This window comes from Leptopilina heterotoma, unplaced genomic scaffold (genome assembly GCF_015476425.1).
Source record: "Leptopilina heterotoma isolate Lh14 unplaced genomic scaffold, ASM1547642v1 Lhet_55, whole genome shotgun sequence".
Taxonomy (NCBI): domain Eukaryota; kingdom Metazoa; phylum Arthropoda; class Insecta; order Hymenoptera; family Figitidae; genus Leptopilina; species Leptopilina heterotoma.
In genome coordinates this window covers 474,645-598,500 of record NW_025111119.1, presented here as the reverse complement: position 1 = coordinate 598,500, position 123,856 = coordinate 474,645, and the positions used below count along the sequence as shown (strand labels likewise).

Genomic DNA, 123,856 nt, shown 5'->3' with positions numbered 1-123,856 from the left:
ATTGGTGGTCGTATTTCACCGGATGATGCCGAATATGTCGAGGTAATTCACACGAGTATATTCGGTGATAATCAGACAATAGGTGACTATGATTTTTATCCAAACGGAGGTGTGAATCAACCGAAATGCTCTTGTAATCTCATCACAGAAAGTGTTTGTTCACATTCATCAGCATTTGAATATTTCGCCGAATCATTAAATAAAACGAAACCATTATTTTATTCTGTCTTGTGTAATAATTTAAAAGAATTTAAAGCAAATAAGTGTGCAAATTATCAGGCAATAATGGGTGGTATTGATCGGATACCAAAACGTAAGGGACATTATTATCTTTACACAAGAGCAGAATCACCTTATGCATTCGGAAAATCAGCTAGAGATGTAAGATGTTCCTCTTCAAAATTAGCCATGTGCTTCTACAGTATTATTAATCGTATATTTAATATTCAATTATGTTAAAAAATTTCAAGAAAATTTCTGTAATATAAACAAAATTTTTTCGATAACCGTAAATGCAAACATAAATTTATTTGAGTTCTGTGAAATATGATAAAAGTATTTCCAATTTATTTGCAAATTCATTGACGTCATCAGAAGAATTAATTAAAACTTATTTCTTCTAAATTACCATTAAATATTTAATAATGAATTGACGTCATAAAGAAATAATATAAATAATTATATTCTAAGAATTTTCCAAAATTCTACAATTTATAATAGAACAGAAAAGTTAAATAATAAAATTCAATTTAAAATGTGAATATTTCTGGGAAAATAATAAACCTTCTTGAAAAAATAGAAAAATTTATATAATACCATTATTTGTCAATGCTGTGAAATCTACATTTTTCATAATAATTTGATTTAATTTTTTTGTTTCGAATAGAAGAACAATGTTGAAAAAATGAATGAATTAACAACGCTATTACCTATATATAACTTGACGATTTTTCATTTAACAAACCGTAAAGTTTTCTTTATTATCTACAATTTTCTAAATGCTATAACATTAAGTCTGAAAAATTATATTACATTCAAATTGTCCTCTACTAACTATGGATTTTCCAGATGGTTTTTTGTTTCTGGTACTTTTAATTTTATCCATTTCGGCAACATTTTCAGATGAAAACAACAATCTACTGGTAAGTAAAATTTAATAATTATTGTCTTTGTTGAATAAATCAATGTCAAGAATTAACAAATCAACTATAAGAATCTTTTAAATTGTGAACAACATACTTTACTTATATCTGACCCTGTCTGAGAAAAGAGACCATATGTATTTTCTTCTTTTTTCAAAAACGAATAACAGAAGAATGTCTTTCTTTACCTATTTTGCATATCTACTCTTTTCACATAAATATTATTCATTTAATGTATAACATATTTTCTTTCTAGACGAAATGTGACGAAAATGGAGTACTACAGATAACGGGAAAAGTCATCAAAACCAGTAATATTAACATCAATGAATGCAAGAAGAAAATAAAGTTACTGAAAATATTTGCAGAGGAAATTGTCAAAATCGACGAAGATTTAAATTTCTCTGGCCAAGAAATTCAGGTTGTAATAATTGCTCCAATTTGGGAAATAATTGAAAATCGAAAAATTAATTTAGATGGTCAAAATGCCGACAATCATAAAGATGTAGTAGCGTATCATGCAAATAAAAGTGGAAATAGAAATGGAGTCGATGGATTGGCAGGTTTGCCAGGTGGACCAGCTGGAAATTTCTATGGTATCGCAAATGAAATTAAAAATGCCCACAAATTGTCCATTTCAGCAAATGGTGGACGTGGAGGAAACGGTCAAAATGGCGAAAATGGTAAAAATGGCAAAGACGGAAAATCCCCACCTAGAGATATATACGATTGCGATACGAATAAAGCACCTGGTTTTAAAGTCGAACAATGGAAGGGAGTAATTTACATTGTAGGTGATTATGGAGAATGTGGAGGAAGAGGTGGTCACGGTGGCGCTAAAGGACTTGGTGGACATTCGGGAATTATCGAAATAATTGAAATTTCTAAATATAATGATTCAAGTTCTGTGGTAAAATTAATGAACATTGGTTCTTCTGGTGACGATGGAATTGGCGGAATTGGAGGAACAGGTGGTAAACCAGGAGAAGAACATAAAGGCTATTGTGCAAATGTTTGGGGTTCGGTTAGTTTTAAATACTATAAGAGACTGAAATATAATGACCTATCTAGAGCAAAAGGTTTTAATGGAGATTCTGGAAAAAGTTTCAAACAACGTCAAATTCCAAAGCCCTCAGTAATTATTGAAAATTTTTCTCAAATCATAAATGAATACAAAAATTACATTAGACCTAAATTGGCTAATCCTAATAATAGGAATAGTAAAATGCATTCCTTATATGAATCATTAAATAGTCGACGTGAGATAACTAAACTCTATGATTCCGTAAATTTAGTTGACGAATTTACAGACCTGGAATTGGAATATTTCACATCAGAAGATCGTGACTATCTTCTACCGTCATACACTCAGTTGACAAGAAGATTCGATGAATACGTAATGTCAATTAATTCAGACCATTTTGATGAGAGAACTAAGAAGATTTACAAAGAAGTTGTAATGGAATTAAATTGGCTACTGAAAAGTAAGTATTTTTTAGGCTTTGAATTCAAGAACCGATCAAACGATCGGTGCCTGTGCCTCCATGTGGAGGCACATGCTAATCCGATCGTTTGATCGGTATTACTATTACTAGATAATTATAAATTCTAATTAATAATAATTTTTCAGAAAGACTAAATTCCTACAACACTCCTAAAGGACATTTTGTGATGACAAACATTACTCAAGGTTTAACCTCTAATGGAATAAAGCCAAAGAATACCTTAGTGGAACATGCTAATAATTACATTAGATTAGAAGCATTTAGTTACAGAATAAGTGAAATAGATTATCTTATTAGAGAAGCCAATGAATTTATCAATAATGACTTACAAAATGCTGTGCAAGACTTGCAGAATACATTAGATTCTAAAATAAACAATGTTCTCGAGGAGATTTCGACTTTAGTTAAAAAGTATCTTTACTTAGAAGACGATCTAGTCAATAAGCGACAGGAGTTAAAGAATGCAATGTATTTAAAAGGCGTCTTAAGTGTTCTAAAAGCAGGTTGTGGAATAGCAGCAGCAGTATATCCTCCATTAGGAGTAGCAGCAGCTGTCGGATCATCAGCATTGTCAGTTGCTGAATCGCTTATTCCAGACGTTGATGCATCGTCACAAATCAAAAAAGTTACTAAAGCAAAAAAGATGCTTTCAAAAGCGTCGAAAAAATTTTTACTCAATATCGATGTTAGTAATCAAGAAATATTTCTAAACAGCCGTATAACAGAAATGACAGTAAATATGTCAAGCAGTGGAAAAGATGCAGTTGAGCAACTAAAAAATAAAATAATAAAACAATTAAAAAAAGCCGACGATGATGAAGAGGAAAAAAGTAAAAAATCTTTCGAATGGGATAAAAGTTACATAGATGATGTTACAAAAGAATTGGAAGAGGCAGCGAAAGAAGGAAATAAAGCTAAAGAAACCGACTGTATGACTAAATTGAGTGTTATAAAATTGTTAAAAGTTAGTAACATTGTAATGTCAACTGCTTCATCGACATTAAAAAATAATTTGGCAGATAAGAAGAAACTTGATGAAATTGACGATGCTTTAGAGAGTAATAAGGAAAATCTAAAAAATTTATACGTAATCGAAGAAGGTATTTACACTCAAACTGAACCAATGTTAGAAAATATGTTTAGTGACATCCACCAAATGGGACGTAACATGAGTAGAATGAGTGTAAATCAAAAATTAATTGCCAATTGGAATGTTAGTAATACTTTAGAAGAAGTACAGCAAAAAATTAACAGTACTCTCAGTACCTTCGAAGCATCAGATGACATTAACTTTACTTTTAAAAAACTTTTTTCTACCTTCAAAGTAATTACACAACTGCACGACGTGATTACAAGAAAACTTGACGAAAAATCAGATGTGACTTTCTTGGTAACGTTACATATGCCACAACACACTAAATCTCTAGCTGTAAACAGTAAATTGGCATGGTCTTTAGCTAAATTTAATAAAATCTTCTATCAAAATAATTTACTAGACAAATACAATGAATGGATTTATGCCTTCAAGCAATTCTCTTTTCCTAATGGTGGACAATATTTGCTAGAAACAAATTATCCGAATCGAACCCAAGCCGAAAGTATTGATAACTTTGTAATTGGAATTCAACAGAATATCGATACTTTTAATGAATATTTTAATACAGAATATGGTATGGATCAGTTTTTAGTAGATCAGTTAGTTGAATCATATAGAGGAACTTGTAGTAATAATAAAAGAGCTTTCTTTGTTTGGGGAAAAAAGGATTATAATAATACAATCACTGATATCTTGAAAGGAAATAAAGTGAAAGTAATGTCAAAAAGGATTCATAGCGAAACGGATTCATTGAAATTTAATAACATTGGAATTATTTTTACGTCACAGGATGCTACAGTCCAAGAAAAATTGTTTAACGTTTTAAGTAATTTTAAAGTAAATTTAACACATAATGGGGACTCTGTCTATTCATTTTCCAACAAGAATTATGTCATACAAACGAATCCTGTGGATCTAATCTTTGACTATCCTGCAAGAGTAAATGAAATCGTAGGTTTATCGTCACCAATGCATAAAAAATTTGCCTCTGGTGACTGTATTTTAAGTCCCTTTGCTACATGGACTGTTCAACTTCTTCCGACAGGTAAAAATGATTTTGAATTATTAGAGAAGTTTATTGGAAAAGTAGATTTAGAATTAATTGGAGAGGGTCAACGTTTTAAATCAAATGGATGCGACGAAATGTGTCAAACTTTAGTTGATAATACATACAAACTTTCGGTTTAAAAAATTTCTTTTCATTACTATGTGAGTAGTTTTTAAATTTTCTACATATTAAACTGTCTCATATGTGAAAATGCAGGGCATGTGTGCTGCCAGACTTACATTTTTGCAAAGAAGAGTGAAGAAGGAACATATCCTCCAATTATGAGCCTTATAAAAATCCCTTGACCAAAACTGTCGCTAGCTCTCCGTCTAGTACGAAAGAGCAACTAATGTAATACCCGTCTATGTACTAAATAAATAAATAAATTTTTAAAGAGTGAAGAGAAGGGAATTCATTTTTTGTCCAATTTAAAATAATAGAAATTGAAGGGAAATTTTTGGCATTAAATAGAATAAAATGAAATTTCAAATTTTAGAGAATATAAAAAAAATTTTAATTATCTATTACAGACATTTTGGTATTTGTCGAATTCGAAATGTAAATTAAATTCCAATTACAATATTTGATAGTAAATTGACGTCATCAAAAACGTAACATAAATATTTATCTTAAATTCAAGGAAATTAAAAGTTTTATCAAAATTATTATTCAGAATATTTCAGATCTAGAAATGTACACGAAAGTTTCAAATATGTTAATTTATACAAATATGCTTTTTAAACTATTTGATTGAGAGTTTCTATTTCTTTAGTTAATTTGCATAATTTTGCCTGTAGTTTTATTTCCATATTTGTCAATATTTGGATAAATATAGTAACACCGTCAATTTGAATTTAATATACTTCTGTACAGTTTTACAAATTTTAGCATAAAGCAAGTGAATCTAAAAAAATGAATATAAAAATGACAATATTGACATTAAAAAACTATGTAAATATGTGACGTCTGTATCAGGTAGACCAATTGATCTAATAAATTATTCTTTAAAGCTATAAACAACTTTTAATGCATAATTAATTTATTCTAATTTTCTGATATGGAGCAAAAAAATTGAAAATGACGAAAAAGTAAATAAAACTGTGACCTATATAATAGGTAGAAAAATATCTTATATATAACATTTTTCAAATAGTGTAAAAGTAAATCATTTTAAAATTGTTAATTGTGGTTTTAAAATTGTAAATCCATATTACTTTTTAAGTAGTTATGGATTTTCCAAATGTTTCTTTTCTTCTGGCACTTTTCATTTCACTGATTTCGGCAACATTCTCAAATTATAATAATGGACAATTGGTAAGTAAAATTTATTTGAATTAAAATTTAATTGAAAAGTTTGAATCATAAAAAGAATTTATCCTAAATCTGAGTCATCTAATCAAACGTTGTAACAAACGAACTTTTGACAATGGAAAAATAAGTATTTTTATTGACAAACAATAAATTAATAATTCAATCCACAATTTTAAAAATTATACAATTCCTTTTTTAGATTATACCCACCCAAATTGAAGGTTGCGCAAAACAGCAAGTCACGGGAAAAGTCATAAATATCAGAAACATTAAATTACAAAAATGCGATGAAAAAATAAAGTTACTAACAATATTTGCCGAAGAAAAGGTAAATATAGACAAAAATTTGAATTTGAATGGCATCGTGTCCCAGTTGGTAATAATTGCTCCAATTTGGGAGATAAATGGAAATCGAAAAATTAATTTAAATGGAGTAAATGCTGAGAATTATACAGTTCCAGCATACAATGGAAATGTAACAGGAAATAGAAATGGAGAAGATGGATTGGCAGGTTTGCCAGGAGGACCTGCTGGAAATTTCTATGGTATCGCAAATGAAATTATTAATGGACATCAATTGTCCATTTCAGCAAATGGTGGACGAGGAGGAGACGGTCAATATGGCGGTAATGGTGCAAATGGTGAAAAAGGAAGAAAGGGAGACTATGAAAAATTCGACTGTAAAAGGAAAAATGCTACAGGATTTAAAACCGAAAAAGGGAATATAGGATATTACAGAGTGATTGGTGAATATGGAGAAAGTGGAGGTCGAGGTGGAAACGGTGGCGCAAGAGGACTAGGTGGTCACTCAGGAATTATTAATATAATTGAGTTTTCCAAAGGTAATGCAGTAAGTTTCGTTAGAAAATTAATGAATAACGGTTCTTCCGGTTACTATGGAATAGGTGGAAATGGAGGAATAGGTGGAGAACAAGGAGATACAGGAGTTGTTTTTTGTTCCACATATGGAAAAACAAACGATCAATATATCCGCAATAGTGTTCTAAATATAATCAACGGACTTGATGGAGCCAGTGATAAAAGTCTTAGAAGACGTCAGTTGCCAAAGGCCTTAATAATTGTCGAGAATTTCCCGCAAATCATAAATGATTACAAAAATTACATTAGGCCTAAATTAGATAATCCTAATAATAGGAATAGTCAAATGCATTCCTTATATGATATATTAAACAGTCGACATGAAGTAACTAAACTCTATGATTCCGTAAATTTAGCTGACGAATTTACAGACCTTGAATTACAATATTCCATCTCACAAAATCGTGATTATCTTACACCGTCCTATATTCACCTCAAAAGAAGATGTGATGAATTTAAAAGATCTTTTAATTCAGCACATTTGGATGAAAGATCTAAAAACATATATAGAGATGTAGTATCAGAATTAGAATTGCTCTTGGAAAGTAAGTACCTTTTTATTTATTAACTATACACAAATTTTTTTATTCCTCAATTTTAGTTGGTACAGAAACATTATTAGTCCTTAAATAAGAATTGTTTTTACCTTTTAATTGTTAAGAAAAAATTAATTATTTCATTTTAAAATTTTTTTTACAGAAAGACTACATGCCTTACACAACACTAATAGACATTCTGCAACATCAAATGTTGCCGAAGCTTTGTTTAATAAAGGAATAGAGCCAATGGAAACTTTACAACAACATGAGAATACTTATACTTCATTTACAGCATTCGGTAACAGAATAAGTGAAATAGATGATCTTATCACAGAAGCAGATGAATTGATCAATGGTGAACTAAACAAAGCTTTGCTAGATTTACAAGATACATTAGATTCGAAAATAAACAACATTCTAGAGGAGATTGCAACCTTAATTAAAAAAACTCGAGCTACAGATGAGGAACTAGACAAGAAGCGCAAAGAGTTAAAGAACGCGATGCTTTTAAAAGGTGTATTAGGAGTTTTAAAAGCAGGTTGTGGAATAGCAGCAGCAGTATATCCTCCACTAGGAGTAGCAGCAGCTGTCGGTTCATCAGTATTGTCAGTTGCTGAATCGCTTGTTCCAGAAGTTGATCCATCGTCACAAATTAAGAAAGTTAATAATGCAGAAAAAATGCTTGCAAAATCGGCGAACAAATTTTTACAAAATGCCGACGCCAATCATCAAGAAGTTTTCATAAATAGTCGTATAACAGAAATGACTAGAAATATGTCAAGAGCTGGAAAAAATGCTATTCAGAAATTAAAAACTGAAATAATGACAAAATTAAAAAAATCAGACGATGACGACGAATCAAAGAGCTACAAGTCCTTTGAATGGGACAAAAGTTACATAGATGATATAACAAAAGAATTAGAAGAAGCAAAAAAAGATGAAGATAAAGTTAGGGAAAATACCAGCAATGTTAAATTGAATGTCGTAAAATTATTTAAAGTGGGTAACATAGTGCTGTCAACTGCGTCGAGTGTATTAAAAAGTAATATGCAAGATCAGAAAAAACTCGATGAAATTGATGATGCTTTAGAAAAAAATAGTGTCAACTTTAAAAGATTGTATGTAATCGAAGAAGGCATATACAGTCAGGCAGAACCAATGTTAACCAACATGTTTGATAATATACGAGTTATGGGTCGTAATATGAGTAAATTGAGTGTAAATCAAAAGTTAATTTCCAATTGGAATGTTGTCAGTACTATAGAAAATGTTCAGCAACAAATGAAAGGTATGTTTAGTACATTCGAAGCATCAGACGACTTGGACTTCACTTTTAAAAAGCTTCTGTCTACCTTTAGTGTTATTACTAAGTTGCACGATGTGATTACAAGAAAAATTGATGAAAAATCCGATGCTACTTTCACAATAACTATTCATATGCCTAAAGAAAGTAAGACTCTAGCCGTGAATAATAAATTAGCACGGTCGTCAGCTAAATTAAATAAAATCTTTTATCAAAATTATTTACGAGATGAATTTGCAGAATGGATTTATATCTTTAAGCAATTTTCTTTTCCAAACGGTGGTTATTTTCTAACGGAAGCAAAGTATCCCGATTCTATCGAAAACGGAAATATTGATAATTTTATGTCAGGAATCAAAAGTAGTATTGCAAAATTTAATGATTATTTTCACAAGGAAGAAGAAAGGAAGAAATTTTCAATGAATCGGCAACCTGGATTGTATGGAGGTACATGTAGCAGTAATAGAAGAGCTTTCTTTATTTGGAAAAATCAGGAAAATAGTGAGTCAATAACTGACATTTTAAAAGGCAAAAGAGTATCATTAGTGTCAAAAGGGTTAAATAGCGAAACAGACTCATTGAAATTTTCTAAAATTGGAATTATTTTCACGTCCCAGAATTCTACCACTCTAAACAGACTGTTTAGTGTTTTAGCTGAATTTCAAGTTAATTTAACACATACTGGAGACTCAGCCTATTCATTGTATGACAAAACTTATATCATTAAAACAGATCCCGAAGATCTAAGTTTTGATTATCCTGCAAGTGTAAATGTAATCGCGACAACGTTTCAAGGAAGGCATAAAGATTTTGCTAATGGTGACTATGTTTTAAGTCCCTTTGCTACCTGGACTGTTCAACTCAGTCACCAAGGCGGAAGAAGTTTTCACTTATTAAAGGATTTTATTGGAAAAGTTGATTTAGAATTAATTGGAGAGGGTCAACGTTTTAATTCAGCACATTGTGATCTAAAGTGTCAAAATTTGGCTGAAATAACTTACAGACATTTAGTATAAAAAAAATTCTTTTCTTAACTATTCCTTGTATATTTTTTAATTATAGTTTATGTCGGTTCTTATAATTAGTTTTTATAACAACCAAGACTCGGCTGTACTCAGTTAAGGTTTTTCGTAGTTTTCCTTAACTATGGTCAGAAATGGTCAGGTGAATACGAGTACTTTTAATATAAGTTGGCTACGGACCGCAAAAAGGAAAATCAATCATTAGAGTGTATAAATTATAATAAAGTCAGTGGATTAAGAATTTGGCATTTTTAGTCGAGATCAATTATTGTCCTTCTGATAGTCAGTGATAATTATGGGAATTGATAAAATATTGACCATTTAAAACCCATACCACTTACAGTTGACCTTCTTTACCTTGTTAAATTTTGTTATTGTATCTAAATATGACTTCACATACTTATTCAGAATAATGTAATCAAGCGTTTTTTAGTGTTTAAGAAAAAAAATTCAAAGCACCGTTTGATTCTGTTTTCAGAAAATTTTCCAAATTCATAAATGTGATTATCATTCAGTATTTCTATTCCTTCAGGTATTATACCAGCTTCCAATTGTATAAAATTTTTTCGTTTATCCTTAATTTCATGTAAAAGCTTCAGCTTCAGCGGCAAATATACTTCCAATTAATTTCAAACCATGAATGTAGTGAACGGACAGAATCAAAAACTCCAAACTTTAATATGTTAATCACGTACAGGATATTATACAAACTTCATGTAGTTTTACACAATTCTAAGAATTTAGTATAAAAAAAGTAAATAGTATATAATCTTCTTAGAATTTCATGTATTTTTATGTAATTATTTCAAAATTTGCTTTTAAACAAGTGTTTAAAATAAACAAAATTAATACAATATTTCAAAATTGAATTTAAAACATAGCTCTAGGAAAATGTGACGCAAGGTTGTAACGTTAAATATGTTAATTGGAATTATAATTTATTTATTAAAGCTATAAAATAAGTTTAATGCATAATTTATTGTAATTTTTTTAAATATAAGAGAAACTTATCAATAAATAAATAAAGTTATGACCTATATATAATGCGATAAGTTTTGAATTAGGACAATATATAAATTTTAGTATTACTCTAAATTTTCAAATATTGCGCATTCAAGTCATTTGAATATTGTTAAACTTTATTAAAAGTAATTATGGATTTTCCAGATATTTCTCTTTTTCTGGTACTATTAATTTCTGTGATTTCTACAACATTTAGTCAACATGTAAGTATAATGTAATTAATACTGTTCATTGAAAAATTATAATCATTCTTATACATTTTAGTTATACAATTTAAAGAAAATATTCATTTTCAATTAGATTAATTTTCTTCGTACCTTACTTATTCTATTTTATATATTCTATTTTGATTATGTACACTCGTAAAAAGGGTTTAATAAAAAAAACTTTAAACAGAATGATTTATACAATTATGGTCATTTATAAAATCTTTTTTAGATAATAACTAAAGTTAATGGCGAGTGCACAAAACAACAAGTAACGGGAAAAGTCGTAATTATCAGTAGAATTCAATTCAAAGAATGCAATCAGACAATAAAGCTCCTAAAAATATTTGCCGAGGAAAAGGTTATATTTGACAGAGATTTGAATTTTTATGGTATGAAGACTCAGTTAGTAATAATTGCTCCAATTTGGGAAGTAATTGGATCTCGAAGTATTATTTTAAATGGGCATGATGCCGAGGGTTATTACAAACCAGCAAATAATGGAAATGAAACTGGAAATAGAAATGGAGAAGATGGATTGGCAGGTTTGCCAGGAGGATCTGCTGGAAATTTCTATGGAATCGCAGATGAAATTATTAATGCACACCTATTAGATATTACAGCAATTGGTGGAGTAGGAGGTAAGGGTCAAGATGGCGGTAATGGTGCAAATGGTGCAAATGGAAGAGCAGGAAATAATAGAGAATACGACTGTGAAACGAGAAAAGTACCTGGACATAAGACCTCACAAACTGGAAATGATTACTTGGTATATGGTGAATATGGTGCAAGTGGAGGTAGAGGTGGGAACGGTGGCGCAAGAGGACTAGGTGGTCTTAGAGGAATTATTGATATAATTCACTTTTCCAAACAAAATGGAGTAGAATCGGTTTATACAGTTGTAAGTGCTGGTGCAAATGGTCACCACGGAATAGGTGGAAAGGGAGGAATAGGTGGAAAACGAGGAGAAACAGGAAGGGGTTATTGTTGTAAAATATATGGTGTGTGGTCACGATCATTCTACGGATATTGGATTTACGATGGTTCATTGAGAATAAACGGACTTGATGGATTCATTGACGAAAGTCTTAAAAAGCGCCAGATGCCAAAACCCTCAATAGTTATTGAAAATTTTCCTCAAGTCATAAATGAATATAAAAATTACATTAGACCTAAGTTGGCTGATCCTAATATTAGAAATAGTAAAATGCATTCCTTATATGATTTATTAAATAGTCGACATGAAGTAACTAAACTCTATGATTCCGTAAATTTAGTTGACGAATTTACAAACCTGGAATTGGAATATTTCATCTCACAAGATCGTGACTATCTTCTACCGTCATATACTCAGTTGTCCGAAAGATTTAATGAGTACCTAACATCATTAAGTTCAGCACATTTGGATGAAAGAACTAGAAATACATACAGAGCTGTACTATTGGAATTAGAGTGGCTTATAGCTGGTAAGTATTATTCTAATTATTAACTTCAAATAATTTTTTCTATTTAGAGAACTAAATATAGAACATTAGTTTAGTTGAACATTAATAGGACATACATTTTTCATGTTATAACTATTTTTCAGAAAAACTGAATACTTTCAATGAGTCCAAAGGACATTCTGCAATGACAAACATTACCCTAGGTTTGTTCACTAATGGAATAACACCAAAGGATAATTTAATTGAATTCGAGAATACTTACATTAGATTAGAAGCATTCAGTAACAGAATAGCTGTAATAGATGATCTTATTAGAGAAGCCAATGAATTGATCAATGATGATCTAAAAAACGTTATGCAAGATTTACAGGATACATTAAATTCGAAAATAAACAAAATTCTACAGGAGATAACAATTTTAGTTAAAGATAATCGCAACACAGAAGATGATCTTTTCAAGAAGCGTAAAGAGCTAAAAGAAGCAATATTTTTAAAAGGTGTATTTAGTGTTCTAAAAGCAGGTTCTGCAATAGCAGCAACGGTTTATCCCCCACTAGGAGTAGCAGCAGCTGTCGGATCATCAGCATTGTCAGTTGCTGAATCGCTTATCCCAGAGGTTGATGCATCGCCACAAATTAAAAAAGTTACTAAAGCAGAAAAAATGCTTGCAAAATCCGCGAAAAAATTTTTACAAAATGCCGACGCTAATCATCAAGAAGTTTTCATAAATAGTCGTATAACAGAAATGACGAGAAATATGTCAAGAAGTGAAAAAAGTGATGTTGAGAAATTGAAAAATGATATAATAAAAAAATTAAAAAAAGCAGATGAAGACGAGGAGACAAAGAGCTACAAATCCTTTGAATGGGACAAAAGTTTTATAGATGATATAACAAAAGAATTACAAGAAGCAAAAAAAGATGAAGATATAGTTAAGGAAAATACCAGCAAAGTTAAATTGAATGTTGTAAAATTATTTAAAGTAACTAATATAGTAGCTTCAACTGCGTCATTAGCATTAAAAAATAATTTACAAGATCAGAAAAAAGTTGATGAAATGAATGATGCTTTAGAACAAAATAATGTCAACTTAAAACGATTGTACGTAATCGAAGAAGGTATTTACAGTCAAACTGAACCAATGTTAGAAAATATGTTTAGTGACATCCACCAAATGGGTCATAACATGAGTAGAATGAGTGTAAATCAAAAATTAATTGCCAATTGGAATGTTATTAATACTTTGGAAGATGTTCAGCAGAAAATTAACAGTACTCTCAGTACCTTCGAAGCATCAGAAGAGATTAACTTTGTTTTTAAGAAACTTTTCTCTACCTTCAATGTTATTACTAAACTGCATGATGTGATTACAAGAAAACTTGACGAAATAGCGGATGCTTCTTTCTTAGTAACTTTGCATATGCCTCAACAAAGTAGGACTCTAACTGTGAACAATAAATTGGCATGGTCTTTAGCTAAATTAAATAAAATATATCATCAAAATTATTTACAAGACGAATACAAGGATTGGATTCATGCCTTTAAGCAATTTTCTTTTCCAAACGGTGGTTATTATTTGAGGAGAACAAATTATCCCGATTCTGTACTCAACAAAAATATTGATGAGTTTATATCTAAAATCGTATTCAATATTAAAAGTTTTAATAATTATTTTAATACCGAAGATGGAATGGACAACTTTTTAGAAAATCAGATTGTTGAATCGTATAGAGGCACGTGCAGTAATAATAAAAGAGCTTTCTTTGCTTGGAAAAATGAGGAAAATAGAGAGGCAATAACTGATATTCTGAAAGGCAAGAGAGTAACATTAGTGTCAAGAGGGTTAGATAGCGAAACAGACTCTTTGAAATTTAATAAAATTGGAATTGTTTTCACGTCCAAGGATCCTACCACTCAAGAGAGATTGTTTAGTATTTTAAGTAATTTCAAAGTAAATTTAACACATAGTGGGGACTCTGTCTATTCATTTTCTAACAAGAATTATGTCATACAAACAAATCCTGTAGATCTAATTTTTTATTACCCTGCAAGTGTAAATGAAATCGCAGGCACATCTTCACCGATGCATAGAAAATTTTCTTCTGGTGACTGTATTTTAAGTCCCTTTGCTACATGGACTGTCGAACTTCTTCCTGTGGGTAGAAATAGTTTTGGATTACTAGAGGAGTTTATTGGAAAAGTAGATTTAGAGCTGATTGGAGAGGGTCAACGTTTTAAATCAAATGGCTGTAACAAAATGTGTCAAGACCTGATTGAAAAAACTTATAAACATTTAGTTTAAAGTAATTATTTTTCTTCTATTCATTACATATTATTTAATTTATTTTTGTCGACGTAACATTATGCGGAATGTTACCTATTGCAGAAATTATATTTCAAGTTGGGATTTCCTTTTTTATTAAAGAATCAAGCAAACCTCGTTAATCTATCTTAAAAATTGTAATTATATTAGTAAAATAGTATATAGTTTTAAAATTTATCAGTAAGGGATATTATAATATAAGATTTTTATTATAAAATACTTAACAATTAAGTATAATTTTTGTCAATATTATGTAATTAATAAATAAAATGTTTCTTAACATACACCAATGTTTTTGGACTCTTTACATTCTATTAGGGAAATTGGGTTATATGATACTATCATTTTCATTTGTAAAGTAATAAAGAAAATAATAGTTCAAATAATGATTTAACTTAACATTATGTGAAAGCAAGAATAAAAATTATATTTCACAATTATAACATAAATTTTTTGACATTTTTTAAAAAGTGGATCAGTAGATCATAGGTTCGATTCTCGCGTGCGTTAGATTTTATTTACTTCTTAGGTTTGCGTTTATTCCGATTTTTCTGCATTTTATTCGTATAAGTATGCAATTTAAAGATTATATATATACTGTAAAATAATTTAATTAACAAATTTCTAATTTCTTTATAATTTTTAATATATATATTAGAGGAATATATATTAGTCTCTGCATATACTAACATTATTTATGAATTCGCTTTCGGTCATCATTTAATTGAAAAAAATAATAATTAATTAAAACTGATACTTATTATTAATAATTTAGGTTATTTCTTTACAAATATTATAAACTAATTAAAATTATAATGAAATAGAAAATACTGTCTGAGATGGTCCTTTCTAGGTCCAAAAATGGACCCATAAACTGGTCCTAACTAGGCTCCCAAGTTAGGACCAGGCTAAAATCGCATCACCAGCCATTGTTGGTCCAAACTACACTACCTACTTAGGTCCAAGCTATTAACAGGGCAAAATAGGTAGGACCATGCTAGGTCCAATTTTCATTTTCCACACGAGTAGGGAATAATAGTAAGCATCGTGTTGATCTTAATTAGAATAAATAAATTTACACAGCTTTGCATAAAAGTAAAGGAAATATAAGAAATAAAAATAAAATTACACATTAGAATTAAATTTCAAATTTAAATATTTGAAAACGTCAATGATATTTTCCCAAAAAGACAAATAGTAAAATAAAACGACGTTTGATCTTGACGTCATGTATAATAAATTCCAAATATCTACTATTTATTAAAAATGCGAAAAATTTGTTAAAATGTAAAATAATTCAAATACTTATTTACTTTATTGTAATTTTTGTTAAGATAGAACTATATATAATGAGAAACTTTTTAAGTTAAAAATGTAGAAAGTTTTTTCTATAAACATAAGTTTTGAATGACTCTAAAACTAAAATTTTTTAAAATTGTTTTTTAATAATTATGGAGTTACGACATATTATACTTTTTCTTTTATATTTATTCTCTTTGAATTCAGCTGTATTCTCGAATAATAATGACGAACTATCTGTAAGTATTTGTTACCATCAGTAAATTAAAGAATATTAAACTATTACTACTTATATCATTTTAAAATAAATATCTTTCATATGTAATCATTGTAAATTGTGTGGGATTAGCTCGTCGGTCAGGGTTTGTTTAACTATCGTTACACATATAATTTTAGTTTTAATATTAGTTTTTTTAGTTTTTAATTTTAATCTTTAAGTTGAGAACTGATTAAAGGTTGACAAATCAAAGAAACAATTTACAAATAATAATAACAACATATTGTATTTATGTTTTCTCTAGATTCAATGTATTCCAATAGATAAATACTACAAACAACAAGTGAAAGGGATCATTGTTCATACCAGTAAAATAAACAATAATTACTGTGGTTCACAAACACAGTTTATTGAGATTTTTGCTGAAGAAAAAGTTATTATCGACGAAGATATTAATTTGAAAGGCAGGCAGATACAGTTAGCAATAATTGCACCAATTTGGGAAGTAAAAGGTAAAAGAGAAATTAATTTAGATGGAATAGATGCCGTGAATTTGAATACACCAGCAGAGGATGGTAATGAATCCGGAAATAAACATGGAAAAGATGGAAATGCAGGATTACCGGGAGGATCTGCCGGAAGTTTCTATGGTGTTGCACAAGAAATTATCAATGAATTAAGTTTAATTATTTTAGCAAATGGTGGACGAGGAGGAAAAGGACAGAAAGGTGGCAATGGTGCTAACGGTAGAGCCGGTGTCGGTTTAAGGGATAAAAATGCATTTGACTGTGAGGCAGAAAAAGTGACGGGCTTTAAAGCGTCAAGAAATGGTGATTTGCAAGTCGTACATATGGCAGGATGGATACGTAAACACTATACTGTAGAGGGACAGAGTGGAACAAGTGGTGGAAGAGGAGGAAATGGAGGCGCTAAGGGATTAGGAGGTTTGGCAGGAAATACTGTTCTCTTCGATTTATCGAAAAGTGATGGTTACAGTTATGTTGTGATCGATGAGTCTAATGGTTTAGATGGTTCTGATGGAGTTAGGGGAATTGGAGGATTTGGAGGCCAAAATGGAGAATCAGTAGATATTAAATGTGACAAGGTTAGTGCATTTAGTTCATATACAACAACACTCACACCTTTGGGACTTACTATAGCATCGGGATCAAGAGGTACAGACGGACTTAATGGAAAGAGTTTAAAAATGCGTCAATTACCCAAGACAACAATCATTATACAAAACTTCCCACAAACTATAAATGAGTACAAATTATACATCAGATCTAGATTGAATAAAATTAACGTGAATAAACCAGTGCATTCTTTTTATAACTCATTAAACAGTCGACAGGAAATAACTAGGCTCTATGACCCAAAAAGTTTAGTTGAAGAATTTACAGGATTAGAATCACAATATTTTTTTTTGGAAGATCGTGACTATCTTACATCATCATACATTCATTTGGCAAGACGATTTGAAAATTATTTTAACAATACAAATTATGTTGACGAGAATGACAGGGCATATAAGGATGTTGCGAGAAATTTATACTGGCTCGTAGACAGTAAGTTTTCATTTAATCTCTCCTTGTTATACTATCTTTAAATTACATTGCAATTTTCTCTGATTATTATTATTTTTACTTTCTCTTTCCAGAAAGAATATCAGTGATTCAGGAACCAAAAGGATATACCGCACTAAAAAACATAGCTGATACTTACAACTCTAATGGAATAGTACCAAAAGGAGTATTATCAAAAATTGAGGATGTGTATAGCATAGTAATAGAACTTAACAATAGAATAAATAGCATAGATAATCATATAAAGAGGGCCAAAGATTTGATAAAGAATGAACTACAAGTTTCAATGAATGACTTACAGAATACATTAGATACGAAAATAGACACACTGTTAATGGAGATTACAGAATTAATTAAATCAACAATCAAGAAAGAGAATGAATTAATAGAAAAGCGTCAAGAGTTACAATCTACAATGCTGTTAAAAGGTATTTTTGGGATTTTGAAAATCAGTTGCGGAGTAATATCAGTTTTAAATCCAGCACTCGGAGTGGCAGCTGCTGTAGGCACATCAGCATTATCAGTTGCTGAATCATTTATCACAGACACTAATATTACAGCACAAACTGTGGAGATTGGTAAAATAGGTCAGGTAGTATCAACTGCCTCAGACAAATTTCTAGAAGGTATCGAACCCAATCAACGAGAAACCGTCTTTAACAATCATATATCGAATATGGTGAAGAACATGTCAAATACCGGAAAAGAAAATGTTAGAAAAATGAAAGATAAACTCATCAATATTTTCAAAGGAGAAAAAACCGAACAAGTGTTTCAAACCGAACAATTTGAACCAGTGTTAACAAGTTACAAATCATATAAATTTGATTCCGATTTCCAAAATGAAGAAACATCTATTATAAGCAAGAGTCAAGAGGCAGAAAGAAACAATGACATGATAAAGTTAAATGATTGCAAAATTCAATTGAACGTCTTAAAATTCATAAAAGTGAGCAGTGAAGTTTTGTCAACTGGATCTGCAACTATGGTAAACATTATGACAGATGTAACAAAAGTTAATGAAATGGACAGTACATTAAAAACTAATGCAGAAAATTTAAGAAAATTGTACACTACAGAAGAAGGTATATACAGTAAAACACAACCTATGATTGAGAAAATATTTACCGATATCATTCAAGTCAGACATAACATGAATAAAATGGATAGAAGTGAAATTGTAGTTGCTAATTGGAAAGTTCTTAGCACCATAGAAGAAGTACAAAGAAAAATGAATGAAACATTATCACGATTTAACACAACTGATGACATAAACTGGACTCTTCAAAAACTCTTGAAAACCTTTCAAGTTATAACTGACATTCACAAAGAAGTATCACAACATACTGATCGAATATCTGATTCGACGTTTCTAGCAGCGTTGCAATTGCCTAAAGAGAGTAGGATATTAAGCAAAGACCATAAATTTGCAGCCTCAGTGGCTCAATTGAAAAAAGTATTTCATCAAAATAAATTAAAAGATATGTACAAAGAATGGATTAATGCCTTTAAGCAGTATTCTTTTCCAAAAGGAGGAGAGTATTTACAAAAAACTGGATGGCCATATTCTTTTGTAAACAAGGACATGAATCAAATTACAGAAGAAATAAAGGCGAATATTGGTAATTTTCTGAAATATTTCACTGAGGAAAAGGAGAAAACAAAATTAAAGGACGAGTACAGTAACAGTCAATATAGAGGCAGCTGTAGTACAGATGGAAAAGCTTTCTTTGTTTGGAAAAAAGAAAATAGTAATCAAATAATAACTAATATTCTAAGGGGTCAAAAGACAACGATAATTTCCAAAGGATCTGTTGGTTCTATTGACTCTTTGAAATTCAACGAGATTGGGATTGTTTTCACCTCAATGAATACTGCAGTTCAAGATAAATTGTTTACAGTTTTAAAAACTTTTAAAGTTATATTGACACATCACGGGGACTCTACTTATAAATTTAATAACAAAAATTTTCTCATTGAAACCAAACCCGTTAGTTTTGAGTTTAAACACCCTGAGAAAAGAAATCAAATTTATAGTTTTTCGTCACCTGTACATGAAGAATTTGGTAATGGTAATTTCGTGTTAAGTCCATATGCAACATGGACTATTCAACTTATTCCCGAAGGTTTATATGATTTCAGATCACTAGAGGAGTTTGTTGGAAGAGTAGATTTAGAATTAATTGGAGAAAGTAATACATTCAAAGCTGATAGATGTGGTAAATTGTGTCAAGATACAATGACCACAGCTTACAAACTTTTAGCATAATAATAATTCTTTTATCAACCATTTACTACGTATTTTTTAAAAACTTTATAAGGAACATTGTATGTAGAATATCCATGTAGTTTGATTATTTAAATAAGAGAATGAAATATTATGAAATAATTTGTACTTGTTAGGAATTATGTTTACAAAAAAAAATAAAAAACTTTCACTGCAATATTGGTATTTTATTGAATTCACCAAAAAGTTAGCTTATCTAATTAATTACGAACATAAAAAGTTACAATTTGTTATTATAGAACTAAACTATTAGTTCAAACAATTACAATCAACAATATGTAAATAATAATCATTATTTGTTTTTATTAAATTTATTATTATTGTCATTAGCATTATTATTATTAATTATTATTATTCGTTACGTTGACGTGACAAAATACAGATGAAATAAAATATCATTATCATTAGCTGGATCTTCGGGATTGTCAGTTTTTGTATCTGTAATTCCAGAGGTCTGTGTATATACCATCAAAAATTATTGAAGTCATTAAAACAGCTTTCAAAAACACCTGTCGGATTAAATGTCAAATCGAAAGACGTCAATAAGAAAATACCTTCATCACATTCATTCAATTAAATATTTCCATTGATAATTATTTTGTAGTCTATTTAAACAAAAATCAGTTCTTAAAGTGATTTATTTGTACTTCTGACATAGAACTCTTTAGAAATATTTAAGTACATAATGTGTTAAATTTACTAATGGAAAACAAGTGTTTAAAAGAAAAAGTGTCATTACAGTATTAAGTCATCCTGATTAAATACTGTTAAAAATTTATTGGACAAATTGTCACTAAACTTTTTTATTAACATAACAAATAAAAAATTGTAATGTAAGTTATTAATCTTTTTTTTAATTGTAATTCAAACAGAATAGCAAAATTTCTTTAATATTTAAATTAAACTATTAATTCTATATATTCATTTCTTTACAGCTTTTCAAAATAAAGAGTATATAAGTTTTCTCCGTTAGAATACTTTATCCTGTTATAACATCAACTTATTCAAAAAAAGTTAGAGGAATTAACTTTCTGCTAACTATGGATTTTCGACATTTTCTGTTTTTTCTATTATTTTCAATAACTTCCAATTCCGCAAGACATTTAGATGACAATAACCAAGTTTTGGTAAGATAATCTTTATTAATGTTAAACTTTTACTACGAACAATTTTATTTACAAAAAATAAACACTAATTCAAAAAAAAAAAAAATTTTCAAAATCCGAAATACAAAATTCAAACGAATTTAGTTAAATTAATAGATAATCTAGTCGCTAATAGAAGAATCACTATCTTTTTTTCTAGATTCAATGTATTCCAATAGATAAATACTACAAACAACAAATGAAGGGGATCATTGTTCATACCAGTAAAGTAAACATTAATTACTGTGGTTCCCAAACACAGTTTATAGAGATATTTGCTGAAGAAAAAGTTATTATCGACAAAGATATTATTTTGAAAGGCAGGCAGATACAGTTAGCAATAATTGCTCCTATTTGGGAAGTAAATGATAATCGAGAAATTAATTTAGATGGAATAGATGCCGTGGATTTTAAAAAACCAGCAGCTGATGGTAATGACTCCGGAAATAAACATGGAGAAGATGGAAATGCAGGCTTACCGGGAGGATCTGCCGGAAGTTTCTATGGTGTTACAAAAGAAATTATAAATGAAAATCGTTTAATTATTTTTGCAAAAGGTGGCCTAGGAGGAAAAGGACAAATGGGTGGCCATGGTGCTAATGGCAGAGCTGGTGTCGGTTTAAGGGATAAAAATGCATTTGACTGTGATACAGAAAAGGTAAAGGGATTTAAAGTGTCAAAAAATGGTAATGTAAAATTGATACATCTGGCAGGACATATACAACGACAATATACTGTAGAGGGACAGACTGGATCAAGTGGTGGAAGAGGAGGAAATGGTGGCGTTAAGGGATTAGGAGGCTATGCAGGAAATGTTCTTCTCTTCGATTTATCGAAAAGTGATGGTTACAGTTATGTTGTAATCAATGAGTTTAATGGTTTAAATGGTTCTGATGGAGTTAGGGGAATTGGAGGATTTGGAGGCCAAAATGGAGAATCAGTAGATATTAAATGTGACAAGGTTAGTGCATTTAGTTCATATACAACAACACTCACACCTTTGGGACTTACTAAAGAATCGGGACCAAGGGGTGCAGAAGGACTTACTGGAGAAAGTTTAAGAATGCGTCAATTGCCCAAGACAACAATCATTATACAAAACTTCCCACAAACTATAAATGAGTATAAACTTTACATCAGATCTAGATTGAATAAAATTGACAGTAATAAACCAGTGCATTCTTTTTATGATTCATTAAACAGTCGACAGGAAATTACTAAGCTCTATGATGCTAAAAGTTTAGTTGACGAATTTACAGGATTAGAATCACAATATTTTCTCTTGGAAGATCGAGACTATCTTACATCATCATACGTTCATTTGTCTGGAAGATTTCAAGATTATTTAAATAATGCAAATTATGCTAAAGAAAATGATAGGGCTTATAAGGATATTCTAAGAACTTTGCAATGGCTTATACAGGGTAAATATTCTTTTATTTTATCTTTTACTATAGCGTTATTAAAGTGTAATTTTAACTAAATATTATTATACAAAATTTGTACGATTACAATCTACAATGAACTTAAAAGATTCTACAATATGCTAAACACCTAAAGATTTATTTCTCTTTCCAGAAAGAATTGCAGTGATCCAGGAACCAAAAGGGTATACCGTACTAACAAATATTGCTGATAGCTACAACTCTAATGGAATAGTACCAAAAGAAGTATTATCAGAAATTGAGGATGTGTACTATAAAGTAGAAGCACTTAATGATAGAATAAATAGCATAGACAATCTTACAAATAGGGCCAAAGATTTGATAAAGAATGAGCTACAAGTTTCCATGAAAGACTTACAGAATACATTAGATACAAAAATAGATACACTGTTAAAGGAGATTACAGAATTAATTAAATCAACAATCAAGAAAGAGAATGAATTAATAGAAAAGCGTCAAGAGTTACAAACTACAATGCTGTTAAAAGGTATATTTGGGATTTTGAAAATCACTTGCGGAGTAGTATCAGTTTTAAATCCAGCACTCGGAGTAGCAGCTGCTGCAGGCACATCAGCATTATCAGTTGCTGAATCATTTATCACAGACACTAATATCACGGCACAAGTTACAGAAATTGGTAAAATAGGTCAGGTAGTAACAAGTGCCTCAGACAAATTTCTAGAAGGTATTGAACCGAAACAACGAGAAACAGTCTTTAACAATCATATATCGAATATGGTGAAGAACATGTCAAATACCGGAAAAGAAAATGTTAGAAAAATGAAAGATAAACTCATCAATATTTTCAAAGGAGAAAAAACCGAACAAGTGTTTCAAACCGAACAATTTGAACCAATGTTAACAAGTTACAAATCATATAAATTCGATTCAGATTTTCAAGATGAAGAAATATCTATTAACAATAATATTCGACAGGCAAATAGAAATAATGATATGATAAAGTTAAATGATTGCAAAATTCAATTAAACGTATTAAAATTCATAAAAGTAAGTAATGAAGTTTTGTCAACTGGATCTGCTACTATGGTAAACATTATGACAGATGTAACAAAAGTTAATGAAATTGACAAAACATTAAAATCAAATGCGGATAATTTGAAAAAATTGTACAATACCGAAGAAGGTATATACAGTAAAACACAACCTATGATTGAGAAAATATTTACCGATATAAATCAAGTCAAACATAACATGAATAAAATGGATAGAAGTGAAATTGTAGTTGCTAATTGGAAAGTTCTTAGCACTATAGAAGAAGTACAAAGAAAATTGAACGAAACATTTCAACGATTTAACACAACTGATGATATAAACTGGACTCTTCAAAAACTCTCCAAAACCTTTCAAGTTATAACCAACATTCACATAGTGATAACACAAAATTATGATCGAATATCAGAATCAAAGTTCGTAGGAGTTATGCATTTACCTAAACAGAGTAGAATATTGAGCAAAGATCATAAATTTTCAGCGTCAGTGGCTCAATTGAAAAAAGTCTTTCATCAAAATAAATTAAAAGACATGTACAAGGAATGGATTTATGCCTTTAAGCAGTATTCTTTTCCAAAAGGAGGAGAATTTTTACAAGAAACTGGATGGCCATATTCTTTCGTAGACAAGGATGTGAATCAAATTACAGAAGAAATAAAGGCGAATATTGATAATTTTCTGAAATATTTTACTGTGGAAAAAGAGAAAAGAAAATTAGTGGAGAACATCAAAGCAGATCAATATAGAGGCAGCTGTAGTACAGATGGAAAAGCTTTCTTTGTTTGGAAAAAAGAAAATAGTAATCAAGTAATTGCTAATATTTTAAGAGGTCATAAGACGACAATAGTTTCAAAAGGATCCGCTGGTTCGATTGACTCTTTAAAATTCAACAAGATTGGAATTGTTTTTACCTCAATGGATAATGCAGTTCAAAATAAATTGTTTACCGTTTTAAGTACGTTTAGAGTGAATTTAACACATCACGGGGACTCTACTTATAAATTTAATAACAAATATTTTATCATTGAAACCAAACCAATTAATTTAGATTTTAAATATCCTAAGGAAAGAAATCAAATTTCTAGTTTTTCGCCACCTTTACATGAAGAATTTGGTAATGGTGATTGCGTGTTAAGTCCATATGCAACATGGACTGTTGAACTTATTCCCGAAGGTGCATATGATTTAACATTACTGGAGGGTTTTATTGGTAGAGTAGATTTAGAATTAATTGGAGAAGCTAATTCATTCAAACCTGACAGATGTGGTAAATTGTGTCAAGATACAATGACCACAGCTTACAAACTCTTAGCGGAATAATAATTCTTTTATCAACTGTTAACAACTTATTTTTTAAAACCTATGGAACATTATATGTAGAATGTCTATGTAGGTTGATTATCCAAATAAGAGAATGAAATATTATGAAATAACTTGTACTTGTTAAGAATTATGTTAAATAGGTTTAAATAAAAAAATTATACAGCAATATTGGTATTTTGATTTTCTTTAAGTTTTTTTTAATCTTTTTAATTAACATTTTTTCTTAATCAGAAATAATATTTTCTTTAAAAAAAACAGAATTATAATCTTCTTTTTTTATAAAACTAATATTTTTTTCATGAACATTATATAATCTACAACAATTTAAGAAAGCAATAAACTAAAATGTACACGTGTGTTTTAAAAGAACAAGTTTTGAAAAAAGTTTTTGAAATAATAAATATGTAGTATATTCATTAATTTATTCGTCCATTTTTTTATCATTGTTCAACATTAATAGTATTTATGATTTACAAATGTACTTATTTCATAATCTTCTTTTTTGCGTTTTAATTCTTTCTTCCAACTAAATTTTTTTAAATGCTTTTAAAATTTGATTTAAATTAGAAATGAATTTATAAAAATTAAGAATATATTTTTTTAAATAAATAAGTAAATAAAACATTTCAACAGAGAGACAGAAAATTAGTAAAAGAATTATCAGTTTAAACTGTATCGATGATTAAAATATATTAACATGTTTTTGATATTTTTTACTAATTATTTACAAAAATTGCTTATGGTTCTTGTTTCATTGAGTTTCTTATATTCTCTTTTACATTTAAGGGTTCGGGTTTAATGAAATTTCAATTTTATCAAAAGTTACAGTGTTTTAAATTATGTTTTGATATAGTTTAAATTCAGGTGCGGGTCCCCTTAAAATTATAAATTATAATTATAAAAATTATAATATAATTTGTAAAATATTGAGAATTAACTTACATAATGTCAATATTGTAAAGTTTACGATATCTACCACTCAAGGTAAAAATTTTTTTTTAAATTTTATGTTTTTATTTTTTTTTAATATTATACGATAGTTCAATGGTATAAAAGCGGGGCACGATAATATGATTTTCTCTTACTATTCAACATTGAAAAATTCTACACTACACTTTTGGTAAGAAAATTATTATTATTATTATTACTTATAAATTAATATTTAATTTAAATTAACTGTACATTTATAAGTAATGAATTTTTTATTTTGCAATTGTAAATAAAAAATTTACTCTCTAAATAAGAATTAATGAAAAGTTACTAACGAATTGTCAAAAAGTCGTCCACTAAGCTGTACAAGGACATTAGAAATAATGGCAACTCCAATATCATTAAGTATTGCAATTTTGGTCCTTCTGTCAATATACGTCAATACTTATTGTGAAAGACAGACAGGAAATAGTGGTAAGTTGAGTTGAATAATACTCTAAATATTTAGATTTGTATATGATATTTGTTAATTACTTCAAATATGTAAAATTTGTAGACTAAATTGCTGAAATTTAGTCAAAGTATCATTAAATACTCCCCTCAATGTTCTTTTATTCATTTTTTTCTCTCTTTAAGTTGAGTCTCCAATGCATCGATGTTCATAGCTATAGGTATACTAAAGTATGATGTGGTATATCTATAGCTATGAACATCGATGTGCACCTTCTCTCACATTGGAGACTCAACTTTACATAGCATATCCCAATTAGCATATACTTTTAGGAACTATTTAATACATTTAATTTTTTTTAAATAATAATAGACTTTTTATATTTTCTGCTTTCTTAAGTATCAACAAATGAAAATAATGCTATATCCGTAAGTATATTTTCTACATTTATTTATACTGTTTAGATTTTTGTAGTTTAAGGTTGATTAAAGGTTCTTCTCTCATAACCTGAAGTAATTACAACTTAAAGATCTGCTTGATTAAAAATTAATCAATGATTAAATCCTTAATCAATCAATCATGAGCCGTTAAATTGGCTTTAATCATTGATTAACTTTTAATTGAGGCAATTAAGATATACTACCATTGACAAACTCAAAAGTCTCTCATGCATGCTTCCACTTTTCTTTACTTCCTCTCATCTTCTCTGAGAATAATAATTTTAATGTCAAATATTTTAGCTTATAGATTTAATTTTTTTCTAGACTAAATGTATTCCAATAAATAAATACTACAAACAACAAGTGACTGGAAACGTCGTTCATACCAGTAAAATAAACATTAATTACTGTGGTTCCCAAACACAATTTATAGAGATATTTGCTGAAGAGAAAGTTATTATCGACGAAGATATTAATTTGAAAGGCAGGCAGATACAGTTAGCAATAATTGCTCCGATTTGGGAAGTAAAAGATAATCGAGAAATTAATTTAGATGGAATAGATGCCGACGATTTTAAGAAATCAGCAGAGAATGGTAATGAATCCGGAAATAAACATGGAGAAGATGGAAATGCAGGATTACCGGGAGGATCTGCCGGAAGTTTCTATGGTGTTGCAAAAGAAATGATCAAAGGACATAATTTAATAATTTTAGCAAATGGTGGGCGAGGAGGAAAAGGACAAGAAGGTGGCAATGGTACGAACGGTAGAGCGGGTGTAAGTTTAATGGATAAAAAAGCATTTGACTGTGAGGCAGGAAATGTAACGGGATTTAAGGTGTCAAAAATTGACAATGTGCCAGGAGGATTGATGACAGGATTTTCACGAAAATACTATACTGTAGAAGGACATAGTGGAACAAGTGGTGGAAGAGGAGGAAATGGTGGCGCTAAGGGATTAGGGGGTTTGGCAGGAAATATTCTTCTCTTCGATTTATCGAAAAGTGATGGTAACAGTTATGTTGTAATCAATAACTATACTGGTTTAGATGGTTTTGATGGAGTTAGGGGAATTGGAGGATTTGGAGGACAAAATGGAAAATCAGGAACAATTACATGTCAACAGAAAAATATATTTGGTAAATATAAACCATTAGAATTACTTATACCTTTAGGACTTACTAATGAATCGGGATCAAGAGGTACAGACGGACTTACTGGAAAGAGTTTAAAAATGCGTCAATTACCCAAGACAACAATCATTATACAAAACTTCCCACAAACAATAAATGAGTATAAATTTTACATCAGATCTAGATTCAATAAAATTAACGGTAATATATTAGTGCATTCTTTTTATGACTCATTAAATGGTCGACAGGAAATAACTAAGCTGTATGATGCAAAAAGTTTAGTTGACGAATTTACAGGATTGGAATCACAATATTTTTTCTTGGCAGATCGTGACTGTCTTACATCATCATATGTTCATTTGTTTAGAAGATTTCAAGAGTATATAAAGAATGCAAATTATGCTGAAGAAAATGATAGGACTTATAAGGATATTTTGAGAAACTTGCACTGGCTCATACAGGGTAAATATTCTTTTAATTTATCTTCGTAACTGAAAGTTTTAATACTAGTATTAAAGTAATATTAAAATGTTATTAAAACAACAATGATAAATCTAAAGATTTATTTCTCTTTCCAGAAAGAATTACAGTGATCCAGGAACCAAAAGGGTATACCGTACTAACAAATATTGCTGATAGTTACAACTCTAATGGGATAGTACCAAAAGGACTATTATCAAAAATTGAGGATGTGTACAGCATAGTAATAGAACTTAACAATAGAATAAATAGCATAGATAATCATATAAAAAGGGCCAGAGATTTGATAAAGAATGAACTACAAGTTTCAATGAATGACTTACAGAATACATTAGATACAAAAATAGATACACTGTTAATGGAGATTACAGAATTAATTAAATCAACAACCAAGAAAGAGAATGAATTAATAGAAAAGCGTGAAGAGTTACAATCTACAATGCTGTTAAAAGGTATATTTGGGATTTTGAAAATCAGTTGCGGAGTAGTATCAGTTTTAAATCCAGCACTCGGAGTGGCAGCTGCTGTAGGCACATCAGCATTATCAGTTGCTGAATCATTTAAAACCGACACTAATATCGCGGACCAAGTAACAGAGATTGGTAAATTAGGTCAGGTAGTATCAAGTGTCTCAGACAAATTTCTAGAAGGTATCGAACCTAGTGAACGAGAATCATTCTTTAACAATCATATATCAAATATGGTGAAGAACATGTCAAATACCGGAATAGAAAATGTTATAAAAATGAAAGAAAAGTTCATCAATATTTTCAAAGAACCAAAAACAGAACCAGTGTTAACAAGTTACAAATCATATAAATTCGATTCAGATTTTCAAGATGAAGAAATATCTATTAAGAATGATATTCAACAGGCAATTAAAAACAAAGATATAATAACTTTTAATGATTGCAAAATTCAATTAAACGTATTAAAATTCATAAAAGTGAGTAATGAAGTTTTGTCACCTGGATCTGCTACTATGGTAAACATTATGACAGATGTAACAAAAGTTAATGAAATTGACAATACATTAAAAGCTAATGCGAAAAATTTGAAAAATTTGTACACTATCGAAGAAGGTATATACAGTACAACTCAACCTATGATTGATAAAATATTTACCGATATAAATCAAGTCAAACATAACATGAATAATATGGATAGAAGTGAAATTATAGTTGCTAACTGGAAAGTTTTTAGCACTTTAGAAGAAGTACAAAGAAAAGTGAAGGATACATTAAAACTGTTTCACACAACTGATGATATAGACTGGACTCTTCAAAAACTCTCCAATACCTTTCAAGTTATAACAGACATTCACAAAGAGATATCACAACAAAGAAATCAAATATCTGATTCGACGTTTGTAACAGCGTTGCATTTGCCTGAAGAGAGTAGGATATTAAGCAAAGACCATAAATTTGCAGCCTCAGTAGCTCAATTGAAAAAAGTATTTCATCAAAATAAATTAAAAGACATGTACAACGAATGGATTTATGCTTTTAAGCAATATTCTTTTCCAAAAGGAGGAGAGTATTTAAATGAAACAGGATGGCCATATTCTTTCGTAGACAAGGATGTGAATCAAATTACAGAAGAAATAAAGGCGAATATTGATAATTTTCTGAAATATTTTACTGTGGAAAAAGAGAAAAGAAAATTAGTGGAGAATAACAAAGCAGATCAATATAGAGGCAGCTGTAGTACAGATGGAAAAGCTTTCTTTGTTTGGAAAAAAGAAAATAGTAATCAAGTAATTGCTAATATTTTAAGAGGTCATAAGACGACAATAATTTCCAAAGGATCCGTTGGTTCGATTGACTCTTTAAAATTCAACAAGATTGGAATTGTTTTCACTTCAGTGAATACGTCAATTCAAGATAATTTGTTCAGAGTTTTAAGTACCTTTAGAGTAAATTTAACACATCACGGGGACTCTACTTATAAATTTAATAACAAAAATTTTCTCATTGAAACCAAACCAGTTAATTTAGATTTTAAATATCCTAAGGAAAGAAATCAAATTTCTAGTTTTTCGCCACCTTTACATGAAGAATTTGGTAATGGTAATTGCGTGTTAAGTCCATATGCAACATGGACTGTTGAACTTATTGCCGAAGGTGCATATGATTTAACATCACTGGAGGGTTTTATTGGTAGAGTAGATTTAGAATTAATTGGAGAAGGTAATTCATTTAAACCTGACAGATGTGGTAAATTGTGTCAAGATACAATGACCACAGCTTACAAACTCTTAGCGGAATAATAATTCTTTTCTTAACTGTTTATATGTATTTTTTAAAAACCCAAATAAAAAAATTATTAAGAATTCTTAAAACCATTTGTTAAATACTAAAAATTTGTTTCTAGTAAAAATCTCTCTAGTTAATTCATATATCTTTTCTGTAATTATCAAAATTTTATCAAAAAAAATTTTTTTTAGTGAAAAATAATGTCTACATTATTTTTGTATAAAAACGATATTTCACCAGGGTCAATGTTATTAATTCACGTAATATTTTTATTTTAAATTTTTTTTCTACTTTTTTTAATTCTATAGAATTATTCTTTAATCCCTTACAATTTACTGATAATTATATTAATAAAAAAATAATAATTATATTCTTCTTTACCTGTTTGTATTTCCTGTTTTTATAATAATGAAAATAAATATAATAAAAATGAGAAACTAATACTGTATTTACCTTATTGGCATTTCCAGTTATAGATAAGATTTTGTTTATTGTGTATTTAGTAATAGTGAAGGAATGAAGTAAATTTTAATTTATGCTCGATGTGAGTCATTTTTATTTATTTGATGCATTATTTAAAAAAAAATTAGTCTTTTATGACGTTTAAATAGATTATATTAAATTTTTCCATGTTGCAACATTTTTTATGTATAAAACAAATTAGAAAAAAATACCGATTTATTATAATTATTTCTTTTTACATTTTTAGTTCGGCGAAAAAATTCAAAATTTTTTTTTGTAAAACGATAGTAGATGTTATTAATAATTACGAATTTTTAAATTTATAGACTTTAAAAAATTAATATCAATGAAAGAATTAATGGTCGTAATTTTATTAATTCCTCTTGTGCAAGCCAGTAAGTACTACTTTGCTTGAAATTCGTTTTATTACTAAGGAAACAAATTAAAATAATAAATTAAAATTTGTGGAAAGAATAAAAATAAAATTGAAATATATTGTTTCTTTTCAGTAACAATTGAATGGATAAATGAAATTAACGATGTTTTACAAAATCACACTCAACTTGTAAAAGATTACATATTTAATGAAATTGAAAAACTCACTAGATCACTAGTGTATTTTGAAGATGATAAAAAGGATAAAGTTCCTACGAAGCTCACATTTACAAATGAGAGTATTAAAGTACCGAAAGAAATTACAATAAATAAGAATAATAGAACAAATATTGATTTAAATACAATAGTGTCATTTCGTTTATACACATTGGAAATATTGGGCGATTATGAAATTTTGAAATTCAATAATAGTGATAGTTTGAATAAAAGTCATTTTAATACGAGACGAGCAACTAAATTAATTACGCACGGTTATTTAACTTCTGGCGATGGACCGTCATGCACCTTGATACGAGATGGTATTTTTTTTAAATTTTATTTTAATTTATTGCAATACCTGCAGCATATGCTGATCAAAAATTATTTCGTACCTATCTACAAAAAATTTATTACAAAATTCTTTTCAGCGTTTCTGAATAAATCCGATTCAAACGTAATCGTCATTGATTGGAGTCCTGCATCGAAAGATTCATATTTATTGGCAAGGTTATTAGTGCCACTAATTGGAGTTCACGTTGGTAAAATGCTATCATTTTTAGAGGACAATGGAATGGATGAAGGTACAACAACACTTGTTGGACATTCGCTTGGTGCACATATAATGGGAATTGCTGGAAAGAATGTTAAAAGAAGAGTAAAATACCTTATTGGTATGTTAAAGTAATTATTCTATATTATTTATTTATTTAAGAAACATAACGGGACATGCCCTTTCGTACAAGAGTACTCCTGAAACTAATATGAACAATACATTTATTTTACTTAAATCTAGGTTGATACTTCATTGTGTGTGAAAAATATCAGTTTCTATTAAATATAATGTTACGTAATGCTGCTTTTGTGGTATTATCGTCAAAAGAATCATCATGCGTATGACAATCAAAAGGAATATTAAGCATTCTTGCAGCAAATCTAAGAAATTAATTTTGAACACGTTCAATTCTAATTTGAGGAATTAACCTTAAATTCGAACAATTAAAAATTATATTCATCTTCTTCAACAGGACTCGATCCGGCAATGCCTCTCTTTCGTTTCGTTGAACCGTCAGAAAGAATTTCCACTGGTGACGCAGATTTCGTCGAAGTAATTCACACGGACGCTGGAATTTTAGGTCTTCCGGAGACAGTTGGCGATTATGATTTCTATCCAAATGGAGGAATGTTTCAGCCAGGCTGTGAAAGTGAGGATTTACTTTATACAGCGGCGTGTTCACATTCAAGATCCTATATGTATTACGCCGAATCAATTGCAAATCCATCGCATCCATTTTATTCACTTCAGTGTGACGATTATAGTGCCTTCAAGTATAATGTCTGCACATCGTATGACGATATTATGGGATCAATTAATCAAACATCAAATCGAACTGGTCGTTATTATTTAAATACAAATTCAGAATCACCATATTCCCTGGGTAAAGGCTACGGGAAACCGATATGTTCACAATGGGATATTGTCAATTTTTTTCAAAATATTGTTAGCAAAGCGACGGGCGGTTATATTTGCTAAATTCATTGATAATTTACAATTACAAAAGATTTACAGCTTAACCCCTTTGATTGCGAATGGCGAAGATCTTTTTCATTTCGGACTTTTCTCAGAACTTTTCTCAGGTTTTCGTAGTTGCTGATTTCAACTAAGACATCAGTTTTCAAAAATTCAAAATGGCGGATCCAATATGGCGAACGAATTTTTAAAATTTACATAATTTTGCCTGAAACTTGTAACTCAGGTTTTTTTCAGGATCGCTGATTTCAAATAAGACATCAGTTTTCATAAATTCAAAATGGCGGATCCAATATGGCGAACAAATTTTTAAAATTTACGTAACTTTGCTTGAAACTTGTTACTCGTGGGTTATCGGAATCGCTGGTTACGAATATATTGCTACTTTTCAAAAATTAAATATGGCGGACGAATTTTCAAAATTTTTTAAACAAAAATGGAAACCTAAAATTTTTAAAAGTTCACCATTTTTCTAGAAACTTGTTACTCATGGTTTTCGGAGTTTCAAACAGTTAAGGGGTTAAATATCTTGAAACAAAACAGAGACAAAATTTAAAACAGAATTTTAAAAAATTTGAATTAGTAATAAATATTAATTAAATTAATATTTATTTTAATAAATTAAATAATAAATATTTATTATCATCATTTAAATCTAATTTTAAAAAAAACTATGGCTTGCTATGAATAATTCTCAAAAGAAATTAATCTCAATTGTGCAAAAATATAAAAATGACAAAAAATTTCAATTAGAGACAAGTCAGAATATTTTTGAAAAAAAGTTTAACCGGTTTTTAATCTTCTTCTATTTATTTTTTGTAAAACAAATTTAAAGTCCAAAATTAGCTTATATTTTAGTCAGATTTTTATTCTATTCTACGAAATAAAAAAAAATTATATTTCATTGTATTTCGTTGTCTTTTACTATTATCAAAATAAAAATACTTTTGGTCTGTCAATACCTAATCGGATAGAATTTTTATTTTGCTATAAAAAATCAACAAATAAAATCCGATTAACAAAAAAAATCGTGATTATTTCTTATTTCCATTCTATTATCTTCCGGAGTCTAAAAATTAATTTCAAGGATTATTTGCTCTTTCTAAATATAAATTTTGAAACAATTTTTCTTTTTTTTCTCATTTTTTAGAAAATCAAGATGTCAGTGTCTTATAATGCTATTTTTATTATATATATTGAAACATAAATAAAACATTATTTTTAATATTGTTAAATAATAAATAATTAAAAATGAATAAATATTGGATTAAAAAATTATTAATGAAAACTAGTTCATTAATAATTAATATTATAATTACAATATTAATAATTATTTAATTAATAGTAAATAATTATTTTTTAGTAAATAATATTTTTATAATGAAATCATAAATTTTTCTGTTTATTATAACAAAAAATGGCGGGAAAAATGAGAATTAAAACAAAATTCCGGGTATGAATCATTACTGGTAGGAAGTGACGTGTTAATCTTTAATGTTAAATTTGGAAATTATTCAAGTTTCCTTGCTTTACTGTTTCTTGGTTAGCAATATAGTAAAGAGTGATCTCAACGATTCAGAAACGATTGGGATTCAACAGCCGCGGATTTAGCACTGTACCACAGTAGCGGCAAGTGTGCGCTAGTGTCGGCATCGCGTTTTGTTGGTCCATTTTATTTTTTTCAACAATAGACGTCTGCAATAATAGACGTTTTTTTTACAAAAAAAAAAAGTAAAAAAATTTTTTTTTTAAATCAAGAATAAGGAAAATTTTGTGACTTGTGCATTTTTTTTCATCGATAAGTAAAAATTCTTATTGGACCCTTACAATTATTGTGGATCCAAATTATGAATTCAGCCACATTTCCCGGGTAAGATTTTATATGAAACAAAAAAAACTATTTATGTCTTTGCACGTGTGATATTTTAGACAAAAAATGCTAACATTTTTATGCAAAAAAAAAATTTTTTTTATTTTTTTTACAAATTTTTTTTTATAATTAGTGGATTATTTTTAAGTTTTAGTTTAAAAATCAGTGACCTTGGAAAAATGTGTTTTATGGACAAAAAAAAACACTCAACGCACTTTTAGAATTATTGCGGTAAAGTTACATAAGAAAAAAACTAAAAAGAAAATAATTTTTAATTTCGAAACGTTTAATTTTGAATTTACGTTTATAAATAGTGAGGTTGACTTAATAGAATTAATTAACTAACTTAATTAAATTAATTAAATGAGTAAATGAATGTAATTTATTAGTTTCATTAATTGAATAAATAAATTTAATTAATTAGTTTGAATAATTCAGTTAATCAATTAATTTAAATAAATTAAGGTAATAACTAGATTCTTTTAGATCAAGTACTTTAATAGTGCAAATGTATGACTTAATTAATTTAACTAATTGCATTAATTATACAATTTATTCACAACTGATGTACATCAATGTAACAATAAATTGTTTATTATTACTTTCTAACCTTTATAAATTTGTGTTCAATTTGAAAAATAATTTTCCACTTCTAAAATTTTCTTTTATAATTAAAACTTAAAAATAATTATTTAATATTTTAATTATTTATTTAAATTATTATAACAATTATTTGAATAAGTAAATATATATATTTCTTTATATATATAGAAATATCTAAAGTTACAAATTTTATTATTAAAAATAATAAAGTTATTAAATACGAATGTTTATTTAATTTTTTATATTTTCAAATAATAAAGTTTAAATGTAATTTGATTCTAATTTAAAAGTGTCGCTGGTCTGACCGCGTAGAAAAGACGCGAGGAGTTATTTGAATCTTTCAAAAATAGGTCAATGGGTCGTGTCATTTTAGTTGAAAATAAAAAAAAAAGAAAAGAAATTATATAAGAAAAAAAATCGAAATTCCAAAATATGCATAAAAAAAAGCTTTAATAAAAATATTTTTTTTTTTAATAAGCGAAAAAAATTAAGTTTCGTTTTTAAATGAAAATCCTGAGCATAGAGTGAAACGTTTCATTTAAAAAAAACAACAAAGAAAAAAAAAGAAAGAAAGAATAAAAGAAAAAATAAATTTTCAATTCGGCAATAAAGTGAATGACCTTTTGATCGAAGGTATCGAGAAAATTGTTCATTGCCACGTGCTGACTCAACTGGCAATAGGATATTTTTAACACTTTCAATAGAGCACGGATTAGTCCTGAAGCTCAATTTTAAATTTCGCTCCGGATCGACGGCATTCGTTTTATAATAATAAAAAATTTAATGAAAAACAATGAGAAAAATTATAATTAAAAGAAAAAAGAATAATAAATAATTTTTTTTATCGATAATTTTTCCTTCTACTATTATTATTATTATTATTATTAACCTTTAGAGGGTCGGTAAATTTTTACAGATTTTAGTAGTAGTAGAAATGAATAATAAATAAAAAAAATTGTACTCGGGATAAATAATAATAAACAATATAATTTAATTATTCTCTATGCATTAAACAAGTTTTAGAAGATCCAAATATAATTTTCTTACAGACTTACAAAAACAAAAAACTTAACCTTACAAAAAATAACCTAACCTATCAAAAATCGCCAATACCAGGGTTTTCGTTTCCAGTTCGAATTGCCTTTACTGACTTTTTTCGCTTTCTCTTAACCTCAAAATTTTTGACCATCTAAACTACTTCCATTCCTTCTTTCTCTCTCAACAGCCATATAATTCTTCTTTCTCTCCATGTTCTATCCTCATCAATTCTTATCACACTTCCTTTCAACCTCGTTTTTAGCCTCATCACATCCATTTTCTCCTCCTCACTGCCCAACTCCACCAACCATAACTTTGGTTTATTTAACCTTGTTATTCATAGACGATCATTTTTACTACAATTAAAACATAATTGTAACGTAAATTTTCATTCATTTTAACGCTATTTTCAATCGAACGTATTGGAGTTCCTACAGTCGATGGATTTGTGTGTTGTATTTTTATCTAGTCAAAATATGTATGATTCTTTCTACTTATTAAATTTTTTATCGTTAAATAATGTCCAATTCACTTTTTTATATTTCCACTTTTTAAAAATTAGTAGATATTATTAAAAACACAAAACAAAGTCAACTAGTCGACGCGAATCACATCGCAAGTAAACACTGTTGTTAAAAAGGTTGGGTATGCAGAGATGGGTAGTTACGAGTATGTGAAAGAAAAATTTTACCAAAAAATGTCATAATCGCCTTCACACGAAGCTGTAAAGGTGTTTCTACAATAGCTTGAAAATGCATTTGCCTGGATTCATTAATAAAATTCAAAGCAAATTATTGTAAATTTTATGCAAAATATACAATTACTCTAAATCAGGCAAAACAAATGTATTTTAAAGCTATTGTAGAAATACTTTTACAGCTCGATATAAAGGCGATTTTGCAAAATTTTTTGCAAAATTTTTTGCAAAATTTTTTTCTACCAACAGTCATATAAATTTACCCTTTATTCTCTTCCAAATAATGTCCAATAGCAATTCTAGAATCTATTACCATCTGTCGGTATTATTGCCGATAATATAAAATCGGATGTTAGAACTACTTATTATAGAAAAATATATTATAAAAAACATATATTACAAAACGTATAAATTTATAAATAAAATTTGTTTTCTTAAATTTTATTTAATCCCCCATTGCCATTAATTTAAAATTTAAGGGACCTGCTTTATATAGAAGGGGTGCGGGGAGGAAGAAGAAAAAAATTTAACGCAGAAAAAAAATACTAAAAATAAAATAATCGAAGGCATTTTATACACAACTTGTAAAGCGCAGGTCAGCCTACTCTAAAATTAAACGCGCTTTTAACGTATCCACCTAAATACATTTCTATTGCTTGTATAGCGCCTTGGCTGGGTTCCCGTGAGCCCCAGAGACGCGTCTACAATTCGTTTCGCGAGATGATGACTATATACTTTTTCTCGATGATTAAAAAAAAATCTATACCTACATTCATTCATTTCTTCTTGATATATTAATTTAAAAAAATAAAAAAAAAAAATTCCACAATAAAAAAAATAATTACATGAAAAGTACCTAAGAAGCAACCAATTTTTGGTTATGTTTATAATTTTTGAAGTAAAAATACAGAAAGAGAATATAAATTTTTTTTTTATAATAAAAATTTGTTAATTATTAAATTACTACTAATATAAATTATTTATGTTTAAGTCTTTATTACAACTAAAATATTCAATAAAAACAGATCTTAAATTTTCTTGTAATTCTTCAATTAAAACATATTTTTAATAAATCCATCACTTTTTGAAATAAATAAAAATTCACAATTTTAATAAAAACAATAACAATAAAAAATTACAAAATATAAATAGAACAACAAATAAATATAAAAAAGATTTTTTGTATTTAAATTTAAATATTTAAATTTTTCTTTTTCTTATTTTCTTCTCCCTTTAAATTATAAAAATTTCCTCATTACAAAGTTCAGAATACACAAAAACTTGGTAAACATAATATAAAGTTTCGAAATTGATCCAAAAATAAAGTGCATTCAATTCAAGTGAGAAATATTCATAACTGCGTCACAAGTTTAACTATTGTCAAATAACATAATTATTTGTGACCTAAAAAAAGTTTTTTCATATATCAAAAACTGAAAAAAAAATTTCTTTTAAATCCTAAACTATAATGGTCATTTTTAAGAAGGGGGAAAAATTTTCTTTGTCTTCTACAATTTTATACAATATCCCTAAAAAAATAAATCGGGTCGATGATGCTTTAGAATTTTGTGAATATTTTTCGACAAATCGTGGGCGTCTAAAAACGCGGTGAAATTTCACATAATGCATTTATATATACTGTGAGAGTACGCACATACATTCTATCCGACTCATTCTCGTTCCTCGAAACAATAATACTCATTATTGAAAATCATTATTCTTTTACTTTTTTTCTTTTATTAAAATTAAATTTATTTTTCTAAAATTAAATATTTACTGGCACTTTATTTTTCCAACCTTTTTTTAAATATTTTATTAATTATTAATTACCGTAAAAATAATATTAAAAAATTTGTATTATAGTTAATTAATAATTAACGTAAAACTAATTTTAAATTAAACAACAATTAATTAGAAATTAGAATTACATAATTAATATTAGTAATTTATAACATAACAAAAATGTTTTACAGCCATTAATAACTACTTTTCTATAAATAAAACTTAATAATGAGTAATACAAAAGGAAAATTGTATTTTAATTTAGTTAATAATAAAATTGGACATAGAAAATAATTTTATGAATAAAATTTATTGTGAAAAACGTGTGATAAATCGCGTCCACGTGTCAACGTGTGTGTGCCAAAATAAAATCATTTCTGTTTTCGCCTCTTCTTCGATATTCTATTCTTAAAGAGTCTCATCTGGCTTCCTCAAATCACATACAAGCTATATATTCAATGTTATCGAATTTTTAAAAAATACAAATTTTATAAATCTAATTTTTTTTCTCTACTACGTAATAACGCGTAATAACCCGTATTATTTTTTTAATAGTGCGTAATAACTCGTAATATATTCTAAAAATTTCTAATATCTCGCAATTTTATACAGTATAACGAATAACTGTGTAATAGTACGTATTACATCATATTATTGCTTAGTAATACAATTTAAAAATATTTTGTCAGTTTTCAATGAATTTCACAAAAAAAAATCGATTATACCATTAAAACTTATTGCTTTTTAAATATTTTTTGTAAATTAAAAGAAGTTCTTTGTTTCCATAGAAACAATGTAAATAATTTTACAAGTTTTTTTGTAAACTTGAAATTTTCCTAAAAATCAGAAAAAAATACCGCAGTATCTTTGGAAAAAAAATTAAAAGATTTAATTCAAACAAATAAACAATTTATGATATAACTTGTTAAAGTGTAATTGAAATTCTTTTTCTATGGTATATATATACTCTTATTATGTTGAGATAAAAGTATAGAGGTAATCGGTTGAATGTATGTTTATGTAAAGACAAGAATACAAGATGACCTTGCAATGCCTAGCCATGAGGCAAAAAGTTAAAAACTTCCTTCCTTAAAAGGTCCACTTTAACAGGTACCACTTGTCAGGATTTTTACTTACCGATCAGAACGATGTAGGTTACACCAGTCACTATGGATTCCTTCATCCGAACGATTCTCACTCACGTACTGTGTGGGTTGCATCTTACTCTTGTCTCAATCTGAACAATTAAAAGAAAAAACAACCACAATTATTAAACGTGATAATTAAAAGAAAAAGTGTTCGGTAAATGTGTATTAATTAAATTTTGTTTAAAATAGCAGTTTTTTTAATTATAACAAAGAAAAATTTTTTAAATAAGTGTTAACTGATTTGTAATACAATCCATAATTAACAGTTAATAAATAATATTTTATGATTTTGAAGAATAAATAACTAATATTATTACTTGATTTCATATTTTTAATTTCGTATTGATTACTGTTAATTAATAGTGATAATTTTTATGTCAGTAATAAGAGGGAAATTTTATTTTTTGTTGCAGAAACTCTGGCTCAGCAGCGCCGGGTAAAGATATTTTATTAATAAACTTATTTTTGTAAATATGAAAATCCCGTTTTTGAAAATGTGAAATTTTATCTAAATGTGATGAGATAAACATTAACATTAAAAGTTTACATGTGTAAATTTAACAAAACTTGACCTAGTTATACAATCTCTTATGGAGGGAAGCATACCTCCCGTTTAGGATTCTTGTTGACATACTAGAAGCTAACCTTGAAAATATTCTCTAAATCGAAATTAAACTTTAAATTTTCTAGTAAAAGAAAATTATCTATTAGTATTTGAAACAATTATTAAGGGACGCATGATTATTCCCCAAATGTCATTTTTCCGAAATGTCATTTTACCGAACTGCACTTTTGCGAATAGTCAATTTTGCGAAAAGCCAATTTTGCGAAATGTCACTTTTGCGAATTGTCATATTTACGAGAATCTATTTTTGCGAATTGTCATTTTTGCGAATCGCAATTTTTACGAATTGTCAATTTTTCGAAAACTCATTTTTGCGAATCGCCATTTTTACGATTTGTCAATTTTTCGAAAACTCATTTTTGCGAATTGTCATTTTTGCGAATCGCCATTTTTACGATTTGTCAATTTTTCGAAAACTCATTTTTGCGAATTGTCATTTTTACGAAAAGACATTTTTGCGAAAAGCCATTTTTGCGAAAAGTCATTTTTACGAATTGCTATTTTTACAAATTGCTATTTTTGCGAATTGTCATTTTTAAGATATGTCACTTTTGCGAATTGTTACTTTTGCGAATCGCCATTTTTACGAATTGCCATTTTTACGAATTGTTATTTTTGCGAAAAGCTATTTTTGCGAATTGTCATTTTTGCGAATCGATATTTTTACGAATTGTCAATTTTCCGAAAAGTCATTTTTGCGAATAGCCATTTTTACGAATTGTCTATTTTCCGAAAAGTCATTTTTGCGAATTGTCATTTTTGCGAAAAATACAATAGTGAATTTATAGATACCTACAAGTTTCTATTGTATTTTTCGCAAAAATGACAATTCGCAAAAATGACTTTTCGGAAATTTGACAATTCGTAAAATTGGCGATTCGCAAAAATGACTTTTCGGAAAATTGACAATTCGCAAAAATGTCAATTCGTAAAAATGACTATTCGCAAAAATGGCTTTTCGCAAAAATGACATTTCACAAAAATGTCTTTTCGTAAAAATGACAATTCGCAAAAATGAGTTTTCGAAAAATTGACAAATCGCAAAAGTGACAATTCGCAAAAATGACATTTCTCAATAATGACAATTCGCAAAAATGTCAATTCGCAAAAATGACTTTTCGCAAAAATGACTAATCGTAAAAATGACATTTCAGAAAAATCTCTTTCCGCAAAAATGACATTTCACAAAAATGTCTTTTCGTAAAAATGACAATTCGCAAAAATGACTTTTCCGAAAATTGACAATTTGTAAAAATGGCGATTCGCAAAAATAACTTTTCGGAAAATTGACAATTCGTAAAAATTGCGATTCGCAAAAATGACAATTCGCAAAAATAGCTTTTCGAAAAAATGACAATTCGCAAAAGTGACATTTCGCAAAATTGGCTTTTCTCAAAATTGACTATTCGCAAAAGTGCAGTTCGGTAAAATGACATTTCGGAAAAATGACATTTGGGGAATAATCATGCGCCCCATTATTAATAGTTGCTGTACAAAACATTTATTTGCGGGAAGAATTTAGAATTCCTTTTTAGAAGGACGACCCCTTTAGAAAGCTTATTTTAACCATGAAGAGTTTTTTAAAAAAATCATTCGATACCTAAAACTACATCAAGATCGAGATCAAGATTTTTAATAAAAAAACTGTTTTATTAAGAACATTGAGGTGACGTCTTAAAAAATTGTTCAGTAATTAATAATAATTTTTTAAGGACTCGGTCCTGTGCCACCGCCTCCACCACCTCCTCCAATAGGTGGTCCAATACCAACTCTAAGAATCAACACTTCCGAGGTATGATTATTTCTCCTACTTCTTCGAAGGATCCCAAAAGTTTCTCAATAATTGCTAAACATAATTGAATCACAGTTTGGAATACAGAATCTAAAATTATAGAATTGTAGTTGACTATTTTGTATTTTAGTCATGCGGACCTAGAAGACCGCAAGTAGCATCCGATCCATATGAGCCGCCAGCCGCTATTCAAAACGCAATGATGACCAAGGACAAGAAGCCCTTCACTTACACTCCCGGAATGGGGGGGAAATTGGACCTCTCGCAAATAAGAAGTCCACGAATGGCACGTAGAGTGGCGAAAAATGCCAATGATGAAGGTATCGAGGGTCCTCCAAAGTCTGCTCTTGAACCCAAAGCACCACTTCCACCAGGAGCAGCTAATCTCTACATACAACCACAAGTTGCTGTTCCAGTCTTCCCATCAACCATCCCATCGCCACCAGCAGCCAACAGACCTCCAAATGTGCAAATTAATCGAGTACCACCTCCTGGTAATTTTCATTTTTAGCTACCATTTATTTAGACTTGGACCTATCTACCTAGACGTCTAGGTAGATTAGTCATCAGACGACCAGGTTATATAACAACTTTTCTTATGTTCAGCGCCAGAAAGACATTCATCAGCTCCAGAACAACCACGAGTAAAAGTCGAAACTAAAATGACCCCTATTATCATAAATAATTCACAACCAAATTCACCAGAAACGCCAACGTCACCTACCTCACCCACTCAAGTGCAACTGTCAAAAGCCCCAACACCATGGCTTCAAAACAAAACCAAATCACAGGACGAATTACCCGAATGGGCCAGGCGATCCAATGTCACCAAATCACAGGAAACTTCACCCGAAAGTCCCATATCACCCCCAGTCTACATTCAAGTTCATCAGGCACCACCGTTTCAACCAAAACAACAACAACTTCAAAATCGACAAACTCCACAACAACAGTTCCAATCAAAAACACTACCTCAACAGCATGTTAGTCAGCCACTAAGTAGTACTGTACCTCTTCGGGTAAGTTGTGATTTTAGATACAATAGATCATTACTAACAATCATTTCTAATCGCCACTTTTTTTTACAGATTGAGGATAGACCCTCGGTATTTTCCGTGAAACAAGAACCAGGACATCATCAATTTCAAAACACGCAGCCTCATCATCAATCGCGTTGGTATCAACAACCACAAAATCAGCCCCAACCAGTTAGACAGGATCCTCAACAATCTGGAGGCTATATCATACCGATAATGGTGGAAGGTAGTAATGGAACAAATGGTCAATCAGCGCCGACTCCGCAATTGTACTCTCAACCTCAAGTTAGAATCGTTCCGATTGACAATCAGAATTCTAAAATGTAAGTATGTTTGAACCAACAGAATGTAGTATTCGTTTAATTAAAAGTCGCGTTACACAATATCGACATATACTGTCACCTTTGGGAGTTCGACTCCAAATGCAGTAACTGCTCACAGGAGTACGCTTTTTTAACGTTCATTTTTGCTACTTTATTCTACTTTAGGAATACTCAACGTGGACCAGCGGCAGTTGCTCAGGAACCTGGACCCATACAATCGAAATCATTTCGAGTTCTTCAAAAGATCACAAGTACCGACGCGGACGATGTTGATGGGGATCAATTACGGAAATTACAATTGACCGAAGACGAGAAAGTCCTCATGAATAAATTCAAGGAACAAGGTAAATTATCGTCCATACCTTAAAATCGCTATCTTTATGAAAATTTTGATTGATGACAACAATTTTTTTTTCTTCTAGTCGATGGCGACGTTTATCTTCATCAGGAGGCTGATCCCAGATATCGTGGTTCGGCAATACCATCACGTGCTTTTCGCTATTTACAAAATATGACTGATTCGGGAGACGTTACAACCGCCGCAGGTATACATCTTGACGCTAAATCTTTTTATTCTAATAAAGAATAGATTAATATTTTTCAAATATTAATTTTCGCCATAACTATTACCACTTACCCTATTACATACTCTACCACATTGCTGTTTTTTGACAACATTCCACTTCTTCAAAATTGATACACAACTTTTTTCTTCCAGCCCCAAGAGCCGTTAATTCAGCACTTAAGAAACAAAATAGAAACTCAAAATCTTTTGGTAAATCTCACAAAACAAAATTATGTCTTGTTGTGCCGTCTTATTGTGTTATTCTAATTTCTCTCTAACATAAAACTAATTTCTTCTTTATCCCCAAAAAAAATTTACAGAGGAAGTGCAAGTGAATTTACCAGCAAGCGAACAAACTGTACCGGAACCAAAAAAATACACAGGAAGTGCAATTCCATCGAGATCGTTTAGGATACTCCAAGCAATGACCACCCCAGAGGCTATTGGTAAGTCCCCATTAAATTCTTAACTAAAATTTAATATAAAAAAAATAATAGTAATATATTAATAATAATAATCGCAAGAAAAAAATAATATCGTACTTCAAATAACGATGTCTTGATGATTCACTGGTACAAAAGTGTTGCAATATATACATATTCATAAATTAATCATCAAACGCTTCTTTTGCCATTGTACATTAATGTTAAAAAATATTACCATCTAATGACGCACTAATGTACATTGAATTTAAAAAAAAACAAATTTTGAATAAGACGAATCGCCAGAACGTTTCATCCAAATCCTGTGTTCACAGGAATGACGAAAATTTTCTTTCGATAATAATCACCGCACGAATACATTTTACGTTTCTGCGATGATTCCAAATTCCGAAAAAACTAAAATTTTTCCATTCTTGCTTCTTTAAATGTTTGCAATATATTTGTGTAAAATAAATTCTTATTTAATGGTGTTCAAAAAATATCCCGAACGAAAATCAAAAATATAAATTACGGGAAGTGAATGAAAGTATAAATTAAAGCAGGATGATCAAAAATTGTTCCGTTGAACACTGAACAAGGAATAACGTTTCTTTCCAAATTTTGAAAAAGGGAGCACAGCTGGGATTTTCTGCAAAATTGCATTTAATTACTTTCGATGTGCTTAAAAAGATGCGACTATATTTTAAGTCACTTCGATGAGTCTTGAATTTGTTTTCAAGTTCAGTTTCAAATTTTAAATAGTTCGTATTACCCGAAATGCATCGGTTCGGTAAAGGACTCCTGAAGTCATTAAAATTTAAAAATAATATCTTTACCAGCTACAAATTTTGTCGCCCAAATCATAAAAAATTACTCATTGAAAGACGGCAAAAAAAGTAAAAGTAGATATGCACAGAAAAGAGGAATGTGAAAATTTGACATGGGAATGTGCATGTTACGATAATACGTACATTTTTTTTTTTTAAACATTAATATTGCGTCACTTATGCATGTGAAATTTGTTTATATAGATAAATATTTAAATAGCAATCGATTATTTAATATATGTTATATTATCCCATCACTATTTTGCAGCATGTCATCCATTTCCAAAAAAATTGTCAGAATATTAATTTCTATTAGTTTTTAAATACCGTATATTCATATGGGAGAGAGAAAAAGAAACCTTTCATCGTGGCCCGGAAATCGATTTCCTTTGAACACAGGATCAAGCGTCTCGTTCTTGCTCATCACTTGCTAAAATTATAATAATTCCTATCAAATATTGTACATTTACTAATTTTTAACGTGAATTAGAAATATATTAAACTTATCGGGAGATTTTAAAATTATCGGTTTTTTTTAAATTTAAATTCTGATTTGCTGTTCAAGAAGTAAGTTTTTATTTTTTAAAAAAAGTTTTCAAGAATAAAATGACAGAATATTTACGCTGCTATAAGACTTTAAGACAGAGTCGAGGGGGAGAATAAACGCGTGAGAATTGAAATTGAATTTTTTTTTCTTGAATGCAATATGCTGTTTTGTTATAGCCACGCAAGAAAATTGGCAAGCTGATTTCATCAGTGAAACTGAGAATAACATACCGGGTAATCAGCAGGCTATCTTTTATCCCCCATGTCCTAATAATTTTTCATGCTCCGACGGTGGTTGGTGGACTTATCATCCCATAGCACCCAGTATTCCAAATACCAATCCAAATAATCAACCCTACACTTTTTATACTGACGAAGATGGTAATAGTTACATTTGTTATCCTCTTTGCAAACCAAATTTTCCAGCGTCATTCCAGCAGAATGTTCACGAATCAGAGATGCAATTTTCATTACCAGAAAAGTCACCAAATGAGAAAATTCAGGATTTGAAAACCGTGGATGATAAACTTTACTCAAACGATTTTCTCGAGGCTGAATCTCAAGAGACGAGAATAATCGTCACACCATGCACAGACGATGACACCGATTCGGATTCAGAATCCCTAAACTCCTCCAAAGAAAAGACTAGATCTTCGAGTTCTTCCGATGATTCGGAATCGTTTTTAGCCTACTCAACGGGTCTTAATCCAGAGTCCCATTTTCAAAAGTCTTTATCCGCAACTACCGTCTCGGGAGATCAGTCTTTGCTATCCGATAAATTGGATTCCGACTCTGAGGATCAGGACGAGGAATGTCCAATGTATGAAGACAACGAAAAAACGTTTTATGAAGAAAAGTGCGAAGTAGATCAACATGTTCCACATCGTTTAAGCGTCATTGTAGAGGATTCCCCAAAAACGAATACAGAGACAGAAGAATTTCCCGATGATGATAATGCCAACACCGTTAGCGTCAGTCTACCACTGAGATTTCGATTCTCCGTGTCGGAGAATAATCAAGACGTGACTACTCTAATTGTCGGCGACAGTACAATACAACAAACGGAAAAAATTTCTCCCAAAGATGATGAAGTTCACGTCGATTTCACACTCCGTCGAAAGAAGCAATCGACACCCGATAAGGATCTACCTCACGGACTACCTAAAATTGAAAATATCGAAACGGAATTTACAGTCAATGAAACGCGAACGGATGTTATGGAACAATTACAAACCGATGAATCGGAATATAATTCTCAAATGTTCTACGAATCTAGGGTCTCGGATGTTGTCTACGACTTGGCAACCAGTGGTTCAACTTCTGATAATTACCATTCATCATTAGAAGTTTATAGTTTATCACAAATTTCTGATTTGCCATCGAAACAAATTGAACAAGAAAACGAAAAGACCCACCCGCCAGAGAATGACGATCTGGATCAGGATCCTGACGAAAACTGCAGCAGAAGCAAATCGAAAAATTTACTAAGTGTACAGAATTCAAGGGAGGAAACTGACGACGAAGACAGTGGTGTCACATCCGACATGAGTCGAATTATCTCCGAAGTTGATACAGATTCGGAATGTTGTACAGTTACTACAAGGAAGCAAAGCAAGTACCAAAGGACCCAAACCCATTCGAGGCTATTCCGACTCTTGACCAACGATTCAAATAGCCACCAAGAAGATCGACCCGAACACCTAAATCTCCACATACAATCAACTACTCACGACGATCATTATTCTTCCAATTTCTCCAGTGGAATGACATCGCCGGAATATTCCCCCGTCTATGAACCTGATAAATCAACACAGGACTGCTACTACCAAACGTGGAAATCTACAAAATCTGACAACGATCCCGATATACTGCCATCGATGGCACACAAAGTTCTCGACAGTCAAAAACCCCATTGGACATACAAGGTGAATGTTCTCTGTCCCAGAATTCGAAGTTCAAAAAACGTTCCCAACGATTTGAAATCAACAATAAGTGATTGTTGTATGAATCCATTGACATTATCCTTTCCCAATGATAATCCATTGAGAAATAGCCAATGCTGATTAACCCCAGGGTAGTTTGAGACCGAGCATCCGGTCAACACGGAAGTGCACGACGAATTTTGTCTTTAATCCGCAAGACTGGGCCACGATGCCCGGGGAAGGTACAAGGCGAGATACGTGATTTTTTTCTATCGGTACATATATTATTTTTTCTGTATTTTTTTTCATTCTCTCTATATTTCTTGATGTTGACCGCCTTTTGATTCGATAGATTATGGAATTCTAAATATTCTTCCCTTTATGATTATACTTTCCAAATTGCGTCCTCATATAATCGAAATGTGATAGTTGAATAATTTTTTTCGTTAAAGTACGAAATAACGTGTCAAATTGTTAATATGGTTGGAAATTTTTTTATTGCATGATGGTTGTGGAAATTTTCCATTGTATTATTCACCTATTCAATAATTACGAATTTTCAAATAGGGAACTTTGTAAAATCGTTAATTATTCGTTAATTATTAATTCGAAAAATTCAATTTCAACGTTTTAGTTGTCATCAGGTGAGAATCAGGGGTTCACTCTCATAAAATTTTTTCGCTTATAAGCGAAATAAGTTAATTTTGTAATTAGTCAATTTTAAATTTCGCGCGTAAATGACGCGGTTAATGAAAGATAGACGATCTACTGCGCTTGCGCGAATGAATGTGAATTCATATGCGCAAGCGCAGTAGATCGTCTATCTTTCATTGACCGCGTCATTTACGCGCGAAATTTAAAATTAACTAATTTTCTTAAATTTTATATTTAATTTATTTACATAAATAAAAAAAAATTTAAACTTCAAACATTTGACACGTTATTGCTATACTATCTTTTAAGCATGCTAGGTTTGTTTTTGTTTATTTTTGTTTCTAAAATTCTCGAGTTGATTTCTTTTATAGTCTTTTCACGTGCCTCTTTTATTTTTCCTTGTCATTAAGAATCGTTTAGTCAAAACTTTTTCAACGCGAAATTTTATGAATAATTAAAATTTATCTAACAATAAAAATTATATTTTCGTTTCAAAGTTTCTAGAGAAAATAAAAAATACATTTTTCTTCTTTAACAAATATTCGAAAATATAATTAAAAAATGCATTCCTTCCAATAATTGTTATTAACAAAATAATTTTTTTTTGAATTGCACTTTGTGTCATTTGTATTTTGCTTTATTAATATGTCTAAACGCTTTATTCAATTTTTTTTAAGTTATTTTTTTTTTTTAAACTATTTTTTCTCATGAGGGCAAATGTTAATTAATCTAAATGAATAAATTTTAATAATTAATTAACATTGGTATTAAATTAATGATAAATTGTCGTTTCTTCATTGTTATTAACATAAATTATAATCATTTTTTTTATTTATTATTATTTACCAATTTTAATAAAAATTAAATATTGTAATTAATATTTCATTGATTTAATATTATTTATTTTTTAATGTAATTAATTACCAATAGTACTTTAAATATTAGTACATATTTTATTGATTTGCTCTATCCCACTATTTTGCATCAGTCTTTGTTTTAAATTTTTTTATTCTAAAACAAAAAGGTATAAAAAAATTATAATTTCTTTTATTCAAGAAATATAGAATTTTTTTTTTATTTTCAGGTCCCGATACTACTGATTACTGAAGAAAATAACGGGCATCTTTCAAGAAAATTTGATAATATTAAATAATGTGCTTTTTGTTTGATTTTCATTTCTATATTTTCTTACGCAAAAAAAAAAAATAATTATAAATTGGAATTGTGGCCATAAATTGTAATTACTGTTTTACTATTATTATTATTACTATAATTACTGTTACTACAATTATTTTTATTATTATTATTATTATTATTATTATTATTATATTATTATTATTATTATATAATTTTGCTTCGAAAAAAAATGCACTAGCCTAAAGTACATATAATTATCGGCTCTATTATCTGTAATTCTGTATACAGATTCGCTTAATACATTTTTATATAAATAATATTTATTATGTCATTTGACAAGTGTGAAAAAAATTCATAAATTGTTTCATCATGTGTCAAATTTGTAAAATAGTAGATTTATTATAGATATGCTCTCGATTCATCATTTTAATTCTTTATTTTTGGTTTTCGAAAAATTTTGAAACTATTTTCTATCTATATTAATAAATAATGAATAAATATAATAATAATTTTATTTATATTTCATTTTTTGTTTATAAATAATTTTCTTTTTTTTATTTACTTTTTTTTTGTTTAAACATTTAATATTATAATATTTATTATAAACTATTATCATTATTTAAATAAATTGCAAGAAAACAATAAATATTTTTCATAATAAAAAAATCTTTAAAAGAAGGAAAAAAATTTTAATCTTTTATATTCTATTAATTTCATTCAATTTCTTTTTCTTTATTTTAAATTTTTCCCATTCTAACTGGACGAGAAAAAAAATTAATTTTCTAATAAATAGTGGAACGTATATTTTATTGGAAGATAATTTTTTTAACTACGTGAAAAATTAAATCATTTTTAGACTACGTATTTTTGTAATGTAACCAAATTTAAAATGTATAATCAAAAAAAAAAAATTTTTTTTAATAAAACAAAAAAGAGAAGGAGTGAAGAAAAAATGGACTAGTCATTTGAAAATTATGTTTATCATAAATTATATAAAAAACATTTTTTATAGTAATAAATGCTACTCTGAGTGTTATTTTTCTCTTTTTGTTCAAAATGCGTATTATGATAGTAATATTTAATTATAAAAAAAAATAATTCATGTAACTTTATCTTTAATATTACCTGAACACTGTAATATTTATTTAAGTTGTGTAAAATAAATTATTTCTGTGAATGTTATTAATTTATTGTTTATTTAATAAAAATATGTCTTTCTTTCTTATTCCAAAACTTACTTAACATAATTTATTTTATTTCATAGAATTTACTTAATTTATTTTACATGATTTATATTTAATTATTCATTAAATTTATTTATTTAAAATTTATTTAAAATAAATATTAAAAAATATTATTTAAATAATTTATTTTTATTAAATGAATTAAACAAATATTTTGCCTTTAAATAATATATTTTTAATTTAAATTAAATTTAAAGTTTTTTTTTAAATTTAACAAAAATACCTATGTACTTCTAAAAACAAAGATATTTCATATTATCAAATATTTGAAATTTAACTCTTAAAAACATTTATGGAAGTATGTAAGTCGCAATAGAATTGTAGATAAATTTCGTTTTGCCTTTTTCAGTATTCTTCAAAATTAAACGTTTTTACAACTTTCTTTAAAATATTTTTTTTTTTTTTTGCATTTTCATAATTAGGTTTTGCAGAGGAATTTTTTTTAATTTTCTAAAATTTTTTCTAATAAAACGATGTTGAAATAAAGTACACGATTAGTTATAATATAATGAATTAAAATGATTTTAATTTATAAATTAAATTTAAAAAATTTAATAATTTTTAATAGTTATGCAATAATACTCCTTAGAATTACTTAAAAATATTTATTATATAAATATTAATAATTACTATACTAATAATATTGCATATATAAATATATTTATTTTAAACAAATTACTTTTTTAATATTGTAAGCAGAAATGATGTGTTAAAAAAGAAAAAATTAATTTAACCTTTACATTCTTGAAGGTTACGACTCAAAATATTTATCAGCGCATTGAAATTATTACAGAAATATTTCTTTCTGCATTTTTGAAATATTTTTGCAACATTAAATTTTTATTACTCAAAATTATCTATTAGAATGTTTTATTCCACAGTTTTATAACCAAAGTGGAAACAAATTTTCAAAAAAATTTTACAAAGGCCTTTTTTTAATTGTTTTAAAAATTTAAAAACATCATTGTTAAATTTTTTTAAATTTTTAATGCATTATTTAAATAAACGTAAACTATATATAATTTTAATAATATTTTTAAGCTTATCTATCATTTACAATATTAAATTTACTATTAAAAAGTTTTCTTTATAATTTATTTTTCAATATGCTAAAAAATACAAAATACAAATAATAGTATTAAAAATCTGTTAAAAATAATTATAATAATAGAAATAGAAAATTATAAAAATCCTGTTATAACTCGTTTCATTACTTTTGTAACATTTATAAATTAAGAAGTTAATATATTTTTATACTTGAACTAAAAATTATTTCATTTAAATATATTCATTTAAATATATATATATATATATATGCTTATATTATAAATTTTGTTTGTAAAAAATAGAATATTTCAGTTCCTGCTATCTATAGTTCTAGAATTTATTATTCTCTATATCTTCGGAGAAAGAAAATGTATTGAACATTTTTTTCTATATTTTTATTGCAATGTTGAACGATTGTACAGGAGTATAAAAGCAGGCAGCGATTAATCTTTTTTTTACTCCAAAAAAATACAAATACCACGAAGATTTCACTTCAGTTTTGGTGAAAAAATTTATTATTATTTCTATTATCATTTATTATTTTTAATTTACCATTATGATTCTCGTTAATTTGCGCATATTTTGAAAAAATTTTTTTCAATAGTATTATTTTGAATTTAACTTATATACAATATTTCTCGGATCACTCGCCTCGTGTTGAACGAGGCGCAATATATCCAATAATTAATATAATTAAAAAATATAATATTTATTAAGTATATATTATAAATTTTTAAATTAGACTTGATTTTCAATAATAATTTATAAATTTTTTTTTTGTCTACATAGATTGATAACTAATTCATAACCAATCATCCTTAAAATTAACAAAATGGTTACTCGAATATCACTCGGCTACTGTATCATCACATTCCTCCTTCTGTCAATTAGCATTAATGTTGAATGTACTGGAAAGCCGAAAAAAGACGGAAGTCAGTCTGGTATGTTTAAATAACAAATTTTTATTATTTTCATAATTTGCGACCTTTTATTAAATTGACCTTTTATTATCAATTACTTTTTATGCAAAAAACAATTTTAAAAAACATCCCTAAAAGTTCTTCATAATGTCGAGATATTTACGAAAGTTTAATGTTTACACACCCACATACATACTGAATGACATTTTTTTTAAAAAATGTGATTTTTGAATTCCCGAGGACCCGAATGAAACTATTTTTAATTATTATCCGCATTGAATTTTATTTCAGATTCCGAATCATCATTCTCTCTGGGAAGTGATTTTGAAAGTACGTTTTGCCAATATAATTAACAGTAACATGTTTTTTTTTCTAATTTTTCTAATTAATGTCAATATAACAAATCTATTCTAATAGCAAAAATTAATTACTTATAGATGCTGGAATTAATATCCATGAAGGTATTTACATTATATCAATTTTTATCCTACACATATGCTTTTGACCACAAAATAAATTTTCGCCTTAAAAACCTCCTTATTGAAATCCCCTCCAACATCAATATTTACATACTTTTTAATAAGAAGTAACTATAAAACTTTATTATAGATCTTGGTTCTGATTTCGACGGTACGTTTTATCTGATATAAATATATTGTTAAACTTGACAAAGAAATTATTTCTAAAATTAATAATTCCCTTTATTTGCTACAGCAATCGTGGATGATTTTCAAGCTGGTATGTTATGTTTGTAAAGAATTTTTTTTTCTAATTTTGAAAATTAATAATTCTCTTTATTTTTGTATAGGAAAACTTGAGGATACTGAAAATGGTATGTTATTGTTATAAAATACAATATCTTTCCATTTAATGTCGTTAATTATAAATGAATTTATATCAAATTTGAACCATTTTAGTTTCGATACAAACAGTATAGTACACGGTAGCATTTTTAATAAGCTTTTCGATAAATAATATATTGATTTAGAAAAAATTAATAATATAATGATTATTCTATCACTCGGTTTTCAATTTAATTAAGTATTAAAGTCAACGATCACTCCGAGTCCAATGGAAAAATTAAAACAATTCCTTTAACATTTATAACAGCAAAGCTGTCCTCTTCAGAAACTATGATTTTATTAAATAAATTTAGACAATTTGTTCCTAACAAACAACCTAATTAGGTTGTCGATCAGGGTTGAGTAACCCCTTGTAAAATAACAAAATAAGTGATAGTTTATAAATATGCCCCAAATATGCACCAGGTAGGTTGCAGAAATTATCTAATATTTCAGTCAATTAACAACTGTCAGATTTACTATCAACATTTTTATTAGTCCTAACGCAGTGTTTTTTATTTTCACTTCACTAATGTTACAGGAATCGAACCAATCTCAGGTATGCTAAAGAAAATATTTATTGTACTATTTGTAAGCAAAATTACAACTGTGATTTAGTATTAGATTTTCCAAATTTTGTATTTTTAAATACTATAGGTATCACAAATAATATTTCATAAATTTTACAGATGATGATCCTACATCCAATGTGATAGGTAGGTTATAGAAATAACTAATATAATTAAATGACTCGCAAGAAAGTCTTTCTTAAATTAAAGCTCTTATTGAGGAGTATTTAGAGTTATCAAATGTTGATGAATGCTTATATATAGGGAATGACCGGGAGCCAAGAATTACTTTGAGTTATCGCGCTTTGTCTTATCGAGAGTTGACTGTATTTTAGTTAATAGTTTTTAATTAAAATTATTTTTCAGAAAAATTTTAATTTTTTCTTTTTATAGTAATATATAGAAGTCTTCCTTTTTTTTAATAGAAAACAATTAATGGTTTTTGTATTAGGTAAAGGGAAAAAACCAAAGGGGAAAAAAATTGAAATACCTCAAGTAGGCGACCAAGGTATGACTGCAAGAATTACTTATTAGCACTTCTGTTAATTTCATGGCTAACGATATATTATTTATTCTTACTTTCTCAATAAAAAAGTAGCTCTATTACATTATATCAAACGTCAATTGTTGTAGGAGGTGATTCGTCTTTTGCTATAATAATCGAATTTTTTTGTCACAATAGTTGCACCGGATGTATCTGTACGAAGAAGCCGAAGACTTCATAAGAAAGCAGATATGCCACGTACGATATTAATTATTCAACTTCTTTTGTACTTTAAGATAGTAAATCTTTTAGTAAAATCACTTATTGAATATTCATGTTGCAGATCCTAATTATCTTAGGTCAGATTCATCCGAAGTCTCAGGTACGTTAAAATATGCCTAAAATTTTAAATACTTTTTTCAGAAATGGGAAGATGATTTTTTTTAATATAATAATTCATTTACACATGTTACAGACGGTCCATCTACTAGTCATCAAGCAGAAATAAGAAAAATTACGCGTTTCTTAAAATCTTCCAAAGAGGATAGAAGAAAATCGACAGGTGCTCTATAACAGTGACTTATTAATGCATCTTTCAATTCATAGCTTTTAAAATTTACAATCATGATGATTGTTAACGTTTAATCTATTAATAACACAGGCACACAAAAAAAAAAAAGTGTCGTGGCCGAGACACTACAGTAGTATATTCCCATGTATTTTTGGCCGCTGAATCCGAATCTGAAGTCCGAATGCTCAAATTGGTTCTTTTTTATGAGTTATACTCAAAAAACGACTCAAAACACGAATTTGAACCAAAAAAATTAAAATTTTTTTTGTGACATGACAATAGCATATTTCCATGTATTTTTTCCCGCTGAATCCGGATTCGAAGTCAGAATTGACAGATGTGCTCAAAATTATGAGCTACACTCAAAAAACGACTCAAAAAACCGAATTAAAATGACGAAAATGAAAAATTTTTTCTGTGACACTGCAAAAGTATATTCCTATGTATTTTTTCACGCTGAATCCGAATTCGAAGTCAAAATAGACAGATTTGCTCAAAATATTGAGATAAACTCAAAAAACCACTCAAAAAAAGACTCAAGAAACCGAATTAAGATGAAAAAATTTTTTATGACACTACACTACTATATTCCCATGTACTTTTTTCCGCTGAATCCGAATTCGCAGTCAGAATTGACAGATTTGGTCAAAATTTTGAGATAAGCTCAAAGAACTGATAAAAAAAGCGATTTAAAATAAAGAAATGGAAATTTTTTGCTATGACACTACATTACAGTATTTCTACATTACAGTATTTCCAGTATTTCCATTCTAATGGCTCAAAATTTTGAGACACACAAGAAAATCTGTTAAGTTACAAAAATTAAAGTCAAGAAACTCTACTTTTCATTGCTAGTACACTACATTAGTATATTGTCATGTTTTTACATCTTCTTCTAAATTCAAAGTTAAAATTATTAAATTGGCTCAAAATTTTAAGTTAAATCCAAAAATGCTCAAAATATAATTTAATGCAAAAGAGTTCATTTTTTTGGTATTCTGTAGTGTATTGCCATGAATTTTATATACGCTGAATACAAACTCGATGTTAGAATTATCAGAATAACATAAAATTTTTTAGAACTCAAACCCTGGTTACAGGTACAAGCATGCATGTTTTTGAGCACTTTTAATGAAATCCAAAATTTTGAGCCACTTGTAGTGTCATAGCAAAAAATTTCCTTTATTCATATTAAATTACATTTTTATCAGTTTTTTGAGTATATCTCAAAATTTTAAGCAAATCAGTCAGAAATCTGTCAATTCTGACTTTAAATGCGAGATCCGATATGGAAATACTGTAATGTAGTGTCATAGCAAAAAATTTCCATTTCTTTATTTTAAATCGCTTTTTTATCAGTTCTTTGAGCTTATCTCAAAATTTTGAGCAAATCTGTCAATTCTGACTGCGAATTCGGATTCAGCGGGAAAAAGTACATGGGAATATAGTAGTGTAGTGTCATAAAAAAATTTTTTCATCTTAATTCGGTTTTTTGAGTCTTTTTTTGAGTGGTTTTTTGAGTTTATCTCAAAATTTTGAGCAAATCTGTCTATTTTGACTTCGAATTCGGATTCAGCGTGAAAAAATACATAGGAATATACTTTTGCAGTGTCACAGAAAAAATTTTTCATTTTCGTCATTTTAATTCGGTTTTTTGAGTCGTTTTTTGAGTGTAGCTCATAATTTTGAGCACATCTGTCAATTCTGACTTCGAATCCGGATTCAGCGGGAAAAAATACATGGAAATATGCTATTGTCATGTCACAAAAAAAATTTTTAATTTTTTTGGTTCAAATTCGTGTTTTGAGTCGTTTTTTGAGTATAACTCATAAAAAAGAACCAATTTGAGCATTCGGACTTCAGATTCGGATTCAGCGGCCAAAAATACATGGGAATATACTACTGTAGTGTCTCGGCCACGACACTTTTTTTTTTTTGTGTGCCTGTGTAATGCAGCCTAATGTTTGCTCTTAATTGTTTAGAACTAGATTATTAATTACTTTAAGTGCATTATGTACGATTGCGATATTTCAATGACCATGAATAAATAATAATAGAATTTCTCTTGTAAGTAATACATAGATAAATTATAAAACTTTTTTCGTACTTTAGAATAGTAAATCTTCTAATATAGAATCACTTATTGAATGTTGCAGATCTTTCGGCAAAGATATCCGATATCTCAGGTACGTTAAAGAAATTAATATCATTAAATTAACTACTTCGAAAATTAAAAGTCTTTTTTAAAAAGAATGATAATTTACACTTGTAATTCATGTAATATTTACTATTATCTGAATGACATCGTTCAAATTTTTATTGCAGATATTGAATCTTTACATGAGCTACGAGATGACAATGAAAATGGTATGTTTTCCTAAAATTATTACTTTTAATTAATTGTTTGACAATACATATTGCTACTTTGCAATAAGACAAAATATTAGGTTGTCAAAAATTTCAGGGTTGAGTAACACCTTGTAAAATAATAAAATAATCGATAATTTATAATTGTTGCAGAATTTCCATTAATTGGTAAGGAACCAAAAAGTGTTAAAAGTCGCACCAAATATGCACCAGGTAGGTTGCAGAAATTATCTAATATTTCAGTCAATTAACAACTGGCAGATTTGCTATCATCATTTTTATTAGTCCTAACGCAGTGTTTTTTATTTTCACTTCACTAATGTTACAGAAACCGAGCCGATCTCAGGTATGCTAAAGAAATTATTTATTGTACTATTTGTAAGCAAAATTACAACTGTGATTTGGTATTACATTTTCCAAATTTTGTATTTTTTAATACTAATAGTTACCGCAAATAATATTTCATAAATTTTACAGATGATGATCCTACATCCAATGTGTTAGGTAGGTTATAGAAATAACCAATATAATTAAATGACTCGCAAGAAAGTCTTTCTTACATTAAAGCTCTTATTGAGGAGTGTAGAGTTATCAAATGTTGATAAATGCTTATATAGGGAATGATCTATATATTATTCAAAAAAAATTTAATTTTTCCTTTTTATAATAATATATATTGAAGGCTTCGTTTTTTTAATCGAAAACAATTAATGGTTTTTGTATTAGGTAAAGGGAAAAAATCAAAGGGAAAAAAAATTGGAATACCTTACGTAGGCGACCAAGGTGATTCGTCTGTTGCTTCCTCAGGTACAAAATTTAATTATCACACAAATGACCTTACGAACGATGTGCTTACTATGTTTTTACTTTGGACATCCGAATTTTTCAGTATATGATAAATCACAAAATTTCCATATAATAGTTTCTGATATTTATTAATTTTTGTTACAGATTCCGAAAACGGTATATCTATTAACTAAATTTTTATTTGCTTTTGAAGATTAATAAACATTTTACGGGGTTTACGGACCTAGTTCGAGCCCTTCTATAATAATAGAATTTTTTTGTCGCAATAGTTTCACCGGATGTATCTGTACGAAGAAGCCGAAGACTTCATAAGAAAGCAGATATGCCACGTAGGATATTAATTATACAACTTCTTTTGTACTTTAAGATAGTAAATCTTTTAGTAAAATCACTTATTGAATGTTGCAGATCCTAATTATCGTAGGTCAGATTCATCCGATCTCTCAGGTACGTTAAAAATATTATCAATTAAGTACCCTACGATACTGTTTGGTACTGTTTACTCTAGTCCCTTTAACTTTAATTATATTAAATGATGGGTTATACAATATAGCAATAGCATATCATATATCATACAGCACAACCATTGTAGTCACATAACGTAACACAACCGGTTACAGTACATATAAATTAAAGTAAACTTATTTTGCGCAATATCCCTAAAATTTTAAATACTTTTTTCAGAAATGGGAAGATGATTTTTTTTAATATAATAATTAATTTACACATGTTACAGACGGTCCATCTACTAGTCATCAAGCAAAAAGAAGAAGAATTATGCGTATCTTAAAATCTTCCAATGAGGATAAAAGAAAATCATCAGGTTGGTTGTTAACATTTAATCTATTTAATCTATTAATAATGCATCCTAATGTTTGCTCTTAATTGTTTAGAACTAGATTATTAATTACTTTAAGTACATTAATGTACGAATGCGATATTACAATGACCGTAAATAAATAATAGAATTTTTCTTGTTACAATAGAAGAGGGAGATAACGCCAAAGGAAAGGAACTAAGACGTGGTAAGACAAAGATTGTGCCAGGTACGATCAACAAGTAATCAACAAAATTATAAAACTTTTTTCGTACTTTAGAATAGTAAATCTTCTAATATAGAATCACTTATTGAATGTTGCAGATCTTTCGGCAAAGATATCCGATATCTCAGGTACGTTAACGAAATTAATAACATTAAATTAACTAGGTACTTCGAAAATTAAAAGTTTTTTTTTTAAAGAATGATAATTTAATGATAATTATACTTCTTATAATTTATGTAATATTTATTATTATCTGAATGACATCGTTCAAATTTTTATTGCAGATATTGAATCTTTACATGAGTTACTAGATGACAATGAAGAAGGTATGTTTTCCTAAAATTATTACTTTTAATTAATTGTTTGACATTAGTTGACAATACATATTGCTACACTATCAGATGTTGGTAAGGCAAAGAAAAAAATTTTATTATCTATATTATTAACAGTCGGTAAATCAGAAAATAAGTCAGTGTGAGGTGTGCAAAAAAACCTAACTATAACCTAATCAATTTATCATTAACAGTGATGACTAAAATTTTATGTCTTTTTATTGCAGATGCAAGAGTTTCAGAACCTGAAAAAGGTATGTTTTCCTGAAATTATTACCTTTAGTCAGTAATAGTTTACTATAGGAGGCAATATTTATTGCTACATTATCAACTGTTGGTACGGTCAAATTTGTGTTAATAAACTGTTTTACCGACCGAAGGTAACGTATACCTTAATAGAAATGATTTACATACCCCAAAAATGAACCTTTGCTGATATAAAAAATGTATAGGTGTTTTTTCCATATATTAGAATTTTTAGAATTAGAAACATCGAGTTTCACTAAGGTAGTCTTACATTTATTGTTTTACTAAAAAAATTGTGCACAATTAATACTTTTTATTTGTTACAGACCTAATTGACCATATTCATACTAATATGGTACAATTGTAAATTGTAGTAAATATTTTCTTTCCTAATGATAATTTTTATTCCTTGAGTTTTATTACAGAAAATGTATCTAGCAACTAGGTTCAATAGGTCGAATAGAACAAGAAAATGTTTCTCGTCAGGTTAAGAGAAAAAGTACCTGAAATTCAACCAAGAAGAGTCTTCTTGAATTCAACAAATATGGACAGATAACCTCTACTGCAGAGGTTATGTTGATACTTAAAACATAAATTATCAAAGAAAAGAAGTACTTCAGAATCGCAGACTTTCCAAAAGATGAATTTTACAAAAAGGTATGTTTTCGCAAGATGCGAAATATTATAATGTTTCTTTGAATTCACTTATATTATATTTAATTATGAATTTATTTATACGTATACTAAAGAAAAACTTTAATCAGGATTTCAATTCCAGTAGGACTGAATAATAAAATATGAATCAATAAAGGAAACAAATATAACGAAATGGATCAAAAAGGTATCAAGAATATTATGACGAATAGGATATTCCAGTAGGACTGAATGATAAAATATGAATCAATAAAGGAAACAAATATAACGAAATGGATCAAAAAGGCATCAAGAATATTATGACGAATAGGATATTCCAGTAGGACTGAATGATAAAATATGAATCAATAAAGGAAACAAATATAACGAATTACGAAATGAATCAAAAAGGCATCAAGAATATTATGACGAATAGGATATTCCAGTAGGACTGAATGATAAAATATGAATCAATAAAGGAAACAAATATAACGAAATGAATTAAAAAGGTATCAAGAATATTATGACGAATAGGATATTCCAGTAGGACTGAATGATAAAATACGAATCAATAAAGGAAACAAATATAACGAAATGAATCAAAAAGGTATCAAGAATATTATGACGAATAGGATATTAATAATTAGAGAAATAAATATGACGAAGTGGACCAACATTACAGTAAATGTTGAAGATTTTAAAGGAACATGCGAATTATATGTCTACACGATTTAAAGAAGATTATGAAGAAACGAGTATACTAAAAGGATCAAATGATATAATTATTATTATTAATGTAAGAAACCACGAATATATTTTACAAACGGAAACTGAATACGCACCGATGTCCGATTGACAAGACAGACTTAGAAAAATGTACTACTATAGAAGAATATAAAATTTGTAAAAGAAATCAATCGAATTATTTAATATATCAAGCAGAAAATTGTGACCCAGTTTTAATAAAAATGACTAATAAAAATTGTCTGAAATCTCCATGACTACTCATCGATAAAATATTTATGAAAACTGAAATTTTTGTACTTCTACTTGTTAAATAAATAAAATAGAGTTGGCTCTCAGTTGAGTAACCAACTTACAAAAAATAATATTAGTTATTTTTTATAGCGACAACACAACTAACATAGTTATTAATAATTATTCTGAATCATAAGAAAAAAATATTCAAACCCGAAATATACTTTTTAGGAAAAAGTAAATATTGCTAAAACCACAAATTTTTTTTTATATTAGAAAAATCAGTTTTTTTATTTATTTTTTCCTTTTTTCTGAAGAATCAAACAAAATCCTGAATCAATAAACGGTATTCACGATCAAAATACAGGATTTTTTAAGAATATTGTTTACACAAAAAATATATTAGCATTGTACACATATTTTACTATAAAAAAGAAATTTCAATTCTACTGAATTGAAGAAATTCTATTTTCCTATTTTCTTAGCCAAATTATTTCTAAATATTATACTTATTTCTTTTTTCTATTTTAAAATAACTTATTTCCTGACTGAAAAAAAATTTAAATATATTTCTAGAATATACAAAGAAAAACTTATCTAAAAGCTTGATAATACTAAACGAGAAAAAAAACAAAAAAAAAACAATATCAATATGGCAAGCTCTTTTAAATAATACTTAAATACCAACGTATTTTTCTTTTAAGTTTTTCGCCAGTCAAATTATTATAAAAAGAAATAAATTAAAAATTTTACCAAATGGAAAAGAAATATTTTTGAACACTAATCAAAACGAACTATTTACGGAGAGATCTTTTTCTTCTTTCTTTCTTTTCTTTTAATCAAAATTTATCAATTAGTTAAAAATGAGATTAGTTACTTCTTTCTTTATGTATTAAATTGAATGCATGATATAGAATTAATTAAACTAAAGTTTTTCTCAAAAGTCGTTACGATTAATCGATGAAAATCAAGTTTATCGAAGAATTTATACAATAAAAACTTATCGTAAAGTGTATTATTCATTAATTTATAATTCTACTACTTTGATTTAGAAAAATTAGTAATTTAATGACTTTTTTTGTGTTAATGATTAGATACATTAGAAAAATGTACCTTTCTCCCTTGACTCTCGAGAACGTCCATCAGACTCGACGTAAAACTGAATTCAGACGTGCTGTCCTCATTTTGACATCTGGAAATTATTATTTTTATTAGAAAATTTGATTTAATTGAACTTTTGTTTTGTTTATTAATACAAAAAGTATTTTTTATTTATATTTATATTTTTTTTAAAATATAATTTTTCGAAATATAATTCTTCAAAAATACAATTATATTTTAAAACAATTTTTAAAAATAATAAAATTATATATTCTTTCAAATGGAAAATTTATTTCAATAAAATTTCAAAAGACTTTTAAATATTTAAATTTATAAAATTATTTTCGAGAATTTAATTATCTTGAAAAGACGAAATTTTCAACTGTTTCAATTTTTTAAAATTATTTTCGGAAATACGATTATTTTTAAAAAAAATTTTAATTACATTTTTTCAAGAAACAAATTTTTTTGGAATTTCTAAATTAAATTATTCAAAATAAGACAAAAAATGGAGAAAGAAATGATAAATTGTTACTTACAATGTGTCTATACTTGTGAGACTGTCACTATGTCGTATCAATGAATTTCCCTCAATTTTCAGCAATTCAAGAACGGTATTAACAGCAGTTATGTAAACACCTTTGGTACCAGCCAAACCCAAATAACGTGGATTATTAAACTCCAACAATGTTCTTTCCGATTTCTTCGAGTACGATTTAAATGAATCGGAATCTATTTTTATTATTTCCACTGACGAGAAGTGTACAATAAACAAATACGGTTTGCGATAAGCTGTAAAAAATTTTTTTCTTAATTTATTCAAAATATTATGGAAATAATTACAATTTATTCAAAATATTATGGAAATAATTACAATTTATTCAAAATATTATGGAAATAATTTCAATTTATTTAAAATGGAATAAAAATAATATTAATTTATTGAAAATATGAAAATAAATAAAATAAAAGAATTACTATTTCTGACAAAAAGAATGGAGTTTACTAACTGAAAGTTATTTTTGAATTAAAAAAATATTTACCAAATGCAAACGGAAGATGACTCCAGTTTGGATTAATGTTCCGCGTCCTCTGTCCTTTTTCATTGACAAAAACGCCAAATTCGTTGTAGCAAAGTAATAATTCAACGTATTGTGAATTACTCGATACATCGAGAACGCAAACGGGAAATATTCCAAGTCTAGCAACACCCATGAGCGCAGCCTTAATCGAATTGTCATCCTCTTCAGGAAAATCTAGTAAATTAAATTTAACATTAAAATTGTTTTTCTATTTTTTTTCTCTCTATAAAATAAGTTAAAATATTTTTTTCCTTCCTATCTTTTTAAAGATATCTTCAAATAATATATTTCTATATATTTTTATAATGTTTATTATATTAAATTAAATATAATCTTTTTTTTTCTAAATCCAATTCTAATTTATAATTTTATTTAATTTCAAATATGAATTTTTGAATAATTTCAGACTCGAACTTTAAATAAATTCAATTATAAACTAATTTACTAATTAATTATTCTTGTTTATTAATTTTAAAAATTTTAATAAAATTCTTCGCAAGATTTCAATTACTTTAAAAGAAAATAACATTCTTCGTAAGAATAAAATTATTTTTATAAATAGTAAAATTTGTTGTAAAAATTCAATTATTTTAAAAAAAATTTCACGAAAGAATTCAATTTTTATCTTAATTCATTATAAAAAATTTCAATAGCATTCAATTATTTTATAAAATTTTAATATTATTAAATATTATTTTTAATATAATTAATTTAAATTGTTAAAAAAAAACTCTATTTTTTACAAAAAAAAATTAAAAAATATTCTTCAAAAGGAATTTAATGAGAATTTTCAAAAATTTTAGCAAAATTCTTCCCGAGAATTCAATTATTTTTCTAAGTAATAAAATTCTTCGGAGAAAGTAAATTATTATTAAATTTTTTGATAAAATTCTTTGCAACAATTCAATGATTTTCAAAACATTAATTTTAAAATTGAAAGTATATTTAAAAAGAAAAATTATTTACAAAATTTAAGAAACAAAAAATCCATATTGGATCCTCCATTTTGAATATTATCACTTGCAACTTACCATCGATTTCATAAGTGTTCATGTCTATTTGGTAAAATTTATTACAGCCAACAATTAGTATATTTCTCGAAAATAAGGCACAACTGCATGGCTCTTGTGTTTCGAGTTCACGAATTCCAATGAATTCGCCGGAATCTTCATTAACGGTCCACTTAAGGAGTCTGTAAAAAGAAAAATTGAAATTATTAATTACCAATTGAATTATTAAATTTCCGAACGAATAAAATTGAAAAAATAATAAAATAAATAATGTAGATAAAATGAGTGTATTAATTATTAAAAATAATAAAATTAATATAAAAAAAATAATTACATGACGTGTGATGTTGTCGCTGCGCAGAGCATCTCGCCCTGAACTTGATAAAGATGACAGCTTTCGGAACCGGTGAGAACGGGTTTAGTATTAATTGCAGGCCGTGAACATTCAGCAGCGACAGCATTACTTTTCAATTGTCTCAAATCGCAAGCGACCAATTGTCGATCCTCGCCGGCAATCATCAACGCCAATCCCAATTTTGGATGAAGAGTCAATTGATGAACTTTCTTCACTCCCCTAATTGCAGTGAGTACCTGCGCCTTTGACGATTGATACGAATATAAACCTTCCTCGGCGCCCAACAACAATACTCCCTCCTCGTTTAATTCAACGAGGCAATTCAAGTCCAACTGGAATTAAAATGAAATTTTTAATTTCATTTAATTTAATTTAAAATTTAAAATGAAAAAAAAAATATTCAATTTTCCTATCGAACAATTTTAACTGAAATTCAATTTTAAATCAATTCTTATAAAAAAATTTTTTACGTAGTTCAGCGAGAATTCAATTATTTAAATACAAAAACAAAATTTATTGAATAATTATGAATATTTCTTGAAATTTAATTCTTATAAAGAATTTTATGAAAACTTTTGAAATAATTGAATTATTACAAAGCATTTTATTAAAACTTTTCAAAATAATTCATTTCTTTCAAGAAATTTAATTAAAAATGTATTGAAAATAATTATTAAATTCTACTAAACAAATTATAGACATCAAATATTTTTAAAAAAATGTATTCTTACAAAGACATTTTTATTGAATTTTTTTTTAATTGTCACTGAATTCTTGTGAAGAATTTTAAAAAATCTTTTTAAAATAATTGATTTTTTTTTGAAAATTTTAAATAATTTTAAATAATTGAATTTCAAAAATTTGTCGATAATAATTAAATTCTTTCGAGGAATTTAATTAAAATTGTATTAACAATAATTTATTTTTATTTATTTTTTTTAATAATTTATTTTTTATTTATTTTTATTTATTAACAATAATTTACTTCCTGCGAAGAATTTTGTCACTTATGAAAATATTTGAAATTTAATATTACAAAAATTTTCAAAAATAATGGAATACTCTTGACAAAATTTGTTAAAATTTTTAAAAATAGTTGAATTCTTTCGAGAATTTATATTTAAAATTATATTATAAATCGTTTAATTCCTGTAGAGAATTTTATATTATTATTTATCAGAATCGTTGAATTCTTGTAAAGAATTTTATCAAAAAATTTGAGAATAAATGAATTCCTGAGAAGAATTTTAATATTTATAAAAATAGTTGAATTCTTACGAAGAATTTTATTAAATTTTTTAAAGTAATTAAATACTTGCTAAGAATTTGATAAAAACCTTTTTAAATAATTGATTTTTTTCAAAAATTTTATTAAAATTGTCTTTTAAATAATTGAATTTCAAAAAATTTATCAAATTAATTAAATTATTTCAAGAAATTTAATTAAAATTGTCTTAAAAATAATTTAATTTATGCAAAGTATTTTATTACTTATGAAAATTTTTGAATTTTAAATTCAAATGTGAATTTGAAAATAATTGAATTCTCTTGAAGAATTTTTTTTTTTTAATTTTTAAAAACAATTGAATTCTTTCCGTAAATTTTATTAAAATTTAAAAATAATTGATATTCCTGCGAAGAATTTTTTTATTTTATAACAAAACTGTAATTTAAATTTGAATTTTATAAAAAAATTTTTCAAAAATAATTGAAATCTTTTGAAATTTTTTTTTAAACTGTTTAAAAAAAAGAAATTCTTTAAAAATATTTAAATATTTATAACAATGATTGAATTCTTACGATGATCTTTATTAATTTTTAAAAAATAGTGGAATTCTTGTGAAGAATTTTATAAAAAACTTTTTAAATAATTGATTTTTTTCGAATATTTTATGAAAATTTAGTTTCAAAAAATTGTATTTTGAAATTAAAATGAAAAATTTTTGAATTGTTTCTGAGAGTTTTATAAAAATTTGTGAAAATAATAAAATTCCCACAAAGAATTTTTATTAGAATTTATAAAAATAATTGAATTCTTACGAAGAACTTTATTAAAATTTTTAAAAATAATTGAATTCCTTAGAAGAATTTTATTATTTATAAAAATAATTGAATTCATTCGAAGAACTTTACTAAATTTTTTTTAAATAATTGAATTCTTGCAAAGAATTGTTTAAAGATCTTTTTAAATAATTGATTTTTTTTTTTGTAAATGTTATGAAACTGTTAAATGTGTTTTAAATAGAAAACTTAATTTTGAAACATTTTTGAAAATAATTGTTTTGTTGTACAGAAATTTTTAATACTTTTTTGAATTACTTTTAAGAGTTTTTAAAAAAATTTTGCAAATAATAAAATTCCTAAAAAGAATTTTTTTATTTACGAAAATATTTGAATTCAAAATTGAAATTTGAATTTTATAAAGATTTTTGAAAATAATTGAATTCTCTTCAAGAATTTTGTTAAAATCTTCAAGAAATAATTGAATTCTTTCTGCAAATTTCATTAAAAATACTTGAAATTCTTGCAAAGAATTTTATTATTTTATGAAAAATTTGTAATTTCAATTTGAATTTTATAAGAATTTTCCAAAATAATTGAATTCTTTTAACAAACATTGTTAAAATTTTTAAAAATTGTTGAATTCCTTCAGCAAATTTTATTAACATTTTTTTCAAAAGTAATTGAATTCTCTTGAAAAATTAAAAAAAAAATTTTTTTTAAATTTGAATTCTTATGAAAATTTTTATTAAAATTGTTTAAAAAAATATTTGAATCCTGAAGATAATTTTATTATTTACGAGAATAATTGAATTTTAGCGAAGATCTTTATTAATTTTTTTAAAATAATTGAATTCCTTAGAAGAATTTTATTATTTAGAAAAAGAATTGAATTATTCATACAAAGAATTTTATTAAATTTTTTTTTCAATAATTGAATTCTTGCGAGGAATTTTATAAAAATCTTTTAAAATATTTGTTTTTTCTTCTCGAAAAATTTTATGAAAATTGTGTTTTAATTAAATACATAATTGAATTTTTAAATATTTGAAATAAATAATTTAATGTCTATAATTTTTTGTAAATAATTGAATCGTTTAAAAGAAAGTTATAAAACTTTTCTAAAAGTTTTATTAAAATTTTTCCGATTGTTTCAAAATATTTTATTAAAATTTTTCCAATTATTTCAAAAAATTGTATTAATTAAAATTTTTGAGAATAATTTTTTGATTTTAACTTTTTAGCGAATTTTTAATTAAATTTGTGCCAATTTCTTAAAAAAAAAAGTATCTTTCAGTATTCACAAATCTAAAAAAAAGTATTCAAATTATATCAAATTGTAAAAAATGTAGTTAACTTTAGATTTTACTAGATGAGTAAATAAATATTAAATATTTATTAATTAAATAAATAAATGAGTACGAAGCCTGAAAAAACAAACTCACCTGATTCTTCTCCAGTCTCAGCACCGTCTGATACTTATCAATCTTGACCGTATTCGAAAGCGACTTGAGCGCCTTAAGCCAATTCTTCTTATCCAATTGACTGAGCGTCATAATATCAAGTCTCGCCGTTGGCCAGCACGTTGTCACTGAATTCGGCTCAACTCTAATGATAAACGGCAAATCAGATTTCGCCGTACCCCCCACATCGGCTACCTCAACGCATTCATTAATAATAAATCCATTTTTCTCCGGCAATTCCAATTGACTAATCGCCACCATACCCGGACTCGGCTGATGCTCATAAATCATTAAACTCCCATTCTCCAATTTCAAGTATTTCCTCTCCCAACACGATTTCCCTCTGCCCGGCACCTTCACCCAACTCTCCATTGTCACCGCTTCATCACCAACTCTCTCCTTTTGATTCGCCATCAAATAATCCGTATCACGCTCCGGCTTATCGGGCTCATCAATCGCCAATGTTCGCACACTTTCGCCCTGACTCGTCAGACTATTAAGACTGTCTCGCGAATATTTGCCAAAATGTCGTGCAAAGTCGCCAGGGAGGCCACAAGTTGCCGGCACCGACACCGAACACTTGAGATGCGTCATTATTTGACACTCGCTGCAAATTGCCGCCCGTTTGCCAAATTGAATCGAATCGAGACAAGCTGAACACTTTCCTGCTCGCATCGGCAAACTTATATTGAATCGATGGGGAATATTGTGTTTCATTCGTTGGAGCGACAAATGTCGGGTCATTAAATCAGTGACGTCGGTGGATTTCTTCTCGGGTGACGCCGAAAGTACGGGCGACGATAATTGCGCCGTTTTTGTCGTCAACATTTGTTCCGTCAGTGCTTTTACTTTCGCTCGTTCCTTGTCAAGTTGGTTCTCCAATTCGCGGTAACCGACCGGCATTGCTGATCCAACTGCCATAGGAGGGACGTTCTCCTTCTTCGAACCAAAAATCTTGTCGCAAACACCTTTCTTCTTCTTACTGCATTCCTCTAGTTTCAACTGTAAATAATCAATCAATTTTGTCTGCTGTTGACAAGTACTTCCGGCCTTCACTTCCCTTTCCTGATAAAACTGTCTCATTTCATCCATTACACCCTCGAGTTCAGCCACTCGAGTCCTAAGTTCATGCCCCTGATCCACAGTGTCCTGTAAATCAGCCATTAAATTATGATTCGTTTCCTTCAATTCGTGGAGTCTCGTTAAATGCTGCGAAGATTCTTCCTTAACAATTCTCGCCTCCTCCTTCGAGACATCGAGTAAACGACGCGTTTGCGATAAATCACACTCGAGTGTGTCGCACTTTATTGTCAAAATACCAATTTCCTCATTTAATTTTTGTGCTAATTTTTTATACTCATCGCGCTGTGATGACAATGTATTACGTTCACCCTCAATATCGGAGGCATCCGATTCTAAACGTTCAATTGCACGTTCAGCAACTAATCGCATTGTTTTCTCCTCATTCTGAGCTATTTTTGCCTCACGTAAATTAATCTCGGCTAATTCCAATTCCTTTTGCAGACGCATTTTCTCTTGTATTAGAGTATTTTCACGTGTCTCGTGATCGTTGGTTAAACGCTCGTAGTCGGTTAATTGCTCCTCGAGAACTGTACATGTTTCTTTGAGTAAAACATTATTCACATGATAGCTGTTGACTTCTTCTTGTAATTTCTCGAGTTTCACTTCAAATTCATCTTCTGTGTCGTTATGTTTACTTATTTGTAATTTTAATCGTTCATTCTCGGATTTCAATGAATCGGTGCGGTCTTGATTGCCACGCATTTGCTTGCGGGTCGCGTCCAATTCACGACGTAGGGCTGCACTTGAATTCTGGAGTTCCTCCATTTGTTTATTCGACTGGGTTAAGGCCTAGAATGAAAAAATTTAATTTTATAATAATCATCATCGAGACATTCTATCCTCGAATCAGTGAAAAATATTTAAAAATACGGACCAAAGTTAAAAATTAAGGAACAATTACTGACAGTAATATAACCAGTCCGAATTCAACAAGAAAACATTTTACTTAAAAATATAAATAAAATTTTTTCACATAAAGAAAAGAACAATTCTATCAATCTCGGTACTATAAAGGGAACTCAAATTTTTAGCAGATAAAAGGCCTGCATAAAGGAATATTTACTCAAAATTTCAAGAATATTTTATCAAAATTAATTTTTTCAAGTATAAAAGTAAGAGAAATAGCACAAAGAATATTCTGAAATAAATTTAGAATTTTTTCAAGAAACAATTTCAGGGTAACTTCTTCAAAATTTTTTTCATCATTTCAATTCAATTATTTTTAACAATTTTTAAAAACATTCTTTAAGAATTTTCAAATACATTTGTTTACAATTCAATTTTACGTGAAATTTCGATTGTTCGGAAATTCTTCTTTTAAATATGTATTAAAAAATAAACCCTTCAAATAATTTCGAAAAAAATTCAATAAAAATTTTTCAAAAAAAATTAATTCTACAGAATTGTTAGACAAAAGTATGAAAAATTCAGAGTTTCAAAGATTTTAATGTAAAACCTTTTCAAAATTAACACTACAATTCTTTTAATATATTCAATTGAATAATTTGAATAATTGAATATATTTATAAATAAATTGAATCTAAACTTGAACAATTTTTCTTAAATAAATATTTAAATACTTATTTATTTTTCTAACAAAAAAACAACAATTTATATTTCCAAAAATTAAAATATTTTAAATCATTTCGATTGAATTCTCATAAAGCATTTTATCAAAAATTAAAAAAAAAAATTTCAATTCTTTTCAAGAATTTCATCAAAATTATTAAAATTCTAATTATTAAGGAATTCATTTAAAATTCTATTAAAAGTAATTAAAATTCTTTGATGAGTAAAAAAAATTCTTGCGAGGAATTTTATTAAATTTTTTTAAAATAATTGAATTCTGATGAAAAATTTTATTTGTGAAAATAATTGAATTCATGCGAAGAAATTTATAAAAATCTTATCAAAAATTGTATTTTAATTTTAATTCCTGTAAAAGTTTTATTACATTTGTGAAAATAATTGAATTCTTTTGGAAAATTTTATTAAAATTGTAGATATTGAAAATAATTGAATTGAAGAAAAGTTTTTAAAATAATTGAAATTTTCACAAGAACTTTATTAAAATTCTCGTAAATAATTGAATTTCGGACAAAAATTATATTATTTATAAAGATAATTTAAATTTTGACGAGAAATTATAAAAATTTTTAAACATAATTGAATTTTTGCGAAGAATTTTATTACTTTTGAATATAATTAAATTTATGCAATCTAAAATCTAAAATCCATTATTTTTAATAATTGATTAAATATATTTATTAAAATATTTTAATAATTTCAGAAGAATTTGAATTATTAAAATTTTTCAAAAATCTAAGTTCATTAAATTTTCTAATTAAATTCATTCAAAATAATTAAAACCATTTTAAGTTTGAACATTAATGTATTTTTTTAAGAATTGTAACTAAAAATTTGGAAAATAATTAAATTTTACAAAAATTGCTGTATTTAAATAATTCAATAATCGTTGAATTCTAAAAAGAATTGATTTAAAAAAGAATTTCAGTTAAAATTTTGAAAAATAATTCAATATTAGAAGCGTTATAACAGAAATTTTAAGAAATAATTTAAAAGGTTTTTAAGTTGACATCTTTTTAATACTTTTAATCTCCGTAAAAGTATATAATAATATTTTAATGTTTATTTAAAAAAAAATTATTATCTAATATGTATATCATTTTCCTTTAAAACTTATTAAAGCTTTCAATAATTTTATTAAAAAATTCTAAAAAATAATTTCATTTTGAAAAAATTGCAATTATAATTTTTAGAAATAATTAAATTTCAAAGGGTTTAACATTAAAATTATTTGAAATTTCAATTAAAATCAAACAATCAGTTTTTAAATGTTTTCAAAAATTATTAAAGTTTTAAATAATTTAATGTTGAAATTCAAAAAAAAAAAAAAAATTCGATTTGAAGATAATTGAAGATAATTGAATTCCCGAAAATAAAAAATAAAATGTTTCAAAAATATTATTTACCCTTTGTGCTGAATCGGCTTGCATTTTATTACGTGACGATTCACGAGTTATTTCATTCAATGACGCCTTTGCGCTCTCCATTTCCTTTAATAATTTCGCGCACTTATCCTCCTCGTCCTTCTCCATTTTCTTCAATTTCTCCAATAAACGATGCTTATCCTCCTGTAGGGTTTTAATTTTCTCCTCTGCCGTTTTTGCCTCTCTCGTTGCAATTCTTTTATCTAAATTTGCATCTGACAATTCCTTCTCCTTTTTCCACAGGGAAATTTGCGCTTGCTTTGCAACTTTTTGTTCAGCTGCCAAATTTTCATTAGCCGTTTGTAATTGTTGCTCTAATTTTTGTATTTGTTGTTCCAATTGTGATATATTTTTATCATGATAATTTTGATTGTTGTAATTGGTGCTTAAACGTTTTGACGGTACTGGCTTCTCGTGTTCAATTGCCTTTAATGTTGCATTCTCAGTTTCCAATTTTGAGACACTGTGCTCGAGTCTTCGCAATAATTCTTCTAAATTGCTCACCTTTCGCAATTGTTCCTCTGTTGGAATGAAAATTTTAGAAAAAAAATGTTAATTACAATTTTTCAAACAACTAATTTTTTCATAATTTCTAAATTAAATCACATTCAATAATAATATTAATAGTATGAATAATAATTATTTTCCAATAAATATTTAAATATTTATTTCTTCAAAGGAATTGAAATATTTTAAATGATTTAATTTAAAAAAAGGTATCAAATCGTAAAAAAAATAGTAAAAAGTAAGTTTTAGTAGATGAGTGCGAAGCCTCGCTTAATATCGTAAAATTATTTAAATACCTTCTTTCTCCAAAGAACTTCGCAATCGAAGTTCCAAAGTTGCTTTGTCTTGTTCGATTCGTTCCAAACTCAAAGCAATCGTTTCCCTTTGCTCCAAACTCATTAAAGTATCGCTGAGATCTGATTTCGTTGCCTGAAGAAAAAAAAAGTATCCAAAATTCATTAAATTTGCCTCGAAAAAAAATATAATCTACCAAAAAAAAAAAAATATTCTTATCGTCTTAATTTCAAAGAGTCATTAATTTAATTTTCCATTTGATATGAGAATAAATTAATTAATGTAATTACTTCGAGTTGATTTCGCAATTGTTCATTTTCAGCACATATTCTTTCAATTTGTTGCTGCATGCTGATGAATGTTTGTTCATTAACAACGGCATTTTCCAATTGTCTGGTCTTTTGAATTAATTCCTTTTTCAATTCTTCCATTTCGGCGTCGCGCGCCGGTATTGTTGCCTTTAAACTTCTCAATTGTTCTTGACAATCGCGAAGTTCAGATTGTGATAATTCCAATGCAACATTTAATCGCGATTGCCGACAATGATTCGAGTCCTGCTCGTCACGTAATTTACTCTCTAAATCATTTGTTTTCGCCACTTCCAATTCAAGTTTTGTGCGTAATTCGGCAATTTGATTATGTGCACGCGCCGCCATTTGCTCCAATTTAGTGCCAACTCCCTGTGCACTTTGACGATTTAATTCGCGCATTTTTGCCAATGACTCCTTATATTGAACCTGAAAATTAAATATTTCTTTCTTTATTAAAAACTCTGTTTATTTAATTCCTTAGTTTTTAATTTTTATTCTTTCTTTTTTTATTAAAACTGTTTATTCAATTCCTTAGTTTCTAATTTTTATTCTTTATTTTTAATTTTTAATATTTTGTTTCTAACTTTTATTCTTCTCCTAATTTTTATTCTCAATTTTCTAATTTTGACTCTATTTTCTAATTTTTGTTCTTTACTTTTTACTAAAAGTATTTTTCATTTATAAAAGGTAGTAAAAATTATAGTTTTTAATTATAAAATTTTTTGAATTATTTCCAAGAATTTTATTAAAATTTTTAAAAATAATAAAATTCCTGCAAAGATTTGTGAGAATAAATAGTATTAAAAATAATTGAAATTCTTCGATGAGTTTCATTAATTATGAAAATAATTGAATTCTTGTTTGGAATTTTATAAAAAATTTGTTAAATAATTGTTTATTTTTGAAAATTTATTGAATAGAAAAAATAAATTGAACCTAAATACCTGAAATGAGCGGAGTTTCTTCAATTCGGCAGCCGATGTTTTTAATTCGGATTCGGCGCGTTGTAATCGGGCGCTCATATCATTGTTACTTGAGCACAACTCAGCAATTCGAGTTGTTTGCGTTTCGATGTGTTTATTAAGTTGAGTAATTTTATCTTTTTCCGCATTTTCCCATTTTCTCTTTGCGCCCTTTATCAGGTTCAATGCCCTTGTTTCCAGTTCTCGTCTCTCTTGTCTCTCCAATTCTGCAATAAACATAATTTAGTCAAATTTAGTATTCAATTTTTTTTTTATTTTTTTTTTAATAATCGACAAATATATTTTATCAACCAATTTTAATTTTTAAATATTTTTAACATTCTCTTCAACAATTTTTTTTTCTCCATAAGTTTGCGAAAAGAATACGAAAAAATAGTAAAATTAGGAAAAAAAATACTTTAAAAAAAAAATATAAAAAAAATAAATAAAATAAAATAAAATAAAAAAAATAAATAAATAAAATAAAATGAAATAAAAATAAAATAAAATAAAATATAAAATAATAAATACAAAAAATAAGTATGCAAATAATAGAAAATATAAAAAATACAAAGTAATAAAAATACAAAAAATTAAAATATAAAAAAAAATTTAGGTAAATTTTTATTTTAGAAATTTAATTAAATTTGTTGCTTTTCGCTTACCCAAAATTCTCTTGATTCCTGCAGCTTCCGATCTTGCAGTTATTAATTCACGCTCAAGATTATCTCTTTTTCTATTGGACAAATCGAGTTGCTTTGATTTTTCCGTTAATTGCGATTCCAAATTGGAATTTGCTTTTAAATTAAGACTCGTTTTATCTTGAAGTTCAAGTAATTTTTTCTTCTGCTCACGAACTTCTTTGAGTTCGCGTTTTTTGTTCTCCATTTCTGCATCGAGATCCATTTTGTCCAGCATTCGTCGCGAAGTCTTTGAACAAAGAAAAACAATATTTTCTCAATATTACTCGTTATTACAAATTTTAAAAGGAATTCAAATAATTTTTCACATTCTCACTCTTATTTTTTTTTAATTTTCAAAAAAGAAAAAATAGTTTCTCAATATTATTATTTTTTTAATAATTAATTTTACAATATTTCTCAATATCCATTTTTTTTTGTTTTCAAAGCAGAAACAAATTTTCAATAATTGAATAATTTTTCTCTTTATTTATTTTACAATCCTCAATTTATTTCTTTTTCATTTTACGCTAAATTTGAACAAATTTTTCCAGACTTTTTCAAAAAAAAAATAATTCTACAGAATTTGTTAGTTAAAAGTATGGAGAATTCAAATTTTCAAAAAGATTTCAATTTGAAACGTTTCTAAAATTGAATTATTTTTGAAAATTCGTGCTATAATGCTTTTAATATTAAATTACTATCTAAAAATTTAACTAATAAAATTCATTTTTAAATTAATTTTATTAGAAAATTCTACGAAAATTCAATTATTTAAATATAAAATTAAAAATCTATTAAATAATTAAATATTTCTTAAAATTGAATTCTCATAAAGAATTTGAGCAACTAATTTTTAAATAATTGAGTTCTTTTGACGATTTTTAATAAAATTTTTAAAAATAATTTGAAAAATTGTATTAAAATTGTAAAATAAAATTCAATTATTACGAAGAATTTTATTACTTATGATAATAATAATTTAATTCGTTTTAACGAATTTTATTAAAATTAAATTGAAAATAATTGACTACCAGCAAAGAATTTAATTAAAATTGTATTCAAGAAGACTAGAATTGAAAATAATTAAATTCTTTTCAGAGTTTTAAAAAAAACAACAATTCATATTTTCAACAATTAAAATATTTTAAATTATTTCGATTGAATTCTTATAAAGAATTTCATCAAAATTATCAAAATTATATAATAATTGAATTCTTTTTAAAGAATTTTATTTAAATTTAATTGAAAATAATTGACTTCCGGCAAAGAATTTAATTAAAATTTTATTGAAAATAATTAAATTTTTTTCCGGATTTTAATTGAAATTGAATTGGAAATAATTAAATACTTGTAAAGCATTTTATCAAAATTATTTGAAATAATTGAATTTTTTGACGAATTTCAATAAAATTTTTAAGAATAATTCAATTTTTCGAGAAATTCGATTAAAATTGTATTAAAAATAATTGAATTATTGCGAAGAAATTTATAAAAAATTTGTAAATAATTGAATTTCTCTGAAATTTCTATTATTTATGAAAATAATTAAATGTTTCCACAGAATTTTATTAAAATTTTATTTAAATAATTAAATTATTTTGGAAAATTTTATTAAAACAAAAGATATTGAAAATCATTGAATTGAGGAAAACTTTTGAAAATAATTGAAATTTTGCCAAGAATTTTATTAAAAATTTTTGAAAATAATTGAATTTCAGAGAATAATTTTATTATTTCTGAAAATAATTGAAAATTAGGCTAGAATTTAAAAAAATTTTAAACATAATTGAATGTCTGCGAAAAATGTTTCGATTAAAAATATATTAATCAAAAAATATTACTTCAAAAACTAATTTTTCTGGTAATTGTTAATTAACTAATAATAATATTAGTAAATAATTAAAAACCGAATTCATTTAATTAATAATTAAAAACGGTAATTTTGAAAATGCACATTACACAAAGTTAAAAGTTTGAGAAAAAATAAAATTTTTCGCTGCTAAAGATACAAAATATTAATAAAATTACACTAAATTATTTACATTACCCTTAAATTAATTAAATAAAAAAAGAGATTACTGCAAAAAAAAAAACTAAAATATTCTACTGCCAAACGAATAATTCTCAAGTTGATCCTAAAGTTTGTTGACATCTTTGTGATTTATTCCGCGTCACAAGCGCGCAATAGAAAAAGTGACAAACTAAAAGTTTTCTATATATTATACTTTATTTCATTTGAAAAGAAAAGAAAATTTCCTTTATCTCTAAAAGAAAAAACAATAAATGCCAATGCCGGTCACAATATTTTCAATATCACGGCGTTTTGCATGCAAATTTTGTTTGTTTTTATATTTCTCTGAAAAAAATAAATGCCAAGTTTTTTGTATATACACAACATAGCAATTATAATATATCCTAACCTCCATTGTCGATGCACTTTTTCTCTGTTTTTATCACTTACAACACTCTAATTACTACAAACACATTACACTAACATAATATTCTAATTATATTTTAATGTTTAATTTGCAAATTTTTTTAGTTTAATTGAAACTTACACGTTCTCTCACTTTAATTTTTCCATTCGGCGACGGTTGCAAAGCGATCTCCATTTTTAAATATACAAAATACGGTTTGAAAACTGTTTGTCGTTGCGCTGTCGACGCCTTTATTTTGCTGTCTTCTGATTGGTCGATTGACAATGGACAAGTTTTTTTGTCTTCTTTTGTCGAAAGTACAGTGTTGGGTAGTTGCGATCAAGAAATTTAATAATAAAGGGTTGGGAAACTGCATAAAGCAACATTTGTGTACCTAATTACGCTAATTGTCTAATTTAATCTTTATATGTGTGTAAATTCTATGTAACTGATAATTAAGGTTAATGAACATTAAAAGGAGCAAAAATTAAAAGGAGTTAATAATCAACTGTTCTTTTATTTCCGATTTTCTTTTCACTGTACAGTGTGGATTAGGCTTTATACTGTAATAACCAGGGTTGGGTACGTGTTATTGAAACAAATACTGCGAACTATACTACCAACCTTATAGGAAATAAAAACAATAATATATATGTCTGCTATAGTTAAATATCGTAAATAGTAATAATAATAATCTAAAAAATGTGTTAATTTTTCAATAAAAAAGAATAGAAATAGGATAAAATTTAATAATGGCATCGCAAGTTAGAAATCACGCGGAACTGGGAAAGGTATGTCACTTTTTTCCCCTAAACATTTTTGTTTATTAATTAAAGAATTGCTTAAAAAATTATAACCTAAAAATGCAAGTTTTTCCTTTTCTTGATTAAAAAAAAGTACTGTATCAATAATAAAATTAAAAGAATTATTTTTTTTGTTAATTATGTGATTTTTTTGCTAAGTAATAAACAAACCGAAGTAATTGAACGCAAAGTAGAAACGTAGAAAGTTTGACATAACCTCAAAATTTTTCCCTTACGAATTTTTCTTAATATTTTTAACTTTTTAGCCTTTTTAATAACTAATAATCAATAAATAGCGAATTGTAAATAAAATTATGAAAATTAAACTAAAAATTAATTTTAATTATTAAAAATAAAGATAATAAATTGTAATTATTATAAATGTCTGTCAACTATAAATATTTATTTTAAATATAAATTATTAGCCGGTTAATAAATTAATAATAAAAATTAAATTAAATTAAAAATATTTTTCTGTAGACTCTGTATCGTTTTCGAGAACCAAATAGATGGCAAAAAGGATTAGGAGTTTATTTGCCAAAAGAGTATAAGAAATTCTTTAACGAATGGAAATTAAAGAAACCACAACCAATTCATTATATACCAAGAGAGGGACGATATTATCGCGATGAAAAGTCTGGATTAATGTGAGTTTATTTTGCAAATAATTTCAAAAGCGAGAAGAAAATTAAAATATTTTTTCTTTAAAAACCGAAATAACATTATTGTTACTTTTTTTCGTAGAATTATTCAAAGAATTATTTTATAATTAGATTTAATTATTTTCGAAAATATATCATGTTTGAAAATATATTATTTTCGAAAATATATCATTTTTGAAATTATATTATTTTCGAAAATATATCATTTTTGAAAATATCTTATTTTCAAAAAGAAAAATGGAATTATTTCTAAAAATTCAAAAAAAGTAACGAATTAAAAACTTACCCAAATTAAATTGTCCCTCGTTCGAATATAAATGAAAAATGAAAAAATAAATTGAATTTTTTCCGCAGACAACCTGTGCAGAATGTTCCAATTCCATTGAAATTCCCAAAGGAATTTGACGAATGTCTTTTAGGTGGCGAGGGCTTAATACAGGGATTTACGAAAAAAGCCAATTACAATAGAAGAGTTCCACGATTTTGGTTTCCACGATTAATGTCCTCAGTTGTTTACAGTCAAGTCTTGGATTTATATTTAAAAGTCATTGTCACTCCAAGGGCTCTCGAATTAATTCACAGCAATTACGGTTTGGATCATTATATTTTGAAGGTACGAAATTATTCTTCTACACTAGAAAACAAAAAAATAAAAGAATAAAAGAAAATGCAATTAATAATTTAAAAAAAATCACATATAATAATTAATAATGTGAACAAATATTAATAAAATTAAAAATAATTATTTTAATCAATAAAATAAGAACTATAAAAACAGTAAAATAATACAGATTGTTCCTAATTTTAATATTATATTTTAATTACTATTTTTATTCTATAATAATGATCCGATTGTTAAATTATTCTTTCTTTTCGACAGACAAGCGCTTGTGATATAAGATCTTTGATTGGAATTAAACTGAAGAGAAATATTCTTTTGGCTCTTTCTAACAAAACTCTCTATCCAGACGATCCAGTGAAACGGGAAGAGATTTATGAAACGTATAAAAAGTATCTGGACAGTGTAAGCAAAAAAAATTGAAAAAACAAATTATTTACTTATTTTTTTTCATTGAAAATATATTTCAATTTTTATTCTTATAATTTAATCTTCGTTTATATTTTTGTTTCTGTTTATAACAATATTTCTATTTCTTTTTTGAAATTTAATGAAAATTCTTCAATTTTGAGAAAATATAAGTTTTCTAACAGTTTTTCTTTAAATTTAATTATTTGAATAACTCGTGAAGAAATCGCTAAGATATTTCTAACAACAACTTGAAAGTAACTAAATATTTTTTTATTAAATAATTGTTTTCCAAATTTTCAATTCGAATTCTTCAAAAAGACGATTTTGATTCAAAATAATTATTTTCGAGAATTCAAGTATATCTTCAAAAACTTTCAATTACTATTTTTCGAAAACCTAATTTTTTCAGAATTTCGAAATTAAATTATATTAATTATATTAATTACATCCATTAAAATCTTTTAATTTTCAGTACACGGAGAAGGAAATTGAATGGTACGGTTTGACATACAAGGAGGCTAGTTTAAAATTAAAAGCTGAAATGGAAGCAAATAATGTAATAGAGCCATTGAAAATTGGATTTAGAAAAAATGTAATCGATCAATTGAAAGCTACAACAGAGGCAAACGAAGAATTAGAGGAAGAAAAAAGGTTTGTTGAACTTAAAAAAAAAAACAGATTTATAAATATTGTTGAATCAAAAAGTTTTACGTCCATTATTTATTTAATTATTATTAATATAAATTCACTTTCTATAATTATTATTAATATAATTGTTCAATTAATTAATTCAACAATTTAATAAATAACGGACGTAAAACTATTTAATGAAAATAGATTTAATATAAAAATCCATGTATAGAATATTAACAAGAAAAAAGAATTTAATACATTTTTCCCTATATTAATTCGAAAAAATTTCTTTTTCAGTTTACTCACCAAAATAAAGGAGTTGAATCCATTTATTAAAGATTAAGATAAACACATAGTCTACGAAAATTTTGTAATAAATTGAAAAATAAAATTGTTATTCATTTTTTTATTTAAGAAACAAAATTGAATTATTCATTTTTATCCCATTTTTCAGAAAACTTAATTTTTTATACCAATGTTTAAAAAAATTACTGATTTTGTTTCGATTTTTTTTTTAAAAAATTGTATTCTAATTAGTTTTTAATACTTAGGGTAAAAATTGTTATTTTTGTCCTTTTATTTTAACCTTTAAAGAAAGAATGAATTTAAAAATTAAAGTTTTAACATTTATTATATCATTTTATTCACATAGATATTTATAAGAAATACGAGTATTTTATACACAATTTTACATAAATATGTATAACTAAATTTTTTTACTATCTTGGCACTTGATTTAAAGCGAATTTGTGCAAAAGGACAAACGATTTGTGCATTTTTATCAATTTTTTTCCAAATAAAACTAAATTTTCACAGAATTTTAAAAAAATTGAGAAAATTTGGTATTTTGCATAATTCTTATTAGAGATTTTTATTTTAGGCCAACAAAAATATTAGAAATTGGACGAATTTTTCATTTCAAGGAAACTTTTCATTTTGCATAATTCTTATTTAAAAAAGATTTTTATTTTAGGCCAAAAAAATATTAGAAATTAGACGAATTTTTTATTTCACGGAAATTTCTCATTTGGCGATGAAAAATTTTTGTTATAATTTAATTGAAAAATAGTATTATTTATACCTATTCATTTTTAAAATAATTTTTTTTTTTTTTTGAAAACACAAATTAGTATTAATTTTAAATGAATTCATTACTAATTTCGAATTAATTCATTATCAATTGAATAATTATTTCAAATTAATTTATTATCAATATTAACTTCAAAAATAATTTAATATTAACATTAATTTCAAGTTGATTTAATATTAATTTCAAATTTCACATTAATTAATATTACTATGAAATTGATTTAAAACAAATTAATATTTGTTTCAAATTATTTTAATACTAATTAATATAATAAATCGAAGTAATTTAATATTAACTAATACGAAGTTTAAAATCAATTGAATAGTAATAAATTAATTAAATTAACCAATAATGGTTAAATATTAATTTATTGCGCATTAATTAAATGTAATTTATTAATTAACTAAATATTTCTATCAAAATTTGTACCTAGATCAAAATAATTTCAAAATCAATTTCTAAAATTAATTAATGAATCGATCAATTAATTAACTATTATTTCAAACTATATAAAAATTGAAAAATTTCAAATTAAAATCATAACTTTTCTCCTTGAGTTATTAAAAATTTTCAATTATTATTTTTCTAATGAAAATTATAATAATAAATTTCTAACTCTGTAAATCAAATTTCTAAGTGTATAAATAAAATTTTGAAAAACGTAAATCAAAATTTTAATTACGTAAATCAAATTATTAAATTTTTAGATCAAAATATTATATACGTAGATCAAATTTTGAAATACGTAAATCGACGTTTTTTTAAAGAAGAAAAAAGAAAAATTCTTTTTTAAAAAAATCAATTTTGACCGATATTTTAAGGAGAAATGTTCACTGAAAGATTTTTTAAAAAGTGTACCTACTATTTATAAGAGAGAAAGAAAGAAAAAAAGGGGAAAAAAAATTACCTATGAAATGGAACACTCAAGATCGTGATTAATTGGCAAACAGTCCAACATTGAGGCGACGGCACGCGTAATGTATGTCATTGTACCAAAACTTCCGCTCGGCGCACTGTCATAAAAATGTTGACAAACGTACGCTGCACCACCGCAAAGTAACATTCCCGTTGAATTTATCTCCCGTTGATCCTTTGGTTTTGCGCAACACAATGTCGCATCCCCGTCACACTTTATCTGGAATAAAACAACAAAAACCATTTTTTCAATTTTTGGAATTTTACTAAAACTTTGAAAATAATTATTAATTATCAATCAATCAATCAATCATCAATATTAATAATCGTTATATTCCGGTAATCTGTTCGCAGTTTGAAATTAGTTGTCTGCTTCTTTGTTTTCTAACTTTTTAAATAATTTTTCTTTCTAAATTTCTAAATATCTAAATTTTTTATTTATGGAAATAATTAAATTCTCCTGAAGAATTATGTTAAAATTTTTAATATTTCTAATTAAATTCTTTTTGAAGAATTAAAAAAATTTTTTTTTGAAATAATGGAGTTTCCCTAAAAATTTTGAAAATAATTGAATTTTATGAAGAATTTCTTTCAAGTTTTTAAAATAATAGTGTTTGTTAATAATTGAAATTAAACATTTAATTACAGAATTTTATTAAAATTTTAGAAATTAATTAAATTCTTTTGAAAAATTTTATAATAAATTAAGAAAGAAATTGAATTCTTTCGTGAAATTTAATGGAAAATAATTGAATTAATTCAATGAATTTCTTAAAATTTGAGAAAATAATTGAATTCTTTCGTAAAATTGTATTAATAATTATTTTTTGAAAATATTTGAATTTTTACAAGAAATTTTACTATTTATGAAAATATTTGAATTCTTGACAAGAAATATATTAAAATTTTTGAAAATATAAACAATAGGTATAATTAATTATTAACTTAATAAATGAATTTTTTTTTAATTTTGATTATGAAATTAGGTTTGGGAATAATATTATTCAAAAATTCTAAAAAATAATTAAATTTTGGAAGACTTGCAAGTTCAAATTGTCATAAAATTTAAAATGTTTCAAATTGTTTCACATGGAAAGTATTTTGAAATTATAAGCAAATAAAGAGCAATAAGTATTTAAATTTTATTAAAATAAATTTTATATTTTAAAGAATTTTATTTTTTCATCTTTAGAAATTATCTTTTTTATCATTTTTTCCAAAATATAATTTTTAAAAATACATTATTTTACGAATTTACAAAAATTATTCTATTTAAATAATTCAATTCTCGTCGTTTTATTAATTAGATTATTTTAATGAATTTTATTTGTTTATTTTTAAAAATTATTTTCAAATATAATTGTATTTTTGAAGAATTCTAATTGAAAATTTGAAAAATAATTGAATTTAAAAAAATTAAACTTATTACCAGGATCCTAGTAAGTTAATAACTGAATATTTATAATTTTGAAAAACAGTACTTTTAAAAAATTAATTGAATTAATATTTTTCGTACCTGATCGGCGAGAAAAATGGCGTTCGCCTTGTGAACTAAATCCTCGACAGCGATAATTCCCCCCAACGATGCCAATACATTGTATTCGGTGACGAGTGTCAATACCATTAATGCCTCAACGACAAGTTGACGATATTCCGGCTGTGGAATTGTATTTAAAAATGTCTCAACTGCCAATGCGAATTTCAATTCGCCCGGCGTCATTTCTTGCGTGAGATTTTGTTGCAAGAGTTTTCCCTCGATTGCCAATCCTTGGCACTAAAAAAAAAGAAAAGCAAAAAGAAATTAACAATAAAAAACAACAGCTGTATATAATTTCAAAAAAGGCAAACAAATTTAATAAATACACATACTCTTTCCAAAACGTGCCAAACTCGAGGATAAAAATCCCTCGGAACTCGATTTAAAGCCCCATCGAGTCTTCGTCTTCTCAACCATTGTCCCTGTCGATCTGGTTCAATTTCTCCCATTTCGCCCGGATCAGCACTTAAAAATCCTATTTGCGATTTCTATTTCGAAAAAATTATAAAATTTTGTTAATTATTAATGAACATAAATTACTGAAAAGAAAAAAAAACTTTTTCAAAATGCTCCAATAAAATTCGTACCTTACTGACTTTTCCCGATTTACAGCTAATTACTGAGAAATTTCCACGACCAACTGTAAAAATTAAGAAAAATTTTACTAATTTAGATTAAAGTGCAAAAAAAAGTCGCTTGTCTACAAATTTTTAACTTGACTTTTCAAAATAATCTATATTAATTTTTAGTAATTTTTCGAAACTTCCTCGAGAATTCAATTATTTAAATGCAAAAATTCAATTCTTTTGACTAAAACTTCAATTCAAAATCAATTATTTTTTTAATAATTTTCCAAAGAAAAAAAGTACAAACCACTGCTGATCGCAAATTCCTTTCCACTCATAATATGATGCAATAAATTTTTCATCTCAAATGGCGAGAGATTGAGTAAATGTTCAGAAGCCTCTTCACCGCTGCAAATTAGCGTGCGCGATAATTCAGTGGCCATCACTTGTATTATTAGACCAATACGAAGACGTAGCATTTCATTGAATAATTGCGGCTCGGTTCTAATGAACATTGCCAAATAAACGAGTAATTCTTGTGTGAGCATTGCCGTTGATTCGTCATCGCCATAAGCTTGATGAATTAATGAGCGTAATTCATTTTCAGGTAGGGGCGCAACGATTGTATGCTCATTACTTGGTGGCATACCAACGGTCACTTGTTTCTGTCTAACGAGTAAATCAGTTACTGCTTTCGCTAAATCCTCAACTCGTTTGCCCAACATTCCAGCGGTGTGTCTCACAATTCCCCACATTTTTTGTTGACACGCTTTCTCATAGAGGCCTTTTAGAAGATCCTTCACGAGGACCGAGTGGCCGTCCTCAATCATTCCTGTGTTAAATTGCAAACCCTGCGTGTCTACCTGCAAAAAAGAATAAGAATAAAAGAATAACAATCCATTTTTTAAATATTTTTTTTCAAAATTTCTCTTTTTTAAAAGTCCAGTATAATTACCAAATATTGTAGAATGTCTCCCTGCTCTTCGAGACTCTCAGTTTCGCGGAGCATCGACATTAATTCCTCAACTTCAGTGTCGGCGTATTGTGTCTCGGAATTGACACGATGCCGATGTGGACGTGGCGAATATTTCCAAGGGAACATATCCTCCGTGGGCGATGGTGTTCGTTCGGGTATTTTTGCATTCGGCGTTAATGAAGTGTCCGTCACTTCAATGAAGGGATTTGTCGATAAAATAGTCGACGGTCGTCGTTCTTCGCCGGCCATTCCCAGGATTTCCGCTGAAAATGGAAAAAGGAAATCGTATAAATAAAAAACAATTTTTCACTTAATTGTTAATTAATTATACTCCATAATAAATAATAATTAAATAATTTGTTTTCTTGTTTAATTGATTAGTTCTGTCAATTGTTTAGTTGGTTTTGTTAATTAATTGATTAGTGTTATGAATTAATTATATTTTTTATATTTACATTTTTATACTATTTTTATTTTTCTACTATGTACTTATATTTTTATACTATTTTTATTTTTCTCCTATTTATATTTTCATACTATTTTATTTTTCTCCTATTTATATTTTCATACCATTTTTATTTTTCTACTACTTATATTTTCATACTATTTTTATTTTCATACTATTTTTATATTTTCATACTATTTTTATTTTAATACTGTTTTTATTTGTATACCTACTATTTTTATTTCTATACAATTTTTATTTTTTACTATTTTTATTTCATACGATTTTTATTTTCATACTATTTCTACTTTTATATTATTTATTTTTATTTCTTTTTATATTCAAAAATACTTCTTTAAATAAAAATAATTGTACCATCGAAAAAGATTATAAAAAAAAATTCTTTTTCAAGAAACCTATTTTCCAGCAAATAAAATACAATTGACTCTCGATAAAAAAGAAGAAAAAATCCCATATTAAAATATTAATTTATTAATTAATTCCCATATTAATTGAATAAAAAATGAAAGCAAAGGTTAATTAATAATGAAACTTACGTTCTTGCAGGACGAGAGGAACGGCAGCTGTATTTTTATATGGAAATTAAGATGAAAAATGCAAAAAAGGCGTTAGTTTCTCCATTATTATCGAACGACATGCAATTAAATTTGGTTAAGAGTGTAAAAAAAAATTAAATAACAGCAATATAATATAATAAAAACTTTGATTGTGCAGATTTTTAATTTTCTTAATTCTCGACTCACGTTCAACGGCGATTGATCTTGTTTTTTTAATTGCCCCCTTCACCGACATTCGGCGTCGTAAATTTTTCGTACTCTTCACGCCAGTTCGACTCAAAAGACTCGTGCGTTGCGGAAAAGCTTTCATTAAATGTTCATCTAAATACTGTTGAACCTAAAAGAGAAACAAAATTCGAAAATTTTAATTATAATTTAAAAATTTATTTATTTACTGATTACTAATCAAAATTTAAAAAATTCACTTATTAAGTACATAATTAATTATTGTTTATATTTTCAAAAATTGTAATATAATTCTTCGGAAGAATTCAATTATTTTCGTAAATATTAAATTGTTTAGAAGAATTCAGTTATTTTTATAAATAATAATAATTTTTTTTTGCAAAAATTCAATTATTATCAATAAAATTTCACAAAAGAAATCAATATTATTTCTTAATTCGTTAGAAAATTTTCCAAATAAATTTAATTATTTTCTAAAATTTCAAAAAAATTCTTCCTAAAAATTCAATTATTTTTCAAAAATTTTAATAAAAATCTTTGCAAGAATTCAATTATTTTCATAAATAATACAATTTTTCAATGGATTTCAATTATTTTCAAAAATTTTAATAAAATTCTTCCTAAAAATTCAATTATCTTCATATTTAAATTAAAATTCTTTTGACAATTTCAAATATTTTCTTAAATAATAAAATTCTTCGGAGGATTTAAATTATTTTCAAAGATTTTAATAAAATTCTTTGCAAGAATTCAATTGTCATTATAAAAAATAAAATTCTTCGGAAGATTTAAATTATTTTCATTAATAATATAATTCTTCGGAGGATTTCAATTATTTTCAAAAATTAGTAAAAAATTCTTGTTAAGAATTAAATTATTTTTTATAAATAATTGAATTCTTTAGAGAATTTCGGGCTTTCTATTTTTTGGTTTTTCTTTATTTAAATTTTTGTTTTTTGTCGTTTTTTGGTTAGATATTTAGATTTTTATTTATTTCGGTTTTTGATTATTTAGATTTATATTTATTTAGGTTTTCGTTTATTTAGTATTTTGTTTATTTCAATTTTTATTTTTCGTTGTTTTTTTTAGTTATTTCGGTTATTATTATATTTTTTGGTTATTTCGGTTTTCTATTTATTTAGGTTTTTGTTTTTTGTTGTTTATTAAAATTTTTATTTTTTAGAGATTTTTAGTTACATTTTTTAATTATTTCTTTTTTTATTTATTTAATTTTTTATTCATCTAAGTTTTTATTTTTTTCGAAGGAAAAAAGGATTTCGAAAGTATTTTTTTTCTCACCTCGGGATTTAATCTATCAGGTCGACCGTCTTCCGAACTGCCGAGAAAACTAAGATTCGTAATACACGAAGTACTCAAAAATTCATTCAAATTTCCAAGCGAAACACGAGTTCCATTAATATAACCACTCTTTAGTTTCTTCATTGTTGTTATCATTGCCAATGGAATTTTTCCCTGATCTGCAAACAAATAAATAAAAAATGAAATGAATTCTTTCTCAAGTGACAAACAATTTTTTTTTCATATTTATTATATTTTTATCTTCTTTATTTTTTTTTTTTTTAAAGGACAAGCGAGAATTTTATTCACATTTTTTTTGTCTTGCGAAAAAATACAGCAAAAGCTGAGTGTCAAACGGTAGAATTGGAAAAGAAGCAAAAAAAAAAACAGAGATGTGGTTATTGAAAAAAAAGAATATTATTAATATTAATAACAATAAAAAAACATTAAATAAAATAACAAAAACGTGAAAAAACCCAAATAAATTAATTAGGTAATAAAAATAGTGAAAATGAAAAATTCGAAAAAAAATTGATTGATAATAAAATTAATTAATATTAAAATTAGCTTAGTTAATTAAATTACTGTTAAAAATAAATACAAAAATTGAAAAAATATTGGAAAAAAATTGAAAACTGAAAAAAGACAACAAGAGGAAAAAAATTGAAAAATTGTAAAAAAAGAGGGAAAAAATGGACGAATTAAATAAAAAAAAAGTGGGAAAGAAAAAATCACATCTCTAGGAAGGGAAAAAATAGAAAAGATTATTTTTTTGATGAGAAACCGACATCCAGCGGCATACCTAAGTAATTATGAGTAGCAACAAGTGTTATGGTCGGTCTGCCGAGTATTTGCTTCCAGTTGATGGTGAGGAATGCCAAGTGGGTTGTAAATGTGCTGGCAAGAAGGGCAGCATCATTTGTCATATAGAACTCCTCCGGATCAAAATTCTAACACATGCAAAAAAACATACGCGTACGCCATACACGAATATTTTAATTTGCCTTTTTTCAATTCTTTTTCTTTTATTTTTCTATTTCCTTTAGTCCTTTTTATAAATTAAAATCATTTAATAGCAAAAAGTATTTCCAACTTTTCAAAACTGAACAAAGAATGAAAATATGTAAAACAAAAGAAAAGGTGAAAATAATACGAAAAAAATTATGAAAGCTACTTTTTTTTAATCGTCGAAATTTAAATAAATAAAAAAAAATTAAAAGAAACCTAGATAATAGAATGGAATATAAAAAATAAAAAACAAAATTATGAAAACTAAATCTTTTGTCCGATCAAATTCAAACAAAAAAATAAATAAAATAAAACAGAAGAAACTAAAAGATAAATAGAAAAGAATATGAAAAATATATGAAAAATAAAGGAAAAATATAGAAAATAAAAGTTATAAAATATAAAAAAAGAAAAGAATAATGAAAAATAAGAGAAAAAAATGTTTTCAAATAAATAAAAGATTTCAAAATAAAAAAAAATAACCAAAATCAGACTGGCGAACCCCTGTCTAGCAATGCATCCAAGGCAGACAATGTAAATTTTTTTTCGAAATTTAACAAAACAAAAAAATGGAAAAATAAAAAATGAAGGAAAAAACGGAGACGAAAAAGTGAATTAAATACAAACAGCAAAAAAGGGCGTATTTTTTTCTACTTCAAAAAGTTTACCAAAAAAAAAGTAAATTTTGAATTTAATAATTACTTTTTTTCAAATATATTAAAAAACTTAGTACTGTAAAAAATTAATACAAAGAAATTATTTTCTAATACATTTTTTTCTCAAATAGGGAAATTATTTGTTTAATGAATTTTTGTAATCGAAATTAATTTAATTACATTTTTTCATTAAATTTTTCAACGTAAAAAAATTATATCTTTAACTTTTTATCGTAAAAAAGCACTTTTTCATAAATTTTTTATTATTTATTATTATTAATTCACTTTTTCTCCGTTAACGCTGTGTGTTGTGTGTGTGAAAGGCAAAGATGAATTTTCACTGAGCAGAAGAATGATAACGGTAAGAATTTTGCTGAAGCGAAGGAGAAGAGGGGGGGAAGGAAAATTTTTTCTTTTTTTTTTCTTCTTAAAAAAAAAGAAACATGCATGTTAGAAAATCGGACTCAAAACAGGATCCACTCGACAAAAAAGACAATTTATCCAAAAGCCATGCACTCTTAACTCCAAAATGCATTTTTTTTCTATAAACAAATTTTCATCTTTAACTAGATTTTTATTTTTCCAATTTTCTTTCCTATTTTTCACGAATTTTGTTGCCTTTCTTTTTTAAAAATTAATTTTCTTTCTGTTTTTACGAGGCTTCAGAAACAAAAAACACTTTTCCAAACTGCAAAGAAAATAAAATTAAACTAAATTTACTAAAATTTTTCTTTTATTTTTTATACTAAGAACTAAAAACTAAAAAAAAACTTTTTTCAAAATTACGAAAAATTGTTTGCTTTTAAAAAATAATTACTAAAATTAATTTTTATTTTACTCTTTGATTTTGTTTACATTAAGAGAAAAATTAAAGAATAAAAATATAACAAAAAGGACGAAAATCTTCAGAAAAAATATATTTTTCAAAATTACAAAAAATTGCGAATTTCTAAATTTACTAAAATTGATTATTTTTCTTTTTCTTTTTTTACTAAATTGCAAAGAAAGAAAATTAGAATTTAACGAAAACATTTGAATCGAAAATTTATCATTCACAAGAATAAAAATAAAAAATATAATTTTAGAAAAATATCTATAAATTAATAAATACTGTATTAAAAATTCACTTTCGATTTTAATTATTTATAAAGTAAATTAAAAAGAAATTCAAAACGTGTTTGTAAATTTGTAAATTAATTACATATTTCTTAATTGAAAAAAGAAATTCGAAATGGATAAAAAAAAAATAAATAAAAATATTCCAAGTCCGTTGATAGTTAACAATTATAAAAAATAAACAAAAATAAATTTTTTATTATAAAAAAGTATTTTTTTAAAGAACAATTTCGAAATACAGAGAAAAAAAAACTGAAGCCTGTTATTGAATTTAATCTCTTTTCTTTTTTTTTAAATATTTCTGCATTGCATTCTCGTGTTTTATTGGTGTAAATTTTGTTTTCTTAATTGAATTAAAAAAGGAAAAAAAGTTTGTAGCTAGGAGTTGAAATTTTATGGCTTTGGGATATGACTTTACTGTACCTAGGTGGATATTCTTGAGAGGCATGACCACAAGTGGACGGCCTAACATATTCTGCCAGCTAGACTTCAAGAAATTAATTTCGCCTTTGAATATGTCAATCATGAGCTCATAGTCCGATGCGATGTAGAAGCGGGTCATGTCTGTCAACTGATATTTGGTGCAATAAACAAGATCGTTTTTTTTTTCTTTTTCAATTTTTTGAAAGCGAGAAAAATATGTCCATTTACATTATTCTTCTCGGTAATTTGAACAAAAACCAAAAATAAAAAGTGAGGAAAAAAAAGAATACTATTTCGAGACAAAAGAAAAAAATAGAGAAATAATTGTGAAGAACTGTATATAAACAATGGAATAAGTAAAAAAAAATTAAAAAGATAAATTAATAACTGTAAAAACTACTTGAAAATGGAATAAGTAAACAGAAAATATTATAAATAAGTATAAAAACTACTTACAATTGGAATAAAGAAAAAAAATAGATGGATAAATGTAAATTAATTATAATAATCAATAATTAATTAATAAATTAAAAATAAAATAATAAAGTACATAAAATAAAAATAAACAGAAAAAAAATAAATTAAAATAAGAAAATTATACACGAAATGTTCTCAAAATTCCAGACCTCCTTGAAATTTGAAAAAATATTTATTTCATTATTCATTCAATTAACTTTGGAATTGAATTGGAAAAAAAGTTGGAATAAATATTAATTAAAAAAAATTGCGAGAAATTCCCTATTAAAAAATTTTATTATTTATGAAAATAATTGAATTACTGCGAAGAAATTTATAAGAAATTTGTAAATAATTGAATTCCTGTAATATTTTTATTATTTTATGAAAATAATTAAATGTCTGCGTAGAATTTTATAAATTTTTCTTTTAAATAATTGAATTCTTGCGGAAAATTTTATTTCTTTGGAAAATAATTGAATTTCTTCAACCATTTGAAACTTCGCCAAAATTAAATTTTTTTTAGTGTTTGTAACTAAAATTCTTCTGCAAAACTATTATTTTTTATAAATAATTAAATATATATTAAAGAATGGAACTAATTGTTAGTTAAAAGTGAAAAATTCAAATTTTTAAAGATTTTAATTTGAAACATTTTCAAAATTCAATTATTTCGAAAAAATTCATGCTATAATGTTTTATTCGAAAATTCTACGAGAATTCAATTATTTAACTAGAAAATTAATTAATTTATTGGATAATTGAATGTTTCTTAAAATTAAATTTTGAAAAAGAATTTTGTTATTTATGAAAATAATTGAATTCCTGTTAAAAGAATTTATAAAAAATTTCTAAATAATTGAATTCCTTTGATATTTTTATTATTTATGGAAATATTTAAATGTTTGCGCAGAATTTTATTATAATTTGTTTTGAATAATTGAATTCTATTGGAAAATTTTATTAAAATAGTAGTAGATATTGAAAATCATTGAATTCATGAAAAGTATTGAAAATAATTGAAATTTTGCCAAGAATTTTATTAAAATTTTTGAAAATAATAATTGAATTTCAGAAAAGAATTTTATTATTTATAAAGATAATTGAAATTTTGGCCTGAATTTAAAAAATTTTTTGAATTTCTGTGAAGAATTTCATTATTTTTTAAAATAATTAAATTTCTGCAAACATTTGAATATTAATAAACAAAAAAGAAATGTCAAAATTTTCAAGAAGAAAAAATAGTTGTAGGTGGAGTGAAATTTTTTAAACATCCCATTAAAAACGAAAAATACTTATAAATAATTGTACGTAAAATTAATAAAGAAATTTAAATAATAAATTAGGTACTAAAGTGTAAATATAACAGAAATTTACCTGTGGTGTGAAGGCGAATATTTTATCGTGCAGTGAATATAATTTACTCGTACTCAAAATTCCCACGTCTCGCGATTTTCTTCCAGACAATCCCAATTTTTTATTTCTACCTGTAAATGAGAAATTAGTCATTATTTTTTTAATGTAAAAATTACTACATCTAATTATATAAATTATTAAATCTGTGCTTAAGAAAAAAGTTTTTAATTTATGAATAAAAAATTATTGAAATTAAAAATTGAAACAGATTAAAAAAAAACTAGTAAAACTCAAAAAACTAAAAGCAATTTTTATTTGAAACTATAGAAAGTAAAAAATGTGTTTTAGGAAAATTTTTTGCAAGAAGAAAGTAAAAAATGTGTTTTAGGGAAATTTTTTGCAAGAAAAAAGTAAAAAATGTGTTTTAGGGAAATTTTTTGCAAGAAGAAAGTAAAAAATTTGTTTTAGGGAAATTTTTTGCAAGAAAAAAGTAAAAAATGTGTTTTAGGGAAATTTTTTGCAAGAAGGAAGTAAAAAATTTGTTTTAGAGAAATTTTTTGCAAGAAGAAAGTAAAAAATTTGTTTAAGGGAAATTTTTTGCAAGAAATAAAATGATATTCATCAAACCTAAATAGGTGTAAAGATGACTGAGAACTTTTGCCGGTTGAACTTCAATTGGCGCGGCTTCGTCAATCGTTTGCACGTGAATATCATGCTGAGCGATTTTTTCACGAATCTCCGCGTCCTCCGCGAGAATCACAACTTGCACCACGACGTCCGGCTTTTTCTCACTACACAATCGACGATTCAGTGGATCGAGTTCTCCGACCGCCAGGAAACCCTAAAAAGAATGGAAATTATTGATTTTTATAAAGAAAATTGATTTATTTTATAAATATAGAAAAGCAGTTTTATTACTTAATCACTTTTTCATTTTACTTTTTATTTTTGAATTTTACTTTTTGGTTTTCTTACTTTCTTGCTGCTAATTTCATTTTTACTTCTTTGTGTCTAAGTTTACTGTTGAAATTTACTTTTACTTCTTAGTCATTATTTTTTTTTTTATTTTGAAAATACTTTTGAAATTAAAATTTTTATTTAGAATTTTAATTTCAAAAGCAAAAAAAAAAAAATATTTTCACGTTTCTTACTTCTTGGAGCAATTTTCCCAGAATGTATAATGACTGAGCCCACATGAATGGACATCGTCCGAAGGCATCTCTCTCTTGACTTCCGGGTTCTGCGTATTCAGCGGCGACATTCTCAGCGGCAACTGCATACAATTCTGGCACCAATCTCATTCCATCGTCAGTTTTTGTTGTTATCTTCTCCAATTGTTTACTGTATTCCGCCACTAAATCCTTATTCCCTTGAAAGCAATAGTCGAGAATCAAGTAGCAAAAGAATAGTGGCCATTCGCATTCAATATTCTCGAACATTCGCAATTCCCATGGCTCGTAATACAATCTAAAACGAAAATTTTATATATTTATTAATTTATCCATAAAATACGTGAAATATAATTATTCTCAACAAATAAAAGTCTAATCTAAAGAAAAAGAATAAGAACAGGGTACCACTTTTTTAAAAAAAAATTCACGCTCATGAATTATTTTTCATAAAGAAAAATAGTTCTCAAAAATTATAATTTTCAAGATTTTAATTCAATTATTTTCTATATAGAAATTTTAACTAAAATTCTTTCCTAATTCAATTATTTTTTATATTTTTTCAGAAAGTTCCTTAAAAATTAAATTATTTCAAAAAAAAAGTTCACCTAAAACTAAACTATTTCTAAAATTCACTTGCTTACAAAACAATTTCATGGAATTGTAAAAACTTAAAAAATTTTTCAATGAAATATAATGTATTTAAAAATATAACGAATTTCGAAAAAATGTGAATAAAAATTTTTCAAAAAACTAACTTATTTCGAATTTTTGTAAACCTTTCTTCAACTGAACTTTTCTAAAATTTTAATTTTAAACTTTTTGAAATTCAATTTGTATTAATAATATTAATTTAACATTCTAAAATATAAAAATAGTAACTTATAAATTATTTTCAAAAAACGAATTCATGCAAAATACAGTTTTTTTAAAAAATTTATTTCCTAAGAAGAAAGACAATTTTATTTATTTTAATGACTTGTTCTATTTAGAATTTAAAAAACATTTTTAGAAATTTCGTATCAGTTTTGCTCTAATTAGTTCGAATATTTACTAATTCAAATTTAGAGAATAAGTTTTGCGATAATATTTTTGCAAAATAATTTATAAATTAATTTTTCTTTCACAATTTTTCATGTGAAATTCTTTCTATTTTAAAATATACCATTTCTAATCACATTTCCTATTAATTTTTAAATTACTTTTTGTAATTTTTATAAATTTTTACAATTTTAAATCTGAAATAATTTAATTTTTGCTTAGAATTTTATTTTAATTTTTGAAAATAATTTAATTATTTTGAAGAATTCAATTAAATTTGTATTGAAAATAGTTAAATTCTTATAATTGAATTCTTTCGAAAATTTTACTAAAATTTGAAAAAAATAATTGAATTTCAAAGAAGTTTATTAAATTTTTTTAAAATAAATCAATTTTTTAAAGAGAATTTTATTGCAATGTTTTAAAATAATAATTTTTTTTGCGATGAAGTTTAGAAAAACTATTTATAAATATTTGAATTCTTTCAAAGAATTTAAAAAAAAATTTTTTTTGTAGAATTAATTAAATTTTTTCTTAGAATTTCAATTAAATCTTTTTTAAATAATTGAAATTTTGCGAAGAATTGTTTAAAATTTTTTGGAAAACAATTGAATTCTTTGGCAGAATTTTAATGCAATTTTTTGAAAATAATTGTTTTTTCGCGATAAATTTTATAAAAACTATTTATAAATAATATGAATTCTTTCAAAGGATTTTTATTAAAATTTGTTAAAATATTTGAATTTTCGGTCCAACGGTCACCCGGAAGAAGAAAGAAAAGAAAGAAAAGAAAGAAAAGAAAAAAATAGAAAAAGAGGAAAAGGAGAAAAAAATGAAAGAAATGAGGAAAACGAAGAAAAGGAGAAAAAGAGAAAAAGAAGGAAGAGAAGAAGAAAAAAAATAATAAAGAACCTATTTGGATCCTCCTTCGGTGTACGATGACCGTCACGTAAGAAACGTTTACATCCATAGCGTCCCTGAAGTTTTTTCGTAATTGTATCGCGAGTGAGTTGAATGAGCGACGGTTCGTCAACGGCAAACGCAGGGAAGCTGATAATTGACAATAGACCACTGTCAAGTTCCTTGGAATTCGATTCCCTCGGGAGCATTGATTGCAGAACTGCTTGACATTTTTGTGCCTCATCGGCGAGTACATGAATCACCGACGTTGGTCCACCGCGTGCGCCAAAAAGATCCAATTCATTCATTGCTTCCATTGCCGCTTTCGCCATTCCAATACTGCTTGCATTCAATTCGGGAAGGCCGTGATTTGTCTTATCGCCACGCTCCCACATTCCATAGTCGGGCGTGCAATACGCCGATTCAATGTAAAACACCAAATTCTGAATGAATGCCACCTGAAAAAGGGATTTTCTTTTTTTCAATTTTCGATAAATAAACTAAATATAGAAAAAATTATAAAGCAAGAAGAAAATCGTTGTTTTGAGGAAAATTTTTGAAAATAATTTAAATTTTTCTAAAAAATTTGAAAATAATTGAATTTCAAAGAAAAATAAGAAATAGAAAAGAAACAAAACAAAAATAAACGCAACTCATAAACCAAAAAATGGGAAAAATAAGAAATAGAAAAGAAATAAAAAAAATACCTCATCCAAATTGAAAACGACTTGCAAGCCGGAAGCGGTCATTTGCGCCAAAATCAATAGATAAAGTGAAATGGCATCAATTTGCAAATGTCCCCATTCACCATCGCCAACGACACTCTGTCCAGTTGATGAACTATATTTCGCGTGCAATGCATCTAATGAATTTTGTGTTGTCTTGAATTTTTCAACTTTATCCTTTTGCTGCACCATTGCCATTAATAGGCCGCGCATTAATTTCACGCAACTTTGTTCAAGTTCATAGGTTTTTGCCCTGTCCTCGTCGGCGTCGGCAATTTTTTTATACGCCATCGATAGACCCCATACGGCCAATATTGTATAAACATTGTCGCGAATCCACGCATGATTATTATCGGGACTCGCTGGAAATAATCCCGTCACTGGATGTTGATGATGCATTATTATTCTCGCCACAGTGCGCTGATAATAATCCAGGCGAACGCCTGAATTACTGCGACTCCTCATTTTTTATTATTTTTTAGTACTTCGGTTTTTATCTCCTTTTTCTTCCTTCTCTCCTTTCTCCTTCTTTTCTGAAAATAAAAATATTGAAATTTAGTTAATATTCAAAAACTAGCAAATTTTACGCACAAAATGCAGTATACTAATTATTATTATTATTATCAATATTATCATGCAAATTAAAAATTTTTTTTTAATTAATTAATTAATTTTAATGATTCCGGAAAAATGTTTAAAGTAATTTTTATTTTTTAATATCACAACTTCAATTTTTGAATAATTTTACATTTAAAATATTTTAAAATTCCCTTATTAACTAATTACCAAATTAATTATTATGTTTTATTATTTTCAATAAAGTTTTAATAAAATTTCTCGACTAAATTCAATTATTTTAAAAATTTTAATAAAATTCCTTGCAAAAAATTCGATTATCTTCATAAAAAAAATAAAAAATTCTTTCGAACGAAAAAATTCAATTATTTTCAAAAAAATGTTAAATAATTTACAGAATTTCAATTATTAAAAAAAATTTAATTAAAATTCTTTGAAAGAATTCATTTATTTTCAAAACTTGAAAACAATTCTTACAAGAATTTCAATTATTCTGAAAAATGTTAATAAAATTCATTGTAAAAAATTCATTTATCTTTCATAAATAAAAAAATTCTTTAAAACAATTCAATTATTTTCCAAAAATGTTAAACAATCTGAAGAATTTCAATTATTGAAACAAGTTTAATAAAAATTCTTGGAAAAATTTCTAATATTTTCAAAAAATTCAATTATCTTCATAAATAATAAGTTTCATTGAAAGAATTCAATTATTTAAAAATATTTTAATACAATTCATCACAAAATTTAAATTATTTTCATATAAAAATTAACTTATTCAGAAAAATTAACAATTTTAATTTTCTCGACAAAATTTAATTTTTAATTTTAATAAAATTCGTCGCAAAAAGACAATTATTTAAAAAAATTATATTAAAATTCTGACAAAGAATTTGTTATCCTATCATTTTTTAACAATTCTTCACAAAAGTTCAATTATTTTTAATACAATTTTAATAAATTTTCTCAAGCAATTGAATTATTTTAAAAAGTTTTAATATTATATTCTTCCCAAGAATTCAATTATTTTCATAAATTTTATTAATTCTTTGAAATAATTTAATTTTTTTAAACATTTTAATACAATTAAATTATTATTTCTGTAAATAGTAAAATTCTTTGCATAAATTCATCTATTTTCAATACAATTTGAATAAAATTTTACAATAGGATTCAATAAATTAAAAACATTATAATAACATTTTTCAAAAAGAATTAAATTATTTTGTCAAATTTTAATAAATAAATTTTATTACATTTCTTCACAAAAATTCAATTATTTGAATAAATAAAAAACTGTTTTAAAAGTATTCAATTTTCTTTAAATTGGAATAAAATTCTACAAAAGAGTTCATTTTTTTTTTGCAAATTTAATAAAATATTACTGTGCAAGAATTAAATTATTTTTGATTTAAAATTATAAGTTACAAGAATTATAACATAATATTTAAAATTATATAATAATAACCCCTTGTTTTACCCTCGAAAATTGTTTATAATTAAATAAAATTTATATATATAAAGGTCTATTTTTAATTACAGGGGTCAAATTATATTTAGATTGAAAAAATAATAATTATTACATTTTTGATTATTATTATAATTATTATTATTATTGCTATTATTAATATTGTCAATATTCTTAAAAAACAATCAATTTACTAATAGAATAAGAAAAATTAAAAATTAAAACAAAAAGAAATCGAGTTTTTAAAACAATAACAATATTTGAATTTTTCCTCTATTTTGAGGTTAGGATTACCTTGTATGGCGATATTTATATATATTTAATCACTAAAAGTTGATAAACTTCAAATAAAAGATGAAACTTTTTGTTTTTTGTGATAAATTTAGAATGTTACAATGTGTAACATTCTATTTTCTAACTTCTGATAATTGTCAAAATTCATAGTTTTCTATATTTGTTATTCGCATATTATTTTCTTTATCGCACATAGACACGCACAAAATGAAAATGACAATTTTATTACATATTTTTCAATGAAAAACGAAGAATAGTGCACTTTTATAATTCATACATTGAATACACACATAAAATACAATTAACGAGGAGACACATATTATATATGCACACGTGACAATAGACAAATACTAATAAACGACAATGTTAAACGAATGTCAATGATGTCAAAACAACGAGAGTTTAAAATTTTGATCTTGTTGATTCTCTCTCGATTCAGCTTCCAATTATATATATGTATATATATAGGAAAAAGAGAGAAACAACTTTTTATGACATTTGCCCTGCTTGAGGATATTTGCTTTTTTAATCTTTTGAACTATTTAAACTTTTAGATTGCATGAGAATTTTTTTACGCGAATTAAATGGAAATTGTTGATAAAATATATTTTCAATTACACAATTTTGTTTTATTATTAGAATTAATAATTATAGAACAGTTTAAAGAATAATGTAGATTGTAGTTAGTAAAATTGTACTTTCAAAGTATTTATTGAAATGTAATTAGTGAATAGTAAATTTCGAGTATTTTGATAAAAAATCAAAGAATGTGTTATTTTTATATTAGTTAATATTATTTATTTCATTTATGTCATTTATTTATAAAAAGTAATTTCTATAGAAATGAATTTTAATTTCAAAATATCAGGGATGGGTTGTAAGAAAGTATAATTTTCGGACGACAGGGTTGTGACACTACATTTATAAGAAAAACGCAACGGTGCAAAAGTGTGAACGTACCTTAACGATCCTCTCCAAAAAAATATTGAAACAACAGGGGTTCGAAACTTACGTAAACTTATTTTCTTAAGCTGCGGTTACACCTCTGCAGGCTGCCTGCCTGCGCAGGCAGGAGCAACGAGAGTAAGGGAGAAGTTTGAAGTCACTGACTCTCTTACTCTTGTACGTTACCATGACAACCTGCAGGCAGGCAGGCTGCCTGCAGAGGTGTAACCGCAGCCTTATGCAATTAACCGTTTTTTAATTAAATCTCAAACATCATTAACCGAACCCTGTTTATTTTGAAGAGCATGCTTTGTTTTCAGAATTCAGAGAATTAGAAACTAGAGATTAGAAAGTTTAAAGTATATTTTATTTTTATTTAAATAAAAAAAATTATAGTGCACCTGTTACACAGTTGAATTTATTAATAAATGTTTATTACGTACAATAATTCGTAAAAATAACAAGGATATTCCTTAGTAGCAGATTAACCGCATATTTTCCGATTACCTGTCTTTAAAACATAACCTCTAAACGATGCGTAAGAAGTAAGTGCGACAATAAATTGTTTTTATTAATTTTATACATTTTATATATAATGCAAAATTTCCATTGTAAGAAAAAGTGATTGTTATTGTTCTAATTTTTGTAAAAATTGCAAAATCGTATGGAATACGTAATTTAACAGTAAATACTAGTAATAATTATAATAGCAATACTAACAATAACTTTTTTTCAAAAAAATAAAAAAAAACAGTAATAATAATGATAGTGATAATAATAGTAATGATATGAACGATAAAATTATTATTTTTATAATTTATTAACATATTTTACAGTTATTTTTGTCTTTAGAAAGAAAAATTTACTGTTAAAAAATAGAAATGAAAAGTATTTTTTGACTTTAATTATTACTTTCACTTCTCATTTGTGCTGACTATAAAATTCTAAACAATACAACGTTTCAAGTTTATGACGAATGGAAATTTGGTAATAAAAAAAATTTATCATTCACATTTATTTCTAAATATTTATTATTTTTTTACTTTTATAAAAATGTAACTTTTTTTTACCTTTTATTATTTCAAAAAAAAAAATTCAAATAATATTTTCAGGCAATTTATTCAAAAAATGCAACAAATTTTACTAAATTTGAATTATTTAAAAAAATTTCAATTCTATTTACTTGAGAAATGTATTATCTTTAGAAAATAAAATAAAAATATTTCTATTTATGTATTTAATTTAAAAACTAATTTTTAGAGAATTCTTGTTATTATATTTTAAAAATCAATTATTTTCAATATTTTCAGTTACACGTTTTTAATATTAATTCATTTTAATAACTTTAAAAAAAATCAGAAAGATTTACAATTACAATTATTGTAAAAAATTGAATTTTATTAATAAAATTTTTTTTGCAGAAATTCAATTATCTTCGTAGATAATAAAATTGTATGAAGATATTCAATTATTTTTAAAAATTTTGTTTCAATTCTTCACAAGAATTCAATTATTTTCATTATGAAAATTAACTTCTTAGGAAAAATTACATTATTTTTAATTTCAATTTTTATGAAAGAATTCAATTTTTTCAATATTTTATAAAATTCTTAGCAAAAATTCAATTATTTTCAAAAATTTTCATAAAATTCTTAGCGAAAAATCAATTGTATGCAGAAATAAGAAATTATTATTGAAAACTTAAATTTTTGTAAGAATTTTATCAAAAGATTTGAATATAATTGAATTCTTGATAAGAATTTTATTAAAATTTTCAAAAATTCTAATTAAATTTTTTTGAAAAAATCGTTTTATTTTGTTTTTAAATAATGGAGTTTGTTTGATAATTTAAATTGAAACTTTTGAAATTAATTGTATTTTATGAATAATTTCTTTCAAATTTTTAAAATAATCGTGTTTCTCAATAATTTGAGTTAAATATTTAGTTATTAAATTCTATTAACATTTTTAAAAAATAAAAAAAAAACCTTTTCAGAATTTTATTACAATTTTTTAAAAAGATTTAATTCATTCAAGAAATTTTATTAAAGTATTGGAAAATAATTGAATTCTTTTTAATTCTTGAAAAAAATTTTACTATTTATAAAAATAATTGAATTTTTTCGAAAAATTTTACTATTAAAAAAAATAATTGAATTCCTATTTCGAAGAATTTATTAAAATTTAAAAAAAAATTAATTCTTTTGAAAAATGTTATTAGGAATTTTTTTTAAATAATCGAATCTTTTTGTGAAATTTTAATCAAATTTTAATGAAAATAATTAAATTTCCGCAAAGAATTTTACTATTTACAATTAAGTAATTTAATTGTTTGAGAAAATTTATTAAAATTAATTGTACCTATTAAAAATAATTGAACTTCTGTGAAGAATTGTTAAAAAAATTTTGGATAACAATTAAATTCTTTGTCAGAATTTTGATACCATTTTTTTTAAATAATTGTCTTTTTGCGACAAATTTTTTTAGAATTAAAAATTTAATTTTTTCGAGAAAATTAAAATTGTTAATTGAACTTTTCTGACTAAATTAATTTTTACATGAAAATAATTTAAATCTTGTAAAGAATAATTGTATTAAAATGTTTTAAAATAATTGAATTCTTCAAATGAAGTTTCAATGAAACTTATTATTTATATAATGATAATTGAATATTTAGAAAATAATTGAAATTTTTCCAAGAACTTTTATTAAGATAATTGAAATCTAGCATAGAATTTTTAAAAAATGTTTAAAAATAATTTTATTATTATTTATAAAGATAATTAAAATACGAAAATACAATTTTTTGAAAATAATTGAATATTTTTCTCAGAATTTTAATTAACATTTTTTTAATAATTGAAATTCTTCGAAGAATTGTTAAAAATTTTTTCAAATAATTAAAATTCTGCAAAGAATTAAAAAAAAATTTTTTTTAATAATTGAATTCTTTTGCAGAATGTTAATAGAATTTTTTGAAATAATTTTTTTTTATGATGAATTTTATTAAAATTAAAATAAGAATTCTTTCCAGAAAATTAATATTGTTTTGAAAATAATTGTATTCTTCCGAAGATGTTTATTTTATTTTTTTTTAAAAATGTAATTGTCGTAATGAATTGTATCAACATTTTTTTAAAATAATGGAGAATTTTTACAACAAATTTTATTATTTTTCAATTTAATTGAATTTTCGAAAAGAAATCAAATTTTTTCCAAGATTTTTTATTTAATTTCTTTTAAATAATTGAAATTGTTCAAATTGTTTAACATTTCTAGGAAAAAAATAATTGAATTCTTTCAAAGAATTTTTATTAAAATTTTTTAAGAAATTATTGAATTTTTGAAAAAAAAACTAAATTTTTTCTAAGAATTTTTATTAATTTTTTATAAATAATTGAATATTTTGCAAATTGTTTAACATTTCTTGAAAAATAATTGAATTCTCTCAAAAAGAATTTTTATTAAAATTTTTTAAGAAATTGAATTTTTGAAAAAAAAACTAAATTTTTTCTAAGAATTTTTATTAATTTTTTTTTAAATAATTGAAAATTTTGCAAATTGTTTAACATTTCTTGAAAAATAATTGAATTCTCTCAAAGAATTTTTATTAAATTTTTTTACAGAAATAATTGAATTTTTGTAACGATTTTTTCTAAGAATTTTTATTAATTTTTTTTTAAATAATTGAAAATTTTGCAAATTGTTTAACATTTTTTAAAAAATAATTGAATTCTTTCAAAGAATTTTTATTAAATTTTTTTACAGAAATAATTGAATTTTTGTAACGAATATTTTTTGTAATTTTTAAAATAATTGAATTTTTTTGAGAAACTTTAAAAGAATTGTATATTGAAAATAATAAAACATAATAATTAATTAGGTAATTAGTCAATAAAAGGGAATTTTAAAGATTTCGAATCTAAAATTATTAAAAAGTTGAAGTTTATATTTGAAAATAGAAAATTTTGGATAATAATCGTGTTTTGTACGTAACATTTCATAGTTAAGTTGGAAATAAAAATTATTATTATTCCCCTTAATTATCGTAAATAAAATTTTAATTGCATTTTTTCTCTCTCTATTCATTGCAGATGATCAAAAATTATATTTGACAGACGCGAAAATGGACTTTTATCCAAATGAATGCTACATATGTAGGATAAAGAAAAATCTCCGACAATGTACACGTTGTCAAATGGTGTCATATTGCGGTAAAAATCATCAGGACGAACATTCAGAGCATAAAGAATTTTGTCGTGCAATTGTCGAGGAATTAAAATTACGAAAACTCTCACATATTTATGAGATTTATGAGAAAAAAACCGAAGATGGCAACAAAATAAATTGGTCTTTATTGAAAGATGGTTGGAAAAGAGCATTAGAAAAAAGATTATCACGACCATTATCATCAGTTGAAAAGCAAATGATCTATTTTCCACGATCATGTTTCACTTGTCATTCATCGAAACAACAAACACTCTCAAATTGTCCAAATTGTCCATCATTATCGTATTGCTCCGAACATAAAGATTTACGTCAACACAGTCACGAATGCGGCATTATGAGACAAACACACAATTTTGATTTACAAAAAAATTCACTCAATTTCCATAAAATATTCAATCTCGCCGAATTAATTGTCGATCGTATTTATTTCGATGAGACAAATAAAAATCAATCGCCAAAATCAATAGCACAATTATTACAGCATTATCCAAAGCCACCATTGGAAATTGTTGAGATTGAAAAAATTTGCATCTCCGAAATATTGACTTATCCATTGACAGTTTATAATGCTCTGAATAAATTGAAAATGTCAACGAAAGAATGTTTCACAATTTTTTGCGATGGTATTGAGGAGATAAATTGTAAATTATGGGAAATTATTTTACATTTAATGCACGATGTTAAAATGCTGACAATTATATTTTTTCATAAAAATTTCCTTGAATCTGACAAAGCATTTATTCCCTGTGATAATTGCACTGCAAGAGGTAAAAAAATACAAATAATAACCGCCAAAAATTACAGGGAATTTTTAAAAAATCACAACAATGCCATACCACACGTTATAATTCATTTTTGTTTCGACAATAATTTAGAAACAACAACAGAATTTAATCGTATCGATAAAATGATTGCCGAAGATGTTAATTTATTATTATTAACATTAAAAGATTGTCCAATTATTTATTCAGGCCATACGGAAATTGATGGAATTCGACAATCTTTAATACAATGTGTCTCAAAGTATTCAATTTATTACGATGGTGTCAATAAATTTCGTAGTTTAAGACAAAGACGCGATTGTCGTACGGAATTGAGTTACGTCATTAATTCGAATATTCTTTTATTTCAATTTTTTGCAAATTTCAAAGGTCTCTCCGACAATATGAAAATGTATTTTCTCAATTTTTTGAAGGAGGCAAAAATCACGCGAATGTCGGCACAATTGCACGCGGCTACCGTTGAATATTTACAATCAAAGAGAGAGCAGAATGGAAAAAATCAGGAATCAAATAATGCTTCTACTGCCGTTAAAACAGAAGTCCAACAAATTTCATTGCCGCCAATTAAATCACAAAATGAAATGACAATTCAAAATGGATTATTAATTGTCCCGAAAAATTCCACTCTCGAGAAGGAATTAAAGAAAAAAATTGTGGAGCAATCGCCAAAAAAGATACCACTCGAGGAAAAACAAAAATTAGCCAAAGAATATTTAATATTTAATATTTTAACTGAAAATTCATCGAAACAATTGGAATTCGAGGAAAATTCATCTACGACAGGAAATGAAGGGGAAAATTCTCTAAATGAAAAACAAAAGAATTCAATGAAGGAAGAGAAGGAAAAAACGATAAATTGTTTGTCGGAAAAATTGGAAGAGAAGAATAAAAAAGCACTCAAGAAAAATGCGGAAAATTCGCCAACGGAAAAAGTGAATGAGAAAATTGAAAATTCGCTCAAGGAAAAAAAGGCGGAAAATTCACTAAAAGAGAAAATTAAAAATTCGCTAAAGGAAAAATTGGGGAATGGACGGGGAAAATCACCGAGAGAACATTCGACAAATGGAAAAATTGAAAATTCGTCAAAGGAAAAATCACCGCCAAAGGAAAAATCACCGCCAAAGGAAAAATCTCCGCCAAAGGAAAAATCACCACCAAAGGAAAAATCGACAAAAAAAGAAAATTCATCGCAAAAAGAAAAAGTGGAGGAAACAAATTCAAAGGATGAGAAAAATTCATCAATTCCATTGTGCATTGATCCAAGTTGGGATTTTTTTAAAATTGATTCGTGTCAAGTGTGTCACGAGATGAAGGATTGTGTTCCGTGTACGCGTTGTAAAATAATATCTTATTGCAGTGAGGAACATCGTCGTGAGCATTGGTCGGAGCATAAGGATTTTTGTAAAGTTATTTTGGGAATGATGAAGGAAATTGGCGGTACGAGTTTATTTGATAAATCAAAAACATGTCACATGGACGCGTGGCTGAGGACAAAAGTGGATTTTCTATTGAAAGCTGAGGAGAAAATTGGTAGAAAACTCGTTGATTATGAGAGGCAAATGATTCTATTTCCAAGGGCATGCTTCATTTGTCATGAGAGCGATTGGAGTGTTTTGAAAACGTGCGAATGTGGAGTAAGTTTTCTTTCTTTCTTTATTTATTTAATTATGTATTTATTTCTTCAATTTTTAATTTTTTTCATCATCTTTTTATTCGTTTCCTTATTTTCTTATTTCTTTCTGTATTTTCTTTGTTTTTTATTTATTTCTTTATTTTTCATTTATTTATACATTTGTTATTTATTTCTTTATGTATTTTTTATTCGTTTCTTTACCAGAATTTTGCCACAAGTCAGGAAAGTCAGAAAAAAAGTCGGGGATTTTTATTAAAATTACTAGAAAAAATTAAATTTTCAGAATTCATGAAAAAAAAATCGGAATTTTAGTGTCTTTTTTGTTTGCTTTATAAACTATTAAACTACCACGAATTCTAATACACAACTGTCATAAATTCATTACTTATAAATTATTTAATAAACAGTTTTACTTAAATATTTCAAAATTAATTAAATTTTAAAAGAATTGCGTTTACAATTTTCATAAATTCACTAACAAAAAAATTGAATTTTGCAGAAGATACAAATCATTGCAGGAATTCAATTATTTTCAAAAGTAAAAAAAAATTCTTCGCAGCAATTCTATTATTTTCAAAAAATTCAAACAATTCTCGTCTAAATTTCAATTATTTAAATAAATAATAATAAAATTCTTCTCCGAAATTCAATTATTTTCAAAAATTTTAATAAAATTCTTGGCTAAATTTCAATTATTTTCAAAAATATTCTCCTCAATTCAATGTTTTCCAATTTTATCTATTATTTTAATAAAATTTTCCAAAAGAATTCAATTATTTAAAAAAAAAAAATTTAATAAAATTTTACTCAAACATTTAATTATTTTCATAAATAATAAAATTGTAGTCAGGAATTTAATTATTTTTATAAATAACAAAATTCTTCTTGGGAATTGAATTATTTTAAATACAAGTTTAATAAAATTTCTCTACAATAGTCAATTATTTTTAAAAAGTTTCAGATAGAATTCAATTAAATTTTCAAAATTTTGATAAAATTCTTTATAAAAAATTCAATTAGTTTCCAAAACATTTTTAACTAAATTCTATTAAAGAATTTAATTATTTAAAAAAATTTTAATATAATTCAGCGTAGAAATTCAATTATTTTAAATAATAACAAAATTTAACACAACAATTCAATTATTATAATTATTTTTTAGTAAAATTCTTCGTTAAAATTTTCAATTATTTACTATTTTAATAAAATTTTCCAAAAGAATTCAATTATTTAAAAAAAATGTAAGAAAATTCCACGCAAACTTTTAATTACTTTCATAAATAATAAAACTCATCGCAGAATTTCAATTATTTTTTAACACAATTTGAATCGAATTCTTCGAAAAAATGTAATTATTCTTAATCTTTTTTTTTTTAACTTTTTGAAGTTTTTATTTTCTAATATATATGTTTAATTGGAGAATTTTCGAATAATAAAAATTTCGTGAAATTGTATTCTAAACTAATGAATTTAAATATGTAAGGAAAAACAAAATCATATTTTTGTGACAATCCTGCTTATTTTTTTTTATAAATATATATTTCCTCATTTTTTTATTTCTTTTTGTGCTGTCTACATATTTTTCTGGAAATTTTTATTTATTTCTGTTTTTTTTATTTATTTCCATATCTTTTATTGATTTTCTTGCTTTTCTATTCATTTATGTCATTTTTTATTGATTTCCTTATATTTATTGATTTCTCTATTTTTTATTGCGGCTTCTTTTTATTCTACTCTTTCATTCTTCACATTTTTATTTACAAAAAAAAAGCATTAAAAAATGTATACCTATTAAATTATTATAACTGCAATCGAATTAATTAATTTATCATTTTTTAAAAATAATATATCAACAAAAACAATGATAAACAAAATAATTTAAATAATGAGAATACAATTAGAAAAACAAAATTTATCAAAATTTTAAATAATTGAATATTTAAATTGAAATTTTCGAAGTAATTTGATTTTAGAATTTTTATTCCATTGGAATTTTAAATTTTCAAATATTCAAAAATTGAATAGATAGGTAGGTAAATATAAATAAAAAATCTTTTTTTTTCAAATTGGTAGATTTCCACAAAATTCAATTTTTAAATCATTGAAATCATAAATAATTAAATATGTAATTTCAAAAATAATTTAATTAGAAACTATATCAAGTTTTTTGTAATTGAATAAATATTTAAACAATCTTTTCCATTTTAAATCAATTTAAACTTTCTTAAGTAAAATTAAATTTTATAAAAATTTCCTTCTAAAATAATTTAATTCTAAAGAATAAAAATTCTTCGAACAATTTAATAAAAATTTTGTTAAGTACTATTTAAATAAAAATTAAAAATGTAAAAGAAAAAAATGGATTATTTTATTATTTTTATTATTTTGAATTAATTTTTCTTTGAATTATTCTCAATTATTAATTTGAATGAATAAAATTTATAAAATAATTTTTAATTTTTTAATTTTCTTTTCTTTCTATTCTTTTATTATTTTTTTCTTTTACAGATAAGTCTTTGTAAGCAGCACAAGAATAATTCAAAACATCAAAAATTATGTTCATTACTAAAAGATTCATTTGCTCTCACTCTAATGTTAAGAGGAATTCGTCGTCATCTCAATACAAAATCCGTAATGTACGATATGACAAAAATTACATTGAAAAAAATTCCACTACAAAGAAAATTAAAGAGATTACCACAAGGAATTAATTTATTTATCGATACAAATATTAAAACGACAAATCCAATTGGTGGGAAAAATTGTATTTTACTTAAATACGTGATCACAGAATATTTTTCACGACCATTAACTGCACTCTATTGTTTGGAGAAACTCAATTTAAATACATCAAAATCATTGACAATTCACATTATCGGCGCAAATATTGAGGAATTTATTTTTCACGATTATTGGGAAATTCTCTATCATTGGCTGCCGGATTTAAAGGAATTGAAAATTCACTTCATTGGACCGGAATTAATGGAGAATTCACAACTCATTGTTCAATCGTGCGATTGCTGTAGACCAGCGGGGAAGAAGAATTTTCTTATTTCAAGAAATTCGGTCAATTACCATGAATATTTGAACGACAAGCAACAGGCGACAAAACCGGATATTATTTTTGGTTTTAATTTAAATTTACACGAGAGTGATTATGGAATAATTGAGTGCACGTGGAGGGAGACAATTCGAGCATTAAAGGATATTGTGAATGCACCATTTATTCTAACGTCGGGCACTTTGCGACGTGGTTTGAAGGATCACGAAAAATTATGTTCACTTCTCGATGAATCCGTGAATCACGATTATTTACTGCCAAATCCATTTGCATCGACAATAATGGAACCTGACTTTGAAACTGAGCAATTAAAATATCCAAATGCATTTATTCTCATCTATAAAAAATTGTATGTCGAGAGAATGAGGAATTCGCCAAATTCAGTAATTATGTTGGATCAACCATTTAAATTGATGATAAATAGCCGCCAGCAACCGACGGAAGAAAAGATAAATGAAAGAGTAAATTCAGCGGTCGAAAAGGAATTTTTAGCCCGTTGCGAAGTGGAAAGTTCCAAAAATAAAAAATTGACGAAAGAAGACAAAAAAGAAAGAGAAGCAGAAGATGAAAATGGGGCAGAAGATGAAAAAGGGGCAGAAAATGAAAAAGAGGCAGAAGATGAAAAAGGGGCAGAAAATGAAAAAGAGGCAGAAGATGAAAAAGAGGCAGAAGATAAAAAAGAGGCAGAAGAAGAAGAAAAAGAAAAAGAAGAAGAAGTAAAAGAAAAAGAAGCAGATGAAGAAGAAGCAAAAGAAAAAGAGAAAGAGAAAAAATATATAACAGTCGGCGAATTGGAAAAGATTTTATCGCAACAAACGGACATTGTAACTGAAAAGAGAACTTCCGAAAATTTAAGTCCATCGAGAGAAAATGAAATGAATGATGAAATGAAAAACGAAATAATAACAAGAATTAATACTCTGGAACAACAAATCGAAATAATAATCAATGAAAACGAAAAGAATAAACTTGAAAATCAACGACTTCGTGAGGAAAATCAAATTCTTATTGACATACGAAGTGAAATTAGTGAAACATTGAAAAAATTGCTGGAGAAAAAAAATTGTCAATTCTGTGATAATTGTAAAAAGTAATTTTTCTCTTTTTCTTTTAAAAGCAAAAAATTGAAATTATTAATTTTATCTATATCAAAATTAATTATTAAATTTTGTTTTTCATCAACAATTGTACAATTTCTCGAAAAAAAAAATGAAAAGTAACAGAAAGAAATATTGCGTAAAAATAGATTTTTTTTTTTGTAAAATATAAATTCGTGTTTCATTGAGAGAAAAATGATAATAAGACAAAAATGTTAAATGTGACATTTAATTTGCGCATTTCTTGAAATTTTAATAAAATGTTTAATTTTTAAGAATTTCTCGATTCAGGGAATATAATTTTGTTTCTAAGTTCAATTTAGTATTATCTTTGTTTTTTAGAATAAGATATACATTAAGATATGTAAGATTTATACACTGCAATATAAGATAAACATTTTTGTAATTAAAAAATACATTATATTTTTTACAATGAAATAAAAAATATGCCAAAAATGATAAATGAAATAAAATTATTTTCTATTTACTATAATTAGAATATTAAAAATATTCAAACTATTCTAAATAATATTAAATTAAAAAAATAAATAAATAAAAAATAATTGATTAAAAAACAAATTTATTATAAAGTTAAATGAACTTGAAAATAATTGAATTTATGTACAAAAAAAATTGAAATTGAAATAAATTGTATTAACAAAGGAACTTAAAAATAATAGAATTTTATGATTAATAAAATTTTGAACTTATAATACCTAATATTTTGAAAATAATCCATTTTTAATAATTATTAATTGAAACGTAATTGAAGATTTTAAAATAATTGAATTTAAAAGTAATTGTCCCTTAAAGACATAATGAGAATTTAAAAAATAATTAAAATAAGGCCTCCTTGAAATTTAAAAATAATTTACTTTCAAGAATAACAAAATTTAAAAATATAATATAATTAAAAAAAATAATTGAATTTATACAAAAATTGAAATTTAAAAAAATTATACTATAGAGATAAAGCAAATTTAAAATCATTAAACTTTATAAATAATGAAATTTATAAAAAAAGCAATTGTTTTTTGAAAGTAATTGAATTTTTAAAAATAAATTCGTCAACAAAATGAAATTTTCAATTATATATAAAAATTAAAATAATTGAATTTTAAATTAATTTTAATTTATTAAATAATTCACTTTTCAAATAGTGAACAAATTAAAATATTAAAATTTTATTATAAAACTTAAATTTTCCATTACTTTAAAAAATTCAATTATTTACAAAAACAGTTAAATTATTTTAATAAATAAAAATTAAAATTAAAATTATTCACGTGACTAATTATTTTTTTCTAAACAAAAAATTTTTATAAAATCGTTTTTTTGATTTTCTGGAAAGAAAAGTAGATCAAAGTTAAAAATTAAATAAAAAAAAAAATGTGGGTTGCCAATAAAAAACAATGCGCAAACTCGTAAATATATGTATATGCACTCACACACCTATTTCCACTATAAAGTTGTGTGTGTGTACGACACAATGGACACAATAAAGAAGGAAAAATGTGTTTAAACCGCTTCGATAATGAAAGTGATATAAAATAATATTTAATTAATCTCTTAATATTAAAAATGTCCTGTTAATATTAATAGATAATTTCTCACATATGGGAAATTTTGATATACCTAACTAAAAGAGTTTTATCACAATTTTATTTAAACGAAAGCAGCATTACGCACAGTCTAACCTCTAAAAATTTACATTTATAAATGTATATTTATATCATTTATATATAAATGAAAGAATATGATAAACACTAAATATTAATTTGGTAAGTGAATTATTATCAGAAAATTTATCTCTTAATTTACATATTTTTATCGTTACTTTACATTTTTTATCTTTTACTTTCATAACAATTTCTACTTGTCTCTATTGCAAAATACTGTTTTTCTTTTTTCTCTACTTTTTCTCCTTTTTCTTTTTGTTTATAATGACAATTTTCCCTTTTAAAACAAAATAGAAATAAATGCCTTTTAACGAATATATTTTGAAACTAATTAACAATTTACTTTAATTTCTTGTATCTTTTATATTTATCAACAGAAATCTATAATTATATTCTTTTGTTTAGGGTAAATAAAAAAAATCTATTGTAGACTTAGCCTAACGTCAATAGATTTATCAATAAGACAATAACTTATTATTAATAATAATAATAATAAGTAAATTTATTATATTAATATTATTTTGACAGCATGTGATTGTTAGGTCACGTGATCGCCGCAATGTCAATTTACCCAGGGCTCGAATTTTTAATAATTAACGAAAATGTTCTTTGACAATTTTTAAATTCGTTTGTTTAAAGTATTCAATTTTACAAAATTTCAATTCTTTGTTTAAATTCTTCAATTAAATATATATATTAGAAAATAAAAACTTCAAATAATATAAAAAAAATTCGCAATTAAACTTTTTCAAACAAAATTAATTTCAAAATTCAATTCTTTCTAAAAATTCACGCTATATTGCTTTTAATATTCAATTATTATCTGAAATTTTAACTGAAATTCGTTTTTAAATCAATTTTTATTAGTAAATTTTAATAGAATTCAATTATTTAAATAGAAAAATAAATAATTTATTTAATAATTGAATGTTTCTTAAAATTCAATTCCCATACTAAATTTTATCAACAGATTTTTAAATAATTGAATTCTTTCGACGAATTTTAATAAAATTTTTAAGAATAATTAGGTACATTTTTCGAGGAATTCGATTGAATTATTCTATTAAATATAATTGAAATTCTGCGATGAGTTTTATTATTTGTGAAAACAATTGAATCCCTAAAAAGAATTTTATTATTTTTGAACAATATTCCATTTTTCCGAAGAATATTATTATTGTTGAAAATAATTGAATTTCTGCAATAATTTGTAACTTTTCCAAAATTAAATTTTTTTTTGTTTTTAAAAAAGTTTAAATATTTAAATAATTATAATTTGAAACTTGTTGAAATTCATTTATTTCTAAAATTTGCTACTACAATTTCTCTAACATTCAACAACTTCAAAAAAAAATTATTATGGTATTTTCTCAAAAATTTACTTATTTAATAGTGTCCACCCTTCGGTAAAAAAATGTAAAAATATCAAAAATTCGAAAAACCGAATTTCTTAAAATTCAACATTTTTTCATCTCTTTTATGGCGTTTAGCTTCATTATTTTTGGGCTCTTGAAAAATACTTTACTTATTTAATAGTCTCCACTCTTTGGTAAAAAATCTAAAATTATCAAAAAATCAAAAAAATTCAAATACCCGAATTTCTTAAAATTCAACATCAGCTTCAATATTTTTGGGCTCTTCAAAAACACTTTTCATAATAATTGTTTCCACCCTTTGGTAAAAAATCTAAAATTATCTAAAATTATCAAAAATTCGAAAAACCGAATTTCTTAAAATTCAACATTTTTTCTACTCTTTTATGACTTTTAGCTTTATTATTTTTGGGCTCTTCAAAAACACTTTACTTTTTTGATAGTCTTCACCCGTTGGTAAAAAATTTTAAATTATTAAAAATTATCAAAAATTCGAAAAACTGAATTTCTTAAAATTCAACATTTTTTTTTCTCTTTTATGGCATTTAGCTTCAATATTTTTGGGCTCTTCAAAAACACTTTACTTATTTCATAGTCTCAACGCTTTGGTAAAAAATTTAAAATTGTCAAAAATTATCAAAAATTTGAAAAACCGAATTTCTTAAAATACTACAAATTTAATAATAATTATAAATTAATTTTTTTTAATTTTGAATCTGAATTTTCTCAGAAATTGAAGTTAATATTTAAAAATTAATTTTTCAAAATAATTGAATTCCTCAGAGAAATTTTATTAAAATTATATGAAAATAATTAAGTTTTGGCAAATTTTCTAAAGATAATTGAATTCCTGTGAGTATATAAAAAGAATTGAATTGTTTTTAAGAATTTTTCTAAAATTTTTGAAAATTATCAAATTTTTTTCGAGGAATTTAATAAAAATTGTCATGAAAATTATTGGTCTTTTTTTTGGGAAATTTTATTAAATTTTTTAAAATTAATTGAATTATGTCGAAGAATTTCATTAAAATTATATTGAAAGTAATTGAATTTTTTTTTTTTTTTTGAAGATTTTTATGGTAATTTTTCAAAATAATTGAATTTATTCGAGAAATTCAATTAAAATTCTATTAAAAATAATTGAATTCTTATAAACTTTATAAAAATTCGTTGCAAATAATTAAATTTCTCTCAAGAATCTTAATATTATTATTGAAAATAATTGAATTCCTTTGAAGATTTTTATAGAAATTTTTCAAAATAATTTAATTTAATTTCTTTCTTTAATTTAATTTATTTTCCTTTAATTTAATTTCTTTCGAGAAATTCAATTAAAATTCTATTAAAAATAATTGAATTCTTATAAACTTTATAAAAAATTTTGTAGGTAAATAATTAAATTTCTCTCAAGAATCTTAATATTATTATTGAAAATAATTGAATTCCTTTGAAGATTTTTATAGAAATTTTTCAAAATAATTTAATTTAATTTCTTTCTTTAATTTAATTTATTTTCCTTTAATTTAATTTCTTTCGAGAAATTCAATTAAAATTCTATTAAAAATAATTGAATTCTTATAAACTTTATAAAAAATTTTGTAGGTAAATAATTAAATTTCTCTCAAGAATCTTAATATTATTGAAAATAATTGAATTCCTTCGAAGTATTTTATTAAATGTTTTCAAAATAATTGACGTTAGGTTGTTAAACTAAAATTCGAATTAATCCACTAATATTGTTTTCAGATTAAATTAAACCAAGGAAACGGGATTTCAAACAAAAAGAAGCGATTTTATTAAAAAAAAAATTCCAAAATAACAAAAAGAAAACATGTATTTCTATCCAAACGAGTGTTACGTATGTGAGACGACAAATTCTCTAAAACAATGCAGCGGCTGCAGAATGGTCTCATATTGTGGCGAGCCACATCAGAAGGTCGATTGGAAGAATCACAAAACATTTTGCCGCGCAATATCAACAATATTAAGGATAAATCATCAATCACATATCTTCGAGGGCCTCAAGGGTCTATCGCGTCACAAATGGATGGACGAAAGTAAAAATATGTGGACAGAAATAATGTTATATCTAAATCGAGCTCTATTTCCAAACGAAGAGGAAATGCTTCAATTCCCTCGCGTTTGTTTCGTATGCTTCGAGGCACGTCAAAATTATTTGAAAAATTGTCCCAATTGTCCGTTTGCAAGTTTTTGCAAAGAACATCCATCGAGTCCCATACACGATAAAGATTGTCACGAAATTAAAATGGTACACGATAAAAAAGTGCTGGTCGTACCATCCGAGGAGCGAATACAATTAAATATTCTCGTTGCTTCATTGAAGAAATCCGAAAAACCCCCATTATCAATGGAAGATTTAATGGATCAGCAATTTGGTGGACAGACTGATATAAAAGAGAATGTCAAGTACTACGTCTCGGAAGCAATGAGCGTTCCATTGACACTCTACAATGCATTTCAAAAATTAAATCAACCCCTACAATCGGAAATTGTTGTTCACGTGCAGGGCGTTGCGAATGTTCACGTCTTCATACAATCTTGGGAATCAATTTTACACCTGATGCCACATATCATTTCTCTAACAATTGTCTTTATTGACAGTAAACAAAATTCTTGCACCAATGTTGCACTTTGCAATAAATGTTTATTGGCGAAGAAGAAATTAATTGTCGAAGTGCCCACATTGCCTTATGTGAAATATGTGAAGAAAAAATCGTGTCGCAAACCAAATTTATTGGCAATGTTCATGATGGATTTGTATTATTGTACACGCGATCAATTTCGCATGTGGCATGAGAATCTCAACTATTGGAATACATCGTCATGTCCAATTGTCATTGCCTACAAGGGAAATGTCGAGAGATTTGTTATTGAAAATCTACATCCTTATATTTGTAATTCGTCACTTTATTACATGGGTTTGAATAGTTTTTCTCCACTCTATCCATGCTTGAATCCGTACGATTGGACATGTTGTAAGAATTCGATGAATATTATAATTGCGAAGAGTCCGTGTGAATCGAGAATGACGACAGCAGGAGAGGGGAATTTAATTGACGGTGCAACTTTGGAGAAGTACCAGGAAGAGGATGATGTGGATGATCCGGATAATTCTATTGAATGGAAGAAACGATTGTGGAGGAGATCGTTTTATCACAGTGTTTGCTATGTCTGTCAAGCGATGAATCCAACATTGGCATGTAAAAAGTGTAAAATGATTTTCTACTGTGGGGAGAATCATCGACGTGTCCATTGGCCGTATCATAAGATGATTTGTCGAGCAATTTTGGGAATGCTGAACGAAACGGGTGCGACGAGTGTTTTTGATCAATTGCCTAAGGATAATGAGGCATTGTGGCTTAAGGGGAAGTTTGATCTTCTGAAGAGGACGGAGATGAAAATTGGCAAGGAATTGACTGACGGCGAGCGGGAGATGTTCCTGTTTCCAAAGACTTGTTTCATTTGCCATGCCAACGATTCGAGTATCTTGAAGAACTGCAAATGCGGGGTAAGATATTTTTATTTTCTTTTCATGTCCTTTGGATTATGATTTTATGTTCTTCTGTAAAAATAACTTAGAAAGTGGACAAAAAACACGTCAAATTAATGCCTTTCTTAAAGGAATGAATCTTTTTCGACTTTTTTTCGACTATTTTCAAAAAATGCAACTTTTTTGGACTTATTTAAAAAAAATTGCTACTTTCTCGACTTTTTTTTCCAAATGTTGCAACAAAATAAAACATTTTTGTATAAAATGCAACTTATTTCGATTTTTAAAAATGAAAAATATCTATAGACAAATTTTTCAAAATTATAATTTTTTTAATAATTTTTTTACGATAATAAAATTATTAAAATATACGTATAATTAAAAATTTCTAGAATAATTGAAATTTTGTAAAAATTTAATTGAAAATAATTTTTTTTTCCAGTATTTTATTAGGGGAGAGGGCCCCAAGGTGGTCAGGGCCCTAAGGTGGTCACCCTAAGAAAATTTTTGTATATTAGTTAGTATCTTCAAATTTTTTTTGTTATTGTTATTATTTGAGAAGACAAAGATTTTAGTAAAGTTTTGAGGTAAATAGTCGTATGAGTCTCTTTGTAACGTGAACGTCGTAAAATTTCTGTTTTTAAATGATCGAGAAATTTTTTTCTCAGGGTGTTAAAATCATCGAAATTAACCATTTTAAATTAGTAAAAATCGTTATAATTATCTTTATATATCGTACAATAATATTCCAAATGAATATAATTAATATTGTGCTTTAAACAATTTTTTCATTAACGTTTAAAAAATTGTGTCTTGGCCCTAAGGTGGACACTTTTTTGGCCACAAGGTGGTCACTTCTGATTTTTTATGAAAATGTGTTTATACGCCATATTTATCAACATTTGTCACTGTGAATGTGAATTTTATCAATTTTTAAGTTTTATGATGAATAATAATGAAATAGAATTATTTTCAAAATTTTACCTATCTAATACATACACAAAAAGTATCATTTTTGACGAAAGGACAAAGTGCAAAAAAAAATATGTAATATGTTTCTGTGATCCTGAAAAACAATTAATATTAAATAAACAACTTAGTAATACGTTTTTTACATTTTTTTAAAACTTTTTTAGTGAATTTTTGTATGGTGACCACCTTGGGGCCACTTTTTTAAAAGTCGAATTTTCAACTTTTTTTAAAAAGTGCCATAACTTTTTTTTTATTAATGAAATAAAAAAAACTTTATGATAGGAAGTTAGGTAATAAGATAAAGTTTCAAACGCCGTATTATTGACCTTTATATATAATTCCATTTAAAATCTACAGTCGTTCAAAAGATGGGTGACCACCTTAGGGCCCTCTCCCCTACAATTTTTGAAAATTAACTTTTGAAGAATTTTAATTGCAAAATTTTTAAAATAATTAAATTCTCGAAAATTTTAATAAAAATTCTTCAAATGTACATTTTTTAAAATGAAAATGAATGAAAATTTTATTAAAATATTTTAGAAACAAGAAATTTTTAGAATTTTTTCATTTTAATTTTTTAAAAATTTTTAAATAATTCAATATTTTTATTAAATGTTTCAAAATTAATTCATTTTTAAAAGTTTCGTTTACCATTTTTTATTTTCTAATATATATTTAATTGAAGAGTTTCCAAATAATTGAAATTTTGTAAAATTGAATTGTAAACAAGTGAATTTGAATATTCCCAAAGAACTTATTCAAAAATTATTAAAAAATAATGTAATTGATGGAAGAATTTTAGTTAAAAACACCAAAAAAAATTTAATCTTGGAGAAATTACAAAATTCTTTGCAAAAATTAAATTATGTTCAAAAATTTTTTTAAAAAATCTTCTCTAAATTTCAATTATCTTTATAAATAATAAATTTCTTCTCCGAAATTCAATTATTTTTATAAATAATAACATTTTTTACAAGGAATTCAATTATATTTAAAAATAATAAAATTCTTCTTAGGAATTCAATTATTTTTTAAATTAATAAAACTCATCGCAGAATTTCAATTATAATTTTTAAAAGAATTTTCATCGAATTTCGCGAAACATGAAATTATTCTTAAAAATTTGATTAAAATTTGTCAAAAGAATTCAATTTTAAGAAACATTCAATTATTCAATAAATTATTTGTTTTTTTATTTAAATACATTAATTCCAGTAGAATTTTCTAATAAGAATTGATTTAAAAATGAATTACAGTCAAAAGTTTAGATAATAATTGAAATAATTGAATTTTTAAAAGGTTTCAAATTACAATTTTTGAAAATTTGAATTTTATACACTTTCAACTAACAATTCTTTAGAATTAATTTTTTTGAAAAAGTAGAATTGAATTGTTTTTAAAAAAAATTTTCTAATATAAATTCAATTAATTACTATTTCAATAAAATTTCAGATTTTTAGAAAAGAATTCAATTAGGTATTTAAAAAGAAATATTATTAAAAAAATTCGTCTCAAGAATTCAATTATTTCAACTATCTTTTATAAATAATAAACTGTTTTTTTCCAAAATTCAATTATTTTCAAAAAGTTTAATGAAATTCTTGGAAATATTTCAATTATTTTCAAAAACCTTTCTGAATTCAATCAAATTCTTTTTACAGAGATTCAATTATTTTTAATACGTTTTAAATCTAATTTTTTTTTTTTTTCACAATATTATTAAAAAATTCGTCTCAAGAATTTAATTATTTTAACTATCTGTATAAATAATAAACTGTTTTTCTCCAAAATTCAATTATTTTCAAAAATTTTAATGAAATTCTTGGCAAAATTTCAATTATTTACAAAAAATTTTCTGAATTTGCAATGAAATTTTTTTTACAGAGATTCAATTATTTTTAATACGTTTTTAATCTAATTTCTAGAAAAACGAAATTATACTTAAAAATATTATTAAAAAATTCGTTTCAAGAATTCAATTATTTCAACTATCTTTTATAAATAATAAACTTTTTTTTTCTAAACTTCAATGATTTTCAAAAAATTTAATGAAATTCTTAGAAATATTTCAATTATTTTCAAAAACTTTCCTCAATTCAATGATTTTTAATATCTACTACTTTAATAAAAATTCCTAAAAGAATTCAATTAATTAAAAAAGTTTTTAATAAAATTCTATGCAAACATTTAATTATTTTCATAAATAATAAAAATTTTACAGGAATTCAATTATTTACAAATTATTTTCATAAATAATAAAACTCAATGCTGAATTTCAATTATTTTTAATACAATTTTCATAAAATTTCTCGAAAAATGCAATTATTCTTAAAAAATTTATTAAAATTTGTCAAAAGAATTCAATTATTTAAAATTTTTTTGATAAAGTTCTTTATGAAAATTTAATTTTAAGAAACATTCAATTGTTTAATAAAATATATTTATTTTGATAGTTAAATAATTGAATTCTTGTAGAATTTTCTAAAAAATATTCATTTAAAAATGCATTTCAAATTAAAATCTTTGAAAACTTGAACTTTTTATACTTTTAATTAAGAATTCTATATAGAATTAATTTTTCTTAATAAGTTTAATTGAATTTTTAAAAATTATTTGAAGTTTTTAATTTCTAATACATTTAATTGAAGGATGTTAGAATAATCGAAATTTCGTAAAATTAAATTGTAAACAAAAGAATTTGAAAATTCACAAAGAACTTTTTTGAAAATTATTTTTAAAAAATTGAAGAATTTTAGTTGAAAATTTTAGAAATGAATAATCGTAATGATGCGAAAATAATTTTTGAAGAAGTTACAGTAACAAAGTAGCAAGTTTTATAATAATATTCTTATGTTATTGAATTTCAAATTATATCTTAATTTCTACAAAAAAAATAATGATTAAATATTTATTTAAGACAAAGAATAATAAAAATTATATTTTCAGATAAGTTTCTGCAAGATCGACATGAAAAATGCAAATCACAAGGAGCAGTGCAAAGATTTCTCTCTAGTTCGCAAATTAACGTTAATGCTCGAGCCAAGGGTTATGAATCTCGATGTAAAAGTGTTACCAAAAAAGAGTAATTCCTATCCAGAAACAATTGAGGATTTTATCAAAAATTGTCTGAAATTTAATCACGAAGAATTTAGTATTCCAAATTTACAAACAATTCTCCTCTCCGACTACTTATCGCGAACATTAACATTTCTCTATTGCGCCGAATTACTAATGGATCCATGCTACTTCGAAAATGATTCTCTAGTTATTCACGTCATCGGTGCGACAATGCGCGAAAAACACGAAGCAGTCTTTTGGAAATTCGTTCTCTACTGGTTCGATCATATGAAAAATTTAAAGGTCATCTTCATTGGTCCCGAAGTCGAGACAAAAGTACAAAACACCCAACAATCACTACTCGCACGTTTCGATTTCTCCTCAATTGCCTATATGCGCTATCAAAATTTAGAAACAAAATCATACGCAATGAAATATGAGGACTATTATGTGCACGATGAATTTATCGAACCGGAAATTATCATTGGTTTTAATTTGAATATTCACGAGAGTGAGCCTAATACGTGGAATAAATTAGCGGCAGTCCTCACGAAAATTGATTGTCAATTTATCATGACGGCCAAAAGTAAGGCGCGCTCCTTCAAGGAAGACAATGCAATGGAGAAGATTTTATTTGCACTTGACTATCACACAATAAATTATAGCAATGACATAAATCCCTACGCGAGCCTAATTCCCGAACGCGATCACCAAATCGAGGGACTTTGCTACTCGAATAAATGCATAACATTTTGCACATTATTGGAGAGACGTTACAGGTCACTGCCATCGGGTAAAACTCTTCAGCAATTGGAGATCGAAGTGGAAAT

General features: G+C 25.9%; 10 protein-coding genes across 22 annotated transcripts in view; 8 read left to right on the top strand and 2 right to left on the bottom strand.

Annotated features, from left to right (window-relative positions):
• LOC122508658 (phospholipase A1 1-like) overlaps positions 1-569 on the top strand; it is a 2,190-nt gene extending 1,621 nt beyond the window's left edge. The window contains exon 4 of the mRNA XM_043622133.1: positions 1-569. This exon is cut by the window's left edge and continues 38 nt beyond it. Within this exon, the coding sequence (XP_043478068.1) occupies positions 1-459 (459 nt within the window). The 3' untranslated portion in view covers positions 460-569.
• Positions 570-20,961: 20,392 nt separating this feature from the next.
• On the top strand, positions 20,962-25,321 carry LOC122508652. Its single transcript, XM_043622124.1, has 4 exons — positions 20,962-21,064; positions 21,167-21,358; positions 21,537-22,800; positions 22,955-25,321. Exons 2-4 carry the CDS (start codon positions 21,272-21,274, stop codon positions 25,150-25,152), a joined length of 3,549 nt encoding a protein of 1,182 aa, XP_043478059.1. The 5' UTR covers positions 20,962-21,064; positions 21,167-21,271; the 3' UTR covers positions 25,153-25,321.
• Positions 25,322-26,117: 796 nt separating this feature from the next.
• LOC122508651 lies at positions 26,118-31,183 on the top strand. 2 transcript variants are annotated; one of them, XM_043622122.1, is made up of 5 exons: positions 26,118-26,275; positions 26,435-26,559; positions 26,936-26,964; positions 27,301-28,570; positions 28,687-31,183. In XM_043622122.1, exons 1-5 carry the CDS (start codon positions 26,226-26,228, stop codon positions 30,855-30,857), a joined length of 3,645 nt encoding a protein of 1,214 aa, XP_043478057.1. In that variant the 5' UTR covers positions 26,118-26,225; the 3' UTR covers positions 30,858-31,183. The 2 variants fall into 2 exon arrangements, with proteins under 2 accessions (XP_043478057.1, XP_043478058.1); XM_043622123.1 differs by having other exon boundaries at positions 26,172-26,275; positions 26,400-26,559.
• A 465-nt stretch (positions 31,184-31,648) lies between these two features.
• LOC122508656 (pancreatic triacylglycerol lipase-like) lies at positions 31,649-33,931 on the top strand. Its single transcript, XM_043622132.1, has 4 exons — positions 31,649-31,700; positions 31,815-32,219; positions 32,328-32,570; positions 32,925-33,931. Exons 1-4 carry the CDS (start codon positions 31,652-31,654, stop codon positions 33,428-33,430), a joined length of 1,203 nt encoding a protein of 400 aa, XP_043478067.1. The 5' UTR covers positions 31,649-31,651; the 3' UTR covers positions 33,431-33,931.
• Positions 33,932-35,006: 1,075 nt separating this feature from the next.
• Positions 35,007-50,732, top strand: LOC122508653. 3 transcript variants are annotated; one of them, XM_043622126.1, is made up of 12 exons: positions 35,008-35,297; positions 40,979-41,001; positions 42,903-42,982; positions 43,113-43,476; positions 43,589-44,001; positions 44,071-44,342; positions 44,508-44,686; positions 44,765-44,887; positions 45,061-45,117; positions 45,228-45,353; positions 46,880-48,899; positions 50,363-50,732. In XM_043622126.1, exons 1-11 carry the CDS (start codon positions 35,275-35,277, stop codon positions 48,763-48,765), a joined length of 3,546 nt encoding a protein of 1,181 aa, XP_043478061.1. In that variant the 5' UTR covers positions 35,008-35,274; the 3' UTR covers positions 48,766-48,899; positions 50,363-50,732. The 3 variants fall into 3 exon arrangements, with proteins under 3 accessions (XP_043478062.1, XP_043478061.1, XP_043478063.1); XM_043622128.1 differs by lacking the exon at positions 35,008-35,297 and adding an exon at positions 40,398-40,719; XM_043622127.1 differs by lacking the exon at positions 45,061-45,117 and having other exon boundaries at positions 35,007-35,297.
• Positions 50,733-53,054: 2,322 nt separating this feature from the next.
• On the top strand, positions 53,055-62,128 carry LOC122508650. 6 transcript variants are annotated; one of them, XR_006302257.1, is made up of 28 exons: positions 53,055-53,208; positions 53,496-53,647; positions 53,918-53,956; positions 54,064-54,087; positions 54,236-54,256; positions 54,341-54,364; positions 54,435-54,458; positions 55,010-55,027; positions 55,158-55,184; positions 55,489-55,545; positions 55,720-55,779; positions 55,865-55,903; positions 55,997-56,083; positions 58,249-58,278; positions 58,418-58,459; positions 58,613-58,672; positions 58,788-58,805; positions 58,937-58,963; positions 59,186-59,266; positions 59,411-59,422; positions 59,536-59,595; positions 59,675-59,713; positions 60,003-60,089; positions 60,253-60,291; positions 60,408-60,437; positions 60,594-60,635; positions 60,869-61,544; positions 61,666-62,128. XR_006302257.1 is itself a non-coding variant. In XM_043622121.1 (27 exons), the coding sequence occupies exons 2-27, from the start codon at positions 53,539-53,541 to the stop codon at positions 60,907-60,909; spliced, it is 1,158 nt and encodes a 385-aa protein (XP_043478056.1). In that variant the 5' UTR covers positions 53,055-53,208; positions 53,496-53,538; the 3' UTR covers positions 60,910-61,545. The 6 variants fall into 6 exon arrangements, 1 of the variants encoding a protein (XP_043478056.1); XR_006302256.1 differs by having other exon boundaries at positions 60,253-60,312; positions 61,764-62,128; XR_006302254.1 differs by having other exon boundaries at positions 60,253-60,312; positions 61,669-62,128.
• Positions 62,129-62,758: 630 nt separating this feature from the next.
• Positions 62,759-79,027, bottom strand: LOC122508649 (citron Rho-interacting kinase-like). Of its 2 annotated transcripts, none has more exons than XM_043622119.1 (12): positions 78,920-79,027; positions 76,344-76,608; positions 75,661-75,905; positions 74,696-75,142; positions 74,408-74,540; positions 73,587-74,125; positions 69,493-71,382; positions 66,026-66,378; positions 65,713-65,873; positions 64,643-64,855; positions 64,139-64,391; positions 62,759-63,690 (listed from the first exon to the last, which is right to left on the bottom strand). In XM_043622119.1, the coding sequence occupies exons 1-12, from the start codon at positions 78,971-78,973 to the stop codon at positions 63,582-63,584; spliced, it is 4,662 nt and encodes a 1,553-aa protein (XP_043478054.1). In that variant the 5' UTR covers positions 78,974-79,027; the 3' UTR covers positions 62,759-63,581. The 2 variants fall into 2 exon arrangements, with proteins under 2 accessions (XP_043478054.1, XP_043478055.1); XM_043622120.1 differs by having other exon boundaries at positions 78,782-78,975.
• A 385-nt stretch (positions 79,028-79,412) lies between these two features.
• LOC122508595 (39S ribosomal protein L28, mitochondrial) lies at positions 79,413-82,324 on the top strand. Its single transcript, XM_043622044.1, has 6 exons — positions 79,413-79,569; positions 80,062-80,228; positions 80,598-80,856; positions 81,124-81,267; positions 81,746-81,924; positions 82,204-82,324. The coding sequence occupies exons 1-6, from the start codon at positions 79,531-79,533 to the stop codon at positions 82,247-82,249; spliced, it is 834 nt and encodes a 277-aa protein (XP_043477979.1). The 5' UTR covers positions 79,413-79,530; the 3' UTR covers positions 82,250-82,324.
• Positions 82,325-83,582: 1,258 nt separating this feature from the next.
• On the bottom strand, positions 83,583-101,174 carry LOC122508683 (probable phosphorylase b kinase regulatory subunit alpha). 4 transcript variants are annotated; one of them, XM_043622167.1, is made up of 16 exons: positions 100,687-101,174; positions 98,331-98,881; positions 97,636-98,081; positions 95,665-95,980; positions 95,141-95,354; positions 94,535-94,644; positions 92,702-92,849; positions 89,499-89,677; positions 88,200-88,350; positions 87,993-88,019; positions 86,970-87,253; positions 86,322-86,877; positions 86,036-86,088; positions 85,781-85,936; positions 85,428-85,685; positions 83,583-84,131 (listed from the first exon to the last, which is right to left on the bottom strand). In XM_043622167.1, the coding sequence occupies exons 2-16, from the start codon at positions 98,811-98,813 to the stop codon at positions 83,904-83,906; spliced, it is 3,609 nt and encodes a 1,202-aa protein (XP_043478102.1). In that variant the 5' UTR covers positions 98,814-98,881; positions 100,687-101,174; the 3' UTR covers positions 83,583-83,903. The 4 variants fall into 4 exon arrangements, with proteins under 4 accessions (XP_043478102.1, XP_043478103.1, XP_043478106.1 ...); XM_043622168.1 differs by lacking the exon at positions 92,702-92,849 and adding an exon at positions 90,301-90,448 and having other exon boundaries at positions 83,584-84,131; positions 100,687-101,173; XM_043622171.1 differs by lacking the exon at positions 87,993-88,019 and having other exon boundaries at positions 83,584-84,131.
• Positions 101,175-101,898: 724 nt separating this feature from the next.
• On the top strand, positions 101,899-112,781 carry LOC122508588. Its single transcript, XM_043622036.1, has 5 exons — positions 101,899-102,176; positions 105,726-108,277; positions 110,785-111,967; positions 112,121-112,357; positions 112,777-112,781. Exons 2-5 carry the CDS (start codon positions 105,758-105,760, stop codon positions 112,779-112,781), a joined length of 3,945 nt encoding a protein of 1,314 aa, XP_043477971.1. The 5' UTR covers positions 101,899-102,176; positions 105,726-105,757.
• Positions 112,782-123,856: the final 11,075 nt, after the last annotated feature.

What these genes read in the sequence shown, in the direction of transcription:
- LOC122508652 (XM_043622124.1), top strand. Translation starts at nt 21,272, where the DNA reads ATGGATTTTCGACATTTTCTGTTTTTTCTATTATTTTCAATAACTTCC. An exon ending in ATGACAATAACCAAGTTTTG is followed by an intron (nt 21,359 to 21,536) that starts GTAAGATAATCT and finishes CTTTTTTTCTAG; the next exon opens with ATTCAATGTATTCCAATAGA. An exon ending in TTTGCAATGGCTTATACAGG is followed by an intron (nt 22,801 to 22,954) that starts GTAAATATTCTT and finishes TTCTCTTTCCAG; the next exon opens with AAAGAATTGCAGTGATCCAG.
- LOC122508651 (XM_043622122.1), top strand. Translation starts at nt 26,226, where the DNA reads ATGATTTTCTCTTACTATTCAACATTGAAAAATTCTACACTACACTTT. An exon ending in AATTCTACACTACACTTTTG is followed by an intron (nt 26,276 to 26,434) that starts GTAAGAAAATTA and finishes ATTGTCAAAAAG; the next exon opens with TCGTCCACTAAGCTGTACAA. An exon ending in ATGAAAATAATGCTATATCC is followed by an intron (nt 26,965 to 27,300) that starts GTAAGTATATTT and finishes ATTTTTTTCTAG; the next exon opens with ACTAAATGTATTCCAATAAA.
- LOC122508656 (XM_043622132.1), top strand. Translation starts at nt 31,652, where the DNA reads ATGAAAGAATTAATGGTCGTAATTTTATTAATTCCTCTTGTGCAAGCC. An exon ending in ATGCACCTTGATACGAGATG is followed by an intron (nt 32,220 to 32,327) that starts GTATTTTTTTTA and finishes AATTCTTTTCAG; the next exon opens with CGTTTCTGAATAAATCCGAT. An exon ending in AAGAGTAAAATACCTTATTG is followed by an intron (nt 32,571 to 32,924) that starts GTATGTTAAAGT and finishes CTTCTTCAACAG; the next exon opens with GACTCGATCCGGCAATGCCT.
- LOC122508653 (XM_043622126.1), top strand. Translation starts at nt 35,275, where the DNA reads ATGAATTCAGCCACATTTCCCGG. An exon ending in TAAGAATCAACACTTCCGAG is followed by an intron (nt 42,983 to 43,112) that starts GTATGATTATTT and finishes TTTGTATTTTAG; the next exon opens with TCATGCGGACCTAGAAGACC. An exon ending in GACCACCCCAGAGGCTATTG is followed by an intron (nt 45,354 to 46,879) that starts GTAAGTCCCCAT and finishes GTTTTGTTATAG; the next exon opens with CCACGCAAGAAAATTGGCAA.
- LOC122508650 (XM_043622121.1), top strand. Translation starts at nt 53,539, where the DNA reads ATGGTTACTCGAATATCACTCGGCTACTGTATCATCACATTCCTCCTT. An exon ending in TAAGAAAGCAGATATGCCAC is followed by an intron (nt 55,780 to 55,864) that starts GTACGATATTAA and finishes TTCATGTTGCAG; the next exon opens with ATCCTAATTATCTTAGGTCA. An exon ending in AAAGATATCCGATATCTCAG is followed by an intron (nt 58,279 to 58,417) that starts GTACGTTAAAGA and finishes TTTTTATTGCAG; the next exon opens with ATATTGAATCTTTACATGAG.
- LOC122508649 (XM_043622119.1), bottom strand. Translation starts at nt 78,973, where the DNA reads ATGGAGATCGCTTTGCAACCGTCGCCGAATGGAAAAATTAAAGTGAGA. An exon ending in AGGAATCAAGAGAATTTTGG is followed by an intron (nt 75,906 to 76,343) that starts GTAAGCGAAAAG and finishes TGTTTATTGCAG; the next exon opens with AATTGGAGAGACAAGAGAGA. An exon ending in AAGCCGATTCAGCACAAAGG is followed by an intron (nt 71,383 to 73,586) that starts GTAAATAATATT and finishes TTTTCATTCTAG; the next exon opens with GCCTTAACCCAGTCGAATAA.
- LOC122508595 (XM_043622044.1), top strand. Translation starts at nt 79,531, where the DNA reads ATGGCATCGCAAGTTAGAAATCACGCGGAACTGGGAAAG. An exon ending in ATCACGCGGAACTGGGAAAG is followed by an intron (nt 79,570 to 80,061) that starts GTATGTCACTTT and finishes ATTTTTCTGTAG; the next exon opens with ACTCTGTATCGTTTTCGAGA. An exon ending in GATGAAAAGTCTGGATTAAT is followed by an intron (nt 80,229 to 80,597) that starts GTGAGTTTATTT and finishes TTTTTTCCGCAG; the next exon opens with ACAACCTGTGCAGAATGTTC.
- LOC122508683 (XM_043622167.1), bottom strand. Translation starts at nt 98,813, where the DNA reads ATGAGGAGTCGCAGTAATTCAGGCGTTCGCCTGGATTATTATCAGCGC. An exon ending in TCATCTTTACACCTATTTAG is followed by an intron (nt 94,645 to 95,140) that starts GTTTGATGAATA and finishes TCTCATTTACAG; the next exon opens with GTAGAAATAAAAAATTGGGA. An exon ending in TTTGGCACGTTTTGGAAAGA is followed by an intron (nt 85,686 to 85,780) that starts GTATGTGTATTT and finishes CTTTTTTTTTAG; the next exon opens with TGCCAAGGATTGGCAATCGA.
- LOC122508588 (XM_043622036.1), top strand. Translation starts at nt 105,758, where the DNA reads ATGGACTTTTATCCAAATGAATGCTACATATGTAGGATAAAGAAAAAT. An exon ending in TGAAAACGTGCGAATGTGGA is followed by an intron (nt 108,278 to 110,784) that starts GTAAGTTTTCTT and finishes TTTCTTTTACAG; the next exon opens with ATAAGTCTTTGTAAGCAGCA. An exon ending in GGCAGAAGATGAAAAAGGGG is followed by an intron (nt 111,968 to 112,120) that starts CAGAAAATGAAA and finishes AATATATAACAG; the next exon opens with TCGGCGAATTGGAAAAGATT.